Source organism: Nesoenas mayeri, assembly GCF_963082525.1.
Source record: "Nesoenas mayeri genome assembly, chromosome: 2".
Taxonomy (NCBI): domain Eukaryota; kingdom Metazoa; phylum Chordata; class Aves; order Columbiformes; family Columbidae; genus Nesoenas; species Nesoenas mayeri.
Window position 1 is genome coordinate 46,809,138 of NC_137543.1, and position 131,132 is coordinate 46,940,269.

The 131,132-nt window shown below is 38.9% G+C and overlaps 2 protein-coding genes across 8 annotated transcripts; one reads left to right on the forward strand and one right to left on the reverse strand.

Moving 5' to 3' along the window:
* Positions 1 to 10,626: 10,626 nt before the first annotated feature.
* RNF138 (ring finger protein 138) lies at positions 10,627 to 19,423 on the reverse strand. Of its 2 annotated transcripts, XM_080339787.1 has the most exons (7): positions 19,268 to 19,423; positions 18,118 to 18,283; positions 16,486 to 16,601; positions 13,606 to 13,674; positions 13,000 to 13,105; positions 12,109 to 12,216; positions 10,627 to 10,735 (listed from the first exon to the last, which is right to left on the reverse strand). In XM_080339787.1, the coding sequence occupies exons 1-7, from the start codon at positions 19,387 to 19,389 to the stop codon at positions 10,667 to 10,669; spliced, it is 756 nt and encodes a 251-aa protein (XP_080195913.1). In that variant the 5' UTR covers positions 19,390 to 19,423; the 3' UTR covers positions 10,627 to 10,666. The 2 variants fall into 2 exon arrangements, with proteins under 2 accessions (XP_080195913.1, XP_080195914.1); XM_080339788.1 differs by lacking the exon at positions 13,606 to 13,674.
* A 28,269-nt stretch (positions 19,424 to 47,692) lies between these two features.
* Positions 47,693 to 103,139, forward strand: TRAPPC8 (trafficking protein particle complex subunit 8). Of its 6 annotated transcripts, XM_080338662.1 has the most exons (31): positions 47,693 to 48,042; positions 55,097 to 55,291; positions 57,954 to 58,037; positions 60,862 to 60,951; positions 62,278 to 62,452; positions 62,847 to 63,000; positions 64,066 to 64,153; positions 65,653 to 65,900; positions 67,442 to 67,557; positions 68,893 to 69,043; positions 71,647 to 71,747; positions 73,279 to 73,384; positions 74,589 to 74,720; positions 76,821 to 77,045; positions 78,134 to 78,242; positions 78,955 to 79,149; positions 79,323 to 79,453; positions 80,543 to 80,617; positions 81,331 to 81,457; positions 82,508 to 82,665; positions 83,480 to 83,919; positions 84,601 to 84,748; positions 86,045 to 86,141; positions 88,421 to 88,489; positions 88,600 to 88,640; positions 90,294 to 90,479; positions 91,057 to 91,158; positions 98,138 to 98,185; positions 99,599 to 99,744; positions 101,281 to 101,370; positions 101,936 to 103,139. In XM_080338662.1, exons 1-31 carry the CDS (start codon positions 47,886 to 47,888, stop codon positions 102,168 to 102,170), a joined length of 4,419 nt encoding a protein of 1,472 aa, XP_080194788.1. In that variant the 5' UTR covers positions 47,693 to 47,885; the 3' UTR covers positions 102,171 to 103,139. The 6 variants fall into 6 exon arrangements, with proteins under 6 accessions (XP_080194788.1, XP_080194789.1, XP_080194791.1 ...); XM_080338663.1 differs by lacking the exon at positions 98,138 to 98,185; XM_080338665.1 differs by lacking the exon at positions 76,821 to 77,045 and having other exon boundaries at positions 74,589 to 74,660.
* The last annotated feature ends 27,993 nt before the right edge of the window (positions 103,140 to 131,132 follow it).

Sequence of the window (131,132 nt, forward strand, 5' to 3'; positions counted from 1 at the left end):
TTGCTTTTAGAAAAGGCAATGTCATTTCTGTTGTTAATGAAAATGAAACACTGTATTTGTCAGTAAATCATATTCTTCTGGACTGTTTAAAAATTCCATTCAAAATATTTTTTTAAATGTCAGTACTTTTTACTATCATCCCTGTCTGTTACTCTTTGGACTTTTAGTTTCTTCCAGCTTCAGCCATCCCTTCTAGCTACTAGGTGCCAGAGAGTGCCCAACTTACCACAGTTTCTTCTTAAACTTAAACTGAAGGCACTTGTGGTAATTGTATGATCAGACTTGGCGAACATTAGACTTTCCCAGACCAACATCATAAAAACTAAAAATGGCATTTAGATTTTGTATTGTAAATACAGACTCCCAAATTATCAAAGTTAATAACATTTCTCATACTATTCTCATTTCTCATAATATCAGAGCTGATAAGAAAACTAACAATAAGTATTGTAATCCTCATCACACCAATGACAATGATGTCAATTGTTCTCGAATCAGTGATTGGAAGGTTGAAAAGTTCTTTTGTCAAGATTTCTTCTGCAAGTTGGGCAGCCCTTGAATTCTGCATGCTGTCATTTTCAGCTGCTGGGAAATGATGTTAGTTCTCCTTTTGGAAGTGTGAGGGATGCGCTCTACACCCTTGACCAGACTGGTGGTGGTTTGGTGCAAGGTCCGGAGTGGGTGAAGGCCTTTGCCACAGCTGGGCCAAGAACTCCTCCAGCTTACCCACACTGGGGCAGAGTGACACAGTGAACATCGATGCACACGAGCTTGGAACACACAAATCACATGAGAGACGTATGAATAGCAAGTGGTTTTTCCAAGACTCATTTATCAAGGAACAAAGAAAGTTGTGGGTACAAGCAGTCTCACGCACACCTTTTCCATCACAAGTGATTTGACTACAAGCCATCCACTTTACTCCATAAATGTGACAGCCTGGGTGAGCCTTCTTTCAGCTCTCCCTGCTAGACAGGATGGTGATGGCGATGATTTCCCCTTGACCTTGGACATCTCTCAAGGTTGCTCCTTGAGGCAGAGAGACCTTTTACCAACAGCAGATCTTTGATAGGTGACAGATATCGCATATAACTTTGTAGCACAGCCACTTTGATTTTGCCTTGGTAACTCTGATTGCATGCTGAATTGATACTAATGAAATCTTACTCAACCAAAGGGTTTTCCTTACCCTTTGCATCTCCGATCCCTACGTAAATCATTCTAACTCGAGGATACCTCAGTTTTCCTCTGTATATTTCCACCATGCAGTAAGTAATAAGGTGAACCTTGCCATTGAACTTGTTGAACGTTTTCAAACCACTGTTAACTTCATTAAATTCTATCAAATTCATTGAACCGTGTCAGGTACTGGAATCTAAGCCGTACACATCTCAAAGGGGTTTACTTCATACTGGCTCTGACTTGATCCCAAGGATTGGATGTCAGTGGTGGCAACTGGACTGCATTTGGCAGGGATCTGAAGAACACATTCTGGTTTAGTTTCAAACCAAAGGAATTCAGTTTGGACACTCCAAAACTGCTCTGTGAACTGAAGCATGGTAAGTGAGAATGATAATGATACTTGCTTAAAAAATATGCTTCTGATGAAAACTAAAAGACTAGTGTAGCTGCACCCATTATTCCTTGATTATGGTACCTTACAAGTGTTTTCTTGAGATGGCAGAGTATAGTGAACTCAAAAGAAAGATGACGTTTTTCTGGTCCTAATACTTGGTTTTGGGAGAAAGCCTAAAAGCCTGTTTTTCTACTTTGTTGCTCCTTTTTATATGCAAATAATCAAGACAATCTGCTCTCTGTTCTCGCATCCCCACTTCTAAGATGCATCAACCAGCACTGAGACCTCACACCAACCTCATCACAATAGCTGACAGGAGGATGACTTTCCTGTCACAAAGAAAGGCTGTATGAATCTCTGTGTCACGACCATCACAGGTCTCAGAACTGGCTAAAAAGCGAGGTACCCAAAGAAAACTCTAGAAGGTGTTGGAATTGGCATATAGTGACATCAAAGAGAGAAGGCATCAAAGTTACATGCTAACCCTGCATTGTAAAATACGGTCCCTATACGCGTTCTTCCTCTAATTCACACTGCTTTTTAATTAATTAAACTCAAGAGTTTTGAGAACCTCAACCAGCATCATAAAACAAAGCAAAAAGTTAAACAAGATATAAACAATAGAATGTCAGGACTTCAAAGTTGTTTCTTGGCATAAATTTCAGTGTCACCCATGAAGTAGCTAAATGGTTTTTAATACATGTTGAGGAGAAAATAATAAATAGATAGGCAGTCTTAAGGATTTTCTTTTCCCTATCTAATCACGGAAGATCTTTTCTACAGAGCTTATGTGACCACACTCTCCGCAATGACAAATATCTTGCTTTATCACTGACTTACTCTCTAGGTCCAGGCAACATACCTACCCCTTGTTTTCCTTAGGGGTTTTGCTACATGACCCCTTGCATTTTTCTTTGAAGATGAAAAGCACTACAGCCATACCATACTTTTAAGACCAAGACCCAAAGTAAGAAATAACTGAGCACTACTAGAGGTTAGTTAATTAAGCATAGTGCAATTTACTTGAATAGAGGGTGTGCATTTTCAGATGTACAAAAAGAATGGCAGTCTTAGATCTTGTCTTTATTCTACAGTTACTTGGCCTATGACAGCCAAAAGTAATGCACATCCTTTCTTGATACAGTCAGAGACTTGTGGAAATCAAGGATGTTATTTCCATTACCATTTTCATCTGCAGGTAGAGTCCATCAGTGTCCTGACTACAAGCTCTGTATTTGAGAAAAAGTGAAAATATTAAACACAAAGCAGGAGAAGCAGGTCTGTTCGCTGGTTGATTGCTTTTTTATTTCTTGCAATTCTTTGCCTTGAACATGTTTCACAACCTTTATGGGTGCTAAGCTATCTAACGAGTCCTGAGTAACTATAAGAGACACCTGCAAAATCTGAGCTTTTGCCAGTCAATTACATTTCTTTCCCCATAGACGCACATGCTCCCATGCTGCCAGTAGAAGCAATGAAAAGGAAAGACATCAGAACCTGACGTGGAGTTTGCTGCAGATTTATTGCAGTGACCACTTAGATCTCCTGCCAAGTTCACCAGACACATGGGGAAGCACCATGAGCAAACAGCATCTTCCCTCAGACAAGTACCATTGCTGGTGGGCACAACTGCAACACAGGAAATAATAACAATACTGCAGTGCTTATCGTCCTGCTGCCTTGTTGTACGAAGAACACTCATCAGGCATTGCCCAATATAGATGGGAAGCACCTGCTTTAATCTTCTTTGTAAAGCCACATCTGCAGATAATAATCTGAGAAGAGACAATAATGGGGGCAGAGAGACTGGGAAAAATGAGTGAAGTACAGAAGAGCAAGATTGCTCTTTTTTAAATCCAAAGGAACTTAATTTTAAAGTACAATGTCAGCTAACTACAGAGAACCATAAAAACAATTAAAAATAGCTCTACCTGGACAGACATTTTCTAGAATTTTTGGGAGTTTCATGTTCAAGTAGTTTTGTTCATCCTCTGTATTTCAGCACAGATACTTTGATAACATTGTGATTGGTTTACTGCTCAGTGAACAACTGTGATTCATGGTTGCTTGTTGACATTTGAGTGGAACATGATTGATCAAGAGTTTCAATGTCAACTGCCAGCGGTACAAATTCATTAAATAATTTTGAAAAGTGCTGGCTTGTAGAGCATTATGCATCTCACTTAGCAGTGCTTACAGACCAACTGTTAATGAGTAGGAGGATATTCAAGTGGTGTATTATTCTCAGCAGATTGTTCCTTATCCTGCTTCAAACTTAATGGATTCTCTTGAACAAATTAGTTTCACTTTTTGAGTTAATCTCCCAAATGGGGATAACAGTGAAATAGTATCTCCTTGGCTGATTAGGCAAAAGCATCAAGGAAGATAAGGGCTGTCAGATAAACCTGCAAGATAAGAGACTCAAACAAATCCAAAATGTTTTGAGTTGAACGCCTAAGTGTTTCAAGTAAGGAAACTCCAATGTTTACAAACCTAGCAGATGTCATATGGAATATAACAGAAGAAAGTGAAAACTACAACATATATCAGATACAAGTGTTCAGTGTTCTTGCAGAGGAGCAAACAAGTCATGTTTGCTTTGATCAAGAGCTATCAAGAAAATGAAACAGATCTTCAGTTCCCTCCCACTGCTTAACTACAGGTAAATTAAAAAGGAAACAGCAGAAGTTGGGTGGATAACACCGCACCCCTTATTGCCCACTGCCACTTCAGACATGTACTTTTGTGTAAGAAAACTATCTTTCACAACTTAAATAATGACAGGGTCACACGTCTTCCCCTTTCACTGGAATCTGAATGAGGTCCAACATTTTTACACAAATACATTTTATGATTAATATGAATCAGACTGTAGTGTGAAATGGTGACTGCTATGCAGCTACTGAAGCGGTTGTAGCTGGCCAAGTACTGCTACAGGGCCATACTGCAGGGTCACTTATTTCTCTCTTAGATGATGGAGCATGATGCTCAGCTGGGAGAACTTCTCTCTTCATTCCAGAGGCCTGTATCAACCCCAAACCACTGCATGCGCTGCCAGAGAGCAACTTAAAAGACTTCAGTAAAATGAAAGGATTTTGAAGCACACCTGTAGTTGGCACCAGGCAGACCTCCCCACCGCAGCAGCTGGGAAATGTCATTAGTGAGGTCGCCGACATGTGTGCAGCCTCAGCAAGCAAGAAGTCAAAAATCAGCAATGACCCCATTGCTGATTATCACAGAATGCAACAGTCCTCAGATGCCCCCGTGTGATTCCTACGTGCACTACAAGGCTCTAGTTTTAAAGACGACCTCTAAGGAACCCGTTTGGGGAAGGAAGGGACTTGCAGGTAAACGGAGTCTGCACGACCACGTTTCATTTTATGTTCACTCGTGGATTGGGGTGACTCAGTTCTTCCCAGAGTGGAGCCCTGTGGGAACACAGCTTACTTGTCACATGATAAAGCACACAAGTAAATCTGTAAATTTGAGGTTTTAAAGTAAATTAGAAATCTTTTCTGTAGATTGGAATGACCCGTCAGTCTTTTAACCACTAAAACATATAGAAGATTTGTTGAATTTTATGAGACATCTGGAGAGAAATCCCATATCTAAAAATATCTCAGAGTGCAACTACTTAGTGAATTAGGATCCTTACATACTGTATTTAGAGATAACCCAAAAATATTCAGTGCCCTCTTGTGGTCTGAATTATGAAAGAAGAGAAAAAAAAAATCATATGAGAAACTACTGAGGTTTGAACAGTCTCACAACTGAGGTGGGACATAAATCACACCTTCTGCGACACTGCTGCCACAGCCATTCCCCTGGAGAACAAAAGCCACCATCTTCCTGCTGTCTTATGTCCATACCTGCAAAAACAGAGAACCTAATGCAAGGTCTGCATGAGATGTTTCTGATTTTAAAGACCATCCTGGTCTCTCCAATGCAAAAAAATACCCTCGCCTCAAAGAAAACAAAGTAAATGCTTCTAGCATTAAAAAAAAAAAAAAAATCTGACTCGTAAATGTTCAGATTATTTCAAAGTCCAAACACATTCCAAGAAATGTAAACTCCTTCAGCCATAGAAGTAAACATGGCAAGTGAACTCTGGAAGTTACTAAGTTTCTTAGTCTATTTACCTGAGGCCCACATCAGCCCCAAGATGTTGAGGGCACAGCCAAAGGAGCTTATAAAACATACTGAATGAGACAATACTTAGTAGCTAAGTAATATAATCTTAGCTATCTAATTGCTGATTACTTTAAAAGACAGAAAAGGGAGTGGGAGGGAAACAGGTTAAACTTATGAAAGTTGCTGTAGGGAAATACAGAGGAAAAAACAGAGGCAGAAACATGAGTAGATAAAGACTGAAAAGTCAGAGTGAGGAGCACTTTTCTTAGTGACTAAGCATCCTCACAAGCTTCAGCAAATTCTTAAAGACAGTATTCTGTCACTAAACCCTGGGAAATTACCTGCAGCTTCACAGAGCTGAGGAACGCATCCTTGGTGTATGAAAAGAATTTAAGGCAAAGATTTAAAATGCAATTAGATGCTTTCCACAAAATGCAGTTGGCAGTCATGACTTGCCCCCTCAGTTTTTCAACAGCTTGGGGCAATAAACATAAAATATAATTTTCTAGCTCTTTCCTCATCATGGTTCATGTCCACTAAAATAGATATGTGATTGGGGAGGGGAGAAAAAAAAAGTGCTATGGATGGAATGAGGCTGGTTAGAGCTGGAAAATGAAGCAGTAAAAACTGCTCCTTCCCAAAGTAGACCTACAACTTGAGAATCAGTAACAGTACAGACTTACTTTATTCATGAGGAAACAAACAAACAACCACCATCAACAACAAAAAACACCCCAAAAACCACACCCCACCCCCCAACAAACTAAACACACCACAAAACAAAACAGAGAAAAAACAACCATGCTTTGACACTGGGAAATGTGAACATTACTGAAGAGCCTTTTCACAGTAGAGGCCCTGAATTCTGTCTCCTACTTGTTTTTCAAACATACCTGCAACAGGACACAAAAGAAACTTGATACCTAGAGCGAGTTTAAGTGCACACTGTTTTGAGAACAGACCATGTAGTGTTTGTGCCTTTTCATTGCTGGTTTCTCCAAATCTAAAAGAACTCCAAAGATGTTTTTGTCAGCTATTCTTGTAGCTTTGCTCACCTGCAATAAAGCCACCTCGGCTGCCAGGTTCTGCAGCCATTTCACAAATGGCACAATGTTGACAAGACACCGTGACGTGCACATCTCTTAAGAGCATCTGTGAATTAGTGTCTTTGTTTCAGCACAAAACAAAGGATATAAAAAAAATACAGCAGTCATACTCTTTTATAGCAGAGTCCTCACAGACACTTGCGTTCACATCTCACAAAGCCACATCTAAGAAGGACCCTGGAATGCTTCCCTAATAGAGAAAACCTTCTAGCCATGACTACCTGTCAGAAGACAACCTGAGTGCACAAAAGTCACCTTCTCTCCCTGGTAATGGAGCCCTGGCTTAGGACTGGAGCAAGAGAAGTTCTGCAGAGCTCATGTATCCAATAACCAACATACTGTCAATGAGAATTACACACATTAAGTGCATTCTCTCTAAATAATGAAATACACATCGCTAAAGTAAAAGAAAACTAAATGGAATCTCTAACAAATGGTTTATAACCAGATTTAGGAGATACGATAATCCATTTAGTGCTCAGAAAATTACATTTCAAGGGGAAAGAACAATAAACTAATAAAAAGTAAACTTACATATTTTTGTTATATTTCTACCATTCAAAATAAAACATTAACTCAATTTCATAACCGTATTATTAATTGTATGTCCTTAGAATATAAAACCACAAAAAATAATCAAAGGGTTTTTCAGCTCAGAAATACAGGGCAGAAGGATAAATCATCCAGATGCCACATGACTGGTCAGAGTCAGCCCAAACTTATTGACAATTCTTTCCTCAGAAAAACACTACCTCTTCCTAGTAAATCCGCCTTTAAATAACAAGGTTCTGCTGTTGCCTTTAAGTATTACATACATCTTTCTCTCTCCTTTTAGGAGATTCTTTATTAACATTGCATAGGACAGCAATATATGAAGATGCGAGGTAGAAAAGTATGAATGAGTTTTGTCCAACCTATTGTCTTTTCTGCTCATGGGAAGATCTTAAGATGTGATATAAGGTAACTCGTAAGCTCATGAACGGATCATGAGCCAAACTCATCAATCCTAGCAGCATGAGTGCCACTCTGAATGAAATGTGAAGGCACACAAGTGACCATGTATTTCAGTTTAGAAAGCACCTAGAAAGGAGGAGGTAGCATCAAGGGGACTGATTATCTTTATTATGCAACAAAGAGCCAAACAGAAAATAAAATACTTTAATAGAAGAAAAAATAGAAGGTACAATCCAAACATAATATACCATATTGAACCTATACACAATGCAACGTGAACATGAAAACATTGTTAAACAGCAATCTTCTAGTAAAGATTGCATGTTTCAAATACAAACATCACCCATCACAAATACACAGCTTTTTGTGTACGTCTGAGTTTCAGTGAGAAAGATTCATGGCCAGCAGCAGCATATTTAAATAGATTGTTTCATTTTCATTAAACGCTTACCTAGTTAATGTATTGGATGCAATCTCTTCATATTAAAAGTATAAAATCTTAAGCAAAGTAACACCTGCCAATACAGATTTTAACATACACAAATAAAGAGGATAAACATTTTGCAAGGGTTTTTTATATTGCATTTATAAACATTCGTTACTTTAAACTGTGCATTCAAGTCTCCCAACATTTAAACATGACTAAAATGCTCAGCAACTGCACATTAAGTGACAATTAATTATTGCTATAGAGAACTTTGTTTCCCAGAGTTTTCAAACAGATGTAATTTCATTTGCAATTCTCACTATACGTTCAAGTAATACAAATAACTAGCTCCAGTGTCCATGAGGCATTCTGAATCTGTATTGGCTGCAGGCATTTATTGCCACATCATATAAATATTTTATTGAATCTAAAAAAGTTAACTAAACTTACATGTAACTATCAAATTCCTTAGGAAATGTATGCAGTAATAAAATCACCACAGAATGTATTTTTATTTTAGAAAGCTAAAACTGTAGCATCAGGCTATCTTGAAATTCCTTTCTGCCTAAGGACTATTTTGTAGTTGGCTTCATAGAGGAAAAGAGAAAGTGAAAAATCCAAATGACCTTTTCAGCTGTATCAGTGAACCACTCCAAATCAGTGTGTGGTCACGTAAGCACTAGAGCTGACACGAGTGAGAATATGCAGACAAGACTATGGGGGGCAAATAGGGAAGCAGGAGTACAAGATGAAAGTGTGGCCTGCTGCCAACATATCCTATTAAGCCAGCAACAAAATGCAAGATGTGCTAAGTTGTTATAAAAAGGAAATAAGCTTTAACATTTCTGAAACAGCCAGCTTTCTCTGTATTTAAGCCAGCTATGCCTTCAGTAATATTTTACACTCTTAAAAAAAAAAAAAAAGATCGAAATGTCAAGTTATAGTCTATAGTGTTTTATTTCCAACACTCAATGTACTAGAACTAGGATTGGAACTCATGACATTGCAGCATGAGGCATTTCAACCTCACCAGTTTTGGAATACAAAATGTTCCAGTATCTAAAGAATAACCAAAACCTTTATTTGGAGAGCAAATGGGAGCCAGGGCACAGAAAGCAGATTGTACTTCAGCTGCACAACGGATATTATTAGACATAAATCACCGACTAGACTAGAAAAGTCACTGGGGATGTTCTCCACTATGTAAACAACACCCATTAAGAACTGTCGTTTGACAAAGGGCGATGATGACACAGGATGAAGAGTCAGTCCTTAAAAGATACACATTCAGAATTGTCTCTATTTAGACCTCCAAAATATAAGTTGTGCAACTTTCTTTCCCCTGCTTCCCATTAGTAGTAAAGAACTTTAAGTTAATTTTAAAATGGATTTTCCATTTAAATTCCAAATTGCATTATTGCTCTGGTTTTAAATGATGGTATTGCTGGGAATGTGGAAATCTAGAATAGGAACTCTTAAAATATGTTGGTAACTATTTTAGAGCAATTTTTTCTTCTCAACTGTTTTTTTTCAAGCCTCTGGATGCAGATGTCCAAGTTTTAAACAGTCTTACCCAAATAAAAAAGTCCATTTCAGAGGGTTGGTACGTCTGAAGCCAATTAGTTCTCTAGTTACAGAGCTTTCCATGAAAGACAGAACAGACCAAAAACTTTAATTTCTAATGCAACAACAGATGTCCTTGAAAAGCTCCAACAAAATGAAAAACCAGCTGGTCACAGGCATACACCAAAAAAGTATATATTTTGCATGTCATCTTGAATTGCTCAGAAAGTATGTCAGGAGGATCATGTTCCCCAATACAGGGAAAACTCACCCAACCATTTAGTAAGTAAGCATCCTATTTCTGTTACACTCCAAAAGGAGAAAAAATAGGTGTAATTATTCCTAGGCAATGGTATCATTCTTTCTCAATGAAAGGTGGGAAAAAACTGCTCTGTATTGTTGATCTACAGAAAACAAATATTTGTATTTCTTAAGTTGGCATTGTTTTCATTTACATAGTAATGGTGTAAAAAACCAAAACCAAACAAAAATAAACCACCAAACTCATAAACATCTTAGCAGATGACAGCTGAACTTAAAGAAACTCAACAGTGCAAAAGAGCATCTTTGTATGTCTTTCTAAAGATACTACTTTCAAATTTGTTTCTGGTGAATTAAAATATCTGACATTAATTAAAAAGTGTGTAATTAACAGAGTAGTAAGAGAAAATCATGACAACGCTGACAATTTTCAAAAAGGTCCCTAATTCCACAGGGACATCTCAGTAAAGTAGTCAAGTTAGAGTTTCAGCAATATCATTTGTGAAAAGTCCTTATGAGCATGGAAAAAAGTTAAGCCTGAAAAGTCATTACTGAATACCATTTTTTATTAACAACACTTCAGATCACCAACAGAATTGATGTCATTTTGCTCTCAGATAATCAGTAGGATGATGGGGGGTTATACTTTTAAAAGTTCACATGGCAGGATTCTTGAACTGCATTTTGGTATTGGGCTTCTTCATCAAGCTGAAGATTCTAAACAAAACAAAAACATTATCAAAACAGACAAATACTCAAGATGTAACATAGTCCTTAGTTTATTCATTCATTTTCCACATTTTCACACAGGAATTGGCACCTAGATGAAGACTCTCCATCTTTATGTGTACTAGATGCTTGTTTATGTTGCACAGCATCTTCTATTTAACAAAGTACCAAGACATATATGAGACAGGAGAAGAATAAAGGCTCATTAAGCAGAAGGGCCCAGTTTCTCTCCCTGGCTCAATTACATTACAGAATAGCCAGCTGACTGCATCACGCAATTCTTACAACAGGGCTTCCAAACAGCCACAACATCCTCCGTCAGTAAAAACAAAATGTGATCCCCAGTCAACAGTAATCATAGTTTGTTGAGAACATACTGCTTAAAATGGGATGGCAAAGGTGTCACAAAAGACAGGTGGTTAACCCTGCTACTTTTGAGGAGCTATCTTCCAAGTTGTTAATATGCCAGAGTAACACACCTTCTTAGTGCGTTCTGGCAGCTTCCCCAAAACAGAATTCCTATCACCACTTCTACATCCTCAAACATGCAAGCTGCACTCATGCCGAAGAGTCCAATCCCCTATATAGATCACTTCTTTATGCCTTTCTCAGAGATCACTCAACACAAAGAACAACATGCATCATCTCTGCCAGCTTTAAGCGGTGAGGCTGCCTATGCTTCAAATACTGTGCTTGTCCCACACAAAGCTCAAGCTCTGTACCCCAAAGCCTGTCAAACTCTGTAGAAACTACAACACAAACTCTCCAGCTCTCTGATTCCATGTGCAGAACTCAATTGGTTGGCTTGACTTATGTTCCACCTGGTGACAACATGTACTTCAAGGTCATTTACTCAAAGTGAGCCTGAAAGAAGTCAACCGGAACAACGACTGAATGACACATCTCTTTTTCACACTGCAGCCCCTCTCCCAACATACTGGAAGAGAGGCTGTAGTTCCAATACCAGCTAGTCAAGCTGCACTTTGAGTCCTGAGAATTACAATTAAATAATTTTCGCCATAAAAGGTCAAACACGTCAATAAAACAGAGAAGCATCTCTTATTTTCCTCAGAGGCAGCAGTAATAAAGTATTCTGGAAGAACAAATAGTTCAGATTGAGAAGACTAAGCTAAAGCCTTAAGCCATCAGTTTGGAGCAGAGCTTAACCGTTGACAATACCAGCAGTTGGTGTTGATAACAAAGTTTAGCACAGACTGGCCTGCTTCTGAGTTCTGCACAGAGCAGGAACACATCATGTCCAGAGCACAAACAAGTTGGGTACAAATTTTTTATTTGGCTTTTTTATTTATGGAAAATAGTTACTATTTATTCCCTTGCCCATCAAAGAAGAAAAAGCTTACCACAAATTCTCCGTAGTCAAACTGGTGTCTTAGATTTAGATGGCTAACAAGATTTCTAGTAACTTGGTTAGTATCTGCCCAAGGAAGAGATACACAAATAGGACAGATCTGAATTGGGAAGGGGGAAGAAAGAGAATTTAAAAAGTTATTGGTAATACAAAATGCATTTAAGACATGTTCTACAGGAATAACTAGTCTATTACTCATTCACTACCAAAATACAGTAAACATGTTCACACAGAATCATAGTGTTAATTGTTCTTTTCCTCCACAGCTTAACATTCAAAAATTACTTTTCAACTTGTCAAATTTCTTAAGTTCTTTTCTTAGGAGTGGGGGATTATCACAGCTGTCTGTCACTCTTTTTGTCAATTTCTGTTGCTTACAATTTAGAAAAGATGGTGATTACTGCATCCTACTTATTGTTTGGGATGATTTTCATACAATTGAGATGATCAAGTAAGCCAAAAAACTATACAGATGAAAAGAACAGGAACTAAACAGATTTTTCTTTCACTCCCTTTGATTACCTTAGATTACTCTTCAAGTTACTGTAGGTTTCACATGAAACGATAATTACATTACAAATGGGATTCAACAAAAACAGTTCTGAACTAAATGAAGAAGAGTAAGTGTAAGACTCAAAACCTGAGCTTGCTTCACTTCAAGATAAATGTGACGGCTAAGTCAGAACCCACAAGAAGCTGGACAAGAAACATTTTCAAATAAAAGCCACTTATCAAGTTAAATAATGCACTGCATTAAGTATATTGTGTTTCTCAGACCACAGTAATCTTTACAGATATAGAGTAGCTACTGCACACATTTAAAATCGGTCACATAATTAGAATGAAAGTAGCTTAAGAAGCATAAATAAGCAGCTCTACTTACTACAGGAACTATCTGATAAAGATGTCTATTATTGCAGTGATCCAGCAAACGCTGTCTGGTAAAATTGGCTTCCTGGCATAGGGGACATTTGAAGGTTGGATGTCTACTGTAAACAGAAATAAAGAATATTAAACAGAGAGTTTCAGAAGTACTGTTACAGAAAGCTTAATTCATCTGTTATCTTGTCATTATTTTCCTTGATTTCAATAACAAAAACCCCCCACCTCACTGACAGAGCAACAGATCTAACGGAGTTCCACTGCTACTTCCAAATTGCAATTTTAGAGCATATTTATGATTTGTACACCTAAATGCATTCTTCCAAAACTCGACCTTCAGAAAATTATTTTGTTCCAATTGCAACTGCACCCTGTTCTTCCTTGCTGGTAATACCTTTTAGTTCAAATCCTTCAGAAAAGGACTGAAAAAACCCAAATTCTAACATATAGATGCAAATGTAGAAGAAAAGAGCTTTTTAATATTACTTGTGGCAGATCTTTGCGCTTTTTGTTTCTGTTTTGTTTGTTTTTTTCAAGTTAGTAAAAGTTTGCACTATGATTGTCTGGATCTATTTTAATAGTAACTATAGACAAATAAGCAGCCTACCTTGTTTCTCCTTGAAGTATTTGACTATTAGCCATCTCGCCATTATCAGATATTGCATCACTCCTGCTACTTTAAATGAAGAAAAAAAAGACAATGAAAATCAAGATTATTTTAGTCCAGTCTGAAAATTTTTAGAAGTTTAACAGTAACAGGAAAAACAAAAAAAATATATACACATATCCATTAAGTCCCATGAATTTCAAGGCAAGACATATAAAGGCACATATTTTAACTTTCACAACTTTCCTTTAGATCAAGTTATGTCTCAGCATTTAGGTGACCATTGGTGGGATACTACACAACTTTACAGGAAAGTGCTATATAAGACAACATTTAGTCAACAAGAATGGTAATGGAGACGACAGTCAAGTAGCTCAAAAGGCATTACGAACTACGTGAATTTAAGACAAGCAGCACTTTCTAAGTTTGTTTGACTTAGGACTATGTAAATAGACATTTAACTGGCATGGGTTTACACAAATAACTTACAACTTTTAACTACAGCAAATTTTCTTTTGCTGTGTACAAAATAAACTATTTCCTAAAGTAAGAGTGTCAGGCAAACATTTTGAAAAGTAAATTTGACCATCCATGCGCCTCTAGCTAAGCCAGAAGAAACTGCTCAGATACGCTGATCACCCTAAGAACATGAGCATTTACAATCACAAATCTGGTCACAGTACATTTTTTTTATACTTCTGTAATACTATAAGCACAGGTCTTGTACTGTGCCATGGTCAATAAATAGTGATATAACAATATCCAGACACTTTGGTGAAACATAGAGGAGAAAAGTAAAGAGAGAATAAACTGTTTCAGTTGGAAGGGACAAACAATAATCCCCTCATCCAACCGCCCGACAAGTTCAGGGTTGACTAAAAATTAAAGCCTGCTGTTAAGGGCTTCGTCCAAATGCCTCTTAGACACTGACAGTCTTGGGGCATTGACCACCTCCTCCAGGAAGCCTGTTCCAGTGTTTGACCACCCTCTCGGTAAAGAAATGTTTCCTAACGTCTGGTCTGAACCTCTCCTGGTGCAGTTTGAGCCATTCCCACATGTCCTGTCACTGGATCCGAGGAAGAAGAGCTCAGCACCTCCCAGCCCACTTCCCTCCTTAGGAAGCTGCAGAGAGCAAGGAGGTCACCCCTCAGCCTCCTTTTCTCCAAACTAGAGAAACACAGAGTCCTTAGCCACTCCCCAGAGGACATGCCTTCCAGCCCTGTCACCAGCTTTCTTGCCCACCTCTGGACATATTCAAGGACCTTCACATTCTTCTTAAATTGTGGGCACAGAACTGCACACAGCACCCAAGGTGAGGTGGCACCAATGCTGAATACAGGGAGACAATCATCTCTTTTGACCAGCTGGCCATGCTGTGTTTGATGCACCCTAGGATGGGATTTTTCCTCCTGGTGGCCAGAGCACACACTGCTGAGTTGTGTTGAGCTGCTGTCACTCAGTACCCCCAGACCCCTTTCTGCAGGGCTGCTCCCCAGACAATCCTCTCCCAATTTATATTTGTGCCTGGCTTTACTCCATCCTACGTGCAGAATCTGGCGTTTTGACTTGTTAAATTTCATCCCATTAATCACAGCTCAATGCTCCAATCTATATGGATCCCTCTGCAAGGCCTCTAGTCTCTCAAGAAAGTTAACAGCATCTCTCAGTTTGGTATCACTGGCAAACTTGCTAATGGTGCATTTAACTCCTGAATCCAGATTGTTGATAAACATATTGAACAGAATTGGCCCTAGAGCTGAGCCCTGAGGAACAGCACTGGTGACCAGTCACAAGACAGATGGAGCCCCATTCACTAGAATCCTTTGAGCTCTGCCCTTCACTAGTTCTTCACCCAGTGCACCATGAACCTGCTGATTCCACAGTTGGACAACAAGGATGCTGTGAGGGACAGTATCAAAAGCCTTACTAAAATCCTGAAAAACTACAGGCATTGCCTTCCCTTCATCCACCAAGCAGCTGACCTTATCATAGAAGGATATCAAATTAGTTAAACATGACTTTCCCTTTGTAAACCCATGTTGGCTGTGCCTGATGATTGTATTATTCTTTAAATGCCCTTCAGCAGTACTCAGTATAATCTTCTCTGTAATTTTTCCGGGGACATTGCTGCAACTAGTTCTGGTAGCACCTTCAAGTTCTGCTTTCAATATACTGATGGGTTGAAAACCAAACAGAAGTTTAGACTGCTAAAAACAGAAAACAGATATCAAAATAAAGTGAATAAAGGACCGGCTATATAAAATTAAGCTCCACAAAACTAACATGTAAAAAAAGTCTACAAAAATAAGCAAAAATCCTCAGTCAAACCAAATACATCAGTGAGAATGTAGGCAAAAGAAAATTCTTTAGCTCTACTGCCTGAAAAACAAATGGTATGTGGCACTTGTACTTTATGGTGTGTAACATACTGGAGTTCCTTATACATTTCATAAGAGATCAGTTCAAAACAAACTCAATCAGAAAGCAAAAGCTTGCACAGTAATGTTTTGAAACAGGATACCTACTAAAACAAACTTTGGGAAGGGGGGGCACGGAATAAAAAGTAAACTTCCCTGTGCCTAAATATTATGAAATCTGTTACAAAGCAAGCTGCTCAAATGCTGTCAATGCAATGAAAGCAAGCTACTATAGACTTTTCAGGAGAGTCCCTAGAAGACATTCCAAACCGTCATGTAGAAAGGTTTTCTTCTGAATGCTAAGAGTAAAGAAAAGGACCTGGGAAAACTGTCATTTTCTGAAGCACAAAAATGTGGACAATAATTATTGCAAAAAGAAGGCATGCCCTGGAAAAAAACCGCTTTCCTTGGGGAGTAGGGGGGAGCAGAAGACGCATTGTTGTAGAGAAAACACCCTCATTACCTGTTCCCTGTTGAATCCTGAGAAATCTGTAAGTTTGGAATAATAGAAGAAACACCATATTCATCCTGATACTTCTTACACGTTTTATAATGCTGTCTCATCCATGAAAATCTAACCTGTAAATGAAATGCCAAATTGTTGAAATTATACTAAACAATCCAGGGACAGAAGGAAGAGGTAATTCTGCCAACAGAAAGCAACGCATGCAGGATTATTTAGACATCATATGCAGCAGAAACTAGAACTCTCAGCATGAACACTTTCTTCCCCAACAGGAGATCTTCAATTCCTTTTTCCATAGAGCCTCTGTCACTCTGTGAGACTGGAGAACATTCCCACTCCCCAAACCCCCAACAGCCAGGCAACTGAGAGAGCTCTCTGAGGGGTGAAAGATGAGAGTAAACTCCATTTAACTGAAACAAAATCACAGGAACTACATCTCCCACATCCAGGATCAGTAACTGATGAGCTATGACAAAGAGGGGCCATGAGGACGGGATAAGCACCACTGCTCCTTCAGTCTTCTCTGGCCTGCTGTTACCTTGTGCAAAGCAAAACTTTTTTGCATTAGCTGTGTTCTGAGAATACGTAACTTTTCTAAGAAAAAAAAAAAAAAGAATAAAAAAAAAGGTGAATGAACAGCAACTTAAGGCTGCCTATCCAGCTTAAATGCAAGATAAGAAAATGAGTTGCTTACATTTGTCAGAAGACAGTTGTGCTGGACATGCCCTAAATCAGAATTTCAGCTCTGACAGCACTATCAGAAAGTGCTTACAGGTTTAGAGGCTGAACAAGATCGCATCTCACATGCCTGTGCCCAAAATTCCATTAAACTTCTTCTGGGGATCCGTCTGGTTCTTCCTTTCAATTTACCAACTTGTTATTGTTTCTTTCTCCCAGTTTTTCATCCTAGTGAATCATGTGGAACAAAGCAAGCAGCTCAGCTTTCCACTAGCACTAATCTGCACATTGGCAGAACCAAGCCCCAAGTGGAACAAACAAACATGAACACAACTACCTGGATGTGATGCAATTTGTCATAAAAAAAATGTGCGGCTGAAATCCGGCATCTGTTTATATCAGAAAAGAGATTATTCTCTATTTCAGTGGGGGTCAAGATTTCACCCAATGTTCTGAAAAGAATGACCCCTTTAGAAGCAAAATGAAGAAAACATAAACAGACTGACAGGGCAGGGGGAAATTACATCTGGTTGTATGCACACCGAGGGTAATCAACCCATATTTTTTCATTTTAATTTTTAGCATGTCTTTATGCACTTCATTTCCATAGTGAAAGTTCCTGAGGATTTCCATATATCTGCAACTTTCATTTTCAGCTGTCTTACTCTCCTTTTGCTAGTTTTATAGCTATATCTGTTTTTTGCATTGTTTTGGGGAAAAACTGGGACTCCACTTAAAAAGTCCTTATAGAGAATGCAAGACACTCTTTCGGTTTATGTCTGTTGGCACACCTGGCAGGCACTGCATGCCTAGTATATACACAGGCCATACAAAGCTAAGTTCAAACTCCTATAGGCTCTTTAGCTCCAAGACAAGAATGACTCACACTAGAAGTGTGTCTGATCAAAACCAAGAACAATTCATCCAACTTTATAAAAAGTTTTACTCTACCTGCTTCTCACAGCATCTACAGCCCCCAGAAGCTTTCTTCATACTGTTTTCAACATCTAGAGCCCTTTTGGGATATGTTCTTTCTTTTTTAGTCACGCTCCCCCGGCAGAGAGGACAATGTGTTCCACTTTCTCTGATAGCTGTCAAGAAGCACTTCCTGCAAAACCTAAATTGAAAAGTTACGACAAACACAGGTTAGCAAAGAGAGTTGGGTACTTGGTCCTTGGAGAGAGCTGGGTGATTATTAGGAAAAAATACATATACTAGAGTAATAGTCTACTGAATACAAATCTTTATAAATATAAGCAAAATGAAATAATGGTGCTTACAAATACATATGCGGAAATTAGGGGAACTTAGCAATGCAAATTATGTAAAGATCTTACTATTTACTGTCTAGTCTTCCTGAGCTGCACACCAGATTGATCATTAATGAAATATTAAATGGTGCAGCAGGCACGTGACACTGGAAAATCTTATCAGAGTAACTCCTGTTTACTGTCCTCAAGCAGAGCCAAAAATCCTGCAAAGCTTTATTTCACATGTGTTTCCACAGATTTCAGTTCATCAGCTTTCGCAGTTCTCCTCTCACTTTCTTTTCCTCGTGTTTCCACTGCCAAAGCTTTTATAGAAAATAGTACTTTGCAATTAAGTGTTCCCCTGAAAAACGCAGATTAGGTGAACTAAAAAGACAGAAAAACTAAGCTGTGGTCCTTGCTTGAGAACGAACAGGAAACTATGAAGTTAAAACAACGCGAGTTGGGTTACATGCGGACGGTATTCCCACCGGCAGTAAAACTCGGGCAGCAGCGGCCAGAGAAGCGGGGGCTCGCTTCGAGAGGCGCCTTTCCGAGCTGAGCGCTCCTCGTTCGCCACAGAAGAGAGCGGCGACGGGAGGCCGGGACGGCACTCGGCACACGAGCCTTGGCGCCAGCTCTGGGCGGGGGCGCCTCGGTCCCCGGGGCGGCCAGGGGGGAGGGAACGAGTCCCGCGGGTCCCGCTGCGCGGCCCGACCCGACCCCTGACGCGGCTGCCGAGGGTCTGTGCGCCGCGGAGCGGGGACAGAGGGGTAACGGGCGGGGAGCCGGAGGGGGTGAGGGGAAGGCGTGTGAAGAGGGCAGGGGGCTTGGGGGCAGGGAGCAATACCCACACGTGCTGGCAGTTCGCGGTCCTCACGGGCGTTTTGAACACCTCCTGGCAGACGGGACAGTAAAAATCATCCTCGCTGAAGCACGCTGCTGCTGCCGCCGCCTCGGCGGCTCCCTCGGCCATGGCAACACGTCAGGGCCTCTCCGTGCGGATGAGGAACGAGGAACAAGCCCCGCCCTGCCGAGCCGAGCCGAGCTGAGCTGAGCTGAGCTCCCCTCCCACGGGGCGCCGCCAGGCAGCCCCGGGACACGGCGCGGGGGCGGAGGGCGCCGGGGGTCCGGGAGAAGATGGCGGGTGGGCACCGGGCGCCAGGTGGGAGGCCGGGCCGCGATGGAGACGGGCGGGGGAGCGGGCCCGGCCTGCGCGCCGCACGCCCCGCCCTCGCCTTCCCTCCCCGGGAAGCGCCCCCCGCCGCGCTCTACCTGCTGGTGCCCGCGGACGGAGCCGCCGCGGCGGGTGCCGCCTCCCAGCCGCAGCTCCGGCCAGGCGCCCAGCGGCACCCACTACCCGCCGCCGCTCTCCCAGGGGTGGGCAGGGGCGGGACCGGGGCCTGGGTTTCCATGGCGATCGCCCGCCGGCCCGGCGGAGCTGCTATGACACGGCGGGGCGGCCTCCCTTCCCTCCGCCCCGCTCCGCCCCGCCCGGGAGGCTTCCCCGCTCCGCCTGCCGCTCTGCGCCGGCCCCGCCATCCCCCTGGGGCCCGCGGCTGACGGCGACCCGCACCTCCCCTTCCGTAGGCGGCTGAGGCCGTGACGCCGCCGGGCAGAGCCGCGGGCCCGGCGCTGGTGGAGTGCCGCTGTGGGCGCAGGTGGTGCCACCCCGCGGCGGGGCGCTCCCTAGTGGGGCCGCCGAGCCCAGCGGGGCGTTGGGCACCGGCCTCAGGTTCAGGCCTCCGGCCCGACACCGGAGGAAGGCGCTTAGGACCGACCTCTGCACAAATAAGTTAACAGTGAATCCGTGTCTGCCCTGTTTCTTGTTTATTTATAGATTGTCTGACAGTAGTGGTAACTTTCTGCAGTCGTTCCAGCAGTATTAGTAATATTTGGGGCTGGTTTTCTGCCTCTGAGTTTTAAAAAATCAGCAGTATAACTGCACTTTTCATCCAGAAAAAAGAATTACAAGAATATAGCAAAATAGTAATGCCAACGAATTTCTCCAGGTAGAGGAGACTTTGGACCTATTAAGCACATCTAGCACTGACCTCCTTTGAGCGAAACTCTTGGCAGACAAACAACAAAACAGGATGTTGGTTAATACTTTAAAAATAAATGGATTATTAGATATGTGTTTGGGGGTTTTTTTAAGAATATCTTAATCGGTGAGTTCATGATAAAACTAAGATTCAGGTTCAGCCTGGTCTCATTACATATCAAAGATGTGGGAAAAAGGCTGAGGAGAAATGGATCCACCACCTTCTTTTCCCATATGTCCTTGAGACCACAGCTGTCTGTACCATGGCGAGATGTTCAGAGGAGATCATGAGGTGCAGAGATTTCCCTGTCTCTAGCCTGAGGTTCGATTTTCGGGGAAGAGAGAGCATAAAAAACTAAGAGCTGTGGTTCATATATGTCTTCAACTTCCAGCATTTCAGAACTATTTAGGCTTCAGATGTCCATCAGAGCTGCTGCTTCTATCTGCAAGTGATCAGCCGCAAGAGGCAATGGCCATGCTGCCATCCAAGCCCACGGTTTGGAGGGGAGAGGGGGAGCTGCCAGAAACAAAGCTGAAGCTCAGGTCTCCCTTTCAGGTGAGGATGAGGGGCAAACCATCCTGTGAAGAATGCTGGCTTTATTTTCTTATTCATCATCTATCTCAATTACTATTCGCTAAAAACACTAGTGTCTTTCTAAGCAAAAGCAGAGACAGCAGAGCAAAAGCCAATGGCTGCCCTAAAGATATATTTAGTTTTTGATCACATGGAGGCAAAGTTTGAATACCTCTATGTACCAGGAGATCTGAAACACTGAAGGGAAGCTGGTCCTAATTGATGGACACAATGTAAGTTAAGTTGCCTGGGCTAGTGTAGTTACTGCTCATGCTTCAGGTCAGGAGAAAATCCAGTGGAAAGGACAGAACTCCATGACAGGGATTTCTCAGGAGAGGACAGGCCAGGGATCTGAGGTGTTGTGGTGAGACATCCTCTGGTAACTGGGGATATGCTAGCTCGGGTGGTTGCTGCTCCCCTGTGCTCATCACTGCTCTGTTTGAGGCTGTTATGGGTGAGCTGTTTATGGGCTGGCAAAATCCCCATGACTGTTTAAAGTGTTTAATTGATTATCTTCTTCCCTGAAATGAAGTAGGAAGCCAGACCAGTAGATTGGAGTAGTCACGACAGGCATTGGGTGGCAGCTGGTGGCAATAACCTCTTCAACAGTACAAGCAGAGCCAGAAGAAGACACAGAACTACACCTTATGTGGTAATACCGTGTGGAACACTTGTGTGGTTTTGTGTCAGTTAAAGCTATACCATAGCTGTATAGCCAGCTCAGGTGTGCCCTATCCATTCCATGACAGTACATTGAAAGGAAGAGTTACAGAAGCCTCAGTTCAGGTGCTACACAACCGCTTTGTGTTACTCATTGGGAGAGAGGCAGCGTGGCATTCAGCCTCAGCACATGAGAGGCTGGCAGGGGTGGGATTCCAGGCCTCTTCAGTTTTCTTATATGACTTAGCAAAGCATGTCCTCATACCTCAATTTCTCAATCTGTAAAAGTGGAGCAGTTTTTAATCGCCAAATAAGGCTGCTGTGAAGTTAAATTAATTGCTGCAGGTAAAGAGGGTTATGTCCTCTGAAGGCAGGTGTTAAACAAAACCTAAAATTTATTATTAAATGAACATGATCAGTCCATTGGAACTTTGTTCAGGAGACCGCAGTATTTATTGATTAGTAGCTTTTGGCAGGGGGAGAAATTGCGCAGGTGACCTCAGGGAAGTAAACTACAGGAAGGTGTGTGTGAAGGCATTCGTGGTCTTGCTAGTGTTATTGTAAATCTTGATCCTTTAATAAAGCTGTGACCTTGGAGCTGACAACAAGTGTGCCATGGAGCAATATATAGCATGGCACCAGCCTTGTAAATCTTACGCAGTTTTTGCCATTGACATAGACAACATGTAAAGAGAAATCAGGCAGCTGAAGTTTATGAAACACATTTATTTGAAGATAAGCTTTTTAAATCTGACTTTTGAGATGAAATGAAACCAATGGCCCTGCCAACATTTTATTCCTTGTGATAAAACATGTTTGTGAAATGAAATCTCAACACTGAAAACTTGTAGAACTGCTCATAAAATTTTGCCTTTTGCAGGGGCAATGGACATAATAGAGGTACATTTCAGATCACCTTTGCACAACTATTGTACAACTGTACAACTGTTATTTTGGTTGTTTTCTTGATAATGCTGCTGCTGCTGAGAGAACAGCACCTCTGACCAATACAAAAAGGGCAGGGAGTTGTTCTGTGGAAGCAGAAAAGATGGATGCAAACAGAAGAGAAAGAAGAGAAAGCTGAGTAACTGCAGGGGGATCAGACGTCCTTTGTTCTTCTCAGGTGTATCTATGTCACTACTGACAGCACTTGCAGCCACAGACAAAACTAGGGACAACATTCCTACAGTGGTAGCGTATTTCATACATATTAACATTTCTCTATACATTTTTTTAGATGGGCAAGAAGCCATAAATCAAATAACTTCTTCCCTATATTTTTGGCTACTTTCCTCTGGCAAACCAGGTGGGTTTTTTTTGTTTGCTCAGGTGTTCCCACCAATTCCACCCTTTGGAGCAGCACTGTCCATCTTTCTGACTGAGTAGTTTTCATTCTCAAGGACAGTTCTCAATGAGAAAAGAAAGCAACATATCCCATATGTGAATGCATATTGTGTGCATATACTATTCGTATAGTAAACACAGCTTTACGACATGTTATGGTAATGAACATTATGATACAATACACCAAAAAAATCCTATGCCTTTCTTAGAACTAAAGCTCTGATGTATTTATTCTAAGTTTGAAATGAAAGTGTTGAAATGATAACTGTGCTGAATCACTTTTTCAGGTACTCCTGAAATCCTGACACAAGGTCTCCAAAGGGATTTCAGAAATAACAGGAAGGGTCACTGTGTCAATAGCAAAGAAGTAAGTGCACCTCTCAGCATGTTCCCTCTCTTCGCTTTTTATTAATGATGCGTCTACACTTTATAAACCAACTTAATGCCGATATAGCTAAAGTTGTTATGAAACCCACATGCCTTAACAGATCACATTTTCATTTCCCTGCTTCTAATTTTATTTGGAGGCAAACATGGTTCTGAATCTTAGTTTTTACATAAGATTTCAAAGAGGTACACAGCAGAAAGAGTGTAACACTGTATAATGCATGTTACTTGCGAGACTCTCAGGATCATATTGTATATGTAACTCTGGATTTAATAAGGAATTTAATATTTTTCTATGTTTTAAGGCTTATTTCTGCCCTACAGCTATACAATACAGCTATTTATGAATTTGCCCTGAGTGAAAAAATGAGAGCATATAGACTAATAGATGTGATAAAAATTATTGACAATTATTTCAGCTGACCAAAAGACAGAGTCTAATTAGAAAAACGTAAATTTGGCAAAATGCTATACATTAAAGCATAACTCTGATAGAGGTGAACACCGTATACACCTGTGAGTGAATGCTTCCTTTAATTTACTCAGAACTGTGGCTCCAGGCTAACTGACTTGATATGATCATGGTTAAAATGATGAAAACTAACCTGCAGTATAAAGGGAATGGAACGGGTTTCCGTCATCCCGCCTGCTGTGGGCAACAGGAACATTGGTTGATTTGTCTACGCGTTCTTCAGTCTGTAACCTCTCTAAAATACTTCTTCAGCGAGACATGAAAATCAGAGTCTAAAATGCCCCAGCAAATAGTGATCAGGGAAGTAAATTAAGCTTGTCAAGATCTGAGTCTACACCCTATGGACCTCATTCCCACCAAAAGGGTCACAGTAAGTCCTCGCAGCCTTATGGACCTTCAAATTTAAGCTATTGATATCAAGTTATCTTACCTTTAAAAAAATGTTTTAAAAGTCACTACAATGGACTCCTATGTAAGGCATATAAGCATTCTAACCCCAAAGCCCAGATGAGAATACACAGCAAATGCTGCACAGGAATCTGAGTTAGGTCAGCAGAAATAGCACATACGGGATTCAAAAGCAGGGAAGTCACTGAACCTAATGATGCTCCTTGTCTTGGCTGTATGTAACTGTGTGTTGTATCTGTTGTAAGACTTCCTACACCATTTTCAGTGCTCCTACCACCGCTCACAATGATAGGAGTGCTTATATTTCAAATACTAGTGCATGCATGCTTGTCTGTGAGAGGTGGAGAGGGAATTAATATAGGTATGTTTTTCCTCCACTGTTAAAACCAATTAAACAATGAATATATTTTCTCTTTGTCTGGTGTCTCCTGTAAGTAATGCTTGCTAGAATTAACCAGTTTAACATGTGAATTCAGTAAAATATATAGTTACATTCATTACCACTGCTCTCCTCTCTGATCTGTGGTGAGATGGTGGTCCATTAGCTCATCCTCATCAGTTTCATGCTGGCGATAAGAACAGGAATATCTGGGATTAAGAGGTATTATATTGTAAATGGCAGTAGATATAACAGATACATTTTTTAGTACTATAAGCAAAAAAAGCACTATTTAGATTTCTTTGGCCAGGTATCATTAGAAGCTTCTTTTGCCATAGCTAAAATGCAGCGGGGGTATATGACGTATACTTGGGTGTGATGTATGTTTTGTTGGCAAAAGCTCAGCCTTGCTAATGGTTGCTGTGAGCACTGCACAGAACTGTGCCAGCACATCAGGATATTGATCCAGAAAAAGTGCTGTTAACATCACCATGACCTTAGAGAAGAATGGATGAAAATACCAAACACTACAACTACAGCCATTTCATAAAAACATAATTTAATTGCTGTGATACACTTGGAGCATGTGTGACCAAACTGCCAATTCTCAGGAGCCCTCAAGTATTGATACTTTCTGACAGAGGATTCCTACTTAGCTCTCAGTACAGAGTATGGGCCTGTTGCATGGTGGAGACACTGTTTTCAGGTTAGTGCAGTTTGCAAATGTGTGTGGATAAATGCGCAAGTTTCTCTGAGCAAGCAAAGAACAGTAACTGAGAAGGAGATGGGTCTTTTTAGCAAACAACTTGAATAATGTGTCATTTGGGAATTCAAGTAGCAAAGAGTACAGGGACTTTAAATTGCATATATAAAGAAGCATTTTAATAACGATATCAAAATTGCTCCTCATCATTAATGGACAAAAATAAAGGCCATTGAACTCCAAGACCCCAGTCATTCTAGACTCGCTACACACCAAACTGATTGCTCTAGCAGGTCCTGCCATGAAAGATAGTAAAAGAGACAAAGAATTTGAACTTTCGACATATGTCACACATCGAGTCTGTAGATTTATGTATTCTTTTCATATACTATAAGTATATAAATAAGAAAAGCTGACAGTCTTCTTAATTCAAAACTATTTCTGAAGAACAATTTATTAGAAATGAGCTGATTAAATTTAGATCATTATTAGTCTTATTTATTCTGGAAATAACCAACATTTTCAAGTTTTATTTGAAAGCAAACATAATACTCCCCAAGAAAAAATAGCAAAACCCGCTAACTTGTCAAAGTACTGCTGTTTCTACAAAACAGGTCACATGGGGCTAAATCCTACCAAAATCATACTAACTACGAGTAAAATGTATTATTTTGTAGTCATACATGCACACAAAATAGTGTCCATTCTAAGTACTATTTGAATATTATGATTTAAAAATATTACTAAAGGATACATGTTCAATTCTAAAGCACAGGAACAAGTTCCAATTTTAAAAAAGAAACGAGACTTCTACCAGTTTAACTTTACTATGTTGGGTTAACAAACTCAAAAGTGCTTTTTCAATGTCATCATCACTAAGGTCTACCTTGTTACAGCATCTCCAAGCTACCGTAGAGGTCCATATTTTTCTATATATTTTTCGCAAGTTCTTAAATGAGCTCTCATTTCACTCAGACGTACCTAAGCAATGAGAAGAAACAGCTTGTTATGTTTTGTACCACAACACATTCACACTGATACATCACTGAATGTTTTCTATGTCAAAGCCTTATTACAACATTGTGGCTGCATGTAGGGAAGAATATGCATCTTCTGCTGGCTCAGTTCCTCAAGCACTGTGTTACTATTGCTCCAACACATTTTATAATAATATCATTCAGCTTAGGAGAGTAAAGTGAGTTAGACTCAAATAATTGTTGGTTTGTGGTGGTTTTATTTGTTCCCTTCATTGGCCTTTAATATTTTGGCATTAAATTTGGGAGGCAATGGGGAAATACTCCTAGTTTAAGGAGGGGGACCTCCCATTTCCCATCTTGCTTTGTTTTTAATGATTAAAATATCAATGCTGTTAAAACCAATAGTTTTCCAACTTGATGGCCTGGTTCTGACCCCAGTGAAGTCATCAGCAAAACTTTTTATAGATTTATTAAGGATAGGAGTTGAGGTTTATGCTGCTGCTGCTACTGGGTGTCATTTCCTTTTTAAGTTAGAACCTCTATATAACAAAGCTGGTGAAGCACAACCAGGAGGTATTTTCTGTGATGAGAAATAATATGAAAGGATATGAAGTAACCATGCTGAGATACTAAAATATTATTTGCACAGAAATGGTGCAGAGACATTAATATTACTCATAGGTTATTCAATATTTCTAACCTTTAAACATTGATGACCAGTTCTGGTGAATCAAGGTGAAGAAATTTAATATAACTGTGTCCCAGATACCTGTGCCATGGCTCTGTTACAAGTGATTATCCTGACCGCAGATGCAACAGAATGAAAATGCACAGGCTGCAGTCACTTAATTGCAATTTGCATTCCCTGAGTGGAAACTGCAAATGAAGTTAGGTTTATACTAACACCGCAATCCATACATTGGCTTGACTGACACATCACAGGAGCACTTGCCAAGGGTAGGCTGCCAAATATCAGAAACAACATGCAAAGGTCTCTTGATGCTATAATGCATTAAATGCACTCTCCTTTTCAACATATCTTAGTGGCCTCACTGATGTCTTTCTGCAAGAAATACCACCAGCACTTTCTGCAGCTGTAAGAAAGATTATAAAGCCCTGCACTTAACCATACTTAGATCCCTTCTTGTGATCTGCCACTGGAGAACAAAAAGCAGTTCTTAGACTCTGCTGAGTACCGAATCTTAGCTAAACCATACCTAGCTCAGCACTTCTTAACATACCTGTTACATTTGGGTTCCTTCTGCAAAAAATAATTCTTAAAAATATTGAAGTTATATTCAGTGTTTAGCTACTGTTATTATCAAGGTGTTGCAGTTCTCACATTTCATGATTAGTTTTAACCAGATAGAAAACCCATGACAAAAAGGTAAAGAACCAATAGTGCTAACAACAAATAGACATTTTTGCTGCTTTCTCATATCGTCTGTAATTCCCCACAAGCCTGCAAATAGCAGTCTTTCAGAAGTTCACATATTTACTTACTGGTTTATATTTTATGATATTTTCACAGTGCTGCTGATAGACAAGAAGGATTTAAGGGCGTTGTTTTGTAGTCAGCAAGACAGGGGAAATTATAAAAGCCAGATGTGAATCTGGTCAGAGAAAAAAGAAGCAGGAGTCAGATCTGACCTGTACAATCTCTTCTCACAAACTGACACAGGTATCATGATATGACAGGGGAACAGGACTGAAGAATGTTCTTTATACAGAGAGAGGCACAGAAGGAAATATTCACAAATGTGGGAGAAAATACTTGGGTTTACATAAATTTTCAAGAAAACGTATGAATTAAATCTTGGTTAACTTTTTCCTACTGATATGTGCTCTGTCCTCCACCCCAAAGTTCTGTTAACCTTTCGCTCTGCACCTTGTTTTGCTGAAACATGATTAACATGTTCCAGTTCAAACAGTATCATTTAAAACTTTATTTGCATGTAAGTGATGTTTCAAAGGTTTTACTTAGATTTAAGGAAGAAGGCTCAGTTTAGGTAGCTTTACCAAAGAGGGGGCAGGATGTTTGAAAAAGAAAAGAGAAAAATCACAACATTTTATATCTTTGTCCTGTATCTTAACGGGAGCAGTTCTGGCCAGGGTTTTTTTTTTTAAGTGATTTGTCCTTTCTCCAGACAAAGAGAGCTAAAAAGATTCAGTTCCCCCAGATTTAGGCTTGAGCTTAATATTTGCAATGGCACTGGCAGCATGTTTTAGAGCTCTTTTAGCTGTGGAACTTGATAAATCACAAAAATTTATTCTTCCATCATCATGCTAGTCAAGTTTCTCTGTTTAGACATGGCCTGAAAAAAGAGATCTTAATAGTGTTAGTTCATGTCCATGGATACATCTCTGGAATTATTTAGTAATTAGTGTTCAAGGTTGCAAACCTCTGTTTCACATTCTGTGCAATTTCGGTTTGTGCTCTCCATTTTCTTGGCAATATCAGTAGCTGGAATTCCTTCAGAAGGAAGATAAGCACGGCAGTAAGGGCATGTCCACACATTATTCTTTAAACTTGCAGAAATACAGGAATGACAGAATCTATACATAGAAAAAAACCCCAAAACATGCTTCAAATAAGGTAGGGTATATAAAAAAAGAATTAAAATTTTGCACATTAGATCCCCAGTGTAATGTTGCAGGATATTTTTTTCTTCTTAGATATATTGATAAGAAGATTGTGGGTATTGTTCCTGCAGCTCTTCTTGCATTAACGGAGCATTAACTGAGTCTGCTGGTAGCACTGAAATGTGGCTATGGGGACTAATTTCAGAGCAGAAGTGAGGGACTCATCCCCTGTGACCAGGCAAAGCCTGCAGTCCATGATTTCAAACCTTGCCGTCTCAGCAAAGGGTTTTTTTTCCTTTTTTTTTTCTTTTTTTTTGGTAGCATTGCTGCTGGACAATGTCACGAACATGCATACTGATAGCTCACTATAAGTCTTTCTGAGCTCATAAACAGAATAATACTCCATGCTGCTCCTATGTTGGGCAAGAATTCAGGTTAAGATGAGGGAAATTCTCCAATACGTGATGAAGTCAGGAACTGGAGAATCAGGTTTTAGGCAGCAGTCACAGGGGAAGTGTTGGGTGGTTGTGTTACAAGTGGGTTCCCTGTCCTAGTCACCTCAGGGTTTGGACTGGATAAAGGCATACCTACCTCTGGGAGTGTCCAAACCGCTTCACTTCTCTGGTTTTCTTAATAAAACCAGATTGGATTAGTGGTCACTGCAGCTTTTTTAAAAAGCTTTTTGTCACTTACCGATATGACAGATAAGCTTTGGTGAATCTGTCCGTACAGATTTAAGACATTAGTGCTCCTCCCTATCTGAGCACCACTGCAAAGCCCCGGTGCTAATGGGACAGGAGATGGCCTTTCTTTGCATTAGATTATGGCTCTCCATCATGTCGAGATAGGGATCTGAAGGGTCTCGGGTAGAGTGACAGCCTGGGGCTGCATGCAAGGACAAAAGAAAGGATGCACACTGACTGACTGACTGACTGACAGCCCCTCTGGCTTGGGAGGGGCTCTAAGAGGCTGTTGTGCCAGACTGCAACCTGCAGTGAGCACACTGCTCAGCTTCGGTGAGCACACAGACAGCAGACACATAAGGGCAAGGAGGTGGCAAAAGTTCTCGCACCTCTACGATAAATTTGCACTTGTGTCCTTCTGCTATGTCTATGAGACTGCAGAAGTGGCCGGAGCAAACTTGTGTCCCCAACCCCAGCCACATGAATGCAAAACTTCACTGAAATAAGCTGCTGACTTTGCGCTGAAACAGGCAAGGAGCAGCAACATCTTCTGTTTGCCAGTTACATGCAGTAGCTTTCAGGAGAGGCACCTAAACCCACAAATCGTTGGCTGGTAGATCACTCAAACCAGCAAGTACTCATGGTCATGCTGTGCCAGTTTCAGATGCTGCCATTCACACTCTCTTGTGCTGCCCCTCTCCTGAAGATTAGCAACCTTTTCTTCTGTCTCCTCTCCCAACCCTCCAGCCCAACACAAGCTATCACATGCTTGTCTCTTAGATACTACTGCATTTTAGTGCACATCCACCTGCTTTCCCATTTGCTGAAATGCAAACCATTGCACCAGAGCTGCTAAGTCCCAGTTCCACGTTGCCCCCACCAGCTCTGATGTGCAGATCACAACTCCAGCAGAGAAGCGGAATTGGAAACTGAGGCAAAACCTTCCCAAGACACTGTAAAACAACTTGCCAGGCTTGCCAGTGTGTCCTGCAACAGCATTTCTAACATACTTAACAGCCTGTGATCGATCTATAGGGGGATTTCAGATGTAATCTCTTCTTTAGAAGACTTCTTCATATAGCTCCATGGAGCCAAGTAAAAACAATCAAAGCCTAAGTCAGGCAAAAGGTGGTATTTTGCAGTCACTTCACAGAAGTATAAATGATTACAGAAAGTGCGAAGAGAGTACAGCCAAGACCCAGCACACTCCCAGTCCAAGGATAAACTCTGAATTGTTACACACAGTTTGCCCTCGGGCAGGTTTTAACTTAGATTATTCCTGTACTTTAGACAGGGTTGAAAAGGTTTCTTTGTTTCCCTGACAAACAGAAGAGTCTTCCATAAATAACCCCATACAAGGTTCACACGTGCTGAGAGCTTTCCCCTTTTAATATCACAGAATATAAAGTCTTATTGCCCTTTGCCAGTTTGTTCATCCTCCCCTAAAACTGTCAGTAGCAGAGTAAAACAAAAAACAAACCGAAAAAAACTAATATAAAGGATACAAAAATTGGCAAGGAATACATTCATGCGTTATGCACAAATAGTCTTTTGTTGTTAATCAGTGATTTGTTCTGTTGACTATAAAAAACATTTAAAAGAATTTCAGGTTCAACAACAAAAATCCCTCCACCCTTAACCCAATTTATGACTCTGCTTTATTTGCTCAGTCTATACCTGAACGGGTAAAACAAATAAATAAAAAAACCCCTTAAAACGGTTCAAGTAGATGAAATAAAACAAAAGCATCTCAGGATATTGACACTGACCATTGCTAACAATGCTTTTTCCCTCCTTCTGTCCACCCTCAAATTGGCTCAAGTCTCTAGTCAGAGGCTGTAGGACACATCCAGCAAAAGCAACTACATTAGTTCTTGAGGATGCTGTTAAACAGTTGCATTTTGTGACGTACATACATATGTATGTCTCAGCTCAGGAACACAAAATTTTCCATGGTCTGTGACCTGGAATAAAACATAAAAAACAAGCCTTCCCAGGTGAACAACAGAAAAGGCATAGCTGCTTCACTAGTCATCTGCTGCAAAGGAACACTGCAAAGTTGCCTATAGATTCTGAGGCCAACCAGTGGTCCTGGAAACTAAAAAAGGGTGCAGAAACATGCTAGGAAGCCTTTTATCATTTTTCTTATTTAACATTTTTCCAAAATTATTCCTAAACACCAGCCTAAGACATACTTCTTGCTGCTGTTATCCCTAAAAAGATGCTTGTGTCAGGTGCCACGTTTGTAAAGGGAGTCAGTAGCAGATGGTTCACATTTGTTCTTGCATTTTACACCTGCATACATTGCTCTGTGCTGATTCTAGATGTGATCTTTATGCTATGCTTGCATCTGGATAAGACTGAGATTAAGGGATGATACTTCAATTGTGGCTCACATAAATATTGTGGTGAAGACAGCCATTAGAAATACTCACTTGGAATTTGAACCAGAAGAACACATTCACTCTAGAATGGCTGGTATTACACATCAGTTGTGTAAGTGGTCCAGAACAACTGGCCTTATCCTAAAGCAGCTACCCCAAAACTGAGTTTCTGGCATACCCTTAAGCAGATTTGACTGGGGTGAATTTATACATATTTCTAGGTATTTAACAGGAGAAAGAAATGAGCACAGGTGTCACAACCTCTCCCTGCATTCAGCAGAGAAATGTGCATAAATTAGTCAGTCAGTCTTAAACAGGCTGACTCCGGGGATGCTTTACCTGTGCCCACCACCTATGGTAGACAGTGCTACACTGTGTAACTTACCTATATGTAAATCACTTACCTATATGTAAATCACTTCAAAGTGGGCTTTCCCCTCTCCCTCAGCTGTCTTCTCAGATGTCTCTCCAGCCAGCCAGACCCCAGGCATCTGCACCCCAAAACCACTCCCACCCCCAAACCCGACACCCTGGCCCCCCATTGGCCTCCGTCCCAGCAGGAGATATCCCAGGACCAGGCAGTGGGAAATCCCTTTGTCTGGGCTGGTGGCCATACCGCCACCACGGCCCTGGCATGATGCTCTGGCCCTGCAGCACTTCACGTGATGGCAAATCTCTCCCTGTGCTGGGGAAGCGGTGGAGGGAACCTTTTTTTCTCAAGAGAATTGTACATCCCTGGGTGCAGGGGTGCTGTGGATGGGGAGGGGATTGAGGTCTTGAAGTATCCATGGGCTAGGCACGACCTCAAAATTTTGAAAGCCTAAAAAGTGTCAAAATCAAATAAACACAGTGTATTTGTTGTGATTCCCTCTAATGTATACTTAGAAAATACTAATATTTTTAAGAAGGGTTAGAACGCTGGCAGGGATGCTGTTTAGTTAAAACATTGTTTGAAATCTAAACATTGTTTAAAAAAATTTAAAAATTGTTTAAAAACATTTAGTTAAAACACAGTTTAGTTAAAAACCCAACACTGACGCAACTGACAATGCACTTACCTACTGCTGCCTACTGCTATTGTTGCCTTGAGGCTGATAATTCAGTCACTGATTCGTTTTTAAAATAAATTTCCTTTTAGCACTGGAGATCACACTCAGGTCTAGACAGCAACAGCCCACATGCATTGTGCCAGTGCGATGGACCATCAACTACCACTGTCAAAGAAAAGGTGGAAAGAAGTGATGACTACAAATTATAAACAATGACAACAGATATTTGAGAGAAATTTCTTTCACTCTCCTTATTTGTAAGGACATTGATTCTCTGTTTTACCGGTTTTCAGCCTCATCTTCACCCAGTGCTCTCATGATAGCTGTGGTGGGGATCTCTGTGGCAAACAATGATATTTGGCAATGGAAGATATGAGGCACGTCCTTGTGTTGTCAATGGGCACAAACGTAGGTTACTTTTAGTGGAAGTTAAGGTGCCAAGGGGCTACTGAGCAGTGGAAAGGAAGCTGTGACTTTCCCTGGCATGTTCTCTCACCTCATGCATCCCTGTGCATGGAGCTTGTCTGCCCACAGTGGAAATAACACCCAGAGGAACATGAAAAGAGACAAGGGAGAATCCTGGAAGGAGTTGAACATGTGCAAACGTTGCACAGTGTCCTTAGCGCAGCTGGTGAAGCAACTTACCACAGCAACTGTTGGGTTATTTTTTCCTGTGATGAATAAAAATAAAAGCAGATTCCTTCTACGTGCCCCCAAACATGTGAACAGTTGAAGAACAAAAGTAGTATCCCCCCTTATTTGTACAGGTACTGAAAACTTTATAATGCAATTAGTAATGCACAAAAGTGAATTGGGATCTGTGTTTTTCTCACTTGGCTAAAAGTTGTCTGTCTCCTCTGTTAGGTACAGTTGGAATAAGTTTCAATATGTCTTGGGCAGCATATTTTTTATTATGATGGATTCATTTTCTTTAATATTGAGGAATTTTGAATATAGAAGCAGAAAAACTGATATCTGTGCATGTCTCAATATATGTATATATTTTCCAGTATCTGATATGCAATGTATTTTCTGTAGCTTAATATTTTTTACAGAAGCAAATTCAAGTACGACCCACTTTTGAGTAGGAAATAAAAAGGGAAATGCAGTAGATTGGGCAACTCCAAGATGAAAGCATCAGCAAGTTTAATATCTTTCAGTTTGTACCCAGACTGCAGTAAAATTAGTAATCTCCAGTCAATGTGATTTTTCGTGGAAATTTCCATCACAGATTTGGGTTTAGAGGAAGATACCACCATTTTCTGAGCCCAAACTCCGCAGTAATGATTATCTCATATACATATAAACAGCTTTTACAGTCACGTTGTTAACTTGCCAAATCAAAGACATAGTGACAACAGAAGGATAGCAGTTCCTGTGCTTACTATTTACTCATATGCTACTCCACTGATGAATAATAAAAGCAGATGTAAGAAGAATTATGTCTCATTTTAAGCAAAAAAAAAAAGTCAGCAGTATGCATTGTTATAGAAACTGCAACAAAATATGTTCCAGCATATGTGAAATCTTGACAGTCAGAATGAAGTCAACTAATTTCCTCTGTCAGTTATTGGTTTTCTTTGGTATCAAATAAATCATGAGGAAAATGGTAATATCATGCCACTGGCTGAACTCTAATTTTGTCTATTGCTGTGTTACGTTTGGTGTCAGTTGGTTAAGATTTACATCTCAGTTATACACAAATTTAATTTCTTTGCATATCATTGCATTGATAATGTAATGTGATAAAATGTCGTTAGCCAGTGTAAGATAATTAAGTGCAAAGGTTATAAAAGAAAATCAGTCAGGGACTAAAACGACATTTTTTTTCTGGTAAATCACACACTCATTTAAAACATGTCTTAATGTAAGTATGAATAATGTATAGAAAACATTAACTCATGAAGGATAAAAGTAAATGCTCTTTAAAAAAATATAAACTCCAAATAAGCCCTTAATGCCTGTCAATAATATGAGAAAATAAAAATACATTGTCATCATTGACATATGGAGAATAGAAGACTCAAGAAGACAGCAGTAAAACTACATCGGAGATTTTAGGAATTACTGACGGTAATTTTCCAGAACTGAAGAGGTGGCACACACAGACCTGACACTGGTGGGAAGGGCTGGAATGATCACTGTGCTGGAAGCTTGTGGTGGCGTCAAGATCAGTGCTCACGACCAATGACATCAAATAAGGGCAGACAGAGTGCAGGCTCAGCCAAGATCTGGTACACGTGCACATTTCTGGCCAATAGGCATTTACAGATATGTATGTGTTTACTTAGATACCAGCATACAGATTAATTGTCTACATTTGCCTAATTAGTTTCCTAGAAAAAAATAAATAGTTAAGAAATAAGAAAATCTGAGAACGTATCAGGGAAGAAACTTAACAATATTAATGAAAATGAGGGTGTATATCAGAAGATTTTATTGGATAGAAAGTGTTCCACAATATTTTAAATGTTAATATGAACAATTTTATTAAAATCTCTTTCTGGATTTGGAAGGAAAGACAATAGTTAGAAGTAGATAGCAATCAAAAATATGTCAATAAAAATTACCAAATGAAGCCAAAGAAAATTCAAGCCGAGTAAAACCAGGGGCAATAGAAGTATAAATAAAAGAAGGTAAACCAGCAGCTAAGGCTCTGTACTGGACTGATAGGAGAGTGCTAATGGTGCAAAGAAGTGTTCAGCTGTCAGCTACAGTATTTGTAAACACAAAAGGTTCTATTTGTATCTGATCAGGCTCCTGGATAATTTGCCATCCCATAATGACCGGGAAAGTATTAAACCACATTAATTAAGAATAAATATTCTAAAAGGAAGACAGAGAGAACTTTCACCCAGTAATCCTAGAAGAGTTGGCTGAGGAGTTTTCTGTCTTGCTGTTAATTACTGTTAATAATTCTGAGCATGCAATGGAAGTCCTCCAATGCTGGACTCAAATGACATGATTGACCTCATTAGTTATAAAATGTAAAAGATGAAGTTCAGTCAATAAAAATATATTTATGCTCACTAACATAGTTTTAGAATTAGGTCTCAGCAGATTTTTCCATGATGAAGTTACAAATATAATTGTTTTCTTCAACTGTGCTGATGTAGTACACTCCCGTAGAATATTTAACCTAGGCTTTCATGTCCTGCAAACTAAAATAAATTAGCATCATATAATATGAATAAGGTACACAGGAAATAAGAAATGCTATATGACAGTTCTTACAAAGTAGCATCAAACCACACACACCTGATCTAAGATAATATTCCTATGAATAATCTGGAAACAAATATAAACCCATCAAATAATTGTATTTGCAGATGTGAAAAGCACAGATGAAAGGATAAATCATTATGGCAATGGACATTGTGCAGTGTGATCTGGATTCCAGGATAAATTGGACCCATTCAAAGAAAGCGAATCCTAAAAAGTCAAGTGCAAGCTCATATATCTAGGGGAAAAAAATTGTTCCATAATTCTAGAAGAGTAACTAGTGACTGAACACAACCAGGCACTGGGGTGGAGAAGCAGCATGTGCTTCCCTGGTAGCGCTGCTATCAATGAAGGCCAATGACTTCTGATGAGGATAATGAGAGTAAAAGTTGAAAATGAAGTATTCATTGCATTATATTCAGGGCTCTAAGAGCAGAACAAGTAAAGGAACCTCTGTTTATTGCGACTCACCTACAAAATTTCACTTTTTTTTTTTTTAATCAAGAGATAGAATTAAACCCTTCAGCTTAGTTGTTTATCTGAGTGCTGTGCACTTTTTACACAAATTTGAAAGAAATAGCTGCTGTACACCACTGTTCAAATAGGGCAGAGTTGGGTATTTATTGATTCATTTCGGAGAGGTTTTGCTACTCATACATAATTTTTCAGTATTTGTGAGTTCCTTATTTCCTATTTTTGAGGGCTTTGAGCACCATTAAGCTAAGTGTTCTAGAGAGTCACAAAGCGTTAAGGGGCTTGTTGGCTCTGGATTGACAATGACACTCAATCATGAGTTTTAAGACTGATTCCCTAAAGAGGCAAAACAATATCCTCACCTTCTCTGTGTATGTGTAAATCTGTCTGGCAGCACCTGACCTTGTGGAGCCTCCACCTGATGACAGAGCTGCTGTGTCAAGACTTGAGCCTTCTGTACCTCACCCAGACACCGTGCCAGACCCATCTGTGAGCGCTGGGGGGCTGTATCTGCTCCAAATGCCAGTGCAGAGCCAATCCCAAGGGGACCAGACACCCTCACCCAGTGCTCCGAGCATGGAGGGTGTGGGAAAGGCCCAAAGAAAGAGAAAGAAATATGTTATGAGAATGCTCTAGCAGGCAATAGCTCAAGGAGGCTGACCTAGAGCTGCAAGCTGGTTTTATTAGCTCTGCTGACAACAGCAACAGCTACCAAATCCATGGTATTTAGTGAACACAGTCTCTGTTGAAGGGATACAAGCATAACCTTGAGAGAGAAAGAGCTGAGAACATCATAACATGATAAAACATTCAATAGTTTTCCCTCCTAGGCCCTTAATGTGGCTGCACTGTCCCTTCAAGCAAGGCATAGCATAACTCAGATAACCTGCACCCACAGATAATCTGCACAAAATTGTATTAAGAAAATGGGGATAATAGAAGAGGATGAGATGCTGGGAAATGGTTCCTGAACAGAGGCTCTGGGATACATTTCCCCTGGTGTAACCTGAGCGTGCATTGAATGAACACTGTTGCTGAACCAGAGAGCATTTTCCCACCCACACCTAAGCCATGATTTTACAATTGAAAATACATGTTGAAGCACAACAAGTGTTTGCTGACTGGCCTAAAAAGAGCACACTAAGCTGCCTTTCCTCCTTGTTTCCTTGTCCTAATTAAAAATACTAAGATTGTAGAAGATTTCCTCTTACGAGTTTCCTGTCATTTATGCAAGTCAAAAAGAGACAAGTATTTCACACTCCTCAAAGGGAGGCACTAGAGCATGCACATATATCAAGCAGCAGGGCTGTTGCCTTGAAATGTGAATTTTAACTTCAGTGAGCTTCCTTCCATGATGACCCTTCATCTATTTACCTGATCATAATGAAACTATTCTGAGAAAGTAATCTCTGACAATGATATTATTCAGTATAGCATCCTAAAACATTAATGTCTTAACCTTTGTTAGACTGAGACCTAAAATTGAGTAACTAAGTAACATCAACTGAAGTAGACACAAGCTGCCTGGTGGCAGCATGTGTTGCCATAAAGCTGGTTTTATAAAATCATGGTGTAATCTATAACTTGCACTTGTACCTTGAGGAATGCAGCATTCTCCCAGGAGAAACCCTTGTGAATTTAGTCAAAAAGATAAGCCATATAAGCACGGATATTCTTAATGATTAACATTTTAAGAGAAGGATTAAAATATTTTTGTTAATTTATGAAATTACTTAGCTTCCATGCTTCCTTCATGAGAAAGCGGAAATGAGCAAAACCAATGAATTTATTCACTGAAATTTATTTTTTGTTATCAGCATATAGGAAAATAATCTACTTAAAGCCAAATAACTTTTAAAACTTTATTTGGTATTTTAGTTTATCTGTTCCTGATATTTGCCTCCAGCTCCAGTCCTATCTGTAACTATGGTTTCCACACAGGTTCAGAGACATTCCCACTGCAGCCACAAGGGCCTCCCATCCTGCCCATCCTTCATGTACTCTCAAACCATTGCTCTGACCTCTAAGCAAACTGGGATTTGGGTCCAATAATTCTTCCTTGCAGTACTGCCCTTCCAGGTACAGCTTTGTACACCACTGTAGTAATATTTCTCCAGTGTTTCTTTGTAAACCTGTAATTCAAGTTTGCTGCTTTAGCTTCCTAGGTTTTTCTTATGCTTCTTCATGTAGTATTGCCTGACCAGTATCACTCACTGCTTTCCTGATCAATTTCAAATAGATATTATTTGCAACAAGTAAATATTTGGGTTTTGTGTGTGTGTGGTTTTTTTTGTTTGTCTGTTTGTTTGTTTTTCCTGTGTGAGAATGCATGCTTGAGTAAACGTTCAATTTTCTCTGTACTGACACAGCATTTTCCCCTGGAGAAACCTCCACCCAGGAAAGGGACCAGCAAGCCTGAGCCAGTGGCTGGCTGAGGGACAGCTCGCTCCACCTGGCTGGGCTTTTGGAAAGTGAACTAGAGAGAAAAGAAGCCCCAGGGGCAGCGTGAACAAGAGGCAAATGCGAAGGGAGCTACTGCAGAGCCTTTATCTAAAAAGGGTGTAGCCACACCGACCAAATTCAGATTAGAGGAACTACTCCTCTTTGCTGTTGGGCTCTTCGATCACCTTGCACCTGCCCGCTTATTAGAGGATCTGTAATGACAAAAGGTGAGTTCATGAGTTCTGTTCCAGCAATAGAAGAAATCTAGATTTTTCCTTTTCTAGGGGATGCCACCTTTCAAAGGAAAGGGCAGCTTCAGCTCAGGAGTATATGATGATTTTTGTGAAGTATAGTAGGTGCAGATCTAACAGGTAACTGAAATATTGTTCCTCAAGAAATTACTTTATTAATTTGTTTTTCACCTTAAACTGGAACAGAAGTTGAAATTTTGAAGGTCAACCAGGATGTTTAATTTTAAAAAAGCTTCTGTTTTTACTTGGTAATGTCATGCTTTTGATGTGTAATTTATGTTGTAATGTGAAATACCTTTTTGAATTAAATGGAATTACTAAATGTAAAAATTTAAGCAGGCCATTTGGAAGTGGTTAGAAAGTTTGGACTTAATCTTGCTATGGCTGCTACCAGACATGAGACGTGGAAGAAAAAGAAATTATCCTATGGTCATGTTTTTCCAGTTTGGAAGCCAGCACTGACAGATGCAATCTAAGACACTCCTTTTCCTTCCTCCATTGCCCTTCTTTCCCAAACAGCAAAAAAAATAATTATCTATTTGATTCTAATTCCTAGCAGAGAGGATGGTTCTTACTTGTGTTGGCATTGTGCTGTTTGGAAGCTGCTTGAGTGCAGTGCTCTGACTCTACCCTTTGCCTTCCATCTCTTCCCAAGCTAAGGACTATATTCCTATAAGTACTAGAGGAAAAATCACATCTTGCACATGAAATTCAGTGACTCCTGGTATAATTGAGGTGAGAACTTATTCCTTTATGCTTCAGATTATAATGCAGCAATTGAGAAGCTGAATGATGTCGCAGAATAAAAGTAGCATTTCTTATATTCAGCAGGAAGACTTAGAGCAGTATTGTACATCTCAATAAACAAAGTTAAGTGTTGTCTGTTTCCCTGTTGCCAGCCCATTGGCTCACTGTTACTGAGGAAGCAGCTCTGGTGCTTTCAGTGCAGACAGTAGCTGATGATTGGAGTTATCCCCAAAACTGAGCTGAAAGAAGACAATGCATGGCTGTGGCTTCATTACCAAGTTTTGCAGCCTAAGAAGAGTGGATTTGTAGACTGGATCACCTGGCACTTTTCGGCTTGTGGACTGGCCTCCCATCAGCAGTTTCAGTGCAGTAGCTGTGCCCATGGAGAGCATTTTCTAGTTCAGTTACATCTAAACCCTTTTCATATGGACCCAAAGTGCAGTGAGCAAGCACACTTCTCATCCAAATTAAAACAGTGACCAAGTTACATCTTATTGCCTCTCCAGGTCCAGTTCATGCTGTCTAAGGAACATTTCATCACCTTCAGGGTGGTTTTGCAGATAGCTGAGGTCACTTGCAGCCCAGGGTTCCTTTGAAAGGGCTGGTCCCATCTCCTACTCAGAGTCACGACTCCTTTCTCCTGTCTGTGTAGCTTTGGCCAAATGGTAAAATGGACCACTTGTTAAAAATAGGGTTAATTTTCAGCTGTGTTAGTTCATTGCTCCAGGCGATTTTGCATTCTCTTGAGAAAGACTTAGGGAGGCTCAAAGTGGTAGCACAAAGTGGGGAGCAATTAGGGAGGGTGGACCTGCTGTTTTTTTGGTTTAGTTTTAGGTTTGGTTTTTTGTTTGTTTGGGGTTTTTGTGTGTGTGTGTGTCAGTAATTGAGGCTTAAGTTGGCTTCAATTACTTGTGAAACTATGCCATAAGTAGACATCCACATGATGGTTCCTAAGATAAATAGAAACACCCAGTAGCTATTTTTATTGTTGATTTTATTTGGCAAGCACTAGCATTTAAAGAATTATTAAGCTGAGTAAAACTCATAGATTTTACACGCTATTTGGATTGTTTCATCTTTCTCTAAACTCTACAGACACACAGAATGGAAGGAACATGTAACTTGAAAAAAACTTTTCCATTCCCATTCCTTTGCCATTGGTACGAAAAAATATCTCTTGAATGCTATTTTTCTTTCTCTTTTCTCCTGTTGTTGTTGTTCTTCTTTTTTTTTTTTTCCCAACCATGATAATTTATGATCACAAAGAGTCTAAACAGGGTACTTTCTAGGAATATGGTACAGTCTATTAATAGAATCCAAATAACAAAATGTTGGTTTGGAAATATTATTTCTCACACCTTTTTGCATACAATAAAGGCAGTTTCAAAAAATTCTTTCTATTCAATCAGCCTGCGGTGTGGTAGATGAATTGCATCTACTTGACTATGATGACTTAAATTCTAGCAAGCTTCAGTTGACCTCTCTATGGCTACTTAGTTGTTTTTAATGCATTGAAATATTTTTTGCAGTGAAAATCGGCACTGTTTATTCAAAGACTAAATTTCTTTAAATGATGAGGAAAAGTTTATTTACTCGTTTTGCTCTGTTTGGTTTCTTAAATGTGGTAAAATAAATCTGTTTGTGGACAGAGAGGTGATTCTAATAATATGAAAGACAGGAAATCTCAAATTGATTTTATCCCCTGGAGTAATATCTGGTAAACAATGGAAAACTCTGATGTTATCATCCCAAGGCATTTTATTGTATGACTATGTAGCACTTTATTTATGTAACTAAAAGCCTGGAAAAATACTCTTTGTGAGCCAGGAAAACATTGATTGCTACGTGAGAATCTACTCTTTGGCTCATTTTCATCTTCTCCTGTCTCCAACTGTTCTTGTTGAAGAGCAGAAGAGAAAATCCAGTTGAATATAACAATAATGTGCTGTGAATGCCTTTTAAGAAAAAAGATGAGAAAAAACTAATATTAATATGTATTTGCAAGTTTCCTCTGCATTAAGCACGTTGCTTTTTGGCTAAAAATATTTAAATGTAACTGAATAGCAACGATTTGTAAAGTCTGTGTCTCAGAGCTTTTAACAAGTAGGGGCAACATCCCCAGGAATTCCTCTGACAAAGGACCCTCCAGAATCTGGAAGATTATCCAACTACAGTTTAAATAAATGTACAGCAAGGATGACTGATTTAAGATAGAAGTCTCTGAGATCATTAGGAAAAGAGAAGGAAAGTGTGAGACATAGAGTGTGTGAGAGAGAGCGAGGGAGCAACCTTCACTTTTTCTTATGAGTTATACCTGTCCCTAAACTTCGTAGTGAGTGGAGCCAAGGTCCTGGTGCTGAGCTGGGACTCACTTGCTTTCCTTCCTTTCTTCTTCTACTTCTATCTTTCTTTTGTTAAGCAGAGGCTCCATACTTATATGAAAAACCTTGATTCTTATGGATACTTTTTAGATTGACATCTGTTAATAAAAAGAGGCTCTTAGCTTAAAAGCGTTGGGGAAGTACCAGCAAAGAATAAAAGATTGCTGTTGATCTTGGCCTGAGTCAGGAAAGTGGTAGATGGCTGCTTCAATGGTGAACAAGAGAGGTTCTAAAGAACTGTTACCTTGGAATTCCCAGCCTGAGCAGGATCATGAAGAGCTACCAGCTCTTCCTAGCTCTGCCTAGGTACAGGGAGTTGTTCCCAGGAGGAACTGCCTGGAAGGAGAACTGTGTGGACAGGTATTCCCATCTCATCCCTAAAAGGGCATGAGTGTCCCATTGATTCAGAACAGCTGGAGATGGACCATCTGCTATCATCTACTTTTTATGACCCACCCTGAGGCATGGCTGGGCAAGCCTTACCATTTAACCCTCCCAGCTTCAGAACTGACCTTCTGCTTCAGCCAGTGTGTCTTCCTGCCACCATGGGCTTGGTGCATACAGGCTTGGTACACACTCAAGGCCCCTGGCACAGTTCTTGCTGCCTTGCTGTGTGAAATCTTCCTTCAGAACTGTTTTTCCCTTGTCTCTTGGGAAAACATGTGTTGATTCAGCCCAGGAGGAGTTGTTCTTCCTTCTGTCTGTGTGTGTTGTTTTTTGCTCATCTTGCAAGCTGCAGAAGGGCATTTTAAGAGTTTTTCCTAATCTACGGAAGGCAGTGGAACTCAGGGGGCTACTTGTGCATGGCAGACGTCACAGACCACAGCCTCTCCTTGTCAGCAGTTCATCTTCCATTCCAGTGATGCTGGTGCAGAACAGCCACCACACAGGATCACATTGGTCAAGATCACATTTGCTTATGGCTTGTGAAGGCCATAAGCAAATCCAAAAGCTGAGAAATCAGGGTCTGGGATTAACCTTGAGGAGTTAGCATGTAACAGCTAACTGGCTGCAAATCTGCACTGATACCTAACTTGCAATGATTTGTTACTGTATCAGTGTGGTTTATTAAAAAACCCTCAACCAACCAACTTCCCTCCCACACCCCAATATGTAGCTTCTTGCATGATTTTAGCTAAATCTTAAAATCTCACCTCAAGTTATGCTGGAGTGAATTGGTGTGCAAAATATCACTTTTGTAATTCTGCAGAACCTTGAACTGAGAAAAAACTCAAATGTACCCTGTGCAGGGAACTGGGAGTCCATGATGTAAACTTTCAGGGATACATTTTAACCTGTAACTAACCTACAGGTAAATGGACATGTTCCATGTTCGAGTAACTGCAAATAAAAGCATTGGATTCAACCTCAGATTGCAGCATTTGCAATTCTTTATTCTTTTTCATCTGTCTTAAACCTGCACAATAATACAAGACTGATTTTATTAACAGATGAATAAAACCTTTCAAATAAACTTTCTCATTAGCAGCTTAGTGAAGCAGAAAGGTCATGATCTCTGGCGAGGTGGTCTGCACACAGGAACTGCAGAACTTCTAAGTTCAGGAAGCTTCCAGCCCAAGGGGGTGAAAAAGCACTCCTGCCAGAAGCAAGGAAGCACCAGAGGGGTAGAGGACACATAGTTTCAAGTCCAAATTTTACAGTCATGTTATGTTTTTTTAACAACTGAAACAGTGCATATATTTTTCTATCTCAGTGATGTTTTTGTTCTGGTCTATTCAAGACATGTTTTTACTATTTGTTCTCCTGTTCCCTCTGACAAGGTCTCCCCTGTCCCACCCCATACTACACAGTCTCACTTTTGTTCACCTTCATTTCCTTTGACCCATCTCTTTCTCTGTAAGAAACAGCATTTTTGGTTAAATAATTCAGATGGTTAAAGCATTGATTCATTACTTTGTATTATCCCTTTGTGCTTCTGTCCAGTATCTGTCCCATCTATTGGTACATTGTCAGAAAAAAACTTGTGAACATGTTGCCAGGCTTGGGAATGATATAAGTAATTAGTGATGCTATATTCCTTCTGATGTGCCTTCTGCCCTGTAAATATAGTATTCTGTGAATCCTCTTTGACTATAGCATTTTTTTGTGACAGATCTGGGATAGAACACCCTGAGCTACTGTGTTCACTGGAGATGGGGTAGTTCATCCCTTCTTAGTAGGGCAGGTAAATGAGAGGCTGCATCAAAGGTTTCTCCATCATGGGAAAACACAACAGATCCATGAGATGGCAGAGACTATGAAACAGGCATGATGGAACCAGTCCTTTGGACAGAGTCATACTGGGAGAGGACTGTCAGGAGAGCAATGCTAAGGATTGAATTGCTAATGCTGGCTAAAATGAAAATGTGTAAAGCATGTTTTCATATACAGAAAATAAATGTTGAGCACACAAATGTAGGTTTAGAATGCAGAGCTGCTCTAATTAAAAAAAAAAAAATCAAAACAAAATAAACACAACACATTTACAAAGTTCACCCTGTGTAAGCCACAAAAAAGAATTTTCACTCTGTAGCAGTTACCAAAGATTGCTCACAGCCACACCCTGACTAGAGAGCAACAAATAAACAAAAATTGAATATCTGCCAGAAAGACAAAATGATGGTCAGAATTTTAAAATACATTTTAATGTAATGTGTGAGCAGGTTTGGGACTTTTTCTGATCCAGTTCGATCTGGCAGATTTAATTTGTGTATTGTTCTGAAGTAATGGTTAAGAGGAGTGCGGGAGAAACACTGTTGTTCCAAAGCCTCCATGTGGAGGTCATACTTCAAAATATCCATGGGGAATTTCCAAATGTGGATGCACAATAAATATTTGTAGAATGTTGGCCTTCAACTTGTTCTAAAAAATCTACCAAAGCCAAAATATTTTTTCTACAATATTTAGTAGTTGTGAGTTGTATGTTGATCATTTGTGAGTTGTATGGTCTATCATTTTTTTTTCTTACTGCCTATATTAAATAATTAATTTTTCATTCAAAGGAGTTGACCCAATTGATATAGATGAATGAGTGAACACTAATTTCCAAATGACTGAATTTGTTAGGGAAGACAATTATATATTACTTTTATGAGTTTTACTTGGTTTTCAATTAGGATATATTAATTCTGTAATACTGACTATAAAAATAACCTCATCTTCCTTTTGCCTTTTTTTTTTTTTTTTTAAGGATTTTATACATAATGACATACTGTGGAAATCAGTTGCACATAAAGAGTACTTCTGGCAGTGGGGGAAATGAGTTTTGGCTTTTTATGCCTTTGTAAATCATGCATCTGAAAAATAAGGTGTGATCTCCCATTCAATGTAAGTGATAATAGCATCTCTAACCATTTGCATTTAGGAAGGACTGATCTCCTGTTTTAAGTCTTCCCTCAGAATAAGGTCTGTCCTGTACTTACCTGGCACACTTCAGTAATTTGTAAAAACTTTCTGCTTCTGACAGGCCTGTCAAAACCTCAGAAATTTGGCTAATGATTTCCAAATGTTAGTTTTGAAATCATGCTCCATCATAGTCAAGCTTTTTTTTGTTTACAAGCCTTGTCTTAAGGACTGTTCTTGACAGCATGTTAAAACCCAACCCTACTCCAGTACTCCACATCTGTAAAAAACATGTTCAAAATTACTCCTTCTTGTCACTGATCACCGTTGTTGTCTTTCTTTCAACTCACTTCCTTACTCGAGTTACAAGTGTAAAAGCAGAATTCTGTATAACGATCATGCATTAATAGGTAAATCTCAAAAAGATTTTTATTTTATGCATACAACTGAACAGCAACAAGCCTGCCAAAGAAACCCCAAGCAGTTCTTTACTTTTTAACCATTCCGACTATTTTTTTTAATAACTCCAGAGCTGCATGCTTTTTAATTTTTTTTTTTTTAATTGTTGGGTTAATAACTTTGCAAAACCCTAGCTGATCCAACTTCCCCCTCCCCTGCACCTCGTTTAACAGCCGCTGGACAAAAGGCTGGCCCGGGCTGCCCAGCCAGGACGGGAGGGGCAGGGATGCAGGGTGAGGCAAGCGGCTTGCGCAGCGGTGGGGCTGGCACCCTGGGCAGGGGCAGTGCAGCAGTTGGGGCCAGGGGGCAAACGCCAGCCCTCGGCCTGCCAGAAACCCGCCTTCTATTAGAGAGGAGTGTAGGGGAAAGGGACCTGGGGGTCCTGATGGACAGCAGGATGACCATGAGCCAGCACTGTGCCCTTGGGGCCAGGAAGGCCAATGGCATCCTCGGGTGTATTAGAAGAGGGATGGTCAGTAGGTCCACAGAGGTTCTCCTTCCCCTCTACTCTGCCCTGGTGAGACCACACCTGGAATATTGTGTCCAGTTCTGGGCCCCTCAGTTCCAGAAGGACATGGAACTGCTGGAGAGAGTCCAGCAGAGGGCAACAAAGATGATGATGGGAGTGGAGCATCTTCCCCATGAGGAAAGGCTGAGGGAGCTGGGGCTCTTTAGCTTGGAGAAGAGGAGACTGAGGGGTGACCTTATTAATGTTTATAAATATGTAAAGGGTGAGTGTCACGAGGATGGAGCCAGGCTCTTCTCGGTGACAACCAATGATAGGACAAGGGGCAATGGGTGAACTGAAACACAAGAGGTTCCACTTAAATTTGAGAAGAAACTTCTTCACAGTGAGGGTGACAGAACACTGGAACAGGCTGCCCAGGGGGGTTGTGGAGTTTCCTTCTCAGGAGACATTCAAAACCCACCTGAACACCTTCCTGTGTAACCTCATCTAGGTGTTCCTGCTCCGGCGGGGGGATCGGACAAGATGATGTTTCGAGGTCCCTTCCAATCCCGAACATTCTGTAATTCCGGGCGCCTCCGTCCCGGGTACAACCGCCTGCAGCCTCAGCGAGGCGAAAGCCGTTGGCGGCCGTTGGCAGCACCTCCCCGCGAACACCCGCCTCGGAACGCACCAACAGCCGCGGCGGCGGGGGGTGGAAACATATCATACAAACCCACTCCCGCCCGGCCACCGTCGCCTCCCCCTTTCGGCCGCTTCTGCTCGTGCGCTCCCGGCCCGGCCCCGCCCCCTTTCGGCCAATCACATGAGTGAACGCGAGGGCCGCCGGGAGTGGGCGCTACCTGAGGGGCTCGGCTAAGGCGCAACATGGCGGCGCTGGCCGGTTGCTGAGCGGTCGGTGGCCGCGGCACCGGGGCAAGGCGGCTGGAGCGGGAGCCGCGGGGAAGCAGCGGCGGACAGACAGACGGGAAGCCGGCGGGCCCGGGCGGGAGAAGAGCGGAGGAAGGTGGCGGGGGCGGCTCGAGCCCCCGGGCGGCGGCGATGGCCCAGTGCGTGCAGTCGGTGCAGGAGTTCATCCAGGACTCGTTCGTACCCTTGGTGGCCGCGCTGTGCAGCGAGGAGGCGGAGAAGCTCACTCGCAAGAACAACCTGAGCTTCGCCGAGCTGGTGAAGCCCTTCTGCCGCCTCACCTCGGAAGGTCAGTGCCGGGAGCGGAGCCGGGGCGCGGGGTTTGTTTACACGGGGCGGGGGACGCGGCGCCGCTCCCTTCCGCCCGGTGGGCCCGGAGCCCCGCCCGGCTGGCCGGAGCGGCTGTCACGGCGCCTCCTTTGCGCGGCGCGGCTGAGGCGAGACCCCTTCCCCCGGGCCGTGGCGGTGTCCTCTCGGTCGGGCGTTACGTGGAGCGGTGACAGGCTTCGCGGAGGCGCACCTTTGCCGGGGTTGCACCAGGTGGCTGTCAAGTCTGTTTGGTTTTTTTATTTATTTATTTCGGTTTGTTCTTCTCTGCGGAGGCTTGGAAGTTAGGCTCCTCCTGGAGACATCACAGCACACGGCTGAAAAGAAGGGTGTCTGCAAATCTAGCTCTTCCCTATTTTTTTTTTCTTTCTTTAAAACGACTTCACTGTTATCTCGTACCTGCCTATTGCTGTAGATTTTCTTGGATTTCACACCCGTGTTAAGGCTGTTAGAAAAGTACTCAGTCGTTGAAGGTATGCTCAGAGTTTCAGAAACATTAGTTATAATTTCGGTTGCAAGTCATTGTTTTCACTCGCTTGTAGTTTTATGGTATATACTTGTTTTGCTTGTTTCTGTTATTAAGAGGTGTGCAAAGAGCAGGTGGGAACTGAGCTGGCTGTGTGGCACAGGTGAAATGACAACTTAAAGCAGCAGCAAAACTGGATATTGACCAGAGAAACTGACTAGTGGAAGGTGATACTATAGGATTCTTTTACTGTAATGCTTCAACTTACTATCTGGATTTTTTTTTTTTTTAATGTAACTAAACTATGCTCTTCAAGCCACTGCTCATCAGAATAGTATGCAGAATAGCAATTGGAATAAACTGTTTGTCAGAATAGTAATGCAGTTATACTTGTCAAATTTGGTTTCTGACAGCTCAGACTCCAGTCTCTTCATGTCCTGTGTTGAGGAAACAGTGCAGGAAAACACTTGAGTTAGTTTTTTTGCATTACTATATATAAAAAAAAAGGCACCAACTTAAAAGCTAGTATGCATTAAAATTTGCCTTAGTCCTGTGGCAGGTCTTAATAACTTAGTAGCCATAACCTTTATAAAGGCTTTTCCCTTTTTTAGCAACACTCATGAGCTCTGTGAGAATGCATAGATAAAAATAATAAATGCAGCAGCTCACGTCCTTGCCGTTCTGAAGTTACTTAAATATCCCTATAGGTTCTTTAGTGAAAGGCTTTCAGAATGCATCTAGCAAAAAAATCAGGCAGACTACTCAAGTATTTGCTCTCAAGGTTACTTAATTCTGTTGTTGCTTAGTAGTAAATATTTTTGTTGCAATTATAGCAACAGTTAAGGAACTTGCAAACCTGAACTATTCTCAGTGTTCCCCCTGTAAATGCAGACCTGAGTAGTATGTGGGTACTTTATATAAACCAAACTTGTCTTTACTGTCTTTTAGTGAAGGAATTAGTCATGGCTGAAGATTACACTTCCTCCCTTGATATAATGTAAGACTTTGAGCTTATTATTTAGAGACTGATACTGACTCAATTTCTGCATTCTTCTAAAAACTTGTAAAGAAAAGCTATACTGTTTGTTTTTCATAATTTTGTAGTACTTTTTGATGTTTCTGTAATTGGTCTTATGCAAGCTCTGTCATGGAATAAAGTAACACCTCCATGAATTGCCTCTAAAACCCCATTAATTTCCTAATTTTGCAGCTGTGACTTTTGTGACATATATTTGAGAAGGGGCGTCCTTGCTGTTCTGTGTAGGCTGCATAACTTTAACAGTGTGAACCATCTTGTTCAAAACCTGATGGTCAGAGAACCAAGAAGCTGAAGCTTGGTACTGTGGGTTTTGTTGCTCTATATTCTGATTCAACAGGCTGCAAGCTTCACTGCAGTTCTTCACTCCTAGTGTGACTTCCTATTCTAGCTTCATGGAGAAAACATTACTGTGTGCTATATGTAATTTCTTGTGGTGAAAGCCAGTGTGCTGATGATAGCGAAACCAGTAGCAGGTGGTATTTTCTTCAGACAGAACAGTAGTTCAGTGTAATAAAGTTTCTCATGAGTTTGTATAAGAGTAAGCAATTTCTCTAGTTCTGGACTTTGTGGAGTTCTAAGACAGGGAGACATGCTTGTTGGAGTCACTATTCTTGTTGCATAGTGACACTGTAAACTGTATCCTGTGTACAAGACCTAGAAATGTTGTATAAGTTCTTAAATTGCTGTACCTTAATAGGTTTGACCAAACTTAGTAGTAAAATTTTTCCACAGTGCTTTTCATATCCATCTAAGAGGAAGAGAAGCACGATTAATGATCCGACCCTCCACAACTGCGTGTTTCACTGCTTGTGATTGTTTTGATATTTTCACTTTTAAGCACAGTTTTTTCATAAGCAAGTATGAAATACTGTGATGTGGTGTGTGGTGTTCGGTTGTTTTTTGGTAATGAATATTCCTGTCTTAGTGGCTATTTCATTGACTTTCTAATGTAAAATTGGATTGATTAGTATTTCATGTCTCTAGAAATAAGCTGTCCCTTTTACAAAACTTTAAAGTACATGAATTACTTCCTGAACTCCTCTATAATTTGAAGAGCTCAGTCACTGGTTTCCTACTGCACTCTTAGAGTCCTGTTGCAATACAGATTTTTCTCTGAAGTTAAGGATTTACATAGCTTATGAGCCTGCTGAAGACTGTGCATTCATCAGCGTGGTCGCTTAGAGAAGTAGTGCAGTTATGAAATGAATCTTGTGGTTTATGTGCAAAACAGTTTTGATACACAGAAACTAAGCTGAGCTTTTTACTGTGCATGTATTTATTGTCCTTCACATGTTAACAGAGATGTGAAGGTCCAGACCGCTGCTTGATTCTTCAAGTAGTGTTAAACCACATGCTTCTTGCTCAGTGCAAGGAAACCAGATTATATCTAATTTCAAGTAGAACTTCACAAACATATCTAATGTAGATGTTAAGAGTGGGCCTGTGCACGGGTCAGTATTAATCTACTCATCAACTTCTGCCTATCAATGACTTACTAATGGTGTTGTAGCCAAAAATACTCCTGCAATATAGCAAATTGTGATGGTAGGAAATCCAGAGCACAGGGTTCCAAGTGCTATGTACTGTAATTTTTAGCTTCTTGACTTCTGTAGGTAAGTCACTTTTTGTTATTGAAGGAGCAATGGTTGAAGAAAAAAACTTTACTGTCTTGGTGAGTCTTGACTTTAGAAGAAAACAAAACCAAACCCCTCCCCATGCTTCAATTTTTCTTTGGTAAAGGAAACCAAAAGTATATTGTGGATTTAATACCTTCACATTTATTCTCAAAGTGGCAGTCTTTTTTAGCAATTGTGCTTGTTAATAACAATTGATGCCTAATTTAACAAATGCATGTATTGTATAGTTAGGTTTTTTTTAAATTGCATCCTGTTTTTAAGAATCTTTAAAAATACTATCCGAACTAATACTGTCTTGGTGGGAGGGACAATTACAGTGTACATGTCAACTAGCAAGTGTCACTTTAGGATAGTCTTTGTTACTCTTAAATAAAAGTGTTTTTGTGTGTGTTTTTTGTGTTTGTTTGTGGGTTTGGTTTTTTTTTTTTTTAGAGGGGAAGAGTTTCTGATAACTTTATCCGATTCTAATCCTTAAATATGTGCTGGAAGTAAGGAAGTGTAATGAGAACACTGTGTTTATTTGAGCTTAGTTCGATGTTAGGAATTCCTTGTTCATGCGTATTTTAGTCAACATATGAATATTTTCAGCTTCTGATGAGAAGGATCTTGTTCTTATGTACGTTACTACTCCCACTTTTGGCAACATACTTTCTGAAATCTTATGAATACTTAAAGAAAACGCATAACACTAGAAATGTTTTATTAGGGATTAAGGCAAGAGCTTTTTGGAGATCCAAGAATGTCCTTTATGTTAGTCCTTAGCGTTGCACATATGCCAGAAATGTCAGCTGCATCCTGTAGGGAAATGTGTTTGCTCTTCGTTATTATGTCTGTTGTAGTTTAGGAGAGACGCCAAGGATGAGTTTTAGTGTTACAGCTGCACAGGTAAAGGCAGACTGGTTTCTTAGTTGTTTGTCCCTCCCATTTGCTTTACATTTGATCTTTTCAGTAGTCATGTGGAAGTAGGGTCGATCATTTATCTGTATTGTAACATGGGAAACAAAAAATCCTTCCCTTCAGCTTTCTGATAGAAATGCTGAACTAGATGAATTAAGGTCAGCCAGCACAGTTGCCATCCTCTGTACTGATACAGCCTTATGATGAACAAGTTCAATCTGAAACTTATAGCTGAAAAATACTTCACAGATTTTAAGGTTGTGTTGGGCAGGATCAGTTCTCTAAGTTGCTTCACTGTGTTTTCCCATGAGTTTCAGTGCTGGCTAAAAGCTGGGAGTGAATGTGTGACTGAGGAGGGTAGAACTATGCTGGTCCAGACTTGAACTGTGATAGAAGTCTGTTTTAACAGCCAAGATGGACTGTAAACACATCTAGTGTGATCTGGCTTGGGCTGCACAGTTGTTTTTTTCTGAAAAGGCTTGTGGAAAAGCTGTGGAGTGCTTCCCCTGGCTGGAGGGGACTGAAGCCTCGGTTTCAGACCTTCACAGTGTGAATTCTGTAGTTAGTTGCAAGATGAGGAGAACAACGAGAATTTTCATTTGTTCTGCTTTGTATATGCTATAAAGTGATTTGTGAAAACAAAATGCAAAGAAGTCGAGAGCTGTACTGTTGGTACGTGGTAGCAGCAGGTGTCTTTGGTAGCCGTATTCAGTGCGTCCTTCCTGCGCTTCCAATCTGGCTTGCTTGGTGGTGCTTGTGGTTTGAAATTGGGAAAATGTAATGAAAAATCAGAGCAGACCCAGGATTGCAATGTCTGTTGAAAGTGTCATGAATACTTTTTTTTAAAAGACAGATGGCTTGAGTGAGCAGGTTTCACAAAGATTCTACGAAGAGAGTTCTGCATTTATGAGTTATGTGAAACTCAAATACTTATGGTAACATGTAACTTTGTCTCTAAAATACAAGAGAGACTGCAGCCAAGTCCAATTATAGTGGAAAGATCACAGAGATAGACCTTAAGTAGAAAGGTAGGCCAGTACACATAAGCGTAAAAAACCTTAGTTTTCTTGTGATCAATCTGTTTTTCTTTTCAGGAAGTTGAGACTTTTTTTTTTTAAATGATAAAACCACAAAAACAAAATTAGGGGCTTAGAGTTTTTGGTATTTTTTCTGTCTGATGTCTTTCTTGGAGAAGTTGGTCTTAATGGGAAGAAAATATTTTTTGGGAAATAACACAAAGGTGAAACAGTGTAAGTTGCTGTGTGCTAATAACATAAGGCTGCTATCACCTTTTTTAAGAGCTAATTTTAATAATGAATCTGTTTATTTTTTAGTATTATTTTTATTGGTAAGTCTACTTCACTTTTTCTAAATATGCAACCTCTCCACATCAACATTTTGCATATTTCCCAGCTGTTTGTAGTTCTGTCATAAACACCAGGTCCATGGCACTTAACTTCATTGCATTTCTTTGAGACTGCGTGCCATAGCTCACTGGCATGAGAGTTGTCAGGCACAACTCTCATGCATAATTCTGAAATCAGTATTTAATACTCATAAAACTTTTTGTTTTTTTAAATAAGTATTTTAAAGTGAATCGGGAATGCTGGTGCTCATAGAATCATAGAATGATTTGGGTTGGAAGGGATGTTCAAAGGTCATCTAGTCCAGCCTCCTGCAATGAGCAGGGACATCTTCAACTAGATCAGGTTGCTCAGAGCCCTGTCCACCCTGGCCTTGAATGTCTCCAGGGATGGGGCATCTACCACCTCTCTGGGCAACCTGTGCCAGTGTTTCACCACCCTCACTGTAAAAAATTTCTTCCTTGTGTTTAGTCTGAATTTACTTTTAGTTGAAAAACATTACCCTTTATTCTGTTGCAACAGGCCATATTAAACAGTCTGTCTCCATCGTTCTTATAAGCTCCCTTGAAGTACTGGAAGGCAGCTATAAGGTCTCCCCAGAGCCTTCTTCTCCAGGCTGAACAAGCCCTGCTCTCAGCCTTTCTTCATAGAAGAGGTGTTCCGCCCCTCTGATTGCCTTGGTGGCCTCCTTTCCAACAGGTGTTTCTTGTACTGAGGGCTCCAGAGCTGGGCACAGAACTACTGGTGGGGTCTCACCAGAGCAGAGCAGAGGGGCAGAATCACCCCCCTCGACCTACTGGCCACGTTCCTTTTGATGCATCCCAGGATACAGTTGGCCTTCTGGACTGCAAGCGCACATTGTCAGCTCATGTTCAGTTTTTCATCCCCAAGCAGCACTGCTCTTCAACAATGTGTTTACTAACATGTGTACTGATGTTGATTAATTTTTATTAAAAGTTTGTCACTCCAGAAATGTAACTTCAGTAACATTCTTTTAAAATCAGTTGTGTGATGCCTTCTGCAGAACATGCAGTTCCAAAACAGTTTCTTTAAAAAACAAAACAGCAAAACTAGGGCAATCACACTAATGTTAAAAAGGAAAGGATATGTTCGTTTTGGATGCACTAATGCTATGCTGTCCCTGTCAAGTTTCTTGAATGCTGTTATTGTGTACTGGTGTTTTCTTGGAAACTAGGGGTCCCTTGGAATATGAGATGTTATGTGACGTCCATACATGGTTACTATAGGCTTTCTGTGCAACTTGAGTACATTCTACAGGCAAGGGGGTGCCTCAGTGTAGGGTGTGCATTTTGAGTACTTTTGTTACTCTGAGTGGATATTCTTACAAGCTAAGATCCTATGCTAGCTGTTCATAAGTCTGCTTAGATGAACCTAACGTTGAACATGAAGTAATTCCTCATTCTTTCCTTCCCCCCACTCCATTTTTGATACTCAAGTATTATGGTCTGTGATCTGAAATTGATACGGTGGTTTAGTCAAAAATTAATCTTTAAAGAAAAAGAATAATCTGTTGGGAAAAATATACTATGTTACCGTAACTGTTTTAACTCTGTTACACTCCTCAATAAAGCTTATTTCTTTTCTTTTTTTAGTTCACATGAGAGATCCTAATAATCAGCTTCACATAATTAAAAATTTGAAGATTGCTGTCAACAACATTATTACTCACCCACCTCAGCCTGGTGCCATTCGAAAACTTTTGAATGATGTTGTGTCTGTCAGTCAGCCTGCTGAAGGACTAGTAGCTAATGTGATCACAGCTGGAGATTATGATCTCAACATTAGTGGTATGTAATGTTATTGTATTTTTTGTAACTTAAACTGGAATTTACTGCAAGCTTGATTACAGATTTGTGGCATATATTAAAGTTACTCTGAGAGCTGATAAGTTTTGAGTCATTGTTTTTACTGATTCAGATTTGTCAAATAGTTTTGGTTTTATATATGATGCCAAAAGAGTGACTGAACTTAATTAATAATTCTCAATATAACATTTCCTGATGTTGTAATTCTTCTGAACTTGTGTTAAATCATCATACTATTTTTAATGCAGAAAATACTCATGCTTTCATTTTGGTAAGAGCTCATCAAATTAATGAGGTTTTTCTTGTTACAGAACTGGTATACTAACATGTTGCACTTGGTTGAATAAATATCAGAATGTATTTACAGTGATACTCACATACAGCTTCACATGAAAGTTAGTCCTCCTGCCTCCTTTTATTGGTCTTTTTACTTATTGCTTAATGCAAAGAGTTCATGAAGCTGACATAAAAAGTTGTAAGATAAAAAGTATGTGATTCCGTGTCTTGTTTTTGTTTGTTTGTTTGTTTGTTTACTATGAAACTCTGTGCTTCATGTTTCATTGTCAAAATGGCTAGAGTAGTCTAAGGATGTGTTTTCAGATCCCCAAGGAATAAGGCATTGTGAATTATACTAAATGAGACCTGATCTTCAGAGCTGAGAAGATTAAACTCCTCCCAATTAAGATCCTAATCCATTAAAGCCTTTGAGTACATACTTAATTCAAAGCATGTATGCATTGCCCTATTTAAATGAGTAATTTATTGTACTTAAAGTTCAGCATGCGGTGAGGAATCTCTGCTATAGCAAGAGACTGATGAAAATTCATGAGGATTAGTAAGCGATGTTGTCATAGTATGTTTTTTTTTAATGTTGATGGTGAAAAATTGCATAATTCTACATATTTGAAGCCTAATTTACAAGCCACATCCTCAACTTGATGTGAAATACTGAGAGAAAAGGAAGAGACTTGAGCCTGGAAATTTTTGGGAGCTATTGGAAACTGCACACTTTCTCAGTTTCCATGCCCCCGTTTATCTGTGAAATCAGTGAATTTCTATTTTTATATGAAGTCTTTCTGGAGAGGAAGTCTGCTTGAATTTTAGAGATTGGAAGACCCTAAGAAAGCAGAATGGTTTCAATGAAGAGATGTTTCTGTAAGATTTTTTGATGACCTCAGTTTAAAAATGAAATATTGAAAGAAGGGAAGAAGAGTAGTGACTACATCAAGCCATGCTTTCTAGTTGTAGAAGCAAATAATTCTCCTTTTGATTTCCTTATTTGCTGCTGGTGTTATGCAAGCTGCCATACTTGACTGTCTTGTGTTTCTCAGTGATGAGGTTCTTATTTCCATTCAGACTGGCAGTGTGCATATTTGACAGAAGAAGGAGATATGTATAATCTGATTAAGATCATACAGAAGGACAAAATAATGTAGGAACAAAAATAACGTAAGAACGATGAAATCATGTAGTTTTGTGGTACCCCTTTTTAGGGCTTTAGCACAAAGCAGTGGCACAGTGTTGTCATGTTGAAACAGGTTGCATTGTAGGAGTGTGTGAGGAAGTCCCTGGTTTGCCAGGTAGAGTTCCTTTTCTACTTAGGAAACTGAGTATTTACCAATAAACTTTTTTCTTTTTTCAACTTTGTTAGAGCATTTTATTGAAAACCCATGGAAGCATTCATTCATGGCAACAAAACAATCTTTTTGGCATGGAAATGTGAAATACTCTAATCTGTTATTTAATTTGCTCTTTTTTTTGGTGAATTAGTTTTCTGGATAGCAATATTTAAAAAGTAATTCCTTAATCTTTAATGGTGATCGAATGCAGTCTGTTTTGAAGGAAGACAAACTTTTTTTTTTAGAGGGTCATGTATGGGTGTTTTCAGCACTGAGATCATCATACTGCTTTTTTTACATTTTATTTATTTTTAGAAAAGTTTTGGAACTGCTGTGGTAAATTGGTTTGTTTTTAATCTTTCTTTGTTACACTTGTTAATTAGTCTCATAGTTCCATAATGCTCCTTTAGTGAGAGACCTGGTTGATTGCTGAAAGGGTGCTTGTGTCCATGCCTGCATCCTCCCATGTGCTGGTGCATGTGGAGGGTGAGGAAAAGCAATCCCACTAGAGACTTTTCTCCCAGATTTTCAACTGGATCACTTCCCTGCTTATGTTTGTTCAGGGCTGCATGATGCTAGTGATGGCATGCAGCAATATGGTGAAGATAAGGGAGAATGTTGGGGTGACTGCTTTCAGCAGCTACATCTTTAGTTGCTTTAACTGTAGTAATACAGACTGAGAAATGTCAGAACTTAGTGTCTTACATTTATAGTCTCTTCTAACTAGAAAAATATAATATGTAACTGTAACTTAATTATTTACTACATTATAGATTTCCTTTTTTTATTCAAGCCCAGAATTTAGGCTTAACCAGAAATTAATATTGGATTCTATTGAAATACACTGTCACATGTTGAGGAGCCTGAAGTGTTCATGATTAAGGTTAGCTGGAATCAAATCTCTTCAGTCCCTTGTGGGCCTGCATGGTATAGATTTTCTGCTTCATGCTACCAGAGCGTAAAAGTCAGTAGAGTGTTTGCACCTGACCCTTTTTAGTATAATAATATCATGTTTTTTCTATCAGATCGCTCAGTTAAGGCTAGTGTTCCTTGGTACAGTAATTGGAAAGAGACACTGATGGAACTGAACACATCCACGTTTTATTCAGGTATTTTTTTGTGATTGGTGCCGGTTTGCCAAATTGCCCTTTATTCCTTTTCCATGTGCCCCATCCACCTTTCCTTATCATCTCCTACAACCGTTTAGCACTTTCCCTGGCGTAGATGTGTGTTCCTCCATTTTTTTCCCTCCAAACGAAAAATTGTTGGTGATGGTTGTTTAATTTTTCTTTTAGTCACATTTCTATTCCTGTTAATCTAAATAGTTTGGTCTTTCCATAGAATCAATAGATGCAGCATGGTGGCGGGAAATGACCCCGATGCTGGAAAAGCACTGTCTTGTTTGATCCTATGGACCTATACACTGTCCCTGTTCTCTATTTCAAATCTAAATACTTTCTGCTTCTCTACAGAATTTCCTTCTCAAGGGATAGTGGTGCTTTTCAAATTGGAGCTAAGTGCTGACTGTACTAGGGGCACATAGGCCCCTGCTATATTGGCATTCTTTCTGGAGTATGACTCTTAAAGTGTTGTAATACATTTTCACCTAGTTTGTAAGACTTACAGCTACCAAAAGACATTGTTTATTGACCTCTCAACTTACAGATAAGGCCTGTGTTGTGCTCTATCAAAGCTAGATTTTGATGTTTTTCAGTTTTAGATATTAACAAAGTTTATGCCTTTGGTTAGTAATAGCTAACTTCTCAGTAGTGTCTGTTCACATGCTACTAAATGCCTTCCTTTCTGAATGGTGCTAGAGTACCAGTATCTGTGAAATTCATCTTAGTCAGGTAGCTAAAAAGTACAAAACTTAATGAAGTAGACTTCTCATTCTTAAGCTATTGTGTACAAATATCGCTTACCAGGTTTTTTTCTCTTTAACGATTTACAAACACATTAACAAGTTTGCCTAAACTTCAGTTCTGCTCATTTGCTATACTGGAAACATATTACTAGAAAAACACAAAACATACACCTCTGTGCACCTAAATGACAGTGTTGCAATGCACTGCTTTAGCATGTGTTATGAAATGTTACCTCTGAAATTTTTTTCAAATATTGTTTTTGTTTCAAATATTGTGCATGATTATTGTTGTAAGTATCTACTATAAATGATTACAGCCCTGTAAATGTTCGAGTGAATACTGAGGTATAATGTGTTGTGGTTGCGTAGAGAGAATCCAGTTGCCTTTGTATCCACTTCAAAGGTTCTTAATAGTCTGAATGAGAAAGGGGAGGTGCGGAAAATAAAACCACCCCACAAAAGAAAGTAGTACTTTGCTGTTTGCAACTCTGTTAGATTAAAAAAAAAAAACCAAACTTCTATGTGGTTCAACTGTAAAACAGAACCAGAGAACTGAAAACAGAGCTCTAAACTAAAATGCAGTTGAAATTTATGCCTTAAATGGTTTAGCATTGTTTGGTTTGGACCTGAGTTACTACAATGCTTTGTTACTCTTGTAAAAAAATATGCATGAGAGTTGCTTTCTCATGGTTTGTTTTTAGTAACAAGCAGTGTTTTCCTTAATTTAAATAGTTGGCATATTTACATGTAGGACTTGGTAAAGCCAAAAGCTTTTGATGCGCTAGACTCAGAGAGCAGTTGCTAGAAAGGCTGTAATAAAACACTAGAAGTTTGTCTCCTATTCATCTTTCTTTATGGGAGATGTGCTGACTGTTGGACTGAGTTCTGTTAAGTGTGACTATATCTGACTTCCATGTGGATGAAACTGATGTAAGATGGCCTGACAATGTAGGATTACACAAAATGCATTAACTTGATGGACAAGAAGATAATTCCAACACAAATGAAACTCAGTCTCCTAAAGCCATCAAAGTATGTGTTTTCTTGGGTCCATATAAGGAAAATAAATATCTTCAGGATTTCTTATCAATGCATTTTTTTCTGTACTAGTTATTGTTTTCTAGTTTGCAGATGAGTTTACATTGGGTTCCAGCTAACTTCAGTGTGAAATCAGGTTACTGGAATTGGACTAATTTTGCTCTGGGGTCTTTTTTTCCACTCAAGGGAAGGAACTGCAGAATTGAGATGGCGTAAAACAGGCACGAAGGGAGAAATAATACTTCATTGCTCAGCTGATAGTTGGCATGGAAAGAAACGGACAAGATTTTTGAGTTCAAGTGTTCTTTGGATGTCCCAGACATACTTGTTTTCTCTTGATTTGTTACTCTTAGAAAAAATGAAATCCCTATTATAAAAGGGCATTTGAACATGACAGGTAATTATTAAAAGGCATTTATAGCACAGCTCGGATCTGAGTTTCTAGCTTTTTGTATCTCTGCCATGCAAGCTGACAGCTGAACTGTTTGTTTCAGCAGAGCAGAGGAAGAGGACTAACGTCAAGCCAAGTCACAACACTTTCAAAAAGCTTTAGACAAACTGGCAGGGTAGGGTTTTGGCGATCTTTTAGTTCTTCTACGTAGTCAGAAATTAATTTTGCTTCTCGATCAATTCTTGCATTTCTAGCCAAGGCAAATTCAATGCCTGTTAGAAGAATTTGTGTTTTTTTTTTTTCCCCAAGTGTGTGCATTTATGTTTAAAGGAGTGGTAAGGAGTAGTTACTCTAACAAGGTGTGAATACATGTAAGCTTACAATATTGAGGAAGTGGATGCTTAAGATACTATTCAGTTTCACAGGATTTGATTCAAAGTGTTACTGTTTCACCCACTTGTGTGTATTTTAGATGCTTTCTTCTTAGACTGTCCCCCCCTTCTTCCCCCTGCTATGCAAACCTTGTCTGAGTTTGCAAGCTTCACTTTTAGGTGTAGTCTTTCATATTTCCTTTTCATAAATGAGTTAACAGAATTTTTGCTGAATATTCTAATTTGTTTTATCTTATTGTGTATTCCAGCTACTACTCCTTGGTTTGAGTCTTACAGAGAGTACTTTCTTCAGTCCATGCCTGCATCAGATCATGAATTCTTAAACCACTATGTTGCATGTATCCTTTGAGTGTTACAGACCCCTCAAGTGAAGGCTGTTAGAGCTGACTGCAGAAATGTCATGTAGGAGACTTTAAAACTTTGCAGCAACTCTTGTTTCCATTATGATTTGAAATATATATTTTTTTCACGATGTCCAACTATAATATATACAGACTAATTTTGTAAGGGTATTATGGTTTTCTTTGTGGTTAGTTGTTTTTTAAACAACTTTTTTCTATGTGTCAAACTGAGCTCTGAGATAATACCTGTAAAATAAATTTCCTCATCCTAAAATGCTTTCTGCTGTAGCTCTTTAGGTATCTGTTGACTGTCCCTTATGTACAAGAGAGGCTTTTGCGTTTAGGATGTACCTGCTGCTTTTTATAGCTTTTTCTAGAAGATGGAGTGAGGAGGTTGGGGAGGGTGCTTTGGAAAATTGGTGAACTTGGAGGTATTTTGGACAAAAATAAGTCTGGAAAGATGCCTTAAATGCCTTTGCCTTTTTTTTTTTTTTTAAACCCCCCAAAATTTAAGCAAATTTGCTTGTCTACAAGGAAAATGAAAATATGCACTTTTCATGATGTAGTTCGTGTTTAGTTTTACAATAATTATAATGCTGCAGGTTTCATAGCACTTACTTTGTTATTAACTGTTTACTGTGCTTCATCATTTCAGTGTGGTGGAACAGGTATGTTGGTAGTCATTACAGCGAACCATTTGTGCAGAATTAATGTGGCAAAGTATTGATTCTGGCCTTTGACTTCTACATTTTGAAAACATTTAAAGTACAGCTTGCTTTCTGATTTCTCTGAATTAATGTCTTTGAATAGATGTAGCAGAGCAGGATGTTCCCTATTAATGATCATGAGATTGTATTAAGGTAAAAGTCTGGATGCTTCTGCTTTTTGCTCAAAAAATGTTGCTGTGTTTATGAATACTGGCTGTTGTTGCTCAGGTGATAACTTGAAGTCTCAACTCATGTTCGAAGTTGAAAACTAAAGTACACTGGGAGTGAATTTCAGGTATATATTTCATAAACAGTTGGTCTGTATCTAAAACCTTGAATGAACTGTTAGCTATTTTGTATCAGCTTAAACTTTGATTCAATGTTAGAATTGGAGCAAGCTCCTGTTTCATTTCATGTTACAGATGTTAGTTAACTGACTGTTTAAATAGTGTTTTTTATCAAGACTAAGGCCAAATTCTAAATGTGCATACTTTTGTGGTGGTGTGTTTTATAGGCTTAAATATTGTACTCATCTACTTTGTTATACACTATTTTATTATATGATCAGTGGTTGTTCCAGGGTTCTTTCAGTTTAATGTCCTTAACATGAGTTTAGGTATGCTTGTAGTTTCTTCTAGTGAGCCAGAGCCTGTGGAGCAATTTCTGAAGCTTTCTCAAGAGCAACATCGAATTCAGCATAGTAGTGAATACTTATATCCAAAGTGGTTTATACCAAACACGCTCAAATACTATGTGTTACTGCATGATGTAAGCGCAGGAGAAGAACAAAGGTGGGTTGTCTACCTTCAGTGAACTTGCAGATCAACTCTGACTGAAATGTTAACATTTATAAATTCAGTTGAGATTAGATGTGCAACAGGATCCATTAGCTAGGATGCTGACTATTATCAAGGCAGATTTCCTTAAGTATTTTTAGGTCAACTCCTTGTGTTCATATAAAAGGGAAAGAATCAGTCGTAGCTTCTTGAGGTAGATGCTTTCTTTGCTGTCTTGATGAACTAATTCTCAAAGATTCTCAGTTTCACTTACATAAAGGACTGATTGAAAACAGGGGAATTATCGTTTGAATCCCTATGGATAATAGTCTAAAATAGCTTGTTGCAGTATATACTTAGAACATTTACCTTGTCTTGACATCAAACAAGTTCTACTCTATTTTTCCAGAGCTGACTCCATTTATGAAGAGATGAAGCAGAGGTATGGAACTCAGGGTTGCTATTTGCTGAAAATAAATTCTCGGGTGTCTAACAGAGGAACAGATGAACAGATACCAGATCCTTGGAGTCAGTATCTTCAGAAAAATGCTATCCAGAACCAGGTATGACATTATTTTTAAAACAATTTATAAGGTGTTGTGTTAACATAGCTATGATTTTTTGTGAGGGCATAAGATGAATCCTCTCTCAAGGAACTGTCCTCTATGCTATTTAAATTGACAGTATGGAGCACTGAAATACTAGACTGTTTGAAGTAGGCTGGCAGGAGCACTGAAATAATAGACTTTGACTTTATGCATTGACAAGGGCAAGTAACCTCAGAAGTGTCTTACTCATAGTAAGTTTCTACATTCATTTTGATTAATTTCCTTCACTCTTGATATTTGCCTTTTTTTTTTTTTTTTTTTGGCCCAGGTCCTCTATACTTCACTAAACAGTGTGGATGTGCTGGTTTGTGGGGGTATATGTGTTTGTTTTTCTGGTAACATCTTGCAGTCCAGACAGGTCTGTCATCTGCTGAGATGGCAAATGACAGTGTGTGTTAGGTCAGAGGAGTTCAATTTCCCGTAAATGTCTGTATTTTTGGCTTCAGGACCAAAAATATTCCTTCTTGAGTTTGCTTTTGACTGACCTGCGGTTTTAACTGCATCTGATTAAAAGATTTGTTTGTGGAATGATAGTTCTTTACCAAATGTAGCTGACACTGGAAAGTCAAAACATCTCATATTCAGTAAGCTAAGAGAACCACAAAGTAATGTTCCACCATGAACTAAATGGATTATTTTTTTTCCTGTCACATGCCAACTGCCCAATATAGATGATTTTTGTTTTTTCGTATGAGCTTGTTCAAGAATTGCTTTTAGGGAGCATATTTTCACTGCTGTAGGCATTGCCGTTGAAGAGTTGGAGTTGTAGAACTTGACAGTGAAGCTGTTTGAGCAAGCCAGAAGATACTTGCTTCATTTATTGGTGAATGAGACTTTCACTTTTACAATAGGACAAGTTCTTAAAACCTCACAAACTACTTAAGAAATGAATATATACAAACATGCTTTCTTAATAATTCAATTAACTTAAAGTTAACAACTACTGTTGACTGACCTTTGTATGTGCGCTCTAGTATTCTTAAAATTCTGAGGTGTGTTTTGTTTTTTTTTTCCTGGCAGGATTTCTATGAAGATTATCCTTACGCTGTCATTTCAAATAAGAATACTGATCACTTGATATCAGATGGCTTAGACAGTGAAATCAAAGGTATTTTTATAACTTCAATCAAAACACTGATAGCATTTATACAGCTGTCTCATGTCTTGGACATCGCTTGAGTGTTTTGTTAGGGAATTTGAACTAAGAATTTTCTAAATGCTGAAAGATAATCTAGCAAGGTGTACACAAAGAAAAATGCTGTGGTGCTGATCCCCTGGATTGATGCTAATTGGTAGATGTGTCTTTAAGGAGATGGCTGCTGATGCACTGGGCTCGTCTTTTGTAAGACTAAGCATATTGTCTGTCAACTCTGACAATTAAAAAGTAACACAGCATTACACAGTTAATTTTCATCATAATAAGTCAGTGTGCTCTGATGTAGCTTGGAAGCTGAGGGATCTTTTTTGTCCTTGTTTTTGATTTTAAATCTGGAAATGACAGAGTAGTGACTAAAAAGTAAGCTGACTGGAAGAATTTGCCTCACAACTGAGCTTGTGGACGGCAGAGGATGGTAAATGAAATTGAGTGCAAATTAATGTATGGCAGTTTTATTTTAAAATTTTTTTTCAAGGCAGCTGTCTAGGATTCAGATGAGAAGAAGCATCATCAAATAGGGAAGAAGTGGAGGTACATGCTGTCTGGCCTGGCTCAGCTCAGATCCTTTAGACCTGACTTAAAAGGCATGGGAAGACCTAGTCTATGTAGGGGTGCCTGTAGTTGCCTGAAAAAGCAGCTTTCTAAGGCCTTACAGCCCAGGTGTTGTCTGCAAGCTGCTGTGCAAACTGTCCGTATCCAGCTTTACATTTTGTGAGTAAAATCCATTAAGGATTCAATTTCACAGCTCAGCCTTGCTGAGTGCTAGCTATGGCCAGATAAATAAAGGAAGCTGATTTTCTTATATAGAAAGGAAATAATAAATAAGAGAACTATATAAGTCTTAGAGTGAAATGATGTCTCTGTCTGTTTTGGAGAGCTGGGTGCAGTAGTGACCAGCACCCCTTCTCATTGAACTGAGAGGACTTTGGAAGTCGTTTTACATCACAATTGCTCATAAAGGCATGGAAAATGAGGGTGTGTGTGTGTGTTTGTTTGTTTGTTTCTTTCTTTTTAACCTTAAAGCATAAACAGGAAACAGTGAGTGGATCCAGTGGAGCCATTGTAGTAGTTGCTGCATTTCCAGCTCTTCACAAATATTTTATTTTAAGGTCTTCATAGTTTTCCTTCTGTGTTGTTGATGTATATTAGGCTATTTTGAGATTTTTTGCACTGTAGTTGAGAATCAAAAGTGTACATATTTAGCTATGTTGTAGTTCCCGAGATTCCCTGAGCTTTCTGAAGAATTTCAAGAATGATGTGGTACTGAGGTAGTGCTCTGCAGCTGTCTACTCAGCATTGGTCTTTAGTGTGGAATAACTGATGAGTAGCTTTGTTTAACAGAGTTCTGAGTAAGGAAAACTTTGAAGTAGGTTAATAAAAATGGCATTTAAAAACTAAAATGTTTAAGTAGCTTTATACTTACTAGTGGTTTCGTTTCAATATTTTAATAGATGGCCTATCAAATAACTTTAAGACTCACCCTCTTCAACTGGATCATCCCAGCGGCAGTTTGGACAGCACTGATTATGTGAAGGCTACTACGTCATTGCAAGACTCCAAGAAATCAAATTCTGGAACGCCACATGGTGCTTGTTTAACACTCACAGATCACGATCGAATTAGACAGTTCATACAGGAATTCACATTTAGGGGACTTTTGCCACACATAGAGAAGACAATTCGGCAACTTAATGATCAGGTTAGTTTACTTTTAAAAACACTTTGTGCCATATTAAAACAAACAAACAGTTGGGGTATAAATCCAATTATCCAAAAATCTGTTTTGAAATGACTACTTCCTTCTGCAATTAATCATTCAGTGGTCTTAGTGAAAACTGTAAGTAAATTAAAGAGAAATAACTGAAGTTATAATTTTTGCTCAATTTGTCATTTTAAAAAAGCAAAAAACCAATTTTTTTCACCAGAGCTTCAGTGCAAGATGGCTTCTTGGTGAAAGTCTGTCTGAACTGTTATCAGGGATATCTGTCATTGCTCCTAAAATTTAAATATTTTATGCTTCTGGATGATTCTGGCATGGGCAACAAAATATACTTTTTGTCTCAACATTAGATTGCACAGCTGCAGTTCGGAAGTGTATTTTCTTCAGTAATTGTCTGCAAAAAAAGCTGCATACTTCAATTGCCGCTTCTTTACAGGAGGAAAAAAATGCTTGGCCACCCTAAATCATGCATTTCTCTTTCAATCTCAGCAGATTTTGCAATTGAATATTCTTTTCTCAAGCTAGTATTTTTTTTTTTTCAAGTGTGATAGTTGATATCATACCCATGTTAAGTCCAGGACATGCATTAAAGTAGCTTCCTTCACAGTAAGGTCCTTTCTTTTATACGTCTTTCACTGTTATATGGTCTTAAGCAGATTATTAACTTACATTAGTGCAATCAAATTACTGTATTTAGCATTAGGCTTAGACCCAAATATCAATCTGTTTTCTGAAATCTGTATTGTGATTTGAATTGTCCATTCAGGTTATAGTTTTAAGTCTGAGGGGTTGTGATAGTAAGTATCATATGCTGTAAGGAACACTCTGCTGACCATGTTTACACTTGGAAAGATTGATGAAGAAACATTAAAAAAAAAAAGTGCATACACAAAGCATAGCAAGCAGCCTTACTATTAGGAATATAGTAATACATTCCTAGTCCTGGTAACATTTTAAAGATAATTTTGAAAATATCTTTAAAAAGATATGTAGTTTGGCTTAGATTTTAGGAATGGTAATTCCCTGTGGAAGTTTCCTCATTAGTGAAAATTATCTAAAAGAATAAGATTGTGTAACCCTCCTCGCAGGGAGCCTCCTGCACTTGAAACTGATGTTAGCAATGTGGTAATGCTTTATGTGGATAGTGATGGGGAGAAAGTTCTCTCTTGAAGTTTTGTACTTAGTCTAGATTTTAGGTTGGACTAATACAAGAAATTGGATATTCTGTTAGATATCAAACAGATGCATCAGATGTTTCAGTTTTGGTTCTTAGGATTGAAGTATCTGCAATTTACAGTAACAGCGGTGAACCCTAGCTGTCTGAAATAGAACAAATGTATAAATTGCAACTTCTATCTCAGTGTCAGTGATTAATTCTAAAGGAGTGTTTTCTTGGTTATTTTATTGTTTTTATTTATTTTTGTTTTATGGAAAAAGCAAAATTTAGGGGTTTATATTAGTTTAACTTATATTAGTATATTTCTTGCAATGTAGTGCTCTAATTTAGTGTCTTTTTGCAGTTAATATCTAGGAAAGGCTTGAGTCGATCACTGTTTTCTGCTACTAAAAAATGGTTTAGTGGCAGCAAGGTTCCAGAGAAAAGTATAAATGAACTGAAGAATACTTCTGGTTTGCTGTAAGTAATTTCAGTCCTTACTTTTAAATCTCAACTGAAAATGTACCTTTTTTTTGGAGTGGTATGGAGGGAGGGGAAAGCCTGTATTTATTTGATGGTGTTCTGCAAAGTGAACTATATCAGCAATATTGTAAAAGACTTTAATTAGAGAAATCATGAAAAGTACTGTGCCTAAATGTGCACAATAAAGGAGTAGCAGAACTTAAAGACAAAGGAGATAAAAGCTGTTTACAGAGCCATCTTCCAGCTGTATTTACAGCGAAGCTTTCAAAGTTAAAAAGAACATACATTTTTAAGAGTAAGAATAGAATGAAGCTATGTTCTGCTGTAAGGGATTTTTTTTTTTAATTAGTACAAGCTTTTTATTTTGTTATTTAAGCCAAACCCCATGTGTAGGTGTTTTTGTTTATGTAACTGTAACTTACTGCAGTTGAATATCAAGTATATTGCCTTTGCAAGTGCATTTGAGAGCTAAATTAAGGGGATTTTCATATTTTTCCACCTGTATTTTACACTAAAATCAGGTTTTAAATTTTACCAGAGTATTCATTCTGTATGCTTTGTAATTTCTTGTTATGGATGAGGATGTGTGATCATGAAAAGCAACCTCTTCAACTCTCTTAACTACAGAAGTCTAAATAGCTCTTGGACGTTGCCTAGCCCAGGTTAATATCCCTGACACAGCTTTAAATTAATATGTTGTGTGTCTTTGGATTCATAATCAAAATGTTATTAATTTCAGCTTTCTCTGTTGAATGTTTAAGCATGGTTTGCTTCCTACAAAGTCTGACTAACAAGTGTTTAGATCTTCAGTGAAGAGATTAATATATATTGGACTAACTGAAAGTTAAAATTATGCTTACAGAGGACAGGAACTTGCCCAGTGTTTTGGCATAAGGCACAGTTTTTTAGTAGACTTTTACTTTCAAGACAAATGGGGAGAAATAACAACTACAGCTAGGTGAACAGTCAAAGTCTTATTTTTTTCCTTCTCATATAGTTCTGTTTGACTCTAATAGTTAATCTTACTGAGCAGTTTCAGTGATGTCTGTATACTTTTTTACAGTATTTCTTGGCTAAGGGGACTCCTTGTTTTGAATATAAGCAGAACAGTGAATCTTGTTATTTGGAAAGTAGGATATGAAGCTGAGTTACTTGTGGCAGAAAGGAAGCAGCTTCACTTTTCTTAACTGTTTTTTGGGTAAGGCTGAAGCAATGCAGTTTTTACTCCTACTCTGTGAATAGAAGTTAAGATGAGAGAGTATGACTTTACAGAGCATGTTTTGCTCTATTTATTAAAATTATGACTTTGAATTTAAATATTTGTATTTATAGGTATCCACCAGAAGCACCAGAGCTTCAAATCCGGAAAATGGCAGACTTATGCTTTTTGGTGCAACACTATGAACTTGCATATAGCTGTTACCATACAGCAAAGAAAGACTTCTTAAATGATCAGGCAATGCTTTATGCAGCTGGAGCACTGGTTGGTACTTCATGTAACATAAACATTCTGTGTACTTTTCCTAATAATCTCTAATATTGGTGTGAAGGTAACAAAATGCGATCTCTTCACCTCCAGATTTATTAAGGGGTCTTGTCAAATTTGCTGTGTATCTTTAGCAAATCCTAAAGTCTCCTCAAATCTATTTACTTTATTCCCTATGGAGGGAATAAAGGTGTGAATAAAAATCGAAGAGTTAATTTTTAAAATGTGAAAGATGGAAAGGAGAATACCTAGAATGCAGCCTTCAGCAAAATGGATCTTTAAACTTGTAGTTTGATATCGTTAACTGAAAAACACTTGTGAATTAATTTATCTCTTTTAGACTTTGGCAAAATCTTACTTGCTAGGAAGTCAAGACTATGTCTCTATAAATATGGTATTGTACTTTTTTTTTTAAGACTCTTGAGGGATATATTTTGAGTATGTCACTGCTGAACCTCATTGTAAACACATACTCATTCATTAACTTCTCTTTATACTGAAGGTATATGTGACTAGATTTTCAGCAAGATAAATGAGAACACTGGGGAAAAATAAGCTTGCTTTAACAATTTTTTAGAAGCTATGTTTTGTAGACTTTAGTCTGGTTATCTTGATAAAATTTAAAACTTTCCTTTGCAGAGCTATGCAAGCATTCTTGTACAGTGTCTCATCTTGATGTAAAACCTTTACATAAATATATTTTTGCAGTACAGACAGTCATGCTGCATTTGGTTAATCTGAAAAGTTATCTTAATTCCTTAATGAATGGTTTGTAGAGATCTTAATTATGAATTTTTGCAACCTGCAAGTCTTAGTCATTATTTACTGCAGAAAAACTTTGCCCTATATCCACCTCATAAGGGAAAGAAGTAAATTATCCGAGTGCATGTTTACTAGAGTTTCCTTGGAAGCTGAGTATGTATCTTCATTTAACTAAAACTCAAAAAAAGCAGTCCTTGTCTTAAAATAGATGGTAATGCTACTTTAGCAGCAAGATTGTTCATGCAGTAGGAAATTCTCTCTTAGACTTGTAAAGCAGTACTGAATCAATGCTTCTGCATAGTGTTGGGGGTACCATCAGGTGAAAACACTTCTGTGCCTAAAACTCTTGCTGCTGTCTGGTTAATTACAAGCAGAGCCATAAATAGGTTATTCTGCTAAGCCTCTTATCAGTTACAGTGTGTTTGGTACACTTTTGTATGCTAGTAACTAATTAAACGAAGATCTTGAACTATTAGGTTGGCGCAAAAGTAATTGCGGTTTTGCATCGTGAATTTTAAATCATTATAACTGGGCTTAAACGCATCTTTATTAATCAGAATAGGGACCATTGCAATCAACACAGTTTTGCTAATGAGAAATAAGTTTTTTTTATTCCTGTAGCATAAAAATCTGTGCTTTGGGATTCGATGAATTCTTGGAAAGCATTTTCTGCATTCTCCTGGTTGTGGTTGTTTTCCTTGCAAAAAGTTGTCGATGCTTGAAGAAGTGGTAGGCGAGAAGTCAGGTGAATATGCTGGATGAGGCAAAACGTCGTAGCCCAATTCATGCAACTTTCAAAGTGTTGATTGTGCGATGTGTGGCTGGGCACTGTCATGGAGAAGAATCGGACCCTTTCTGTTAACCAACACCGGCTGCAGGTGTTGCAGTTTTCAGTGCATCTCATTGATTTGCTGAGCAGACTTCTCAGATGGAATGGTTTCCCTGGGATTCAGGGAGCTGTAGTGGATCAGAGGAGCAGCAGACCACGCAATAGTGACCATGACTTTTTTTTGGTGCAAGTTTGGCTTTGGGAAGTGCTTTGGAGGTTATTCTCGCTCCCACCACTGAGCTCGTTGTCACCGGTTGTCGTACAAGATCCACTTTTCATCACATGTTACAATCCTATCAAGAAATAGTTTGTTTGTTCTTGCATGGAAGAAGAGGAGATGACACATCAAACGATGTTGTGGGGCACTTAGGGAGCTTTTCCACCTTTCCACTTTGCTTCAAATGCTGCATGACTGTTGAATGGTTGACGTTGAGTTCTTTGGCAACTTCTCATGGAGTTGTAAGAGGATCAGCTTTGATTGCTCTCCATTGGTCATTGGAAACTTCCAATGGCTGGCCACTACGCTTCTCATCTTCAAGGCTCTCGTCTCCTTTGCAAAACTTCTTGAACCACTGACTATACCTTCCTTAACAGTTCCTGGGCCAAATGCGTTGTTGACGTTGTGAGTTGTCTCCTCTGCGTTATGGCTAGTTTTGAACTTGAATAAGAAAATTGCTCGGATTTGCTTTTTGTTTAACAGTCACTCTCCATTTGGTTAATCTGGCTGTGGACTATTTCCATAGTCTAAAATAAATGTAAAATAACCAGCAAGTAATAAGTCATTAGCAAATAAAACAGAAAGTGAGAAAAGTGCATGGAAATTATGTATAATATTACCATGTTTATTGAAGAAAGTATTCCAATATCAAATGGCAAATTTCAACAGTGCAAAAACCAGAACTGATTTTGCACCAACCTAATAGTAGCTGTTTAAATGTTTTCCTCAGCATTTTGAGGTTTGCAATTTGTTGAAAAAAGCTGCAGTGACTGTACTGAATTTCTCTTGTAGGAAATGGCAGCAGTATCAGCTTTTCTTCAGCCTGGAGCTCCTAGACCGTATCCTGCTCACTATATGGAAACAGCGATTCAGACCTATCGAGATATCTGCAAGTATGTTGTTTACTGTTGTGCAGATCCAATGCAAGTTGAAAGACCTGGTGGCTTAATTTTTCTTCCTCTGCACAGCGGTAGTGCCAGATGACTAAAAGATCACAGAACTATAGTAACTTATTAAAGAGTAACATATATATGTTATTTAGGATGACATGGAAGGGGATCTTTGCTCTTCTTAACAGAATGCTTATTAAATTTGTGTACTGGATTTACCTGATAAGATTTTGGTAGTGGGGTAGCTACAGGGATGGCTTCTATGAGGAGATAGCAGGACCTGCCCTGGTGTTGAACAGGGCCAGTTTTCACCCAACTCCAAAATGGACCTGTTGCTGTCCAGAGCTGAGCCTGTCTGCAATGCTGGTGGCACCTCTGTGATAACGTACTTAAGAAAGGGTAAAAATTGCTCCACAGCACCTGTAAGAGACAAGTGAGAAAAAGAGAGAAACAACCCTGCAGACATTAAGGTCAGTAAGGAAGGAGGGGGAGGAGGTGCTTTGCTGTAGCCTGTGGAGAAGACCATGGCAAAGCAGGTTGTCACCTGCAGCCCATGGAGGACCACAGAGGAGCAGGAATCCACCTTGCAGCCTGTGGAGGACCCAGTGCCAGAGCAGGTGGATGTACCTTAAAGGAAGCTGCAGCCCATGGAGAGCCTATGCCAGAGCAGATTTCTGGCAGGCCTTGTGACCTGTGGGGAGCCCACACTGGAACCGTCTGTTGGACTCTGACCTTAAAGGTCTTTTCCAACCAAAATGATTCTTTGAAGGACCGTACCCCGTGGAAGTGATCCACGCTGGAGCAATTAATGAACTGTGTCTGTGGGAGGGACCCCATGCCAGAGCAGGGGAGGAAGAGTGTGAGGAGGAAGCAGCAGCAGAGATGAAATGTTATTAACTGACCACAACTTCCCTGCCCTCCTTGTGGAGGGGGAGGGCTGGAAGAGTTGGGAATGAAGTTAAGCCAGGGAAGAAGTCAGGGGAAGGTGTTTCAGTTTTAGTTTTATTTACAGCTATCCTATTCTGTTATTAATTGGCAATAAATTTTTATCTTCCCCAAACAAAGTCTGTTTTGCCTGTGATTGTAATCGATCAGTGATCTCATTGTCCTTATCTCAGCACATGAGCTTTTTAATCTAATTTTCTCCCTGTGTCTTGCTGAGGAGGGTGCATGACAGAGCAGCTTTGTGGGCATCTGGTGCCCACCATAATCAACCCAGCACAACTTCTTTCCGGCTGTTGGAGTTCTCACTTATTAGATCATTTAGTTGATTGGATCATTTTAGTCGGTATTTGTATAAATACAATGCTCTCTAGGTTTGACTTTCAAAAAGCTGCTTTTGTAATGGGGTAGGACACGTAATATGTCAGTCTGTTGTTTTGCAGGAGGTGAACTTTCATGTATTTTACTTTAAGGAGGATAAACAACAGAATGTCAGTCTGATACACTATGGAGAAGAGTTGTCAGATTTGAGATGAAAGGTTTTCCATGATTTATTTTAATAAATATTATTACATCTCTGTTTTTGCCTTAGGAACATGATTCTGGCTGAACGCTGTGTGCTGCTTAGTGCTGAAATCTTAAAAAGTCAAAGCAAATATTCCGAGGCAGCTGCTCTTCTGATTCGTTTAACCAGTGAGGTAACATACTTAGTAGCTTTTTCCACTCTTGCCTTCCCACTGTGTACTTACCAGAGCTCTTCTAGGTTATTTCTAAATCTTGTCCTGAGATATTTTCTAGCCGAAGGTAGCAAATGAGCTGGTGTAAAGCATGAAGTGAAGAAAACTATTTACACTGGAAGTGAAGAAGCTAGTGCTTTTATTCTTTTTCTAGTGTAGCATCTTTTGTGTAGCTTGGAGGAAACTCCAGTGGGTAGTTAATTCTGGCTTTGTGGCCAGCTGCACCAAATCTGATGCTTCTGAGACACTTCTGGGGACAGATCAGGCATAGATTAAATTTACTTAGTTCTCTAAGTTTCTCTCTCAAGTGTGATGTGTGGGGTTTTTTTGTTTTGTTTTGTTGGGTTTTTTTTAGCTTCATTCTTGTCCCTCTGACTTAAGCTTGTCACCAAAATTTATGTGAGCAGTGTAAGTTATTTAAGCAAGGAATTTAAATACTGTTGACTCTGCACAATCACATTATGACTTAAAATTATATGTAGTATGCTTGTGTTGCCTTTTGGTACTTGCAAGGAAAATCTTCATAGAATATTATATAGGTATCTGAGAGTATATTTGTAGTCCAGACACCTACTTGGACATCACTGATAGCGTGGACTTCAGTTGTATTAAAATAAGATAGATTCTCTTCTGATATATAGCTTTGTCTTGGCATGAGAATAGAAGGGGATAATAATAAGACATTGTATGTTATTAAGAAATCATCCTGGTTCTTGTGGTACAAATTCACTCAGTTTCATTGTTCCCTTTTTCCCTCATCCTGTTAAAGCTTTTTTATTTTTTGTTTCTAGCTTTATTATCTGCAGGGGGAGGGATGGGAAAAGGTAGCAGAGTGCTTCAGAGGTAATGGTGTGGGAAACTGTAGCCTGAGTAACTGAAAAAGCAGAAAATACTTATTTTGTCCCTTATACTGAAACAGGTTGATATAAATCTCTCCACTGGAAAAAATACCAATGCGTTTGGTATTGAACACTATACATATAATAAAGTGAAAAATAAGTCTAGTCTTATTTTCTTTATAAGCATCCACGTACATGTAATAGTAAAAGAATCTTCAGCTTCACAGCACTGTTACAGCTTAATGTCCCTGCTATTAATAAAAGGCCACTGTTATCTTTGTTTGCATTCAACTTTGAGGCTAATTCTGCTTTTTACTTTTAAATAGGATTCAGATCTTCGCAGTGCACTTCTGTTGGAGCAGGCAGCCCATTGCTTTATAAACATGAAAAGTCCCATGGTTAGGAAGTTTGCATTTCATATGATATTGGCTGGCCATAGATTTAGCAAAGCAGGCCAGGTGAGTATTATATTTCTGTGTGGAAAATATGCCCAGTATTTGATACTTACTCTGAAAAACATGTTAAATGTGTCACTAGTCTGGAGAAAGATGCTTGGTTTTTGACACTTTTGTGTTACAAGTATTCACCTCTCTGATCTTCTGAAAATTACCCTGACATTGATCAGCTTAATCTTTTGTGTTTTTGAAGTAGTGCTGAAGGTCTCTGACCTGAGACTTAACTAATGTGTGCTTTCATTTCTGGGTCTGTTTTATACACAGTGAAATATAGTTTTTTATTTGGGTAAATTAGTATTTTTACTTTAGAAATGAGTGAGTTGCAGGAGTTAAGGATTTGTTAAACTCTTAATTTATTAGAATAATAGCAAATTTTAACCATTTTTCCTGGTGCCTTAACCACAAGGTTTTTAGTGGAGGTGCAGGTGTGTGAACAGTTACTACAAGACAAACTAAAGCATCTCTTTATGACTGCTTAGACTTAAGTAGCAATTAAACCAGTACACATCAGATTGTTTTTACTTCCATTCATATTCCTAAGCAGACAGCTCTGTGGTGAATTAACTTAAAGTCTGGACACAACTTGTGTGCACTATGTCTGTCTCAGTTGTGGAACAGACACTCTAAAGATAGCTTGTGCTTGATTCCTGCTGTGGTTAGCCACCAAAGTTCCTTTATGGACCTGCTCTCAAATGCAGTCAGTTTCAGTTTACTAATAAGCTGCAAACCTGTAGCAGAAATAAATTTCATATTGCAAGTCAATAATACAGGAGAACCCAGGTATGAGAATTCTATTTGAAAAAAAGCCCTGTGGACTTGGAGGGGTATTCTCCTACCCCACCCAGTCTCATTTTTATCATCCTGGCAAGGCCTGAAGAAAATACAGTTTTATTCTGTATTTGAAGTCACAGATGTGAAGAATAGTAGTAGTATTCCCTCCACTCCTCAGTTTTCTTCATGCAGTAGTTTCTCTGTCTGTTTTGATGGCAATACAGTATTGACAGGGAGCTCTTGATCAGAGGGGTTTCTATATTTGTTATTTTATATCTCCTTTGCCTGGAAAAATGTACACATTTTGTAAAGCTTTGACTTTGTCTTCATGTAACAGCTCTCTCATTGTTTGCATCCAATTCCTGTAGGGATTCTGGTTTCCAAGGAATTCTTTTTCAGTGTTACAGTTTGGTTTTTGTTTTTAACCCTCAGAGGCACCAAAATATTAAATGTTACTGAAGAGAAGTCAGCCAGGCTGCTTAGCTGTATACTGTAGTACCATATTTTAAAGCGTCAGTAATATTTGCTGATGTTAAGGATTTACTGATTGTACTCTGCTGTCATCACCACACAGATTTCAACCTAACTTAGATTTTTTTTCTTTTTCCCACTGCTGCTGTAAATAAGGGAACGCAGTTCCCTTTTGTTAGAAGCTGAGACTTGCCTGTACAGTGAATTCCTATGTAGATGTTCAATGCCTAGACTTGGGGTTGAATGCCCAGGTCCTGATGTATGTAAAGGAAGGGAATTGTGGATCTGATTAGGAGCAGAGCATTAGTCTCCCAGTGGCTGATGTGATTGGTAATTTTGTATTGTGTGTACTGTAGGGCTGTGTTTTGGTGGTTTGCTTGGCATGGATTTTGTCCCAAGTGTGTCTACTGACCAGTGATTGACTGGGAGCGTCACACTGAAAGTTCAGTTACAGAACTTAAATGTGTTAAGTCTAGCTTATGTTCCGAGGCTTGGCAGTAGAGCTTTGTAGACTTTAGTAGTCAGTCCTAAAGCAACACAGAACACTATTTTAGAAGTAGTATTCTCTTGTTATTTGTTTTTTTAACTTGATGCCTCTATGCTAGTCTTTGAAAACATGAACTTAATCTGCAGGTTAGGCTCTGTGCTGTAGAAACCAACACTTCTGCGCTGCTTAGATTACTGTTGACCAAATGTGATGAGGTGCAGTTCTGCAAACATTACACTTAGCATAATGGGAGGTGGTGGTAAAACTTCAGCAACTTTTCTGAATTACTGTTCAATCTTCCTAATATTACAAAATAGAATGAATGGTTAATGGGGTTATTTGAGAAATTAACTTACTTGTTTTTTTTCTTGCAGAAAAAACATGCCTTGCGTTGCTACTGTCAAGCTATGCAGGTTTACAAAGGGAAAGGCTGGTCTCTTGCAGAAGACCATATCAACTTCACTATTGGTCGCCAGTCCTTTACACTTCGGCAGCTTGACAATGCTGTATCTGCCTTCAGGCATATTTTGATCAATGATAGTAAACAACCTCCAGCTCAGCAAGGAGCTTTTTTAAGAGAATATCTTTATGTTTATAAGGTAAAGGACATTTCATTGCCTTTATTCCTTGAGTAATCAGTAATTTTATTACTAGTAATTTTCTGTTAAGTCATTTAGTGATTTTTCGATCATACCTGCTTTGTTCCAGGATTGAGATTTTTTTAAATCTAGTTCATGTGTTAATTTTTTACTTTAGATTTCAGTAAAACAAATATACTGCATCTCATATGTGTATAAAGTGTATTTCCACTGATGAGTGTGAGTGTGACTTTGTATGTGTTTTTATTACACTAAAATGACCCTTTTGAGGGTCATGACTGAATTGCAGCTTGTCATAGTTAAGTTTCTTTCAGAGGAAGTGGATCTGTTTTTTTTTTTTATCAATTTATAATGATTTTTGAGGCTTTTAATATTGTAATAAATGATTAATAAAGACTAGGTAGCTCTGTCGCCTTTTTTGGTACTATAAAGTACTCCCCATCCATGTTGTAGTGCATTATATTCGTTAATACAGATTTTTATAATCAAGTTACTCTCACTGGGTTGGCTATAAGTTCATGATTGATTCTGAATGGTAGTATGCCATGTACATTGTGGGGTGTTTAGTGCTGATACCACCACACAACTTGCAGCCATATCGTTACTTATTACCTTTTAAAGCTTGTAAAAAGGATTTCTGTGGTGTTTGCTGAGTTATGGTAGACATTACTCAGCTAGTGTTTAAATCCACAGGTCAGCTGTCATGTGACGGTGGTGGTGTAATGAAAGCAGCTTATCAAATTCTGAATTACAGAGTCAAGCTTTGCATCAAATAAAGCTGTGACAGCCATGCAGCCACAATAGTGATTAGAGTGCCAGATTAAGATAATTATTCTTTTGTTTTGTATAAAGATCTCACAAACTTCAAAATGTTACTGAAGAAAAAAATATTAATTCAGACTGTCAAAGCAGAAGAAAGTATCAAAACAGTTGATTGAAATGAGTCATTCGATCTTAAAAATACTACCCGTTCAAACATTGAGCGCTTGTAGCTTATCTTCCTTATCAATCAATTATTGGTAATGTAGAGTGTGGACATAATGTATTTGCATAATGCATGACACTCTGTTTTCCTCCTTTTGCTCCAGAACGTAACCCAGCTGTCACCTGATGCTCCCTTGCCGCAGCTTCCTTTACCATATATTAACAGCTCAGCAACCCGTGTTTTCTTTGGGCATGATCGAAGGCCAGCAGAAGGTTAGAAAGTTTTATGTAAACAGATTGAAGTCACTTATTTATGGAACCGAAGCATATGCAAGAGTTGGTGTCATTTAAAAAAAAAAATCCATCATTATATAGAGCTAATGTAACAAGCTAACTTCTTAAAGAAGATTTCAAAATAAAAGCTTAAGCTTAGTATTTACTTGCTAGATATTTTCATACTTCCTGTGTAAATATGAAATCCACACATGTGAATGTGGTGACTTCCAGTATTTTTCATAGCTGGAAAGCTTCAGTGCAAGTCTGTAATGAACTTCATGAAAGGGATTATTAATGCTTTAGCAAATGGTAGGTGCTAGTGCCAGTGCTAGAAATTAGCTTTATAGTTATCTTTCTCTCGGGTGAAATGTTTGAAACACTGTGATTCCTGGATGTAAAGTAATAAGAGTGGAAATTCTTATATAAACCAGGACTGTACTGTGGGAACGTAGTCTGTCGTAAACTGAAAATAATCTGTAAGATGAGTATACCATGTAGCATGCTAAAATCTTGGAATACCACAATTTGCAAATATAAGTATACTCAAGTTATCCTCAATATTGTCTTCTCTGTGTGTATTTCAAAATGTCTTGTGATTCATTGACTTAAATCAATTGTAAAATAAAAATGACAGTGACTTAGAACTTTAAAATATTTTAAGAGTACTTGCTGCTGTTCTCATCTTCTAAGATTGCCTTACTCACACCAGGTGAAAAGCAGGCAGCTACGCACGTCAGTCTGGATCAGGAGTATGACTCAGAATCATCACAACAGTGGAAGGAACTTGAGGAGCAGGTTGTTTCTGTGATAAATAAAGGAATAATACCTTCAAACTTTCAACCAACACAGTTCTGTTTAAATCGCTACTCGGATAACTCCAGATTTCCACTTGCTGTGATAGAAGGTGAAGTAAAGATTTATACACTTCAGAATTAAGTTACAATATTTCCTGTCTTATTGTGGATTTAAGCCAATGTTCTTGTGCAGATTGTTTGCACAAGAATGCTTTAAGTGAATCTTCTGCTTGTTGTGCAGATATCCTCGTCATTATTTTCTTGCACATTTTTTTTAAAATAGAACCAATAACTGTAGAAGTGTCCTTCCGAAACCCTCTCAAAGTTCCACTTCTTTTGACTGACCTTTCATTGCTATGGAAGTTTCAACCTAAAGACTTCAATGCAAAACGTGATGGAGAAACAAAAGAGCTGGTAAGGAAAGGTTCATTCTTTTTCAACCCAAAAGCAAACAGCTATAGTTACAGAGTATATCTTAACTGAAGTCTTCAAAATTCTGTAATATGAAAACAACTTCTGTAAGTGTAAAATTAAAAAAAAAAAAAAGAGGGGGGGTGCAAAAAAAAGGTAGCCACTGAATTTCTTTTTGCATTGTTTGTATTTTCATAGATCCATAGGGCACAAAGCAGCCAAGTTAACAAACACACTGTAATGAGTATTGTAAAGCTTAATGCAAAGCAAAATACTTCCAACATTTCATTTTATGTGTAGTACATCTATTTTGAGCCACACTAGCCTTGACCAGCAGAAATGACTTGTGATATCAGTAGGTATATTATAAAATATCTTTTTCTTGAGCTACTGTACATAGTGAAATCTATGTTCTGAAAAACTGTGCTGGAATGACACAGGAAAATCTTGGTATCTCAAGTAGAAGAAAAAGGAAAGTTTATTTTATTAAAAAGTAATGTTTTGAATACTTTATATGAACTACTTACTACTGTTTAATTTAATACTTGAACTAATACTGTCAAAACTTCCCTCCAAAAGGCTGTACTCGCATTCATATTTTTAAAGTTTGAAAATGTTCTAATACTGAATATTACAGCAAATTCCTTAATAATTTGTTTTCCTGGCTAAAAGCATTTGTAAAATAAGTGATCTCCAAGGGTGCTGTGTTTGCCAGAGTTATAAACATGGTTTCACATAAATAAACCTTAGGGACTACCATACTCTTTCCCTTCTGTTCTGATCTGAACTGTTACTTCAATGATGTGATAAATACTTCTGTGAGCGTCAGTGAAATTGATGCAGAATTCCAATTTATGGTGAAGAATCTTAACTTTCCCTCAAGCAGATGTTTACTGAGCTCTCTAACTGCTGCTTTAGTTCAGAAAGCCTGAAAAATTGGACATACAGCACCTGCTACTCTTAACTGCATGCAGTCTGAAACTTGGATGCTTTTTTTCCTTCAGCACATTAGGAAGGGTGTGGGAAGTAATATTTATGGCACTTTTTCTGCCTAGGAGTAATAGTATCTGAAAAGCTGTTTCTTCTTTTTAGGGAGTGTGTGAAGATGCTATGATAGGAACTGAAGCAATAGCAGAATTTTTAATTAATAGTGAGGAGACAAAAGTGGTAAGTACTGTACTTTGTTGCAAAAATAGTCTTTTCAGTGTTGAACTTTTAAGGTTAGAGGTCAGACTTGTTATGATCTGAACTTAATGTTAAACTTACATAAGACATTACTGATACGTGAAGTACTGGAATGAATCTGTACTTATGAATCTTTTCAGTGTGTATAAATATCTGAAAGAAGGATATGTTGGGGCAAGACACAGTGCACACAAATTGAAACACACGAGTCTCTGTCTGAACATCAGGAAACACTTTTTTTTTTTACTGGGATGGCGACTGAGCACACTGGGCACAGACTGCCTGTAGAGATTGTGGAATCTCCATCATTGGAGATATAAAAGCCATTTATTTGAACACAGTCCTGGGCAGCTGGGTCTAGGAGGCTAGAGCAGATGAGCTGGACAAGATGACCTCCAGAGGTCTTTTCCAACTTGAGCTATTCTGTGCTTCTGCCTCTGTTAAATTTCATTTTTGTTACAATTCAGGATTCTTTCCTAATGTAATGAGCACCTCGCATCTGTGGAGTGGTTTGATACATTCTGTATACAGGAAACTTTGAATTCAGTAAATCACCTGTAGTTATTGTATGCAGTTACATCTGACACAACTATAAAGTAAATGTAGCTGTGAGTGTCTTCAGCAATTGGCTATTTAAATGTAATAATACTTTTTTCTAGTAGCAACAACAACAAAAATTTAACATATCTCCACAGGCAAGACTAAAGCTCTTTCCCCATCAAACAGGGGAGCTACATATTCTGGGAGTCGTTTATAATCTTGGCACTGTTCAGGGTACTGTGACATTAGATGGGATAGATCCTTCTATTGGATTACAGACAGGTAAGTGTATTACTCCCTTAAGCTGGGTGTCTCTGGGAGGGGGAGGCATGGCTCCTGCAGGGTAGAACTAAATTCTGGTGTTTAACGTTTGACTACCGTGATGCAAGGCCTTCCTTCAGGTAAGGATGTAGAAAAAAAGATAACAACTGGAACAGGAAAAGAATGAATTGGCACCTGCAGGAATCCCATGAGAAAGGAAGTAACCTCTAGCAAACCCATACATACTGTTCCTTTTAAATCTGTGGAAATTTAGAAGCCGCTAAAAAAATACAAAAAAAATTCCATCTATGCCATGTTGAAAGTATAACAGCTTTCACTGACTGTTTTGCCATTCATTTTCTCCTGGGTCTTTTAAACAAAAGTTGGAAGCTTACAAAGCAAAATGTTACACTGAAGTTCTTTGCATAGATTCCCAAACTTAAATTTGGCCTTTTTTTTAACCATATTGACTTTATTTTGTTTCGCTGACTTTATATTAACATATAAATGGCTTATTAATTGCATGTTTCTTGATCTGTTTTGTTGAGTCATTCACCTCATGTACCTGAAACTGTATATCAGGGAAAATTGAGTTGTTGGAGAAAATAGGGATTAAAACACTTACTTGAAAATGTCTAAAAGAAAAAAAGAAGCTTGTTTAGCTATCTATGAGCTGGAAACCTTTGGAATACAAAATCTCTTGGAGAGTGGTAGCCGGTCTTTGAAGGAAATAAAAATGTTTTGGGAGACTTTTTCAGCTTGTCAGAAATTAGGAAAGGAAAGAAATATATCACCTCTCCAATTTTAGTCAGCTTATTAAAGGACGGAGAAAATACGTAATAGTGGGTAACTGGCTGTCTAACCTTGCAATAACTATGCATTTTGTGTGACAGTAAGCTTTGAATAGTTCTTTATCAGTGATGCTGCTCAATCAATGAACACTGCATGTACCCACTAACAGAAAAATCAAAATGATTTTTGAGATTGGGTAGGGACCTTTATATCACTTCTCAGGAAAGAAAGTTAATTACTTTGTTTAAAAAATATCAAACTTCTAAAAAATTGTTTCAGGAAAATTTGTCTCCAATGGATTATCTGTACGAGGACGACAAGATTTAGAAATCCAAGGGCCTCGGCTTAATAACACAAAAGAAGAGAAAACATCTATTAAATATGGACCTGATCGACGTTTAGATCCCATTGTTACAGAAGAAATGCCTTTGTTGGAGGTATGTAGCTACTTCTCTTTTGGTGGTTTTGAGGAAATAGCTTAATCCAGAGCTTATAAATGTAATTCTAACAATGAAATGTTAAACTTTGTTAATGCCAAATCTTTCCAGTTAACTTCTGATCTGTCAGTGCCAAACTTGGGTGGGTTTTTTTCTTCAAACTGGAAGCCTCCAAATCACTGTTCTGAAAACTTATATTCCTTCTAGAATTTTATTTGACAACAGCTTTTGTAGCCAAGTTTCAAGGTGAGGGTGATCAAGCAAAGAAGCTTCTTTCCTATTTGCTTGCCATTCATCTAAAATAGTTCAAGTTGCTTAATTAAAACACAGTGGTTTTCCTTCCTACTGTTATTAAAATTGTATGACTAACTTGATTAATGACAACGCTCTGTAGAACAGATTATTTCAGTGGGAATGGATCTGCAGTGATCATCCAGTCCAGCTGCCTGACCACTTCAGGGCTGACAGTCTTCAAGTATGGTATTAAGGGTGTTCTCCAAATGCCTCTTAAACACTGACAGCCTTGGAGCATCATCCACCTCTCTCGGAAGCCTGTTGCAGTATTTGACGACCCTCTCAGTAAAGAAATGCTTCCTAATGTTTAATCTAAACCTCCCTTGGCACAGCTTTGAACCGTTCCCTGGTGTCCTATCAGTGTGTACCAAGGAGAAGAGCTCAGCACCTCGCTCTCTACTTCTCCTCAGGAAGTGGTAGAGAGCAATATAGTTTTAATATTTCGGTGGTTTTTTTCATTCATGTTGGTAACTTGGCTCAATGTTCATGTTTTTCTTTTCTCCTGTTCTCTCCCATACAGGTGTTCTTCATAAATTTTCCTACAGGGCTTCTCTGTGGAGAAATCAGAAAAGCGTATGTAGAATTTGTAAACGTAAGCAAGTGTCCTCTTACTGCACTGAAGGTTGTGTCTAAGCATCCAGAATTTTTTACTTTTGGTGGAAATACTGCTGTTCTAACGCCACTAAGTCCTTCAGCTTCTGAAAACTGTAGTGCTTACAAGACCGTTGTGACAGATCCTACCTCTGTGCATACAGCACTGCTATCTTCAGCTTCTTCTGTAGACTTTGGGGTTGGCACAGGTCAACCTGAAGTAATAAACGTCCCACTTCCTGATGCTATTCTTCTTCCTGGGGCTTCAGTGCAGCTACCAATGTGGTTACGAGGACCAGATGAAGAAGGTGTTCATGAAATTAACTTTCTATTTTACTATGAAAGTATTAAAAAACACTCAAAAATGTGGTAAGCTCTTTATCTTTTTTTCTGTCGTACTTACTAGACGCATTGTAAACATTGTAAACATAAATGTAAATATTACTGAATTTCTTTTGATTGCTGTGATGTTGTAGAAGTGGTCTGTTATCTGCTGTTGTAAGCAATTATGTTTTTTTCTGCTATATGATATAATTTCAATATGAAATTATAATCTGCAGTCCTGGAAATTGAGCATGTCTGGAAAAAGGCAGAATAGTGATGGTTTTAGAAGTCAACTTTCAAGATTCTCAGTTCAGGGGAATTTGTTGAATGCAGTGGTATTCTGTCTAAATGTTTTTTAATCAGATTTTTATGAAGGATATGTGACTGACTAGACTGTTTTTCACTGTGGCAGTTGTCTTACATCAGAACTACTTCAGATGTATTTCTTATCATGGTAACATACAAACCTATTTCTGCAGTATTCAAAACTGGCTAAGAGACTACATGTTTGAACAGCACCTACCTGTAGCATTATTGTTAAAAATAATATAGTTTTGATAGGAAGCTGAAAAGAAAAGTCTCCTTGGTTGAAAGGAATAAATAGTTTAATGGTCTTAATATTGATGACAAACATAAAAGCTAAACTTCTTGATGACAGGTTCTGGACAGCGGTTCTGGTTGTTCACAGTGTCTTTTTCTTCCTCCCGACCCTCTCCCCTTTCCTAGTCACAGAGTATTAAGGCACACAGCAGTTATTTGTACTAGTCGGTCTCTGCATATTCGGGCTACTGTCTGCAGAAGTAATGCACTTGAAGATGAAGAAGGCAGAGGAGACAATATGTTGGTGTTTGTGGATGTAGAAAATATCAATACTGTAAGTTCTTATTTTTAATAATAATGCTGTTCTAAAGATCAGCAGATGTGTAAGCATCGCCAGTAGAACCAAGACTTAAGTAAAAGGGTTTTTTACAACTGTTATGCAAACACTAAGCAAACCTTGCATGTTTATTTTTTCCAGTCACTGTTGGAAATGAAGTACTAATATTAAGTTATATCTCAGCTCTCTGGAAGTCTGCTGTAACTGTCTGTCCTAAGTGAATCCCAGTACTGTAATTCAGAGTCCCTTTTTCTTCTAGGAAGGTTATTCCAAATTCATCCATCAAAAATGATGATCACAGTTTTCAAGATTGTTCTGAATGAGACAACGTGTGCCCACTGCAAACTTTCAGAGAAAACACTGGTAGAATTAGTGGTAATGTGAAGTAAAAATTTAAGCTTCAACTTGAAGGAAGTTTCTCTGTTTACATTTATTACCAATTTCTAAATGACTATTTTTCAAACATAATCCAAAACCAGATGTCTGTTGTGATCTGTTGACTTAGCAAAGCAGATGAAAAAATATCAGTTTTTCATACCACAATAATTTAAATTTACTAATTTTTTTGCTAAAGCTGCTCCCATTTTTTCAACCACGAAGTAAGGTAATTGCATCCTCTGTTTATAGAATTCTTGGACATTTAGCTGGTAGTGGAATCACTGAGCTGATTTGTTATTTTGTTTTAAAGATGTGTGTGTGCTATTCTTTTCCTTTAGCTGCTGAAGTGAATATTGTCCATTCTTCCTTTGAGGAGGAAGGAATGTTTCATAAAGTACTCACCTCATTAACAGATAACACTTTGAGACTTAATTTTTCACTTCCAACTCTTTCCAAGAAAGGAAACTAATGCCAAAAGCTACTTTTTGTTGTGTATATATGTTAAAAACAAAAAGGTATTTTTGGGATTTGTGACCTAGCAATATTCCTAAAGTAATCTTGGAAACTAACTGTCCTTGTGGGCAGTGTTCTGCGTTGGAGTTAAAAGCCTAGGTTTTATTATAGTTGTTTTAATCTGAAATGCTAGCTTGTGGGTGTTTTTTCTGCGGAATCTTTTTTTCTTTTGATATGGCTTTGTTGACTGGAATTGGAAGTTGCTGTGAGCTGGGACTGCTGTTTTATGTTACAGTGGGTCTTAAATCTCTTCTTTTTTCTCCTTAGTACTGTTATGGATGGTGTGCCTGATGAGTTAAATTAAGATTCTAACAGTACCACCTTGCAGTGAACACTTATTATGCATTGTAGAACATTACAATTGTCATTGGTCTTCGACATAATTTTTGTTTTTTTCCTTAGAGTGAGACTGGCGTTAAAGAATTTCATGTAGTACAAGTCTCAAGTAATAGCAAGCACTGGAAGCTTCAGAAATCTGTTAACATGACTGAAGACAAAGGTGTGTATCGTTATTACCAGAAGGATGGCAAGTCAGGCTTCTGCCTGACAACAACAGATAAAAGAATCCTGCAAGGAGTTTAATTTGGCTTTCAGAATAATTGATTTCTAAAAACTTTTTTCAGACATACTACAGCCCTTCTTTTATTAGTGTTTCAATAAAAGTATATTGACACTTTCAAACCTCATTAATTTTAAAAGTGGACTTACACATTAAATTATTTCTGTGTTGTAGAGAAATCTGTGTCTGGGCTTGCCTCACAAGAAATGTTTCAGTGTCCCTTTACTGTTAGTTATTCATATCAATGTTAAATTTAACTGATCAACAGAGTATTTGACAAGTGCTCTATTCAGTTATTAGAAATATACAAGAATTACTAATACTGTATCCTGCATTAGCTAGTAAAAGCTGCTAATTTTTGAAAATACTAACTATCCTAGGAAAAAAAGTGCTGTCATTTTATATAATGAATGTTACAGAATTATAGAATTGTTTAGGTTGGAAAAGACCTTTAAGATCACGGAGTCAAACTGTTAACCAACACTGCCAAGTCCAACACTAAACCATGTTCCTGAGCACCACATCTACACTTTGAGTTATTACGTTGGTGCAAAAGTAATTGTGGTTTTGGACTGTGGATTTTAAATCATTATAACTAGGCTCAAACACATCTTTACTAATCAAAATAGGAACCACTACAATCAACAGAGTTTAGGCAGTGAGAAATAAGTTTGTTTATTCCTGTAGTGTAAAAATGTGTGTTTTGGGATTTGACAAACTCTTGGAAAGCGTTTTCTGCATCCAACTGGTTGTGGAAGTGTTTTGCCTGCAAAAAGTTGTCGAGATGCTTGAAGGAAGTGGTAGTTGGTTGTTAAGAGGTCAGATGAATATGGCAGATGAGGCAAAACTTCGTAGCCAATTCATTCAACTTTTGAAGCGTTGGTTGTGGGATGTGCAGTTGGGCGTTGTGTTGGCGAAGAATCAGGCCCTTTCTTTGACCAGTGCTGGCTGCAGGTGTTGCAGTTTTTGGTGTATCTGATTTGCTGAGCAGACTTCTCAAATGGAATGGTTTCACTGGGATTGAGGAAGGTGTAATGGATCAGAGCAGCAGCAGACCATCAAACAGTGACTGACTTTTTTTGGTGCAAGTTTGGCTTTGGGAAGTGCTTTGAAGGTTCTTCTCGTCCAACCACTGGGGTGGTCATCGTTGGTTGTTGTATAAAATCTACTTTTGATGCTTCAAAACTATGATTTTTATTTTCAGTCAGCTCATGAGGCTTATCAAGCTTTTTCACCTTTCCCATTTACTTCAAATGGTGAATGACCAGAGAATGGTCCATGTTGAGTTCTTTAGCAACTTCTTGTATAGTTGTAAGAGGACCAGCTTTGATGCTTACTCTCAGTTGGTCATTGACATCTTCCAATGGCTGGCCACTACACTTCTCATCTTCAAGGCTTTTGTCTCCTTTGCGAAACTTCTTGAACCACCACTTGTTGTATGTTCATCAGCAGTTCCTGGACCGAAAGCTTTGATGTTGCGAGTCATCTCTGCTGCATTACAACTCGTTTTTGACCTCAAATAAGAAAATTGCTCGAATTTGCTTTTTGTCTAACGTCATTTCCATAGTCTAAAATAAATGTAAAATAACCAGCATATAGTGAGTCAGTGGCAAAAAAAGAAGTGAGAAAAGTGCATAAAAATTATGTGTAACATGACCACATTTATTTAAGAATGTATTCCAATATCAAATAGTAAATTTCAACAGTGCAAAACCTGCAGTTCCTTTTGTACCAGCCTAATACCTCCAGGAATGGTGACTCCACCACTTCCCTGGGCAGCCTGTTCCAATGCCTGACAACCCTTGCCATGGAGAAATTTTTCCTGATGTCCAATCTAAACCTCTGCTTATGCAACTTGAGGCCATTTATTCTTATCTTTACTTGTATGCTGACACTTTATGTGCTTAAAAATCAGTCTAGACCTGTATTCCTCTTTTATTAATATTGAGGTTGAACCAGTCAGATAAACTGAATATTTTGTCGTCTTTCTTTTTATCTCCTTTATGTACTATGGCTCACTTCCTGCTCTAGAAGTAGATGGAAGGGATCAGCAGAAGATACATCTTCATTACTACTACATAGTTGCTGTGCTTGATTAGTTAGGCTTTGAATATCTTCAGTGTGTTTCTTATTTGTTAAGTTTAAAGGCTGACTTTTGGCTAATGAGGAGGGTCTTTGCAATTTTTTCGCCTTCAACATAATCAAACTTTTTATTTCAGATACAAAGCTTGCTAGCAGAGAGAGAGCGAAGCTATGCTTTAAAGCAGTAAGATGCAAAAACTCTGAAGGTAGGTTCTGCTGAATGTGACATTTTGAAGAAAATACTATTTGGATGCTGTATACTAAAGTTGTGGCTTCCCATGATGCTGAAACAATGCCTTCTCTTTTTATCCTTTAGAAAATTACACATTTGCAGACATTGTCTTTGGAAATGAACAGGTGAGTGAATGGGTGCAACTGCATATTTTTGTCTTGTACATGGTATCCTTGTCATGTGCAAGTATTCCAGTGAAGACCTTTTTAAAAATTTAAAAATGGGAACAGTGTTTTTTATAGTTAAGAAGTTGAGTTTTGCCCATCAAAAACTATCGGTCTTCCAGGTCAACTCTCTTTTTTTGCAAAGAGAAAGTAAGATAGTATAGGCTAGTGGGTGGTCAAGAGTTTTAAGTTCCCAGCTTCACAGCTGAACTACTTTAGGAGCACATTGAAATGCTAACTTTTCTGCTAACATCTTTCCTTCCTTTCCAGCTTTTCAGAGCAGTTCCTATGAATATTTCCCAGCCCTCTAGTCTTCTAGTAGAGATCTGTCAGATTGTTCTACTTTTTTCGTAATTATATTTTTACAAAGATAAGTTAAAAATTCTAATTGCAGCAGATTCTAAAAATAATCAGGAGAACTCTGACTGGTGTAGGTACCAGAATTTCAAACCCATTAATGTAGATTGCAGTCAGTTCAAGGAGTCTTTTTTTGATTTTTCTTAAAAGTTTGAGATTCTAGACTACCACACTCTTAATCATTTTAAGCATACAGGTATCATCTAAAGAAAAAATCCTTTTAGCAAATGATCTTGGTACAGTGAATGCTTTTCCAAGTTCTGAGGAAAGTAGGTCACTTGCATCAGATCAGAAATCCACATTAGCATACTGGATTCAGTTAGCTGGATGTCAGATTGCTTATTTTATGCTGAGTGTGCATTTTCTGTATACGTATCAAGCTTTTAAAAGAAAGCCTACTCACTGCCATTTCATTTTATAGACATATAAATTGAAGTTAGGACTAAAAATCTGAGGCAGATGATCCCTCTTTGCATTTTTAAATTTGGTGAGCTGCATGAACTTCAGCTTTCTTATAAGAAAATGTTCTCTACTTGGAGGATGGGGTGGGAGGGTGCCCTGCCTTCCAGACAGTTACTCCAAAAGCAGATTGTATGAGTATTCTGCTAATGCAACAATTAGCAGCTCTGCAACAGCATATTGTGGAAAGGCTAACCTTTTTGAAAGGGAGGGGTTAGGAAGCTGAAGTTTCTTACTTATCCTGCTGTCTGCAAGTATCGTTGCTGTCAGTCTTAAAACTACTGCTTCCTTATTAAGCTTTTGGTGTTGGAAAAGCTCAGCACAGATGATGGCAAGCTTGGCAGACAGGACAGTACGTACACGTGGATAATATGCTGTGCAATCTATTGTCTAGCGAAATGTATGTTCCTAGCTTTGCTAAATAATTCTAGCCAACCTGAGGAAGATATTAATAAGCAATAATGACTTACATGTGAGAGTTTGTTTGACACTTCAATTCTCTTCTGTGCTGCTTGTATCACAGAAGGCTGTCTGGTGGTAATAATCAAAGGCCTTATTTCCAAGTCCTATTTGTAGTTTTAGGTGGATAATCTATAGCTCTGTTTCCCTGTGTTACCTTAGACAGCTCATTAGGTAGGGCTGATCTCCAGCAGGGCAAGATGTGTGGCATCCTGTAGGTTTGCAAAGGGAAGAAGCAAAACAAGATAATGGAACTGAAATACTACAGTGATGAGCTCTGTTAGAGTTGTCAGCTTGTGCCCAGTTCTGAGAGCACTCTTTTTTTGTTTTTTCTTACAGATAATAAGTTCAGCCAGTCCTTGTGCAGACTTTTTTTTTCAAAGCTTATCCTCTGAATTTAAAAGAACGCATGTGCAATCTCATACTCATGCATCACAAAGGGCTACAAAACAATCATTTGATGAGACAGTCAGATTGATACAAAGATGCAGTGAAGTGGATTTGAACATTGTTGTACTGTGGAAGGTATGTATGGTTAAGACCTTTGTGATTTGGCTATGAAACTTGACTTATAAAATAATTTAATGAGACTTCCTGAACTTTCAAGCATACTCATACAAAATTCATGGCTGACTTTTTTTTTTGGAAACAGGCAAATGAAATAAAGTAATGTCAAGAAGCAAAACCAGTCTTAATAGCTGTTACTGTAATAAGTATGTTTAATTGGTTTTACATTACTCTGTGTGCACACAGTTCTTAAAAGTTACTTTTTTAAGAGAAAAACCGAGATCTTAAGCCAAGGTATTTATTAATGATTGCTTTTATGATGGAACTGTAAGAGTGACCCAGTCTGCTTTGAAGAAGATGATCTCATTTACCAGAATGCAAATATTAAGTAGTAGAAATTGGCAGACTGAATTTTAGCAGTTTTCTGTACTTGCAAAATTAAAGGCATAGACATAAAATAAATATGTCATGCTATAGCCTTTAGGTTTTGAACAGTACAACATCTTCCACTTAGGTTGGGAAAAATCAGTAATTCTCTATTATGAAGCTTATGATAGTTTCTGGTCTGCTGATGTCTTTGTATTATATTCTGTAGGCATATGTTGTGGAAGACAACAAGCAGCTTATTTTGGAGGGCCAGCATCATGTTGCCCTTAACACAGTTGGGAAGGAGGCTTTTTCATTTCCTCAGAAGCAGGTAATCTAGGGTGAAGTTTTCCTTTCCAATTGCTTCTTTCCCAAAACAGACTGGATGAGTTTTCTTGTAAGTGCAGTCACTTTGGGTGCATTTGTAGTATCTTATCACATGTGTGTTGTTACTAAATAATTCAGACTGACTGACTTCAACATTGATTAGTCATCTATATTGAAATAGCTAGGCTCAGTTTAAGATGAGGAAAGCAGTATACAAGTAAGTATAATGCTATGCAGTTGTTGGAATAAACTGTTCTGTGGTATTGCAGGGTAGAACTAGGAGCTTATTAATGGTATTAAGTCAAAGTTAACAGTTATTTCATAACAAAGTTAATAGTAAAATGGTGGAATTATTTTCAAGTGTTACAATCAATTTTATAAATTCTACTATTATGCATAACTGAAGTGAAGGCCTTTAGTGTAAAATGTTAGAACAGCAGAAACACTGGAGCAGATAAAGACTCTGAAAGCTCCATTGGAAGTGACCTATTAATAGTACATTGTTTCACTTTGAAGCTTTATAGCCTGTTTGATTGTTCAAAGAAAATAGCATCTGTGAGAAACTGGTGGATGTCTCCTGGTATGAATCAGTAACAACTGTGGAAGACAGGTTTCTGTAAAAACTTCTATACTAGTTTTTGAAGAAGATTGATGTGCAAAATGATAAAAGAAAAAACAAGTCTTGTACTTGTTTAGTCTTCTGCTGAACATTACATTGCTATTCCTTCTTGTTTTGATGCCATTCTCCTCATGTTTTTACTGATATTGCGATCATAATTTATAACTTTTTGTGATCTCTTACTCAAAGTTGCAGCAAATAGTACTATACATTAATTTTGTCAAGAAAACAGTATAGGACAAATGTGTCCGTCAATATCATACTATAACATAAGTAGTGAGTTCTTCTGAAGCTGTGCACCTGTCTTTGGTTCACAAGTCTTGAAGTATTTTTGCGTCATTGAGATGATTTTTCCATTTAATTCTTTGTGGAATGAAATAGATGAAGTAGGTTGAAAGGGTCGTGTAATTTGAGCCAAACTGGCTGATATTCATTGGCACTGAAGAATAGGAAAACTTAAGTTCTAATATATGAAGACTTATTTTTTCACTTAACCCCCCCCCCCCAAAAAAAGAAAAGCCTTTGCATGTGTGGGTTTAAACTGTGCTGAGAAATATTAGGCTGTATTAGTGTTAATGGCAACTGTCCACTCATATTGCCTGTCGTGAGGGGTGTGTATAACAGTAGATCACACTGTAGGCACCTTAAGTTAGGAGAGGAAACACTGTGGACTTCTGATGTCATTGAGGTCTGGTTTTAGCAAATTGTTGGCAAGTGAAGAGGTAGGAATGAATCACATCTGCATCTTAAACAAATGAACATGCTGGAGGGAGAAACAACTCTTCAGTTTCAAGAAACTAATTCTGCCACCAGCAACAAGGAGGAGGATCCAGATGTATCCTCCTCTGTTTTGAGGAATACGAGCTATCATATCAGCATTCTGTCTAAAATCTGTTTTTCATCGATTGATGTTAAATTGTTTATTGTATTCACTTCCTTCAGCATAAGGAGCTTACTTCCTTTGGAACTTTCTGTACTGTGGCTGGAATCAAAAATACATCTGCATTATGATGCACTTGGAATCTGGTATAAGATTAATGGTGGTTCTTAATAAATGTATAAATTTTATGTCCTCATGGTAACCAAACCCCAGATTTAACTTGGATTTTTAAAAGCTTGTAATCTCAGGACTGCTAAGGATTGGTAAATTCTATATGCTCATTTACTGCTTTTTTATTTAATTGGCACTTTATACTCTGAGGTGAGTAGATACCTCACCTCCCATCACAGAGGGGTTTATAACAAATTAAGTGATTTGAGACATTGTAGCAGTTTACTTTGTTCACTCCACATTTAAGAATTAAAAGAATCCCGAAAATAGGATTAAGTGAGGCTAAGGAGAGAAAATAATGTACTTAATAGATTAAGGGTTGCATATTGTCTTTAAATTATTTTGGTTTTGTATTAGTTACACAAGAATTGAAAAGCTGGGAGAGGCGGTGGTAGGTGGAGAAAATCCCAAACCCAAACAGTACTTCTAACTTAACATTTTCAGTTTATAGTTTTGAGACTTACAATGTAATATTCAAACAGTTTGTCATGTAAATCTGTATTTATTCTCTAAGTCATAAACAGGGTTGGAAACTCAAGACTGTTCTTCAATGCCTTGAGCTGACAGTATAGAAGACAGTTGTGTTCTGTGGTCTAGACAGCAGAGGGAGATGGAGATGCGTGCTTTTTACTGATGCATGCTGGTTACCAGTACTTACATGATTAAGGGCTGCTCAGATCTGAAGAAAATGAATTTATTTGCAGATTCTGAGCAGGGTGTCACATAGGATGCAGGAGTCCAGTCTTTGCATTTCTTGCTGTGTTCTTTTTGTTGTTCTTCTTCATCAACTTTCTTCTTGTTTTGAACTGCTTTATTTTCATGCGGTTTCAGCCAGCAAAGGAATTTTTGTGTCTGTTTGGCAATACAGTCATCCGCAACAAAGAACAGCCTCACAGTAGACATGGAGAAAATACAAACATGATTTCTCTCTGCACCCCCCTTCCGTCCCCGCCCCTTTTTTCCTCACGTAACTACGTTGAAAAAATCAGGATAGCTTGCTTTATGTCTTGGTTAAATTAGACATGCTGGTTGGCTGCTGCTGCTTTGTCAGTGTGATTTATCTCAGACTAGCTCTTTGCCAGCTTTTAAGGATTTAATTTGGTTTTATAGATTCTTCTGGAACTCTAGAATTTGCTAGGGAAGCAAATCTGCAGTAAAGCAGGAGTTGGGTGTGCTGATATAGTCATCTTTATCTTGTGTCGAAGTGAAGATGTTGAGATTGCTCACTGGGATGCAAGGACAGGTGGTTACTTCTGCTTGGTTTCTTGTGGAACATGTAATGCATGGAGCAAGATGTGGAACAGGCAGCAGGATGTGATTCTTCCTGTACTGCAGTACCATAAGTTGACATAGCATTTGATAAAATCAAGATAAAACCTCTGGTTTCTATAAAATGCAAGGTGGTGGGGCTTGGAGAAGGCTTAAAATATTTTTCTGGGTAAAATTTTTTTATGTACCTGCATAAAAAGAAAGAAAATAACAGTAAAATTCTGAACAAATTTTAATTAGATGCTCAAATGCATGTGTTTCCTTTTCTTCCCATGTCTATTCAAAATAGAATTGGAAACTTATTGCCTTGGTTAGAACAAAAACAATTATGACTTTGAAGCTTACTTGTTTCCTGTCACTGAATACAGATTTTGTTGTTGTTTTTGTTTACACTACAGAGTTTTTTATTTGTTAAAATAGCACTGCTTTTGAGCATAGGTTACTGGACACAGTAGACTTATCAGGTCATGTGATGAACTACTTACATCTTTATTTTCTGGAAGTTTGGAATTATACAATGTAATGTACTGAAGGAACACTTAAAGAATATTGACTCAGCATTTTTTTTCATATAGAAAGCTCTCTGAGTAATATAGAAAACATTTATCTTGCTGTCCTTTGTTTCACTTGTCTTTTTCAAAAAATGGCCTTTTGCTAAAGGTTGGGAAAAATAGGGTTTATTCTTGAATCGGAAACACAATAGGTGCCATGAAGTGATACAAAAGTGACTAGCAACAATGTGTTAAGAATAAATCACATAAGGTGTTAGTAAAGGGAACAGGTCTGAACAGATGTATCAGTAGCTGTTTGAGCTGAAGTAGTAAAAGCCTCACTAATAAAAATTAGCTGGGTGTTTAACTAATGGTTGGGGTTTTTTTACAAAGGTACTGCTAGGGGTTGTTTCTTTTCTGACATTTGCTTTCAGGAACCAGGCCGAACTGAAGGTTGATATATGATTGCATCTGAAATACAGCTATGCTCTCTCTTGTTCTTGACCTCTCTACATTAAGTTAATAAAAGGACAAACTTTAAACAGCTTTAAACAGACTTTAAACAGCTATTTGCAGTCAGGGCTGTTGATCAATATTATTTTGTATTGCTGTCTCTCATTTTTCTAATTTGATGAATTTAATCCTAAAGATTCTAAAGGAAAAGTACAGGGTAATACGGTGGGGTGGAAGCGGTAGCGTGGGGCTGGGGCATTTGTCAAACTTCGAATTGGCAAAGACTTAATGCTGCTGCAAGGTGAGGAGGAGTCTAGGAGAGGCTGGTCACTTGGCATGGTGGGAATAGCACATCCATCCTTCTGAAACACATCAGCATGTGAGTGTGAACTTAGCTTTGACTGAAGTGTAGATGAGATAAAGTATCAACGAGTATGTTTTAGATCAGGTGTACTTTTATTTGACTGTCCCCATTTACAGCCCTCTGTTTTCGTTGTGGTCTTGTAATGCACAAAGTGGATACCTTCCAGGCAGAATTAATCCAGATGTGCTTCAGGACTGCACGTAATGTGCTTCTGGACCACTCCTTCAGTCCTGTGGATTAGGCCAGTGCCAGCCCAAGGTAAAAATCCATGAAATGCATACAGCATGGCTGTGGGCTTCTTGGCAGTGTTTTCACCTTGGAGAGGATAGTTTTTGGTAACACTGCTTCTTAATATGGATGCAGCTTAGTGAGCCAGGAACAACTGGGTTGGAAGTATGAATTTTGGAAAGGCAGGAGAGGGTAGGGTTTAAATAACATTATTTTTCCTAACAGTGAATTACTGGAAGTGCTAGTTCAGATTTGTTTTTTTCAGGATACATAGGAAGGGATACTTGAATCAAACATAGACTGTTGGAATGGATTTAAGACTTCATTTAAACCAGACTGATGGTGGGAAAGCAAAATTCTTAAAGTCAAACATCAAGAGCTGAAGTGTACATTTTTCACTCAGTTGCATCAGTTAATGTACCAGTTACTGTACTAATTTGGGAGGACGGGCTTATGTGATTGTCATGAATGAAATACTCCAAATGGCTGGAAAATTTTATCTTCTGCTTTACACATTGATGGACTGTAGACTTGATGATAATATTTGTTTTCAAATGCATTATTACTGGTGTCTTAGTAAAGTACTATCCATGGAGTAATTTCTGTTGTTGCGAGCTAGAATGAGTATAGATAAGTCATGTCGTAAAGGAAACCAGCTTAAAACTGATATTTTAAAATGGGAGTTCTGTGAGCTAAAATGGGAAATGGAGAAACATGACTTGGGATCTTGGTGTATCTCACTTATTCTGTTGCTTTCATATATTTTGCTTTTATGTATGCTTAGTGTTGTTCAAGAGTGTTCTGTTTAGCTTTTCTTCTCTGCTGTGCATAGCAGTCCCTCATACTTGACTGAGCATGTTAATAATCCTTCTGGCTATGTGTAATGTGATTTTTATGGGGCAAGTCTGCCGAATGTCTATACAACTTGGGAAAAAAAGTTGTCACGTTTAACTTTTTCTGGTGTGTTTAAGAGCGCATTGACCCAGTCATTGAGAAGACTTGTTTTCAAAGTTGCAGACTTTCATATTAAAGTAGAAATATCCTTTAATATGACTGCATATGAAGATACTATGTCCATCCATCTAATGGAGAGGAAGAACTTTTCAGTTAGAAAGTATATTTGAAGACATTATGGAATGTATCATGGGTAGACCTGTCCATTACATCTATGAGATAATGCAGAAGATGATTTGAATGGTGTAACTTTTGATTTTTCCAAATTTTGGATTAGTACAGTTGCAGGAGGTATCTAAAACCAGTGTGGATGACTAATATACAATTTCAGAAGTTTGAGTAGGAATAGTATGTAACTCTTTTTCAAATTAGCGAAACATCAGACTCTAAAGGTCCTGGCTTTTTTGTAACTACTGAGTAAGTGAAGATGTTGAGATTATTCCACTAGGAACAGCAAGCTTGTGTCTGGTTTTAACATATGTGTGTGAAACTCACCTTTGTAGATGGCTTTGGGCAGCTAAAAGCTTTCTGAAAGTAGAAACAACTTCCCTAGCACCAGTTACACAGTTTGTAGCTCTTGGAGGGTAACAACTGGGAACAGTGTGGTTCTGGTGTTACTACCTATTGCATGTCGTTAGGCAAAAACAAAATGCTTAAAAATGTAGCTATAACATTTATAACAATAAGAAAAACTGCCACTCCCTCATCCAGTTCCTCCAAACTCTTCTTATGATGAAGTCTCTTCCAGTCAATTTCATCTGTAGCTCTACCAGTATGTGTCGATGAGGCCTTTGAACTACACCTTAACCATTGTTGTGGCCGCCTTGTATGCAATAAATGGTGCTTACCATCTCTGGAGTCCATGGCACTTCTGGAGGCTTTGCAAGGAACCATGATGGATCAACAAGTGGACTTCAGGGCTTTTGGTTTTGCATTTTAAAAGGCAATACTCCATTTGGGCTGGTACTCTAGGAGTTTAGCAACAAAATACCACCTGTTTAATTCTTGGATTAGCTTTAATTTATTTCTAAGTAAAGAGTCAAAAGTTTGAGGCTCTTCAGCTATGGGCATTTTTTTTTGTAGCCTTGATCGAATTTTCCAAGCTTAAGAGTAAGGCAGGAGTTTAATGCGTCCTTAAACTTAGCATTTCTTATTAACCATCTCTTAGGTAGTTCCCTGATCTGTATGCATATCTTCTTGGTTACCATTTGGAAGTGCTTGATTCTCTCCTGAAGCATGTACTAAATGTCACGTATCAGCCTTTATTCTAGGTACACAATTACAAAAACCCCTAGACTTTGAGCAGCTGAACTTGGAGACACAGATTTCTTTTTTTGAATCTGACACCCGGAGTCTCTCTGGAATGCATGTTTAGCTCTGTGATGGTAAATGGTTAATCTTATTGCCTTCCAGTCCTTCAAGAGACGTATAATATGGGAACTAAATTTTGAAATATTAATGGCACTCTGCGCTATGACCAGTAAATGTTCCTGCTGCATTTCATGATGTTCTTGTCTGTTTGTAGAGATAAACCTTCGTATTTGTCTTTTGTAGGGTTTAAAAAAAATACTCGGGATTTCTGATTGGGAGGACTTGGAACAGGTAATTGACTCTAGGGCAAACTACAGTGTATAGGATATTGATATGTGGTTGAAGAGGGCATTGAATAACTGGTTGGACTGTAATTTCAGGGGAAAGATCAATTTGAATGAAAACTGATAATCTCATCTCTGGAGGCCAGTGTGTTTAATGCTGTCAATTTTCATCAAGTTAAATAACCATGGAAATACCATATTAATTCATAATTTAAAATGTATTTCATTGTTACTGTTTGTGTTTTGTTTTCTTCTCAAAGTATGTTAAAAAAACCCTACTTCTCCTTTCAAGAGAATTACAAGCTTGATAAAACATGTGATGTCTCTTCCCAGTGTTGCTAGCACAGGCAAACAGTGACTGAGGTGTTCATACCTACTGCAGAATTCCTAGAGTATCTGTTGTTTTGAGTCAGGTTTTGTTGCTAATAGTATTTCTTCTCAACTTAAATTCCATCACCCTTAAACAAAAAGTATTCCTTTGTTACAGTTATTGGTGGATTTTAAAAAGTCTTCTTTCACTTGCTTTTAGTAGTTACGTTTATTGCTGCAAATTAGTTTTGGTTGTTCGTTGTTTTGTGTGTGGTTTTTTTCCTTTTATTTTTAATTTTTTTCTTCCTTCTAAAGGTGTACTTTTTGCAGAATAGATTTGTAGGGAAATGTCACATTCCTCCCAAATAAATTCTCTTGGCAAAACAGTTTAGCTGATGTTGGACAGAGTTACAGTAGTGCTGTAATGCTGGACCAAAAGCAGCCTGATGACCTCAATTGATGTTGCATCTTTCTGTATCATCTGCCTTATTCTGCTTCAGAGACTGATTCTACCCACGGGGTTAGAATGAATCCCAAGTAGTGTGTCAGTGCTTGGCTTGGGCTTTCAGCTGGGGAAAAGGTATCTGCAAGAGCTTGCTATATGATTTTTAAGATACTCTACGTTATTAAATCCTTCTGTCATTGTTAGCATAACCCTATAAATTTCTGCTTGCTTTACTTTGGATCTGTTTTGTGAAACTTGGCTATTGGTTTTCCTTTTGTGAACTTCCCTTTTTTTAAGGTATAGATGCTGAACAGGGAACTATGTAGATGCTGTCCTTTTTTCCTATAAACAAACCAAAACCAAACACTAGCAAACCACTGCAACAACAGCGTGCTTTTGTGAAAGTCGCACAGGTAGTGTTTTCACAAACAGCTGTGAAATCTGTCTCAAAAGATACTAACAGATCAATCATATCAGTTCCTCCTCCAGCACACTTACGTACAAAACACATTGGAAAAACCCATAAGCTTCATGATGCTGTAGACTTATTTCCCTGGAGTTGTAGTTCATAAAGGAAAATTGTAGGTTCTGTGACTGGATTTCTTGTGTTTGTGTTTGCACAGTATCTTATGTCAATATCTTAAATGTCATCTGAATTTGTTTCAGGAATTACCAGAAATGGTTCTTTTAAAGTTTTTTCGACCAGAAAACACACCAGTACCTGCAAGACCAACACCAGAGCAGCTTTCTAATCTTATCAAGACAAGTCTTCATTATCCAGAGTCTTTCAATCATTCTTTTCATCAAAAAAGGTTTGTGTAATGTTTTTGTTCGAGACTTTCAAAATATTGTTAATTTGATATATCCTGTTGAGAGGTACTATGTGGGTTATGTTAAAAAAGATAAAAAATAAAGTCTGGTATGCAAAGGTGAAGTCTTGCTCAAGTCTTAAAACTGCTTCAAAATTATATATGTAAAATGAAAGTTTTGTGTAGAGAAACTAATTAAGACCACAGATCAGTTTTAATGTTAACTACTAATGTTATCAAACACACTGATAGAAAAACAAATACCCTGCTGTCTTTGTGTTTATTTTTGGTGTTAGAGTAAACAGTGTGACTACTTTGAGGATCTAGACAGAAAGTGGTACTTTTTAAGTCAAAAACTGCTATGTCTGCAGCGTCTGACTTGCCAAGATTGGCTGCACATAATTCTGATTTATGTTGGAAGGAAAGGTGGTAACCGTTTAGATCACTGCAGCTTGTCTCCTGGAAGAATATCAGAATTAACCTCTGTCAAAAAGCAGAATGCTACAGTGAATTAGTTGGAGCCTGTAAAATCCCCGAGTCTTTCAAAACTGATCTGAACACAGCCCTCTGGATTCATTTCCAGATATGAAATGAACTATACTTGAAACATAACGATACATGTTTAGATTTCAGTTGTTTTATCTGAGAACTCTACTGCGTTGTACTTTTTTCTAAAATTTCAGTTACTGCAAGTAATTTGCCAAAAGAGAGGGATTTATTTCGTTATAAATTCTAACATTTAAACATTTTATAAGATGACACATTTTGATGAGAGTTAGTATGCATTATTCTAGTAACAAGTTCATATTTTATTCATTATGGTTGCTAGTTTTTCTTAGTAGTCAGGTTTAGGATATTTAAACTATTAAGCAATGTCAAGGAATTCCAGTGACATAAATCACTTGTTGCATGCATAGAGCTGTTTCAGCTGCAGTAGTTCACGTATCTGCCTGTGACTTTCTTGCTGCAGCATTATTGATAAAAAGAATCATACTAATTGTGAGCAATTTGTATTAGTTTTATTCAGGGTTAAGGCTTAAATTAACACCAAATATGTATGTGCTCTCTGTTCTGTTTGGGTACTATTCTGGCTAAAACTTTAGGTCAGATGCCCGCAATTCCTCTATGGGAGATGGTGCAAAAGAAAAATATCAAGACCAAATGTGCTAAGCAGTGGTTCAGATGGTAGCACGGGGGACCATGTTATCCAATTCTGAAATATCTCTTGTCATAACAGTAGATTTCCTGTAAACTAAGGTATTATTTATGTATTTGATTGGCTTTCTCAGCTGGATGAAGGAGGGTAGTAATTTTGATTGGCTCAATTCATTCAATGCTGTTTGCCACAATTAATAGCATTTATTGTAGGAAACTCTAATCAATCTAAGTTATATTGCTATGTACACTGGCTGTACCATAATAGGCACTACATGTTAACTTTACATTACTTGAAATTTATTTTAACTATTAAAGAGTATAATTAAACCTATCCAGAGTAAGACTTCTTTTCCTTTACAATGGAACTGTTTCTCTTTGCAGCCTCTGTCTGGTACCTGTCACTCTCTTACTATCCAATTGTTCCCAGGCTGTTGTAGATGTAATGATCGATTTGCGGCATAAAACAACAAGGTAATGTTAATAAAACAATATTTTCTAAGAATGCTTCCTAGTTTTGGGGAGTCTTGTAGTGTTTTAACTGTGTTGAAGATCTAGAATAGGATATTTTTTCCAACAGTGGTTTCTTTGAAAGAATGGAAGGTGATAAAGGCTTCAGACAGTCAAATGGGAGTCTTCAGTTGGTGCTCAGTTTAACTTTGCTTCTGGCTGTTGTTAACACAGAACCTTGAGTTGTGTCTCCAGTTAAACTCTGCAAGTCTTTTCTAGGAAAGTGGAAATGCTTGAGCTAGTGAAATATAAGCTTCAGCAGCCTTACTTTATTAAACATACATTGTTAAATACTTCTGTTAAAACAAGGTAATTTAACTCATTTATGGTTAGAGTGATGTCAGCTCTCCTGTCCCCCCAGTAGACATAATGCTACTTGGTCTGCTTACCACAAAATAGACCTTGTGGGATCCTTGACCTAATATTTGTGGTGGGAGGGAAGATTGTAGAGACATTGTAGAGGGAATCATGTAAAGTGGTAATATATGCTTCAAATACAGAGAACTAACTTTGTTACCTTCTTTTCCAGCCCAGAAGCACTAGAAATCCATGGATCTTTTACATGGCTTGGGCAAACACAGTACAAGCTTCAACTTAAAAGCCAGGAGGTCTATAGCTTGCAGCTGAAAGCTTGCTTTGTTCGCACAGGTGTCTATAATCTTGGAACCCCAAGAGTATTTGCCAAGCTAGTGGACCAAGTTACTTTGTTTGAAACAAGTCAGCAGAACTCCATGCCTGCACTGATTATTATCAATAATATCTGACCACTTCTGGGAAAAAAACAAACAAACAAACAACACAACCCACACTAAAAGACAAAATAAATGGGATTCTTTTCTTATTGCTGGTTGACATTTTGCTGCAGTTTTTGGAAATAGCACCTCAGACATCTAACTTGTTACTAAAGATTGTGTAGGAAAGAAAATAGCAAAATATTCAGACTACTTGTCAATTTGTTTCTCAATGCAACGCATGTTGGACTGAAAATACGTTTATCCTTTTATAATGTACTTCTTCTCTGGTAATTAAGATATTCATAACACGAAATACTCTAACTCCAAATCTGAACATATTTATATGTCATATGCTCTGTCAAAAATGCAGCTTGACAGCTGTTACAACTTCCAGCATGGTGTGTTAATATTTGTGGCTATATTAGGATATGGTTCAGGAAGAAACCCTCATTGGCTCTTTCCTGTCTGAAGCCATTAGTCATGAGAAATCCCAACCTTACTGTGGAGTTCAATAAGGTGTCTCAAATCCACTTCTGTTTCTCAGTTCTTTAGCTGAAGATTTTGAGTTTTCATGTTTATGGAAACTGGCGACCTTTCAAGGTTTACATACAAGTCCCACCTAAGGTGTTTCAAAAATAATTTCTTCAGTCAGTTTGAGTATTTTCTCATTCATCTCAACACAGAGCGTAACCATGAAATTGTCATTTAAATTGTCACTTGCTTTATTATGTAACTATAACAATTGATCTGTTTAAAAAAAAAATCTACTCCAGATTTTCAAGAAATGTATTATATTTATAACAAATGTACTGTAAATAGAATAAAACATACATCGTATTCACTGTATGGACTTGTGGCCTTTTTCCCCTTTTTATATACAGCTGTAGCAATCTATAGGTGCTGATACTGTATATATATTCTGTACTGTCTTCATCCTGGCCGTCTTTGCTCAGGTGAAGTTCCCGTCCTGTTGCCCTGTGTGGTGTTGAAACTTGTAGTGGCTGCTGCATTTGCCTTTTGAGTTCTTATCCACTGTTCCCAGGTACAATCTCCAGAATTCAGCTGTGTGGGAAGTCTCAGTTACTTGCTCTCTGCTGAGGATTTTTAATTTGAGTAATAGCTGTTGAATGTATGGAAGGCTGTGTTAAGCAAACAAGTGCAGCAAAACTGGTGTGGAGTTAAAAGTTATGATTTATGGTGAGTTAGCGAGGTACAAGGGAAACTGAGTACCTGAAGAAATCTAAGACTTCTGATGGTCTGGTATATCTTGTGGCTGAAGGTAATTCTTTCCTAGGACAACATGGAATTATGAAACAGTACCTTTGCCTTCAGATGCATATTTTTATTTTTAAGTAAGGTTTCCAATTTTATTTGTATGTAATACACTGACTGTCTCCAAGTCTTAAAACTTCCTGAAAAGTCTTAGAATGCAGTCATGGCACATGACATAATATGACCGTGGATAACGTTTTATCAACGGAATACTTGAGTGTTAGCCAACAATACATATATTGCTTCTGGTGAAGGATTTTGGGTTGTGTGTTGTGTGTGGTTTTGCGGTTTGGGGGTGTGTCTGGTAGTGGTGTTTTGTGGTGTTTTTTTGTTTTGTTTTTCACTGCTGTTGGGCAAGTTGGAAAACTACTCTTTTTAAATGATTCTTGATGTTGTAGCCTTGTGTTATGTCACCAGCACTCTTTCTTTCTTGGCACTCTTAGGAAAAGAGAAGTCACTATTGATACCGTTCAGCTATCCAGCTGTAGACCACAATGTGCTAAGTCACGGTTGGTGTATTTTTAAGACTACTTCAAATACTCAAGTGACCCAAGTCACCATTATTCTGATAGGTGTTTCCACAAGAGGTTTGTGAGATAGGGGTCAGAAGTCTAACTTTTTTGTTTTCCAACCTGTTGGAAGAAACTGGTAAGAAATGGTATCTCCTGTGATTTGGAAGTTGTACTCCTGTAAACAACAGGCATGACTAACACTACAAAACTGCCAGGCTGTGCTATCCTGATGACTGGTATGTTGCTTGTCAGTGATCCTACCTTTCAGATGAAGTAAACTAACACTCACCACTTCCCTTAGTGCCAATCTAAGAAAAAAAGCTGTGGTTAAACACCTGTGTAGCTTGGCTTGATGGAAATACTGTGTCGAGACTGACCCTTCTTCGGACTTGAGAATGTTTATAGCGTTATGGTGAGCTAATGGGGTGGAAAGAAGCTAAAAGAGCTGGAGTAGTGTTTTCAGCTTGGGTAAAACTAGTAAACTCTTACATATGCAGTTTTAAGGTGATTTCTATTTTTGTGTATCTAGACATGAGAGTTTTTTAATGTGTAACAAGTATTTGCAAAGAGTTTTTGGCAATGCAAAGCTCAGCAGGATAGGCTGTCAACCATATAGATAAGCTGGGGCTTGATTTTTGCTGTAGACACAATATCATGTAGCTAAAGACAATCCACCTCAAGCAAACCAAACTTCTGCTTTCTCTTCACACTGAAGTGAAATCTCCCCTATATTCTCTTTCCTTCTGTGGTGATTGCAAGAACACTGAAGTTTTTAACTTGTTGCATTCTGAGACGATTTACTGAAAAGCAGTATCTGTGATTCTAACTTCTGAAGCGTGGCATACTGTTATAGAAGACAGCTCTCATGCTGTGTCCAAGGAATGACTCTATTTTGTAACCATTAAGATGCTTTATTTCCAAATTGACACTGGTTACTTCATGGTGTGTTGCTGATGATGCACATTATACCATGTAAAAAGCATGGAGCTGTTCAAAATAGAGTTCAAAATGTAGTCACTGGTGTGACACACCAGAAGTTTACTATGCAGTTGCTTAGGCGAGGAGCTGATGTGGAGACAGAGCTAAACCTGGCTCCTTAATGGATTATTACGTTATTACAGTGGACATTACATTATTACAAGGAAAACTATGTGTGCCCATGTGTGGACCCACAGAAATGACAGAAAACAGTTGTGTTGAAATAAATATTATCTGGTCTTGCTATTGAGCAAATAAGTACCTGTAAAGGCTGAAACTCTGCTATTTGCAGAACAATACTCCGTCAGAAGAATCCCATGGGCCTGCTGTAAGGTGCAAGAGCATCCTAATGCATCTGTCATAGCAAGATTACAGCTTGGAGTAGATCAAAATATCACATCTTACTTTGAGGTAGCTAGAAAAAGCCCTCAAAAATTATGAGATCTAGGACATCTTTGTTTTTAGGAATCTAATGTTTGTGTGTTTGGTGTGTTTTTTTTTTTTTTTTTACTACTTTTGGCATATAAAACCATGAAACTTGCCAAACTGGGAATTTTGGAGGAAAGTCAAATGTTCAGTTTCATTCTTGGTATGGTGGGAAATTTGGAAGTAGTTTGATCTTGTATTAAATAGAACACAGGAATAATTACATACATTAATATACTTAATAAAAATGAGGCTTTTTATTTGAGCTATGTCACCAATGAACTTACTTCTGAAATGTGGATTTTTCTGTCTCTTTCATACATGAGAGTATGTGCTTACTCCACCCTGTGCTATGGAAATTCAGGTGGTTCTAGGTGGATTTGCCAAAACTTGGTGAAATGCTGCATTGGGATATTACTATTTTGTACAATGCAAATCTGGAGTAATAAGGTTTTATGTTGTCTTCAGTAGGTTGTGAACATGATACAAGAAGCAGGCAATATTTATGAAGGCATATTTTGAGAATGGAGAGAACACCAATCAAGGTGATGACGTTTACATTACTTCCTTAAGTTTGAGAGTGAATTCTAATATTTTAATCGGTTGTGTGTATAAATAAATGACATTCATAGTATGGCAGATGAATCATTTATTTACATGCTATTCTTTTCCTCTCTGTAGTAATTCAGCCATCCTGTTCTGTTTCTAAGTCTCTCCTGTAAAGCAGCAGAAATAATCTTCCTTGCTTAGTTTTCATGTGCAAATTGAAGTCGGATGACTAATACTCGTATATTTGTAGTTTGCTTACAGAACTTGTATACATTCATGAGGAGCAGTATCTAGTGGTGGTCTGCTTGTGTGAACTGTCACATCTCTGAAGTGCTTATAATTAAAGCTACTTAAGAATACTAGAAAAGAATGCCACCTGGAGCAAATAGAAGTGAATAGGTGCCTGAATGCTTCAAAAATTCAGCTGAAGTTGCTTTGAGTTCTGCATCATGCTATCTGATGGGCGCTGAGGAAGCTGCATGGCGTGAGGAGTTAAAGAGGGGATGGAGGATGTGCACAGAGGGACCAGGCTGAGGAGGTCCTGTGAAAAAGTGATAGGGAACTCGGCCACTGGGAGGGGAAGAAGGAAGAGCAGAGTTGGACAGAGTGAAACCTGAGGCCTTCACTGTAATGGAAAATAAGGATGATGTCCAGATGGTGCCTGTAGGCAGACTGATTATCAAGGGAATGAACTCAACTGCTGATTTTTTAAAAAAATTTATTTCTTTTTAACCAAGAAGATGAAAATTTGGCTTTTAAAAAGATGATTGCTGTCATCTGAGCAAACATAGTGAAGGCGTACAAGCGTGGCTGAAGGTAGAAAAATAAGGGACAAGTTTAAAGACACTGTGAGAAGGAGGGGGATGGGATCTTGCAGTTTGCAACCAGACAAGAAAGAAAGAAACAGCAGAGCAGCACGAGCGCAGGCCCTGGGAGACAGTAGGCAATGCTCATTCACAACAAATGTTTAAAAGTCTGCATTGCATCTTGAGGGTGCATTTAGTTCGTTGCGACACCAGTCGCAAGTTCTGGTGTAATTATAATTGCTGGTTACTGAAAGAGAAGAAAACCTAATTATTTTGTGGGCAAAGTTTGGTTTCAATGACTTGTGTAGAGCTAAGACTGGCTGCTGGTATGGCAGAAGGAATGCCCGGAGTCTCATTTATAAACTTCCCAGGGAGGTTCCATTCTGCACTTCTGTTGTAGTAGTTACCTGAAGGGAGATTTCTTTGATTCTTCTTAATAGGCGATGACTATGATGTTATAGCAAGGTCTTGTGCCTTTTTCTGGTATCAAGCATCAGTTCCCATCTACCTTCTAAAAAAAAAAAATGGTGGAAATCATACTAAATGCAGTATTCCCCTTGAATTGTGTACTTTATTAAAAAAAAAAAATAGTAGGACTGGTTATGTTGATAAAACTGTGGAGTTTTCAGAATATGTTGCCTCATCTTTTAAAATAAAATCTTCTATGTGTTAAAATAGGAAATGTAATCTTAGCTTTAAAGTTTAAATTATGATGGAAGCTCATCTTTCTGTCTCTATCTTAAACTACATTAAATATTTAGACATTCTGTGTAGTGGAATAAGGACTTAACTAGCAACAAATACGTAAGTCATATTATTGCAAATTCATGGGATTCTGGAATAGGTTATAGCAAAAGCTTTATCAATTGTTGTCTAACTTGCAGACAAAATGACCATTTCCATACTATTGTAGTTGGTTTCATTTTAATTGACTGTTACTATCTTATTAGAAAAACGTCTAACAGGTTACTTCTGGGTCCTTCTCCAGGTGCTTGGCTGCCTCTGGCTCCCTCTTGCTGGGCCCATGCCCCTCAGGGGGCTGCTGCAGGACCATGGGGCTGCCACCATAGCTCACATGGGAGACTCTTGCTGCCTTTGTGTCACAGCCACAATGTACTGAACGTGCCTGCCGAGCATGTCTTCAGCCCGATACACCCCTGTGGCCCCACAAGCAGAGCCACGGACATGGCTCGGCCACCACTGCCGAGGTGCCACGTCCCTGTTGGCCGAGAGCCATCAGTTGGCAGCTACGGTGGGGCTGGAGCTTCCCCGCATCTGAGGGGCTTTTGTGCAAAGGGTTGTGTGGGGCAAAGGTGGAGGAAGTGATGGTGTCTACCTGAGTGAGCAGGTGTCTACCTGCTGGTGAGGGGAGGAATTTTAAAATGAAGAGGCGCTGCCTTCAAAGGGGTTGTCTTCAGCAGGTGGGTCTCCTCCCTGCCCTTCTCTTCCATCGCCCAAGCACAGGGAAGGTATTTTTGTTAAGCAGCTGCACAAAACAGCTTCATTTCTGCGTGGTGGCTGGCAGGGCTTTTTAATGTGAAATTAAATCTGCATAAATATGTGATCCAAACCTAGGTTTGGGTGCAGCCTTTGCCATTCCCATGCAGGATGGCCACTAACTGCAGGTGCTTGGGGCCTGTGTCCTGTGTCTCATAGGGTGCGTCCCTCATATTGCTGATGTCACCAGGCTGTGCCTTTGGGTCTCATCTGGTGTTGTGGTAGCGCAAGGGAACTGATGCAGTTTAGAGATCTATGTAGTGATTTTATATTATTGAGGAGGGAGGGGAGCACCCTGCAACCACACTTTTTTACTGAGACTTGCAAAATTACCAGCTGTCCTTCAGCTTCTGAGGCTTAAGCCTTGCCCAAATTAACCACTAGCTATCACCATTAATTGCACAGAAGCTAATGGCAGTCCTTGGCAGGGAAGGGTGTTTCTCCCTCCAGCAGCACCAGGGCAGTGCTGGGGCAGGCAGAGGGGAGAGGGGTGGCATTGCCTGACCCTGTGGAAGTGGGTTGTGTGCCTCTCTAGTTCTGCAGTATTTTTCTCTCTGACACTGAGAAATATAGTTAGTGATTCTGTCACACTACTACTCTTTTCTTATGGTAGTGGCAAATTGGAAGATTGCTTGATTCTGCTGTTGCCTACTGTATTCACTGAGTATTTTATCAATAGCCTTGTGAGATTTATCTATGTTGTCTTTAGTATTGAATTCCTGTCTCAGGTGCTATGGGAAATACATGGAAACTGCATTGCTGAATATAGGTGACAGCTCTACTTCTGTATCCAAATTAAGAGTTGAGCATTGCTGCAATCTAATGCTTTCTGCTTCTAAATGTCCTTTCTCATCAGTAGGTGGACATTGCAGGTCTTCAGACCTGGGTACCGGAGGTGCCAAAAGGTCCAAACTGGCTACAAGAGAGAATCTGGGTTCTAGGAGTCTCTCAGTCAGCCTCTCTGTGTCAGATAACTGAAGGAGTTGGCTACTGGAGGACTAGGTGGTCCAGGCCTACTGCCATGGAGGCTGTGGGGTCTGGAGGTTGACCAACAGACCCATCTGTTTGTCTCAATACACCAAGCAACTGGAGCTGAGAGGATCTGAGAGTCAGCTGCTGGGTAGACTGAGTGTTTAGGCCAGTTACTGGAGGGATCCACAGGGTGTGTGTGTGTGTCTGCATGTGTGTTGGTGTGAGCAAGAGGGTTCCTGTATACCAGCAACTGGAGTAGGGCTGTGGGCTTGGGGTGCTCACCTGCCTAGGTGCCTGCAGCTGAGGGAGACCAAGGATCCCAGGACTAGCTACTGGGTAAACCAAGTGTCTAAAGACACTTGCCATGGGGTGTGTGCATAGGTGGAGGTGAGGGGGTCTGGATTAGCGAGTGTAGTGGGCCTGTGTCCTTTGGGGCTTGTAATTGTTCATATGTCAGCAACTGGAGAGACCTGGGGTCCAGGGGCCAGCTGCTGAGCAGCCTAAGATTGCAAGGCCAGCTGCTGGAGGGTTCCATGCTGTGTGTATTTGCAGCTAGCAGTCCTTCATCTTGATCAGCTGTTTGTGTGACTGCTATGTGTTCTTTCTGGTTTGATCTGTGGAGCTGGCCATGTGTAACATGTTACGCACATGTGTCCATGTGTGTGCCTATTGGGAAAATGTGCCCAAGCTCACTGCTGGCTGAGGCCAAGAACATGGAGCTGCAGCAGCTTTGCCTCCACCAGGATGGATTCAGAAACTCCTAACAGCATTTCAGTGTCACTCAACACTTAAGGTAAAAGAAAGGAGGAGGGGGGTGTGTGTGAAAATGGAGGGAGAGCTCAGTTGTATGATTAGAAATTTATCAGCAGAAGTGTTGAAGATGATCTTTCTCTCGCACTGAGTCCTTACATAGAAAGCCAAATAGTAGTGTTATCTTTCATGTCCCAGGTCATGGATAAATATTACTGACTCTTAGAATTCAAGACTTGAAGCTGAAGAAAGAAATGAGGACTGTTTCACTTTCAGTTTTGACTATGACTAGGTTTTGCTCCGATACAAATTATCTAGTGACCTGTGCCTTGAAACATGGGCTTCTCTGTAATGAGGATTATGTGTTCATTGGTTAATGTGCTTTTAAAAACTTTAGTCTTAGCTTTGTTTACTAAATAGCCTGGGAATCCTCCTGGAATTGTTGGTCATCCCTCAGGACAAAATACATCAGATGATTACCTAAGCTATGTCCGTAAGTACAATTTCTTGTTGAGGAAGGTTCTTAGTGTTAGGAAGTGACACTATTTCTTGGAACATGCATTCAATTTCATTTTCACTTCACTTTTGAAATAGGGTTTTTATGAAGTTCAGCAGCAGAATACAGAGGTTCAAAGCAACTGTTTTTTCGGCAGGTACCTACACTGTGTGTTGCTCCAGAAGAAGCAGAAAAGGTGCCAATATAAAAATAGAAGAATTTTTACTTTTAGCATTTGGATTTGTTTACAGATTTCTGGTTCAGTGGAAATGGTGTTCAATACCTGTGGCCAGTGTGGGTCCCACTGCACAGATTGTATTGTTATGTGAAACACAGAGCCCCTTATGTATAGCATATTTGTTAAGATAAAAAGATGAGGAAAACCTAATGGTTTAGGTTGTGAGAAAACACTCTGTCGAAGTATGAGTAGAAAATACCTATGCCTTGGAGAGAAGGATAGTGTATAAACAGTATGATGAAATTTAAAAAACCACAACTTTTTGATGGCTTTCATTGCTTAAACCTGTGGTCACAATAGCTGCATAATGTGAGGAAGCTTTCTTGCTGATCAAAAGCAAACCTTCCCTCCACTGACTAAACGACAAAAATAAGTGTTTCTATTAATAGTCAGTTGTAAAATGCAAGTATGGCTGCCTTACTGAAAGCAGTCACCTGGCCAGTGAGGCTGCTTGGAAGAGAATGGAATCTCATGTGGTAAATCATGGCTATGCTCAGCTAAATGGGGACAGATTTTACCCTCAACTTTGATCCCAAAGATAGTAAGGAAGTACAAAACCAGGCTTTCACCTTTACTCAAAAGATTTAGTTTTAAATCTTATCTTCTAATTCAGTATCTTCTGTGATATACAGCTGTCTACACTCAAGTGTCATCTATCGCAGGTATCAAAAATCAGGTCTCTGGATTGCAATGGATACAGCAGCGACTCCTGACTGTTTTTCACTTATCTCACTGGAATAAGAGCAGGATAAGATATCATTTCTGAGTATATTAAAATATAAAGATGTTTGCAGTAATGGAAGTCCACTGAGGGAAATTCAGCCGTTCTTCATATGCACAATGCCATTATTTTAGTCACTTGAAACCTTAATGTTTGCTGTCTTCTTGAAATTACCCTTGAATAATTCAGTGGACAAAATTACTTCTATAGAGTAAAAACTAGACAGGAGCAGAAGATAATAATTTTCTGAACCCTTCTATTTTTAAAACCATGAATGCTGATTAAACGTATTTTAGGACTGAGTGATTTTTTTCTGATCCCATTTAAATCAAGATATGTTTACTATGCATTTCTATCAGCTTACAGGAGTAAATCATAAATTTGTAAAATGTCATTTGGCTAATGAGTTCTGCTAATTGCTTCAGTGGTAGCTGAAAAAGTGAAAAACTGACACGGTTTAAAAAATGTTGCTTATAGCCTGTAGCTGTGTATGAATCAATTCAGCTCATGCTTGCAAATGTTATTCCTTTGGGTTTTCTTCTTTTTAAGTTAGAATAGATGTGATGTTCTCCCTCTGATAACTGTGGAATAGTTCCTTACCCTGTTTCCTCCAGGATGATGAAAATTCTACCAAGAGAAAGAAGAAGAAGAAAAAAACAACACCCAAAAAAAGACTGAGAGTTTTTACTTACTGAAGGAAATAACTCAGTGATCATCTTTAAACAAGTGCCTCACAACCCCTAGTTATTTTGAAGCCCTAGGGTGAAGGAGATATTTCTGTATGTTGAGGAGGTTTCAGAGAACGTAATGGCTCCTCCTGACCAAGAAAATAAATACTACTTGAAATTTACTGGCAAAACATTTCTTTCTTCCTATCCTTGTGAAGAAACCATCAGGTGATGCGCCCAGATTCTCCCCCTCTCCCTGCAGATGCTGCTGTCAGGGACACACCAGTGGGAGACACAAGAATGTGCTTGGGACATGGGCTCCACTTCTTGTTGTTGCGGATACCCAGGGTGATATGAATGACCTTTGCTGTTGTGGCTAAAGCCTGAGCTCTTGGACCAAGATGATGCTTTTGAGACTCTCAGTTTTTTGTAGTATGCGCTGCTAGCGCTCATAGCACCAGGGAAACACTTGAAAATGGGATCTGAGTGTATCAAAAGCCATAAGACAAATCGGGATTGTTTTTGTTTGTTTTGGTGGTGATTTTTTTTTGTTGTTTTATATTAAATAATCCCTCCCTTCTGCAATGCCTTGGGCAACTGAAGGGAGCTGCTGGAGAAAGCAGAGGGCAGTGGCAGCTCAGAGCGCTTCTGGCTCTGCTTGGGAGGAGCAGCAGGAGCCTGGTGAGAGAGAACCACCCCAGAAAGTTCTCCTGCTCTGACAGAACTGACCAAATGCATCAGTCGAGTTAAGGGGACGAGGCTCAGAAATTGCAGCTTAATACAATTTTTCATCTAACCATCTGTCCTTAAGGATCACAGTTTTTATTCTGCAGACCACAGAGGGGAATTGTCACTGCCTTAGAGGTTTGTGTTCTGTTTCTGCCTGCTTTTCAGATCTGCTCTTTTCATCTGTAGGTCAAATGAGCCCTAAGCATTCTGGATGAATTGTATCCTCAGCTACACTAAAACCACTACTAAATTTAATTATTCTTTTCTAGATGCAAACTGGAGCAGAATGGTTCTTTAACTTATTGGAATGCCATTCAGAAATATATGTGTTTTTAGATGTTTTTAGAGTAACATGTAGAACTTTTTCAATAACAGAGCTGTAAAAGATGACAAGGAGGTAGCGAATATTTCATTGTTGTTTGTCACCACATTTTTTCCTACCAGGTAAGATTTTTTTTCTCTGCAAGCCAGAGTTCAGAGAACATGAGTGGGTGCTGAACATATTCCTCAGAAAAGCTTTCTGTTGTCCAAGGCATTACCATGTCATGAAGCTGGCTACTGGCTAGAATTTTTCTGAATACTTCATAGGTATTTTTAGTGTTTTACAATATACTTTCTGAGAGTGTGAAACTCAACATTGACACAGATTGCCATGAAAATATATCCATTCTTATAGCATTGATGATTTCCCATTAAAAATGGGATGTTTAAACCCCTTCCAGTGAAGGGCTTTGTACAGTGATATGCTTCTGTTACACAAGGCAAATGAGAATGTAATGAGAATGTATGCCTTAGGATGAGAGTGGAAGGGCAGCTATGTAATGAGAGCCTTCTTCACTCTGCTGCTGTCTTCTGCACTTTGGCTGCTTTTAATAGGTATTGGTGGAAATGAGGGGCAGTTGTGCCAGAGCAGCTTCACTATATTTTTGCCCCCCCTCCTTTTTTTTCTTGTCTTCAACAGAATTTTTGCAGCCTTACAGTGTTTGAGGGGGGCCTGTAAGAAAGATGAAGACAGACTTTTTAACAGGGCATGTTGTAGTAGGACAAGGGGTGATGGTTTTAAACTGGAAGAGAGTAGATTCAGATTAGACATGCAGAAAACATTTTTTACAGTGAGGGTGGTGAAACACTGGCACAGGTTGCCCAGAGAGGTGGTAGATGCCCCATCCCTGGGGACATTCCAGGCCATGCTGGATGGGGCTCTGAGCAACCTCATCTAGTTGAAGATGTCCCTGCTTGTTGCAGGGGGCTAGACTAGATGATCTTTGAAAGTCCCTTCCAACCAAAACTATTCTGATTGACCACAAGAAACAATCCCGGGACCAGCATGCCAACTTTAGCATCCTCAGGAGCAGATGGGACAGCAGTCCAGGAACTCCTGCTTGCTTGAAGAGTTCTTATGCTGTCTTGTGGTAAATGAAAAGGGGACTGTGCTCTCACTAATCTTAGTGAGAACGATTTACCAAATAGAATTGTCTCCTGCAAGCACATATAGTCCTGCTCTTTATGAATGCCCTGCATCAACTATCTTAGTAAAAATCATATATACTGCTGTAGACAGTTAAATTTGTTAAACAGGTAGTTATTCTCACCAGGAGTGTTAAGTCAAGTGTGACTACTTGAGAATGACCACACAATTTCAGCACGATGTTACTTATACAGTAGCTGTATGATGGATGCATTGACCGGTGTAGCATTTCCAAAGACACTGAAATGAGAAATAGACCCAGCATTGACAGCACTGCAGAGGCTCTGGCTGAGGAGAAAAGAAATCAGTATCTTAAGTTCAAAATGCTGCTTTTATGCATGAGGAGTACAAACCAAACTGTTTGAAATACTGCTGTGGTTTGACACTGGATACCAATGATTAATAGAGTCTCTGTGTCTATGAAATGAATTGAGATTTGCCATATTTTTTTTTAAGCAGCAAGGACAAAAATCTCCTTTTTGGTTCAGATTTTGTCAAAGGGAGATTTGTTTGAATAAAATCTTTAGGTTTTGGACAAATAAGCAGAGATTATAATTCACCGCCCTCCAGCAATTTTCTTTCTCTTAATGTTTCTGTTTGGTTGGTTTGGTTTTTGGTTTCTGCCTTTTTTTTTTTTTTTTTTTCTGATCATAATTCTTAATTTTTTTTGTATAGTTTTAAATTATTTTCATGGTTCAGATCCATGCTTTAAGTGGTAAAACAATGCTAACAACACTGGTTTTAAACCATGTAAAAGAAGGAGGCTGAAATTAAAAACAACTTAATTATAGTCAAGTATTTTAAATCTTTCATTAGTGTGCACAGTTTTCCTTCATGTTGTTTGGAGATACAATTTTGTAAGCAGAGCAGGCTATCTGAAAAAAAATTATCAGTAGTATTTCTAAGATTGTTGAGGAAACGTGGTTTGTTGTTGCAACCAGGAATTTTCATAGGAAAATTATTGACTGTGCAGAGTGAAACAAAGCATAAAGTAGAAAATATTCAGAGCATAAATAATAAAATAGGCAAATCTATTGTTAAATTAAATTGTAATTTTTATACCTAATTGCCTTTTTCAAGTTTTAGAAGAAAATACACATTTTTACATTTTATTGTATTTATTAAATGTTATACTGCTAAGAACATATAGATGTGCAACTAAGAATATGTGATTCCTGAAACAGAACTGGCTTTTGCCAATTCCTATTTGTTATTTGATAATAGTTGTTTACACTTGGTGTTAATTTTTGCAAAGACACAGTGCTGTGATATGTTTTAGATAAGACACAGTATATTTTTAATTTAGAGTAATTTTCCTTTGTTTATCGTATGACATACATAGCTTAGTGATTATAACCCTCTTCAAACTGGTCCTGAAATTCTCATTTTAGTGTGTTTGTTCTTGAGATATGACAAACTGTCACTAGGCAACTAACCAGGGCCTGGGAAGGGAAACAAATATATACTTAATCCCAACTAAATTTATTCTGCATTTTTTTGAAACATTACTGTCCTGATACTGGGTCTAAGAGGAAGCAATAAAGGAAAACTCTGAGCTGTGGTCACATCTGGGATCTTAGGAAGATAAAAGGGTGGAAAATGGTGTCTCAAAAGTAGTATAGATTTATTATTTGAAATCACTTAGTCCCACTTGGGGAAGAAAAAAGATATTACCATAATTCCTCAACTTGGATGGGAAATGGACATGATCATAAAAGCCTTGGGCTTCTGCTCCCTCAGATTTCTGTAGAAATATTGTGAAAGGACAGCAGTGGCTAATGGGCAAAATCCAAGGGAAATGTTGATGGAGCTTTTCAGAAGCTAATTCACTTGCATACATTTGACTTGTGTCCCATTGTAGAGGATTTTAGTTGTTTTGTAGACTAAATCTGTATTATCCTTTTTGCTGCTTTAAAGAATACTAGACTCGAGTGTAGAAGGCTTCCAGCACTGGTTGACAGATTATCATAGAAGTCTTTAAAATTGCTGCTCATGATGAATGTGTTCTATAAAAGCAAAATGAAGCTGACAAAACAAACCTAAAAATTACTGAAGGAAAAGTATTGTGGGCAGGATAGAAATCTAAGGCAAGCAAGTTTTGGGCAGAACTTCAAAAAGTGAAGACCCAGACTGAGGATGAGGGAAGGGAGTGACTTTCTGGATTCCTGGTGTCCCTCTTTACAATGTGCAGAGGGGAATGAAAAGTGTCCCTGATTATGTATTTATTTTCTGGTAAACCACTAGCATTCCATCAAACTATTACTTCACTTGAATCATCAGTGTGAATTAATCCAAATTTCCTGAATACTAATCGTTCAGGTCAGAAGTGACAACCTTGTATAGTTTCCTAGGAATCCCAGTTTCCTTTGAAGGTGCTGTTTTTAGGAGGGAAGGGGATGTTTCAGGTATATACTATTACTTTTCCAGGAATTGTTATTTTGTCGAATCATTCAGTGGAAATTCCAGCCAGTTTCCAAGGTCCTAGAAGGACAGAAAAAGAGAAGATACTTTAACTAACTGATATCAGAAGCAGATGAAAACAAATTATTCTTTTAATAATACGCTGATGTTTTACACAATAATTTCACTTAGTACCCAGAATATGTGGTAAATGAAACACAGTGCAGTACTTGTGCTGTCGGGATTCCTACCTAGAAGGATGACTATGGTAATCAGCAAAGGTGTACATATGAAGAACTGGCATTTATGAAGAATGCATCCTGAATCTCTAGCAAATTGCAAAAGGATGCAAGCAAAAACTAGTCTGGTGGGAACAGAGCTGTCCATGAGAGAAAAATAAAAAAAAAAAAAAAAAAAAAAAAAAAAAAATCAAGGTTTATTAGAAGAGAGAAATTATTTGAGGAAGGAAATATTATTGCCAGAATTAATATCCTGCATGTTAGCGTAAGAGCCAAATGCTTGGCTTTGATTTCTACCGTGGTTGCAAAATGAGACTGGAATGACCAAAAAAAAAAGCCACAAACCAAACATACGATTAACCTGAAGTCTGATACCCATGTGCAAATACAGGCATGACATTCCCCACTACAGTATTCCTTGTGGGACTTAGGATCCTAGAAGACATGCTGCTGACAGCAACAGATCTGACTTTGGAGAAGGACTTCCAGATGAAGGACTGCTGATATTCAGGTACTGGCCCAAAGTAATAGCATTTACTAATACAGGACAGGTATGTGGACTCAAGCTGAAACAACCCAAAAAGTCATAGCACAGCCAGTATGATCACGAAGTCGTTATGGAGTGGCATGTATATATATGTATACACACACATTTGTAAGTAATATGAAAGCTGGAAGCAAACATGTCCAGGCTACAAGCAACAATGTAAAAGACACGTGAAGCAGACAATTTGTGTTTCAGTACTTACACCTACCTCAAGAAAAGAAAAAAAAGCTACCCTATATTGAGTGCGGATGTTAGGAGTCGCAGTTAGGATGAATGATGTGAGTAGCTTATCCAAGAGATGTATGCTTCATGTGGCAGCTGTTAGCCATTCAGCTGGTGGTTTTTCAATTAATGTTTTTAGAAGACTGACCATTTTCACCCAAGTTGCTGAGCCATTTGCAGGGCAAACCCTACAGTCATGATAAACAACAGTATTTGACTGGAAATACCAGCTATGTACACAGAGAAACTTCCAAGACTAGGAGCAAACCTGGGATATTCACTGTATGTCTTTAGAGAAAGAAGAATTGTTATTAGGAGCAGAAAAGGGATGTTACCTGCTTGTTCAGGACTAAGATTGAGCACAAATAATCATGGGTTTGTGTGTGTGTTTGTGTGTGTGTTTGTGTGTGTGTTTGTGTGTGTGTTTGTGTGTGTGTTTGTGTGTGTGTTTGTGTGTGTGTTTGTGTGTGTGTTTGTGTGTGTGTTTGTGTGTGTGTTTGTGTGTGTGTTTGTGTGTGTGTTTGTGTGTGTGTTTGTGTGTGTGTTTGTGTGTGTGTTTGTGTGTGTGTTTGTGTGTGTGTTTGTGTGTGTGTTTGTGTGTGTGTTTGTGTGTGTGTTTGTGTGTGTGTGTGTGTTTGTGTGTGTGTGTGTTTGTTTGTGTGTGTGTGTTTGTTTGTGTGTGTGTGTGTGTGTGTGTTTGTGTGTGTGTGTGTTTGTGTGTGTGTGTGTTTGTGTGTGTGTGTGTGTTTGTGTGTGTGTGTGTGTTTGTGTGTGTGTGTGTGTGTGTGTGTGTTTGTGTGTGTGTGTGTTTGTGTGTGTGTGTGTGTTTGTGTGTGTGTGTGTGTGTGTGTGTGTGTGTGTTTGTGTGTGTGTGTGTTTGTGTGTGTGTGTGTTTGTGTGTGTGTGTGTTTGTGTGTGTGTGTGTTTGTGTGTTTTTAATGAAGAAATAGTATTTTGATGTGTAATGTAAACTTAAAGGTCTCACTGAGAAGAATGGTCAGGAATTGGAAAATGGAAAAAAGTGAACTGTATTGCACTGTATCATACGGTTTGGCATTTCAGAGGAAGCTGTGCGTTCGTATTTTCTCCTGATATCCAAAAAAACCCATTGGGAAGAGAGTCAGCAATAAATGCAGCCAGAACACTGATGCCAAAGGCAGTGGACAGACCCAGTTTGCCTTGGCAGTGCTCTACCGTTCTTGTAAAACCATCCAAGGACAGGGATGGTTTTGAAGGCCAAACACCCAGCACAGGAAGAGCTGACTCTAAGGCTCTGCTTTCTCTCTATTAGACCCCTACAGCCTAATGGGGGTACAAGGTAAGACGTACTGGAGGAACACTCCTAAAATTACAACTGTGTTGCAAGAAAAGAACCTTGGATCAGAGGCCACAAGCCCTGGGTGAGCAAGTCAAAAATCTTACTGCCATTAGCTACACCAAAACTTCTCAAATCCAACAGTGTGAGCAGCAGTGGAAACAAAAATTCATGGTGAAAAAGGACTGTGATGTTAAATTTGGCTTCAGTGAGCAACTTTAATTTTGTTTTGGATTCAAGCTTCTTCATAGTTATTTACGGGAATATTCATTTGTGGTAACTGGTAATTATTAAGCCAGTCTGATTAGGATAGTATTTACACTAAAGCTGATGAATGTTTTGCTCTCCAGGAAGAAAAGCTCTATTTAGTTTGGCTGCCCACAGGTGAATTCAATAGGAGTGGTAGGCCTAGATTCATAGATGCATTTAGGCCCATAATATTAATTAATTAATCATCACTAGTTAGGTTTTTGAAATTTTAGAATTACATTTAATGATAAAGAATTATGTCTGATGAATCTTTTTTCCTAAATCATTGGTTTTTGTATGTGTGAAGGTCTGTTTAGATTAAGATCCCATTTCAAATAAGAGTGCACACAATTTTTAAACAAATTGTTTTAACAAATTTTTTAAAAGATGTTAGTCTTCATCAAAACTGAGTGAAAAGGTTATACTTTTCTTTATATGCTGCTGCAGATTAGCCTTAGTTGGAGCTTTAGTTTACCTCATGGTAAATAATTTTCCTAATAAAGAATAAGTTTAGGTTTATGAACATGGAGTCCTTTCATCTTCTTACCTAACATCCTTCACATGAAAAAATTAATCATTGGTCTAATTTCTTGTATTTTGTTTAACTATATTATAATAAAGCTGGTGACTTTTGTGATACTAGTAGTACCTTGCACAAATATTTCACTTCTATTTGGCAGATTTTTAGAAGCATCTTCAGCAACAAAACAGGGCAACTTTCAACAAAGTGCCCAATGAAATTTTATTGCAGTATTTTATATCAACAAAGTATTTGCCCTTATGAACCACTGTAGAAAATGCTTTTAACCTCATAGCCCATTTTCTCACTAATGCCCTTCTAGATTATGCTGTTTTAAAGTTGTTGCTGAGTGTGGTCATCTTTCCAGACATACTGATAAAGAAGAACAATTTTTTAAAATACCTTTTGTAGGCACACATATTCTATTTTTTCCAATGCATATGTGCTTTATCTTTTCAGTTGCATGTATGTTTTGTTTTGTTTTGTTTTGTTTTTAATCTGTGGGGCCCCTCTCTTGATCTGTAGATTCCTAAAAAGTGCTTTGAAAATCTACATTTCTAAATTTATTTGTAGTACCCCAAAATCTTCAGTTTATCAACTGCATATTTTAGCAGCTGCTCATGTTATTCCAATCAATAAAAAAAAAAGTGATGAGCACTGTTGGAAGATCCATGTTAAATGATCCACTGCAGAATTTGTTGTAATGCACAACCTTTTTCTGAGATAAAGGTATTTTGTTCCACTGAAAAGGGCATTTAGTACTCAGTGGATGAGTAAGTATCTATAGGTCCTTTCATTCCACTTTGAACAATGTTGTATTGCAGACTTTAAACAACAGCATCTCTCTACAGAAATAAATATTGAGCTCAGAATGAACACATTTTGAATGACTGTCTGGGAGGATGGCACCAACCTTCTTTCTGGATTCTTGTGGAGAACATGTATATACATATGGATGTATGTAACCCTTGGTGTTCAAGGAACCAAGAGGTCTCATTTCACATTGTGATCATATTTGCAAGTCCAATAAAATCTTTAGTTGAAGTTTTACATGAAGAGCCTGATAAATAAAGAGCACTGAATATTTAAATATTCAGTATGTGCCCTTGCTAGAACTACCCTTGAATCATTAGTGCTTCTGTAACCCCGGAAGTGCATTGTGAGAGGCAGTGATACCTTAAGATTGATTGCATAGAGCTTTCAAATCCAATAGATTTATAAGAGAAAACTGATTCTTATGCCTGGGAAATGTGTATATTCAGGCTTCTATTTGCACCTTTTGAGTTTGCTAAAGAAAGAGGTAGAAAGCCAATGAACCTAATGTTCAGGACCAAGAGAATGCTTTAATTTTATCCACACAATAAAGCAAAAAAAAAAAAAACCAACCCAGACACCACAGAATTACTTATATTTACTCACAGAGTAGTTCAGCAACTATTTTTTTTTTGTTGTTTTTATCCCAGAAGTTTACTGATAGAGTTTGGCAGCTAATCTGGAAAAGTGCTTTCCCTGTGCCCATTCTGCACAAGGACTGCATATTCATCTACAGTGAAGCAGGTTTTTCTTTGCTTGCATCTCATCTACCTTTAACTGGCCACCTAAATAATCCAAAATATTTACCCAAGCAGTTGCTAAAATATTTAGCAATATATTTGGCATATATTTCCCAGAGAAATCTGCCAATCCTTGCCTGGTGTTATTATCATGTCTAGACATGATAATTCAGATCCCTGACTTTAGTATCAGTGGGATGCCTTAAAGAGAAGAATATATAGTATTATTTTTGCTTCATCTAGAGTCATAGATTGTCATTTATGATAGTCCTCTTAATTCACATCCAAAAATCATCACTTCAGATGCCAGATGTCTCCTCATTTGCTGTTTTCAGCAGAGACAGATCCTCAGCTGCTGAAAACTATAGTAAAATAATTCAGGTGAATGACTGTCCCAGTAATGGGTTGTCATGCAACAGAGATGGATGATAAGAATAAAATGATGGTTACGTCAATATATGTTAACAGTAGAAACAATGCTGGTACATTCCATTATTTTGTTTTCTGTCTTCCCTGACATTATTCCATTTTATTATTGAATACTGGGTAGGAGACTTTGATCCTTTGATCCTATTTGATCCTACTGCATGAGCCAAGTGGAAGTCTATAATAAAATAGAACCTTCAGCTATGCCAATGGGAAAGTCAGTTACATAAGTAGTTATCTACAAACACAGAAAAAAAATACCATTTGTTTTACAAGAAGTTAAGGTAATCTATGGCTAACTGGAAAACAGGATTATTCCTTTGTATCAACTCCCATCAGATTTGCCTACAGTATTTTTGGTCCCATATTACCTAAGGATCAGGAAAAAATATAACCTTGTTCTTCCATCCACCAAATATACCCAGCTCCTGCCTATCAGGATATGACACAGGCTACTCTGAGGGATCTAGTCTGTGTTCATGGTCTGATTCTTTGGGACACATCACAATTATTTTCTGTTTTCTCTTATGCAGAATATAGCCCTCCAGTTGTACGCATTTGCCTAGAATGTGGATACATAACTTCTGACTAAGTATTTCTGAAATTATTTAAGTCCAGAGGAGATTTAATGTGAGGATCTGAATATTGTACAACAGCCAACACTGCCTAGTGCTGATTACTGTCCAGTGACCATTAGGTTACTTCACAGATCATATGAAGACTCTAGACAAGCTGTTCCAGGCGCTACAGATACTTACCCCAAATGGAAAGCATAAGGGAAACACAACTGCTCAATGACTCTGAGGACTTGCAGGCCACCAGCAAGCTGGCTATCTGACTGATGAGTGGCTGAGTCATGATGTGCATCCTACTGAAATTTTTAACACATTATGAGTGCTGATGCCGCTATATTACAGATGGAGAAAAGGAGGCAGCAAATTAAATACATTGGCAGCCATAGAAAGAACTGGTCTCCATGCCAGAGCTGCAGTGCAGAAGACTTAATTCTCAGCTGACTGAAGCTTCTTCAGTGTCTCCTGTCCCAGCTGTGCATGGGCATAGAGGGGTTTGCTCAGAACTTCAGACACCATCCACTTGTCACCAGGGTGGAGTGGCCTCTGTGCCACCTGCTGTACATGGGTTGCAGTTACAGAGCTGCAGGTTAGGGATGGTTTTGATTCCTCAGAAGAGGAACTAGAGCTGGTGAAGGCAGCTGCCTTGGAGAAAACAGGAGAGTGTATGGATAAAATGCTAGAATGGGATCTGAATTTAATTCCTGTTTTACCAGAGGTTTTCTTTGGGCACCTAGAAATTAATGATTTAAACATCTTGAGGCTATAGAGCCTCTCACTTCCCACATTCTAAAAATAGCAGAGCGCATTCTTATTTCACAAATGAAAATAGACTGAAAATTAATCAGATTTGACTGTGAAATATCTTGAATAATTTGTGTTGGCTTACTTGATCTAGAATGGAGTCTACAACACCAGTAAATAAAAGGATATTCACTCTTGTGGATTTTTAAGGCCAAAAGTGAAGCACCTATGAGAGATAAACAATGGCTTTGTGTGTGGATATCCTCCCACAGAAAGAGCTAACAAATCTTAATTAAAAAAGGGAAAGACAAATTGATAAATATACCTGGACTGATAAATATGAGGCCTAAATTACATTTAATTTAAAGAAACTGCCAGACATGCAACTCTTGAGCAGTTAAACAATGCTGGATCTGTGAGAAATTAATGGTCTGCAAAGTAAAAATAAGATGATAATTCCATTACAAAGTCTGTGAATAGTAGATTTTGAAGTTTTTGATTTTTGAATGTGAACTCTAGAGAAAATAGTTGCATTTGCTGTACAGAAATCTGCATAAGAATGGGTTTAGGTAGATGGTTTTGGTTTTTAACTGGATTATAAAAAATTTCTTGGAACTGTATGATTAATTAGGAGCGAGAATTTCAGCTCAGTGTCTGTGAATTGCTGCTTAGAGGACAATCAGAAATGCTGGTGGCATTGCTGATATGCCACTCTCCACCACCCTCTCCCTCAGCACCACATATTGCCATTTTGGGGGCAGTTTCTGTTTGCAGAAATGTTTTTGGTCCAGCTTGTGCAGAAAGTGTGACAAATCCAGCCCTGCTTGGTGCCAGATGAGGACGTGTATGCACTACTTTTATAGCTTTGCTGTATTTGACCTGATGGCCTCCTGTGGAACCTGGGAAAGCTGGAAGAGATTGGGTCCAGCAGACCTCAGGGTAATTCTGCTCAGGTGCTTGTGGAGACCTGCGTCCCTGCAGAGGCTGTAGAGCAGCCCTGATTCTGCTGTGATGGGCTTGAGGTGTGTGGAGTCCCAGAGCTCTGTGTGGCAGCAAGGAGCATCAAAGTCTGAATCAAATGTGCTTTAGATCTACCTTGGTTGTTAGATCACAAGGGAAAAATTAGAATGAATATGCAGAGTCTCTAGAGCTGAGCATGGTCTTGGATCTTTAACCTGGGACTGTGATCTAAGTTCATCAACTGCAGTTCTGGACTAATTTGCAGATTTTGATTTCTAATTACTTGACATAGTTTATTAATAAGAAAAAGAAATGTACACTGTATGAACCATCCCATTTTTGTATGCAGAAGAAGATTCATACCAGTTTTATGGTGATAATAAAGGGCTTTTTTTTTTAATTTTCCCTCAGTGTTGTGAAGTTTAGAGTCCAGACTTTTTTTTTAATTCACAGTGAGACACGAACCGCTACAGCCCTGCATTGCGTATGTCACATCATGTGGATGTAGGGGCACAACACCCCGGCGGTTTGGGATAAAGTGCCGCTTCGAGCGGCTGCAATCGGCCCGATTGTGCTGGGGCTGCTGCCACCGGACGCTGTTTGCCCCGCTCCCGCGGCAATTCCGAGGACTTGCCGTGCCGCCCGGCCTGGGGACAGCGCTGCGCTGGGGCTCTGCCTTCCTGAGGTCAGAGGACGCGCTGGGGGAGAAGAGGTGGCCCGGGGGCGGCCGCGGGGCGGGGGGCGCGGCGGGCACGGGCGGAGCGGTGCCAGCTCCCCGGAGGGTGCCTTGGTGGCGACTGCCCGGCCGCCCAGCCCGGAGAGCGGGGAACGGGAGGGAAACTCCGGTTAGGTTCAGGTGCGTGCGGGGGGCTCTGCGACGCGGGGACCACCGCTCCGTGAGTGTCTCCCTCTTCCTCCTTCACATCCTTCTTTTCCTCTCTCTCTCTCTCCCCTCTCCCTCTCCCTCTCCCTCTCCCTCTCCCTCTCCCTCTCCCTCTCCCTTTCCCTCTCCCTCTCTCTCTCCCTCTCCCTTTCCCTCTCCCTCTCCCTCTCCCTCTCCTCTCCCTCTCCTCTCCCTCTCTCCCTATCTCACAAACCTGTGGATAAGTCAGTTAGCTCAAGTAGCGAATCTGCTAATTGACTTTTTTTTTGGACGGATGGGATATTCGAACGCTAAATGCTTCAGGACGGCACTCTGCCTGTCAGAGTGCTTAGCAAGTGTCGTGAGTGGAGGAGAGGAGCTCTGAGCTGCAGAGTGTCCTTGGCCTGGGGTGCCAGTACTCACCGCACTGGAGATACAGGCACTGGCACCTGGCTGGCTGCAGCTCTACAGGTGCTCCTGCTGTAGAGGAGCCAGGGGATGTTCATCGCTGCATTGCCAGATGTATTGTATCTGTGATGTAGATATGGAAGCTACAGAGCTTTGGAACCTATATTCAAGTTATGTATCTTGTCCCTTCATGAATTGTTCTGTGTTGCTGCATTGCTGTGGAATGTCAGTTCTGGGATTCAGGGACTGAAAGAGAAAACATAGATTTAATTTAAGTAGGCTACTATCCATTGAACTACCACCAAAAGCTTGAATGCATTATTTCTCAGTGTCTCAAAACATTAGGCGAAGAATGAAAACATGGACTTACTCTCTTAAAATCCCATAATGTGTAAAAAAATGAAATGATTCCTTGTGGCTGAACTGCATGATTTTAGTGTTCTTGAGATTGGTAGAACGGCCAATTTAATTTATTCTTCCTGCAGTGGCTTTCAGTGTGTATATATATATATATATTTAAATGTGTGGCTGCTTGTGACAGCTTAGAAAATTGTTTCTTTGTGTCTTTGAATATATGTCAGCAAAGCTGAGATCTGATTAGTGAAGGTAAAGGGAGATAGATTTACTCTTCATTTCTTCAACACCTTATAAACTGGTTATATGTTTTGACCCAAAACAAAAAAATATTTCTTAGCTATGAAATGCATCTCAGCTGTGTGTTTCCAACTTGCTTTTTGTGAAATCTAAATTCAGTTCAGTGAAGTTCTGATGAAAAGAAAGTTAAACACCAGAAAGTGTGGTTTTATTCTCATATAGTAATAGATAACCAGCTTTGGTATTTGTCTGCAATCCATCTTCAGTTTTTCACTGGTAGTCAGGAAATACATAGCATTTTGAATATAGACACTGGATAGCACTGTGATATACAGCCTTTGTTCACTGAAGGTATCTCTGTTATCTTTGCTTTGGAACAAGTGGTTGCTGCCCTGAAAACAACCATAAGGATTTGGACATGCACTGTGCACCAAGACTGTTTAACAGTGATATCACTGAGTGATTCTGAGGTAGTTTGATTCTCATACTTTCCAGAAGTTATGAGATGCTGGGGGAATATGTCAAATTCAACCATTTTTAGTTGACTGAGGTTGGTGTAATCACAGTGTTTACATTCTTGGAACACGGCAAGATCTGCAGGAGCCAGTAACGCATGTATTTTTAAACTATCTGATAAAGGCAGAGACCAGCAAAGTGTGAGTGCTGGCAATTGTGTCTACCTTGGCTTTTGCTTCAACTTGCCATGTGGTAAATGGATAATGTTGCTTTTTAGACCAATATGTACTAACCTTTTTCTACACAGAGAAGCAACATCTGTTGGGTGAGAGTGAGAAATGTGGCAGTTGTGCCCAATTACTTGCACGTTTAGGCAGACTTTTTCAAGTTTGTAGAGAGGCAGTCATTTCAAAGTGTGTACCTACCAGCTGGTGGGATGCAAAGCCTTTGTCTGCTGTATGTAGGGTGTGCATGGCCTCAGCTACTTTCAGGATGCAACAAGGATGTTCTGTGAGTGTATTTTTCCTTTATGTTGTGGAATTGCGAATGATTCACTCTGGCAGAGAACCAGCTTGTTGGACAACGTATGGCAGGAAACCACCCTGTAAAGGAGAATTAGCTGAGGTGGCTAAAGACATCTATTAAGGAGACAAAACTCAATGTTAAGGTATTCTCTCCTTTGCTTCACCATCCTCCTCTTCCCTCAAAACTGAGTACTTCTTCAAGAATAGATATGGAAATACCTGGCAGGATATATAATCCAGGTGGGATTAGTTTGAAAATATATTACCTGATTTAAGGTAGGTCTGTGGTAGGTTCCTTTTAGCACCCTGTAGTGTTTCCCTATGGCACTGTGCCTGCAATCGCTGGAATCTCTTAGAGCTCCAGAAACTGCCACTTACAAGAAAAACCTTGAAGCAGCTTTCCAAGCATCCTGCAAGGCCTCAGGGCTAACGGAAATATCATATGAGACATAAGAAATGCTCCTGTAAGTCACAGAGAATTAGTCTCCATATAGTAAGGAGTCTTCAGGCAGCAAATGCCTCTAAGCTTGATCCATGAAGAAGACCTGGGAGCTCTGTCAGAGCTGCCCTGGAGGAAGGTCATGGAAGGAGAGTTCTTCATAGTTTTCTCCTGTGACATGATGCAAGCCCTGCAATGTCAAGATACTACAGCCAATAAAAAGTTTTAACAAAGGAATGTGAGAGAGAAGGCTGAAGGTATGTGTAAACTTCATACCTGACAATAAAGTACAAAAATGTGCAAAAAGTGGAAAACAAAATGCAAAATATGTCAGGTGGGCAAGAAGGCAGAATAAGGAACAGTGAAGAGAAACAGTTGAGAATAATGACAGACACAGAAATGATGCAATTAGAAAAAAGGATTCTATCTGTCCTTTTAAGAAGCTGGGCAAGTTAAATGAGATGACAGAAATCCTTGGTTATTTAAATAAAGAGCTTGAGGGAGCAAATTGAATGTCTTAAGTCTTGATGTAAACCAAAGTCTTTTGAAGGGCTGATGGACTCATGGTGTGAAACAGTTGTGACTCAACTACAGATGGGGAAGGTCAGCAAAGACAGATGTGAAACCATGCATGAAGAACACCTTCTCTAAGAAAACAGCTATAGGCACCAAAGCTATGAGGAAAAATCACAAGCACGAAACAGATGTTCTCTGCTGAAAAATTACTTAGCAGGACAGGAAAGAATGATTTTAAAAGACAGACATTTCTGGGGTGTTTGTTGGGTGTTTGTTGTAAGTTTTCAAGTTTGATTTAGGGAGATGTGTCATTATGTACAGTGGCCTTCATAAATTTTATCTGTCTAAAATAAACCTGCTGTTTAATGTTGAGAGACAAAAAAAGCTACATCACATGTTGCTACCAGCCTGGTGATGGCAGTGGATGGGTGAAAGTTGGGACCTCACTTCTTGGGAATAAATCCATAATTTTCCCTCTGTGGAAGAGGATGCATGTTTCTGGTGCTGACACGAAGGAGGTGGATGTGGCCCTAGACTGTGACAGACATTTCTGATAAAATACTGGTACTGAGAAAACTAGTGAAGTACAGGATGATATCATGGGAGTGGAAGTTTGACTGGTTAAGGAGAAGGACAGGATATTTCCATGCACTTCATATATAGATCAATCCTGGGAGAGGACTGGCAGAGAAGAGACAGACAAAATAAACCTTTTGTAATTTAATTTGGAAATGGTAAATGGTGAAAATAAAACTGACTGTCAAGAGGTATGGATAGGTACCATAGTACTGTGAGGCTTGGTGATGAACTAGAAGACAAATTTAACTTTGAGTGTGGAGTAAGGAATAAGTAATTATACAAGTACATTGAAGACTCCTAGCTAGCTATGACAGCTCAAGAAAGAAGTTTGGTAGTCCTAATTGTTGGCTTTCTTTAACATCTTTTAGTATTTATCAGCAATCAAAAAGAAAAAAAAAAGAATTTGAGGAATTACAAGGTAAAGACTAGAAAACAAAATGGAGAACCTGACTATTTCAGTGTGACACCATAATGTGTTGGTACCATTTGTAGTTCTGGTGTCCACATCCCCCAAACTACATAGCAGAAAAGGCACAGTAAAGATCAAAGGTAACTCCACTCCTAACCTCTTCCCCATTTCTCAGTACTTTGTATCTACCACTACTTTCTGTGGGTAAAATGCCAGAACAATGATGCTTCTAGAGAGAACTGTCATTATGAACTGATTTACTGGTTTGAGGTAGTGGACCACTGAGCTAGGCCTGCTTCATAACTAATTTGTGCTTTCTACAAGTGTCTTCAAATGATGCTTTTTGTGATTGTGTGGAGACTGTACCAGCTCCCTGGTGAGAATGGTCAGGGATTCTTGTGGCGCTTCCCACCTCCCACACTCCAGGAGCTTCCCCAGCCCTGTCAGAACAGTGTTTACTGAGGCAGCTGGGCTATAGTGTGTGCATGGTTAGTAAACAGGGTGATTTGGATGTTGGCATACCCTTTATATTTCATTTGGGTAAAGAACAGAAGACGCTGCCGACTGCAGAGTTGAGTTTTGTCTCACTGTTACAATTGGCACAGAGTAACTCTTGAGACATGATGGATGTAGAAGGAAAAAAAACCCGACAGGGCCTGTGAGTTAGCTGCTTGTTTAGACAGGGATTTAAATAAAAAGATTTTAAAATGCCTTGCTGTTCAGAGAAAATGGGCTGGTTTGGTGGGGCTGTAGGTGCCTGTTCTCTGAGCACTGCACAATGTTTATCTGTCAGCAGTGCAACCAGTGGGAGGGATGGCAATTTGATCAGTGCATGAGGAACTAACATTTATAACCCACTGTGTCTTTTAATGATGTCTGTTAAACATAGGGGAAAAAATTGATGAAAGAATGGAAAATCTATAAAATTACCCATTTCCAAAGCCATCAGTGACTGAAAAGATATTCCAGTTTTTATAAACAGAATAAAAAAGGAAGCAGAACTTTTTCCAAGTTTGTGCCCAGATAAGGAACAGTGCAATTCTAACAAGGATTTTATAGTGCCTAAAGAGACTGAATGGATATAGTGTCAAAACTGTAAAATGAAAAGAGCAACTGACTGAAGGTGACTAACTCTGAAAATAAAATTTTGCATCTGTAGAGATGGCACATGGGTTTTGGTTCAGTATATGGGAAAGAACTTAGTTGGCTGGGCAAAAGTTGGTCTCATATCATACTTGTCTAATAATCTGTTTTCTTTCATGTGAAAGCTCCTTATCTTCGTTTCTGACCAGTCACAATGCTTCAAGGAGTAGCCTTAAAGTATGCGATCAGAGGCCCTCTGTCTCTTTTGAAAGATTTCCTTATGCAGAAGTGTGGGAAGAGCAGAATGGGTGCTGAAAAATGTCTATCAGGTAGAGACATCCTGAATAGGATATATATCTATCTATGTATTTATATATATGGGATATTTATATATGTGTATACGTATATAAACCCACATGATAAGGCTGTATTCTCCCTTGTGAAATAATAGATTTATTTTAGATTTATTTTAGAACACTTCAAAAAGAAATGAGGAAAAGAAGTGGAAAAGCAGTTTGAGTTTCCTGGTTCTGTGCTGGGAATGTTGACTCTGATAATGGAACTGGACTTTATGGCAAGAAGTTCACATAAAATCATACTTTGTGCTAGGGATACCTTTTGCGGTTAGTTTTATCTTCATTCTTCCTAGTAATATGTGAGAAGTATAATAGAATAAGTCGAAATGCGTAGGGGAGACCCCAATCTTTGCTTTAAGGACATGGAAAAGCACAGTTTCAAAAACTCAAAAGAATGACACAGGTTGAATCTATTACAGTGTTCTATCATCTCTTCTTATTACGTTCCTTGCTTTACAAATGATGTAATGAAGCTGCCCATGCTACCTGAAGCATCATGATTTTAGCCATGAAAACTGAATTTGCTTTAAAATAAAAAACCCACTTTTATTTGTATGTTAATTTCAACTAACATTCAGCTGGTAGTAAAAGTAATAAAGATTTATTTCCAGTCTACCTGTTTTTCACTGGAATGTAGTGCAGTCTTCCTCTGCTTTGTTTGGAAGTATTAGACAACAGATGTGATGGGTTACAGGGAAGACACCCGATCAAGCAAAGACAATAAACATGAACATTAAATTGGCTTACAGTGTTTGCTCAGAAACATTAAATGAGAAGAAAAGCCTGAAGTCTGAGGAAACACTCTGGAAAGGATAATAACAGCCTTAAAAGGTTTTAAAACCCTTAAAAAGTCATTTGTAAGAGTCCATTGTCATTGACAAAATGGCACTGTGGTCTGCTGCTTGAGGTGAGCTCAGAAGTGCTACCAGCCAGGCTG

Coding starts and splice junctions, on each gene's coding strand:
- TRAPPC8 (XM_080338662.1), top strand. CDS start 47,886: ATGGCCCAGTGCGTGCAGTCGGTGCAGGAGTTCATCCAGGACTCGTTC. Junction 67,558..68,892: donor AAGAATACTTCTGGTTTGCT/GTAAGTAATTTC, acceptor TTGTATTTATAG/GTATCCACCAGAAGCACCAG. Junction 71,748..73,278: donor ACCTATCGAGATATCTGCAA/GTATGTTGTTTA, acceptor TTTTTGCCTTAG/GAACATGATTCTGGCTGAAC.
- RNF138 (XM_080339787.1), bottom strand. CDS start 19,389: ATGGCCGAGGGAGCCGCCGAGGCGGCGGCAGCAGCAGCGTGCTTCAGC. Junction 13,675..16,485: donor CAGGATTCAACAGGGAACAG/GTAATGAGGGTG, acceptor CTTCATTTAAAG/TAGCAGGAGTGATGCAATAT. Junction 10,736..12,108: donor TTGACTACGGAGAATTTGTG/GTAAGCTTTTTC, acceptor TGTTTTGTTTAG/AATCTTCAGCTTGATGAAGA.